The sequence below is a fragment of the Periophthalmus magnuspinnatus genome, chromosome 18 (genome assembly GCF_009829125.3).
Source record: "Periophthalmus magnuspinnatus isolate fPerMag1 chromosome 18, fPerMag1.2.pri, whole genome shotgun sequence".
NCBI classification, from domain to species: domain Eukaryota; kingdom Metazoa; phylum Chordata; class Actinopteri; order Gobiiformes; family Gobiidae; genus Periophthalmus; species Periophthalmus magnuspinnatus.
In genome coordinates this window covers 4,481,330-4,597,702 of record NC_047143.1, presented here as the reverse complement: position 1 = coordinate 4,597,702, position 116,373 = coordinate 4,481,330, and the positions used below count along the sequence as shown (strand labels likewise).

Genomic DNA, 116,373 nt, shown 5'->3' with positions numbered 1-116,373 from the left:
ATGAAATAAAGGTAACTTGAAATCTACCACTTCACACAGCGTTTTCAGCTTTGAAGATGTAGGCAGACTAATAATGCAAGATTACTCAAACATGTGTGAATCAAACAATAGACAACTACTGGTGTGTTTTTGAGGAGGTAACAACATTATAAAATGGTTTAAATCTCACAAGATTCACTTTTGTGTGATGTAGGACCATTAATATATGGAACTTTGAATTGTTTTTCCCTCTTTTTCCATAAGTTTCTTGATTTGTAAATTTGAATCTATTTTAAAGTAATTGTTCCTAATAATAATGCACTTATTTAGACGGATTTTAGCTATCCATTTGTCACTAGTTTCTATCTCTGTATCTCAAATGTAGTTAGAAAAAAAAAAAAAAAAAGAAAGTCTTATTTAGTTTATTTAGTATAAGTTTTGCTCAAATAACTGTCCCTTTAATGGTGGTATTCAGGGAGAATTTACCAAATCATGAAAAACTAACTAACTAACTAACTAAATTTTATTCTTAGACCTAACAAACTGTTTCCATGGAGACCCGGGTGAGATGCCTAGACTTGATGAGATCCTAAACTTTTCAATAGAGTTGGTGAAGTCCACTGTTTTTAGCCTTTTCCGGTTTAGCATTAGCCGCAAAACACGAACTTCACTTATTTACTTCGCTTTTTTCCTCTTTTAACAGTTTTAACTTAACGTATATTCCAATAGTTTGTGCCGAAAAGCTTGAAAAGAATGTAAAATGTTATTATTAGTCAATGTTAAGGCTTTAACTTTGGAATTAAGCAACTTCCGTTTGAAGAATTGAACGTTAGCCGCGCATATCTTTCTTATTTCAACGTTTTTTAAATCCACGACCCAATATTTTGTCCACAAACTACTAAAATGCAGTGCTGAGCCTTACTTTATCCAACTTTTAAGCTTAAATCAAAGCATATGGTCAAGTATTTCTGTATAAATTAAACTAAATTTACCGCAGCAGCCAAACTTTTTCCGGAGTCCCGCCCCTTTTACGAACAGATGTGATTGACAGCTGTGTAATCCAATAGGAGAGAGAGTCTCCACAGCGTTATCCAATGAAAAGTGAGATTTGAAATTTGGATTTGGATTAATTTAACCATTAATTTACTATTTAACTACTATTTTCAGGAAACAAATATTTATTTATGAAAATTGAGAAAAGACTGTGACAGGAATGTTAATAAGCTTCAAACAACGAACAATAAGAATCACAACAATTAAAAGGAGGATACTTTATTGACATCATCTTCAGATAACAACAAGGTTTTCAAACTGTTTTATGAGGATCTGTGTATGTCTAAAACAGCAGTGTGAAAAGAGCAATTTAAATAACAATGTAAACAAAAGCTATTGGTGATTCAATTCCTGCTTCCATTAGTGCATGCTACTGTTGTGTCCTTGAACAATTCATGTTGTCCTTGGGAACTCGGGAAAATGTTGTTTCCGTGATGAAAAATACACAGGAACAATCACATAAGTCAGAAAAACAACGTGGAGCCATCTGCCCGATTTCCACACCTGGCGTCAACTGATGTGATGAAATTCAGCTGATTTTTCAATTTAAACATTTGAGCTCTTTGGCTAAACATGATTATATTTAGGATTTTGCTGCCGTACACTACCGTAACAGTCTCAGATGTAGCATTAACTATTGTTAGCCATAATAAAATAAAAAGTTAACGTTTGGCTTTTGAAATCTTACCACTTAGCTCTGTTAAACGCTGTCAATGAGCAACGTCAGACATTTTATTATTGGTGACATCAAAATCCTGACTTTCTGAGATAAAAGTGCATGATTGCAGACAAATCGGAACCGTGACATCTCATCTCAGAACCCGAGTTCCCGAGGACCACATGAATGTAGAATAAAACCTCTTGCCTGGTTCATTTGAGTAGCCATAAAAGTTACACGGTACCTTTAAATATTCATAATAGTGAAGGTGAATGGACTTTATGGGGTACAGTGAATTCTGTAGTGGAGTTTGCTGTTTAACTGTCAGATTGAAGATGTGTTGACCTGGTTTATAGTGAATATCTCTAATTACTGGGCCTATCCACATGTAACAAAAACTGACGCAAAGTTCAATGTCTTCTCTGTCAGTATAAATAAACAAAAGTGAAATTATTCTTTCACAGTAGCCTGATAAAATGGTGCCATTATTCAACCCCGAAGACGTGATTGTTGTCATTTGAAAGGATTTAGAGCCATAAGATTAATATGACAAGTTTGTGGAGCCAACAAATAAAGATAAGGTTCAACATTTGTGGATCATAAGTTTGGATATTTTTTTCAAAAACAATAAATCTCACATTATATCTGAAATTATTACATCATCAAAGTCTAGAATGTGAATGCAACCTTTCTGCTTTTTTCTCCTTTCTGTCCAAAATAACATTTGAGCCCATAGTTTTTACTGGTCCTCATCCCACTCCTCCCTTTCTGTTTTTCCCGCTGCGCTGTGGCGGCAGATCAACCCTAGAGGGCGCTGTTGGGTGGCGTCTGCGCTCTGATTGGATGAGACCTTCGATGTGCATGTAGTTGTTGTCTCCCACCACGAGTCCTGTTACATTATTGCAATGAATGTTTAGGTAAGGTGGAGGGCGCTGCGGGTGATGGGTGGGCAGGGAGTCCGGGCTCGAGAACTGACGCTGGATAAAAAAAAAAAAACATATTTATTTTTATATCATTTTTTAATAACAATAAATGATCATGCATTAGTCAGCAACACAGAACAGAATCAGTGTGTGTTCTGCTAATGAAACTACTGCACATCGCATCAGGTTTGTGCAGTTGCTGTGCACAGTTTTGAATAATGTTTTTGCATATTTATGGAGAACTGCCGTGCAGGAGCATGGATGAGGTAGGCTTGTGGGTGGAGCCTTGTACAGGCTCGTACTCCTGACCGTAAGGAGGGTTTGAATAGGGCCTGGGAGAGATCACTAAAATCCCTTCTTTAAAAACTATGAAGAAATATTTAATTTATAATGAACAATTAGTCTATTAAGAATGATTCAGGCTTGATTAATACCCTGGCAATAAACACAAGTTACTAAGCCTGAATCATTCTTAATAATTTCTTTATTTGTTTATCTATTTGTTTGCTATTAATGAAGTCTTTGCTCATTTAAGGTGATTAAGTAATTAAGGTAAATAAGTGTAACCGATTAGTCTTATATAATGTTGCTCCAAATGCTTTTGCACACTAATCGTACATTAGCCATTGGACAGTATTCACTCTTCTGTGATAATAAGATATTTCTGTAGCCACAGCTGCCCTGAAGCAGACTGATAAAAATGAGGCTGCTAATCTGCGCCATTAGCCCCTCCAACACACACACACCAAGGTGGTAAAGTGTCTTGATCAGCATGCAGTGATCAGAGCTTTGAAATGACTGAATATTTAAACTTTTTGAAGGACATTAAAGCCACAGTATGTTATGTTAACCTTTTAGCCAAAATATAGACAAAATAAAATGCAAGTAATTTGGTTGTGTTTACTCACTGAAAAACATGTGGTCTTACTGTGAGCGGACTTGCATCTCCTCAAACCTGACTCTTGTTTGGCCTGGAGGAGGGCATTCTGCTGCTTTTTTCCATGGAACTATTGTTACTTTGGCTATAATATTCCACAGTGTGGAATAAAACATATTTATCTTCATGGAGAATGTTACGAAGTATGGTTTACATTTTCTATTTCCATAGAATCATGGAGGTTATGTTCCACCTTCAGAAAGTTACACACTGTGGCTTTAAACATGTTTTTATAAGTACTAAGTCAATACAATCACAATCTTTGCCCATGTATAAATATTCTGGGATGTGAATATGGATGTTGAAGGAAGAATTGTTTTGTCTTAGCGCCCTCTACTGTCAAAATGACAAACTTATTATTTAGAACAATAGACTGACCTTATATTGTGAGGAGCCGTTTGAGAGCAAGTTCATCCGAGGGTGTGTGTGTTTGGGTGAAGAGGAGGATGAGGAGGGAGTAAGAGGAGGAGGCATGCACGCTTTTATCGGTTTCACAGATGAGGATTTTGGGCTCGGAGAACAACTCAGTTTCTCATCACTCACAGGGACAGCGAAAGGCACCGGCTCATCTGAAAAAGTAAAAAAAATCATATCAAAATTCACATCGACATTATAAAAAGACCTATAGTTTAAAGGTCCACTGTGTAACCTTTGTTGTAACGCGTCCATCACTTGCTTGTGTCTATGAAAATGTTATTACATTACCTGGAATGTTCCCTAATATGGCATTAACAGTATCAAACTCCACGGAAGCAAACAAATAACATCACCAGGCCAAGTTACAGGTAAAATCTGTGGAGACGCAATCCCACTCACAGTAAGAATGCCTGTTTTTCAAGGGAATTTTGAGCAATAAACCCCTTGAATAATACAAAATAAATGTGTTTACTGCCATACTGTGGAATATTATAAGCAAAGTCACAACATAGCGCACCTTTAACGCTGAGCTGGGGCACAAGTGAGGGTTTTATGGTGGAGTTTGCTGTTTAACTGTCAGATTACAAATGTGTTGACCTGGTTTATGGTTAATATCTCTTTAATTACTGGGACTATCCACATGAAACAAAAACTGACACAACTTTCAACATCTTTAAAAGGGAAATTGTTAAACACATTACTACACGCCAAAGTCTAATATTGTGAAAAGCACAAGTCATAAGGTTAACAAGTTCAAAAACAGTAAATCTCCTATAGAGTTATACAGGCCCCGCCCTCTGAGGTTATGGCATCAGTTATTTATTTCATTTTTACCTCTTTCTCTGTTCTGCTCTTTGCTCATGTAACCAGCTACTTCCTGCAAAAAACAAAGAATAAATGGTTAGAATTTCTTGTCTGAAAATTTGATTGATGAGGATTTTGCAAATTCTCAAATCATGTCTACCGGTTTGCCTGTTTATAATACACCAAAAGTGGTATAGTAGCTCCGCCTAGTGGGTTATCACAGGCGTACAGCTGAATATAACATTACCATCTTGCTACTACGACTGCTACTGCTACTACTATTACTACTACTACTGCTACTGTTGCTCTATAACAACTATTTGCCTAATTAATACTTTAGCGTTCTACATTTTATGATAAAATGAAACTAAGATATTGTAAAAATCAAAGTGCTTATTTGAAGTGAATTGTGCTAAGTCTGTTCTTTTGTCTTTTTTCCTGTAAATTCCCCTGTAGTTTGCAACCGGAAACACAATACTTCCTCTTTTATCACGTTTCAAAAGCAGCTTAAAAAAAAAAAAAAAAATCACCAAATTAGCCAATAAGATCTGAAGCTACAGGGCTTTATTTAAAAAGCACGTGTGTCAAACTCAAGGCCCGGGGGCCAAATGCGGCCCACCACGTCATTTTATATGGCCCACGGCAAGGTAAATTAAAAGGTCTGACTGTCTTAAAATATCAGTTTCTCAGGAAATACACAGTTACACAGGGTTTTTTTCCATATCTATGCAAATCCATGTACAATATTTGTAACTTGAATAAGTAATAAATATAGAAACGGTTAATTAGCAAGATTAAAAAGTAGTTGCATTTATTTTATATTACATTTAGTTACATTTAGTTACTGTCTTACAGTTACATCTGGCCCTTTTAGAGCAACTATTTTGTTGATGTGGCCCTCGGTGAAAATGAGTTTGACGCCCCTGATTTAAAGTAAAGATGTACCGCGTAACTTTTCAGGTTGATATAATAAATGAAAATAAGTCTGGTCTTTCTCTGCAGGTTAACTTTGAACAGGACATAAATAATGGCTTTGAATATGATTAATTATATTAGTATGTCCCAAATCATTGTGACTATTATGATGAGCAGTCCAAGAGCGGCATTTTCAGAAATAATTTAAGCATTTTAATTCAGTTACATTTTAATAAAAGTAACATTTAAAACAATATTCTAGCATTCTGCAGAAAAGAAGAGCTACTGGAGTCACACCAGAATAAGAGCAAAACAACAGCGGTCTCAACTCACTCGAGCCAGTCTCCAAAACAGACCAGTAACTGACCAATAGAACCTTCACACAGCAACACAGAGTCACATACAAAAGAACTTATATTAACACATAAACAATTACAAGAACAACAAAAGGTGTCAACTCTGAGCTAAACACAAACACAACACATTAGAATATATTATAATAGAAGTCAATATTTTTTTCTCTTACCTGAACTGGGCCATTTCCTGTTCGCACGTTACAGAAATCGTTTACCTCTTTAACTGTAAGAAACCACAAGAAGCAACAATATTCATGTATAATGCATAGTGTTTACCATAGCTCTGATTTACTGCTATTTCAATACAGTATTGGCACTTTGACCATAAATACAAATTAAAATACATGTCATTTTCAATAGTTTTTTGGACATTCAGAATTCTACAGTGCTATTGTAGTCATAGCTGCCCTGGGACAGACACAGGCACACACAAACAGAACAGCCTTTCATGAGTGAAATACAAACTTTATGAACTTCCAACCACAACAGAGACCGAGACTGAACATCAAAATACAGTGAGGGTGGAAAGGTGCAAAAAGTCCATTGGTAAAAACATCCACTGGCAACAAACAATTTACAAAAGTAACCAAAAGACCCACAGAACAGCCTGATAAGCTTCTGGGCCAATTCTGTTAAATATATTCATTGTTCCATAGAGTCAGAATACTTTTGAACGAACCAGGAAGTACTTCACACATGCATCCTGTGCTCAGGTCTCTGCACTGGCTCTTGTGGCTCAAAGAAAAGACTTTACAGCAGCTCTATTTGTGAACAAGTCTCTCCATGGCCCAGCACCAAAGAACATCTCCCACATGTTAGTCCCACATGAACCATCTCACACTCTGAGGACTTCAGGGACCGGCCTCCTGTTGGTGCCCAGAGTCAGGACTAAACATGGAGAATCAGCGTTTCAGTTTTATGCAGCTAAAACCCGGAACCATATATCCTATATCCATGTTGTTTCCAGGTAGTATCGTTGCATCCCTAGAGTCCCATGTCCTGTTTTCCCTCATAACAAAAGCAAAACATACACATTCATAGTACTTGTGATAAAATGTCTGACCTGATTTCTGAGTGATTTGAAGTTTCTGCAGTTGGTCTCTGAGACATTCTGAGGGAGTTTGATCCTGAAAAAGAGGAACAGAAGCCAAATATAACAACACAGGACACTTAAAGCACCATAAGATAAGACAGCAGTGATATAAATATACAAAAGTGCAGAGGTAGGTAGAGTAACCAAAAAGTTTACTCAAGTAAGAGTAACAGGAACTTAAAGAGTAAGTATCGGGGGGTAACATCTGATTTATAATTTGAAGTTAAAGGCCCTATATTAATACCCAAAACTCTTGTAAGATTTAAACCATGTTATAAAGTTGTTACCTCATCCAAAACAAACATTTCCCAAATTCAAAATGCTCTGTTTCACCTTGTGATGTCATGAAGCAGTAATTTTCAAGTTAACAACTACATTTTACTTTTTGTTCTGTAGAGTTTGGCAATTCCGGGGTTGAAATGATCCACACGATTCTAGTGAAGGTGTGTGGAGTTTAAAAACACAGTGGAGCACTTCCTGTATTACCACATAATGACATCACAAGGTGGAACAGAGTGTTTTTAAGTTTGAGAGAAGAACTCAGCTTAAATATGCAGGATTTGTGTGTGAATGAAACAAAAGAGAACAATAAAGAAACAACATTAAAATATAGAACTAAATCATATCTGAAGCAGCAGTGCAAGAAACACAAATGTTCAAATGATTTCATATTATCGACATAAAGCTTTTGTCACTTGTAGATTCAGAGGAACCACAACTTTTACTCAAGTTTTACCCAACCTGTGGGTCACTGGATCTGACCGCTCTACCAATGATATTTACGTCGAGAGTGGGATTGGAAACGGCAACCTTCGTATCGTTCTTGGACGTTACTTCAATAAAAATGTTACTCAAATAAGATTAAAAGCATATGCTAGAAAAGTGCAATTTCTTTAAAAGTACTACCCACCTCTGCAAACCTGTACTGTGCTTTTATGTGCTTATATAGTTTGTAAGTGCTTGGATCTTACCAGTATTTCTAGCACTTTAAGAACAGCACAGTTGACGGCATGTTTGTGCAACTTGAACAGCTCCTCCGTCATCAGGGTACAGCCTGAAAGACACAAACAACAATGTCATTTTTGGAAACTTGAAATATGAACTCACACTGCAATCTCTGTACTGGTAAATTATATGTACTGTATGTAACTTTTCTGATGGGAAGTTCACTACCTGCTTGTTTCCATGGAGATGTTGTTGCTTTAGCTGGAGTGCTCTATAGTGTGGCATTAAATGTATCTATCTTCATCATAGACTAATGGAGTGTGACTCTACCTGTAGCGTCCGGGCCCAGTCAAATGAAGCCCATCGAGGCTAACGGTTAAGGGCCGAATTTGGAGCCGAGTTTCATATTTGGAATTACAATCGCAAGTACCAAAAGAGCTTATCTGGACTGGAGCAAGGCTGTTGTAGATAACGCCTCTTCCCACCAGCAACAAAGGTTTAGCAGGGAGCGGACGCTTGGCAACGCTGTCAATTAAACCTGTTGCTAACGCTAGCGGGAGTGACCTCTGGGAAAGACGGCACCTGATTCATCTGTTATCACTGTTCATATGCAGATTTATGGACACAATAGAGAAATAACAATACCAGGTTCACGTAGAGCGGGTATAGGAATAGGAATATTTTCATCAGTAGTTACAGAGGAAAGGGTGGTTTTCAATAGAAAGTGAATTGGAGCCATAGTTGAAGCTCGTCCATGCTCAATTCCTATTTTTTAAGATTTATGTATACATGCTTTCTGACGGGAAGTCCACTACCTGCTTGTTTCCGTGGAGATGTTATTGCTTTCGCTGGAATTATGAGATCAGAGCATTAAACTCATCTATCTCCATGGAGGCAAGCACGCCAAGGTACAGTTCAGATCTGTGGAAAGGTGAATCCACTCTGTTTTTTTGAGCAATAAAACACTTGTAATTAATTGAATGCAAGTCAGACGAGTTTAATGCCATACTGAAACAACATCTTTATGGAGACACCCCGCAGGAAAGGTTACATAGAGCAGCTTTAAGTAGAAGATACAGCTGTGCTAATAGTTTATTGGTAAAATTTCAATACACTTTTTTTTTTTGTTTCTAATGGAAATAGAATCAAGCTAATGGTCGTTATGTTTTACAATTATATCTATGAAATGTATTTTATTACATTTTTTCGTTAATTTGTCAACTTCAGACTGTGAGCTATGTCATGTTTTAAACCACAAGCAAGACAAATATTGGTGCTGGCTGAAAAAAATCCATATCCGACCTTCTGTAAGTTTAAGAGAAAATGCTTATTGGGGCGACAGAAGCTCAGTTGGTAGAGTGTTTGTCCAGTGATGAAGTTCGTGTCCACCTCTCGACATAAAGCTTTGAGTGGCTCGAAAGTGGAAAAGCACGATATAAAAACATTTGTCTTTCAAACCTACAACAGAAATACTCCCCTATGCTTTATCATAGTTTCATATTTATGTTTAAATTCTTGAACGTGTAAAAGAAACACTTCAAATAATATACTGTATACTTTTGATACTGGATTCAATTTCAAAAACAGTTTCAAAACTACAATAATAATTTACACATATATTTAATGAATGAAATATTACTGTGTGGTCTTGTTCTAGTTCTGATCTAGATGTAAACCATTTAAAACTATATACAAAAGGTCCCATTTTGTCTCGTTTGTTAGGAAGAAATGTCCTGACTGTCCTGCCCATCGATTGGTCCACTAAAAAGGGGGGGTGGCAAAAGATCTCAAAACTATGAATTATCTCTGACCATGTATCTGACAAAACTGGACTTACAAAAGAACTACTACACGAGAGTTCATGCAAAATTAAATATTTATACAGAAAAGTACTGAAACTATATATGACCTCTGAAATCATTCAAAGTCCTCCCATTTGGGACTCTCTGGCTCACCTTGAGAGGAGGGTCTCTCCGAGGGTCTCATGCTCCAGCACTTCTCCATCAGATCGATCAGTCCCGTGAGTCCAGCGATCCCTCCAGCCTGGTCTCTGATCTCCACCAGGGACGGACGATCACCCTGAGGGATCCGGAGCCGCACGAGGGACGGCATGGCATCTGGCGGAAATTAAAAACTTTTAAAACCTGAAAAAAGGACTAGTTCATTTTTAAACAATTTGCTGTTATCTTATCCATTCAGAGCATTGTAATTATTCACCTTGATGAGTTTATAAGTGCTTTTCACAAGCTTTGAATAACAACGACTAGCATACTAACGCACACTTCCTGACTTAAACAAACAAACAGTGAAGTCCTTCATTCACTTTCATTCACATTGTCTAATTAATCGGCATTCCTGTCGTCAAATCAAACTTTATGAATGAGAAAGTCCAGTTAAACACACTATAAAATGCATTTTTGTTAACTTCAAATGTATTTATATCCTTAAAGATTCGGGCTGAGTTTAAGTTCTATAGAATAAACTCTTTTAATAAATACAATGTGCATTATTTTGTCTTACGAGAATAGGGCTGTCTCCCAGTGACAATGGACCAGAGAAGAATCCCATAACTAAAAGCAGAAAATATCATTACATGTAGGTTAGACCAGTGACTTTGCTCCAGGTTTTAAAGGTGAACTGTGTAACTTTTCTGGTGGAGGGTACGCTACCTGCTTGTCACACTAGAGAAGTTATTACTTTGTCCAGAATTTTCCACTGTACGGCATTAAACGTACCGAGCTTACATTTAATTTTAAGTACGGGTGTTTTTAATCGCAGAATAACAAGTCGCCTCTCCACATGTTTAAACTTTCCAAGCAAAGCAATAACATCGCCATGGAGACAAGCAAGTGACAAACTACTACAAAAGTTACATAGTGCTTTTTTTAAAGGAGCAGAACCACAGACTGTATAAAGAAGTGGACAAAGTGAGTGTAACATCACCTATACCCGTACATTCAGCTCTAGTTAAACAAAGCAAGTATCATAGCAACCAAACAGCCAATCAGGAGTGAGGCTGTTGAAGATCTTGACAGTTTCGATGGAGCCAGAAGCACACCCATGCTCACTTCCTATTTGGAACGTGGTGGAGGTTTAGCTATGTCCATTTATATATACAGTCTATGAGCAGAGCAAGCGTCAATGTCATTCACAACCGTATTGAATTAATGTTTTAATATAACGTCATGGAATACATCGGTTTTCATTGCCCCGGCCTGGTTTTGTACCTGTAGATGTCGGAGCTCTTGGTCGGTTGATACGACAGTTCGAAGGCTTCTGGAGGCATGTATCCCAGAGTTCCTTCTTCAGTGGAACTTTCCTTTTTAGAAACACGAGTTGAGTGGTAAACTCTGGCCAGCCCGAAATCTGTGAGCTGCAGACAGAAAGAAAATGTATTTAATATATTTAAGAACCATATAAAGATTGATGTGTCTCCATAGGGTCTTATGTAAAACCTGCTAGCCCTGTAGTTTAGACCTCTACAAACATGTTCTAAAATGGGAGTCTTGGTAAATGGTCATATTTTTATATAGCACTTCAACTTCAAGACACTCAAAGCGCTTTAAATCAACAAACCAGTCCCTTATACACACACACATTCATACACCAGTGTACATAGACACTGGGGCTGAGGTGGGTTAAGTGTCTTGCCCAAGGACACAATGACAGCATTCATCTGTGGAAGCTGGAAATGCACCGCCAACCTGTGAGTCACTGGATCTGACCGCTCTAATAATGTTTACGTCAAGAGTGGGATTTGAACCTGCAACCTTCGGATCGTTCTTGGATTAGTTTAAAATTCAGATTTATTCTCTCAAATATTAAAGTTGCACTATGTAACTTCTCTGGTGCGGTGTTGATTGCTGATTAATTGCTTAAATAAAAGTCAGAACAGTTTAATGTATATACTTGGAATATATAAGCTAACAACATAATTACAAGGAATATTCAAAACATATTCTTATGACTGAATTTTATTATTATCATTTTCACCCATAACCTGAGTAATAATCTCTTTCTGTCACACACATTTTTACCATTATATAAAAAACTAAATAAAATAGCATTGCTGAGTTTCAGATGACATCACAACATTCTATAGGTCAACAATAGTTAATACAGATGGGGGCAGATAAAACGATTATTGTTAAAATGCAGCTTTTTGATGTAATACAAGAAGTTAATCGGTCTAGTTACTCATATAAACCACTGGTATCAGGTTAAACATTTGTGTATTGACCTTTTGGATATTTCATGGCAAAATATAATGTAATGAACTGGGAAATCTGGCTCTTGCCTCCATCTGAGAGTCTGACATCATCACCTTCTAACTACCAACATACAGTAAAAGTACCTTGGCTGCAAGATAGCAGTCGAGCAGCACGTTACTCGGCTTCAGGTCCAGGTGCAGAAGAGGGGGTTGGAGGTTATGGAGGAAGTTCATCCCTAGAGCGACTTGATGAGCCAGTCGGAAGACCAGAGGCCAGGGGGGGGCGCCATCTAAATGGCGCTGGACAAATACAGCACCGTGTCTGTTAGTAGAGTCTATATAATCATAACATCACTGTCTATAGTTACATCAATACAGATTTTTTACTTGTAACATATAAACTTAAAGCTGTTTTACCTGATTTTTGCTATCTTTTTTTAATTCATTCATTGATTTTAAACGGTTTACAGTGGTCCAAAGTTATTCCTCATTTACCTTATGCATTCAGAGCATTTCATTATCTTAGGCTCTGTTAGACTTTAATCTGATCTTTGTTTTAACCTCCTGAGACCTGGCATGTACATATGTGGACAACACATTTTGGGTTGTCTAGGCCACAATACAATTTTTTTTCTGTACAAGGTCCTGGCGTCCACATATGGGGTCATTAAACTGTCACTTAAAGGTGACACACACACACACACACACACCCACACACACACACAAACACATTATAGTTTAGATTCAAGATGGACTTAGTTAAAGACATATGTGATTTTCTTTTGTTCTATCAAAATCATTCAAAAGTAGAATGAATATCCTCATATGTGGACATAACTTTTGTCATAATGTAAAAAGAAAATTATTTATTTTTACACTCATCAGGTCCCAATCAAATAACAGAGAAATAAATAAAAAATAAAAAAAACATTCCATGCAAGAGCTCGGGTCTCAGGAGGTTAACACAATCTGACCAGAAAGATCTGAATTATGTGTAAGTAAAGCAGGTGAGCCCATTTGTGCTGTTGGTATGGTAACTCCTGAACATTCTGCTATTGACATCCATGCAGAGCACCCCCAGTGTGATGCTACTGCAAAGTATCAATAGCTTTGCGTGTCTCTTGTGCTTTGCGTGTCTTTTGTGCTTTGCTTGTTACCTGGAGCGTGGCCAGGCAGCCCCTCTCCATAAACTCCATGACGAGGCCCAGTCGCGGCATTTGACCAGCAGGGGGCACACCTCTGAAGACCCCAAGCACATGGATCACATAGGGACTACTGCTCTGACGCATGAAGTCCAGCTCCCGAAGCAACGCAGAGCCACTTCTGCAAAAACATGTGAGGTTAAATCTACTTTTCAGAGTTTGTAATCATGTTATAATTGTTTCACTTCACATTTATTCAGTCAAAGCTGTATTTAGAGTGACTCGTGCATGTTTGAGTAATCTTTATTCTCCTGTATTCAAGGTGCCATTGCTTCAAAAATCCCAGTTTTCCCCTACCCCCCCCCCCCCCCCCCAAACATGGCCCACTGCTCTCATTAGTTTAGATCATTATTAAAGGGCACCAAATGTTATTCTCGTAAATTAGCAGATTACATTTTTGGAGTATATTGTAAAACCAGGCCATTTAACACACAGAAACAATGGACAGGATGGATAGGAGGGTATCCCACACACACAAGAACGGGAAGACATCTGACACACTCACCCGTCGTCATAGTGCAGCAGTTTGATAGCCACATCGCAGCAGAGTTTCTTGTGTCGGACTTTGTAAATCTGTCCGAATCCTCCTGCGCCGATCCGCATCCAGGATTCGAGACAGGACTCCTCCACCAGGATAGGGGCGGGGCAGTGGATGAGCTCCATTGGTCACTGAAAGAGAAAAGAAGGCAGCAAATATGTCATCTACATTACAACTCAAATGTTAGTCCATTCCGTTCAGGTCAAGGTTTGTTTGTTTTTGTTTACTTGTCAACCCAAAAGATAACATAGGATCGGGGCATAAATGTAACGTTGTGTATGAAATACCCTGCATAAAAAATACATAGAGGAAATAGGGAAGGTTTATAGTACGTGGAAAAAGAAGCATGGGACAGAATGTGAGAAGGAAACAGGAAAACACAAAAGCAGAACAGAATCAAGTCAAATTTCTGACTATTGTAAAAGAGAGAACTACATTATGGACTGGGACGGAACAAACACTGGGACAAAGCAAACATCATGTGGACAGAGGGCAACAAGCATCATCACTGGATTAAGAAGGCAATCGAAATACGAAAACGTGCCCAATGGGGGACTTTTTACTCTCACACACCTGGGATACTGTCCTGAAGGAGTCGGACTGCAGATGGTGGTGTCGTCCCGCCTTCACTGGTTGGAAGAGAGCACCAAAACGTCTTTAAATCAGCTGATCGGACACGTCACAGCAACATCACGTGACCACTCTGAGGAAGAGCACAAGTGAGCCGTCCGAACTGTCAGGTATGAAAACTGAAAAAGATTCAAATAAACTACTAAGATGTTGTTTTTAAAAGTATATTATGTAACTTTTCTGGTGGAGGGCCTGCTTCCTGCTGCCAGCTTGTCTCTATGAAGATTGCTTTGCCTGGAATGTTCCACAGTATGGCATTACACGAGTCTATGTCAAGACAAGCGTGCCCAGCGGCTATGTATAATGCAACAATAACAGCTGTAATTGAATACAAGGGAAGAAAACTAACTTTAAAGCCATTTAGTGAAACTTTCTAAGGCAAAGTAATTACATTGCCATGGAGACGAGCAGGTGACAGAGGTAAAAGATGTATAAAAAAAAACAGATTTGATTAAAAGATATGTTTTTGATGAGGGAACAAACTTATAACTTAAACTTATGAGCATCAGTGTGTCATTTAAGTAAAAGTACAGATACCACAGCAAAATATACTCAAGTAAAAGGCAAAGTAACATGCGAAAATATATACTTAAGTACATGTTTAAAATTAAAGATTTGTGTCGAATTTTGTTCAAGAGAAACAACTGAATCAATGTTTTTATTTGTATATTTTGTTTGCTCAAACTAGGAACGTGTAAAAAATAAACTTATCAGACTTTTCAGCAGGTTTCAGATCATCATCAAAAAATACTATTACTTTTGAGTCCTGTTAATAGATGTAGTGGAGTAGAAAGTAAAAAATATCCACTTTAAAATCTATTGAAGTAAAATACAGACACCTAAAATGTATACTTAAGTACTACTTTTACTTTGTTATACATTCCACTATTGTTGAGCATTGAACATTTTAAGCACTTAGTCTCAAAGGGGAAAAAGACATCTTCACCAATGCAATACTGAGCCTGCTTTAAAGTGAAATTACTGTAGATGTTTACCTGCCGAGGTGTTTTACAGACCACAACGGGGTCAGTGACACAGGAACCGCACTTTTGTTTCTAACACCACCGACCTGCAATTACGTGGAGTGGAGAAAGTGCCAAAAAGTGTGACAAATATGAGTCAAAACCGCTCATGTTTAGTCTAGTTGGAGCGTAACAAGTGTAGAAGTAGCAGAAGTGGTAGAATGTAACAAAGTAAAAGTAGTGAAGTACTGTATTTTTAGGTATCTGTACTTTGCGTAAGTACATTTTAAAGTGGGCACATTTTACTTTTACTTTTACTTCACTACATTTGAGAGCACTATCTGTACTATCTACTCTACTACTTTTTCGAATGAACTGGAAAGTAAAAGCAGTATTTTTAACGCATTCATACTTCGACCAAACAAAAATATACAAATAAAAATATCTTAAAAAAATAATTCAGCACAAATCTTTATCAAAATCACTACATTTGAAGCTTTAGTATCTCAAAATCTGTGTGAAATACTTTTACTTTTTACTCTTTAAGTACATTTTTAAACATTGCTGTAGTTGTGGTTGTGGTAGTAGTAGTAGATATAGTAGTATTAGTAGTAGTAGCTGATAATTAAGTTCTGTTTCTGGTCATTCTGGTTAATCTGGTTAATTGTTCTCACCCTTATCATTGGCAAGAATTGACAACTTGAAGTAACTGTAGTACTTTTTAGCGTAGGAGGAAGCCACAAAAATGACTATTGACTATTAATATGAGCAAATATTTCAATGAAACCAGGAAAATTCAAATAACTCACCGCGTCTCTGAGCTGCCTTCAGTTTTATGATAGTTCCTATAGTTTTTGAGAGAGAAGCAGCAGAAGCAGAAGTGAAACGTGTAAAGTCCATCCCAGAATCTGAAAAGGAAGTCAAAGAAAGCTATGTGAACAACGCTGTAAAATGTGACATCACCTGGTACAACTGTTGCAACACTGGCTGGTGGGGGACTACGCAAGAGCTCAATCTCCCTGGTGGACAAATCGAGATAATTATAATTTATATTTTGTAGCTTTTTATCTCTTTATAAAGGAGCATGAGCATTGTTTTAGTAAGTAATAGCATCTTTTGAATGGTGAATCTGTTAAAGACGAGGTAGAGCTGACTTTTTGGAGCTTTCTTCCATGTTATTTATGTCATCCATTCATGTTTGAGTAATCTAGCGATCTCTATTCGCACCCTCCTTACGGTTAGCAGTACAATCTACCCACAAGACTTTACCACCCACGCTTCCGCACAACATTTTTTCACAAATATACAAAAGCAGGATGCAAAACAATACGCTACGACTTCACAAACCTGGTGCGATGCAGGATGCACGTTGATTGTGTTGTGATAGTGCTCTGAAGGGGGAGTGGCTTAACGCGGAGAGCGAAGGGAGGGGAGACTCAGATGGTCAAAAGCTAAACTGAAAAGTGACGGTAAAGAAAAGTTTGCATTATTTGTGACACTAAATTTAAAGGGAGTGTATGTAACTTTTCTTCTACAGTGTTGCCTATGAGGTTCAACATATGGCATTAAACTTATTTATTTCCATGGAGACAAGCAGGTGACACCACCACGCCAAGTTACAGGTCAGATCAGTGCAGAGATGAGCCCACTCACCGTATGAATACATGTTTTAATACGCTTTATGAATAAAACAGACCAAGATAGATATGTTTAATGCCTTACTGTGAGTTATTTCAGACAAAGAAATAACATCTCCATGGAGACAAGCACCAGAAAAGTTACATAGAGTAAATTTTCAAAGCTGAGAACAATCACAACATAGGTTACATGTGCATAACTTAAATGGGGACTTTAAAAATGTACATATTGTAATTTTGTAGATTTGATCAGGTTAAACATTTGTAGATTTCTGTTTTGAGAATTTCTTATGGAAAATACAATGAAGTTACAGGGGCTACGGGCTTACATCTGAGAGAAGTAGCTGAATCAAAACAAGTGGCCCAGACTTTCCCAACACGAGCCAGTGAGTCATGTCAGTAGCTGTGTTGTACAAACAGAAAAAAAATGAAAAAAACCTAAACCCTACGCTTCTGACATAGCTGGAAATCCCCATAACTTTAAAGAAACTCTACCTCAGCCACGTAGTACGCTTAGAATAATACATTTACAGTATATAGACAGAAAGAGGGAGACTTTTCAATACTTTTCAGCACTTGCAAATTTAAGCTGAGAGAAAAACTGGTTTGCGAGAAGAGAAAAGGAAGCTATTTTTGTGAAGAACGAGAATTCCTCTTTGAACAGAAATAGTGGATTGAGGTTTAAAGGGCCCACATTATTCTATTTTCTGATCTATGTTATAATGTTTCCTCATCACAAACAGACCTGGAGTGGTGTTTTGTTTCATTCACACATGTTTAACACAAAAACCCTGCATATATAGACTGAGTTCTTCTCAAAAAATGAAAACACTCTGTTGCACCTTGTGATGTCATGTGATAATACAGGAAGTGCTCTACTGTGTTTTGAAACTCTACACACCTTCACTAGCATCATTTGGACAATTTCAGCCAAACACTTGCCAATGTCTACAAAACAAAAGCTAAAAGGCAGTGGTTAACTTGAAAATTACCACTGCATGACATCACAAGGTGGAACAGAGCATTTTGAACTTTGGAGATGTAGGCAGACAAATGATAAAGTGCTACTCAAACATGTGTGAATGAAACAAAACACAACTCCAGGTCTGTTTTTGATGAGGTAACAACGTCCATTACACATTAGAGACATAACGACCCATAATGTTGATGATGTAAGGTATTATTAGTTAAGAACTTCTCTTCAATGAACCACTCCTGGAAGAATAAATGATTACACCATCATTACTTTTATTAATCAAATTGTTATAATCATTTGGTCTATCATTATAGTCTTATTATTGTTATAGACTAAACGCTTTGAAATTTTTTGTCACCAGAAGCTCGTCTCCATGGAAATGTTGTTCCTTTGGCTATAATATTCCACAGTATGACATAAAACAAATCTGTCTCCATGAAAAATGTTCCTAACTATGGTTTTAACTTTCTAATTCCAAGAAAATATGTACTGTACCTTTTTAAATATGGTTTTAAAAGTTTATAACTAAAAATACGCCACAGTTCTTAATTTCATGGGTAAAAAAAGGTTTACCTTTGCCTCAATTTTCTATTTAAGCATCACAAAAAGTATAATTTGTAGTAGCCTAAGTAATCTGTAGATGCAATGAAAACAAATGATTGTGGGGTCAACATATCTAGATCAGTGTAAATATATGGATTTTGCAATATTATAATGAGGAAACAAGTGACAACCTACACATCTACACGTGTTTGAGAGGTTTAGCATGTTCTATTCCTTCATTCAATAAGTCAGACTGCATTTGTTTACTTTTAAAAGCTGTGTTATTTCTATTTCTATCCTGTGGAGTCGTGCGTAATCCTTCCCACCTCGCCTGGGCTGTCTCCAAAGCGCACTCAGCTGCTCAAACACTTTCGCTTTAGTTTCGCTTTGGCCTGGGTACATTTTTTTTGCTCTCCTGATTAAACTATTTGTCCATCCTCGGCTTCCTTCTCTCGACTGTGCGCAGAGACACCACGATCGGGCTTTGCGTTGTTTAAAAAGACGCGTTTTTATTTCACATCGCGCGTACTTTGGCCCCTCTCGCGTCGTATTGTTGTTTTGGATTGCGGAAGACGCCCATGGAGGTCTGATCAGCAGCAGCAGACACGACTTGGAACCGAAACTTAACCTAAAAGTAAGTAAACAACGCAATTAAAGCACGTTTGGTTGATTTGGATCGACTTAAAGCTGCGTTTTTCACCTAAATACTTGTAATCGTGTTGTGTTTTGCTCATTTTGCGCAAACAGGAACAGGATAACGCAGCTGCTAAGTGCTGTTGCAAAGGACTTAGCCTCTTCCAAATGTGTTATATTTAACATTTTGGCAAAACATTACAACGCCAAAGCTTTAACTAATCTTGTTCCTGGGTTAAAGTGCATCATCCATATGCGTAAATCTGCCTAAAAGCTCCTTGGTTTACTCATTTGTATAAGTTTTTATGGACAGAATTTGAATGTCTACCTTACTAAAGTAAATCCCATGTCTGTCAGGAGCTAAATACATCTGTGTAAACCTACTAGCACTGTACTTTGCACTGTGCTTATGATAAGTTACGTAAAATAAACACAATATTAACTAACTTTGAACCAACTATAAGAACAGAATGTTTTGCTTGAGAAATGATTATATTTATTTTGGTTCAGACACAACTTCACAATATGAGATAAATGAAGTAAAAGGAGTAAAGCACTGTACTTAATTATATGTTTTAGGTATCTACTGTACTTTACTGTAGATTTTACTGTGTACTTTTTACTTCACTACATTTGAGAGCAGTATCTGTGCTTTCTACTCCACTCTATTTTTGAACAGGACTGAAAAGTTACAGTATTATTATAGTTTGAGACCTGCTGAAAAGGTTGAGGGGTTTATTTTTAACACCTTCATAGTTTGAGCGAACAAAAATACACAAATAAAAACCGCAAAACAACAACAAGTGATTCAGTTGTTTCTATTGAACAAAATTCAGCACAAATCTAAATACTTTTACTTTTTACTCTTTAAGTACTTTTTAAACAGGTGCTTTAATACTTTTACTTAGTAGATTTTTTCATGTGATAGTTTTGTTTTGTTTTTTGCTCTAGTATCTCTACTTTTACTGGTTTATTCGACCATTGCGTTGACTAAACCAACTGAAACAAAGTTAAATTAGGACTTAAAGGTACATTATGTAACATTTCTCATGGGAATTCTCTTACCTGCTTGTCTCCATGGAGATGTTATTGCTGCACCTGCAATGTTACACAGTATGACTTAATATGAATACATGCCAGAACCATACCTTGGTAGACACGCATGCTCTCTCGGTAATCTCTCCACAGATCTGACGTGTAACTAGGCCTGGTTGTGTCACCTGCTTGTTTACATACATGATAGGAGATAAGATTAATGTCATACTGAGAAACATTTCAGGCAAAGCAATAACATCTCCATGGAAAGAAGCAGGTAAGAGAACTCCCATAAGAAATGTTACATAATGCACCTTTTAAGTCCTAATTTAACTTTGTTTCAGTTGGTTTTTAGTCGCAATGATCGACTAAACCAGTAAAAGTAGAGATACTGGAGCAAAAAAACAAAATAAAACTATCACATGAAAAAATCTACTTGGTAAAAGTAATAAAGTATCTGTTTAAAAAGTATTTAAAGAGTAAAAAGTAAAAGTATTTAGATTTGTGCTGAATTTTGCTCAATAGAAACAACTTTTTATTTGTATTTTTTTGTTTACTCTAACAATAAAGGTGCTAAAAATAAACCCCTCAACCTTTTCAGCAGGTCTCAAACTATAATAATACTTTTACTTTTCAGTCCTGTTCCACTTATGTATCAATCAGTGTGTTATTTTTCATTGTAGCAAGGTGAACTTTTTGTTATTTTTCTGCTCTGTGGTAAGATTTGAGCCGTAGAGTGGACGCAGCATTTTCCTTAACAAAACTGAACATATAGGATAGTTTTTTGTATTTGTATTTGTGGTTATCGTGACAGGCCTAACACAAACTTGAACTGTACTCGATTCAGTCCTGTCTATCAGCCACAGCCAATCCTCTATCAGTAAAAGCAGACGGAGGACTTAAATATGATTAAATATGTCGTGTTTATGATCAGAACATGTATTTTGAAAGCTGTTTTGCATTTGTTTTTAATAAGACAAATCTAAATGAAATGAGTACGGTATGTCATGAGTCAATGAGGGAAAAAAAACGCTTGAAATCAGGTTTGACTAATGTGAAAAACAAAAGGGGGAAAGTCATAGCTCCTGTTTATTTCCTCCTACAGATATACGCTGCAGATCGGTGTGTCAGCAGATGTTGTGATGTATGATTTGAAACGGCTTCCTTATATCTTGTTTTCATTACTGTGTTAATTACAGTAGACAGATTCTTTTAGTTCAGTTAGATTTTTTTTAACCACGTTTTTTCTTGTACTCCCTCGAAATTGTATTCAGACTGATTCATGCGTTTGAGTAATCTTTATCTCTGCGCTGAAAACTCCTCGTCTCCCCTACCCCTCAGACACGCCCACTGTTTCTTCATTTTATTTTCTTAAACTAAAATGTGATACATTCAGAAGGTACAAACGATTGATGCCCGCTGTCTGTACGCTTGAGATTCTTGCGTTAGCAGTTCAGATTTCAGTCTTTTCAAATGTCAGTGCTCCTGGAACATGTCACTGTGACCTGAATGTTCATTTTCTTTAAAGGTGCACTGTGTAACTTTTCTGGTGAAGGGTCAGCTATGCACTTGCTCCTCTCCATGTAGATGCTTTTGTTTTACCTGCATTGCTTTAAGTCGTTCATCTTGCTCTTATTAAATTACACATTGTTTTACTGCTAAAACAAACGCGTATTCTAGTCAGTGGGCTCACCTCTCCACAGATCTGAGCTGTTACGTGGCCTGTTAGTGTTTCCTGCTTGTCTCCATGGAGGTAGATATGTTTAATGCCATCTATATTGTAGTCAAAGCAACAAGATGGCAGACTTTCCCCAAAAAACCCCTACAACTATTTGTACAGTTGTTGTTTGAGTTTTTCTTGTACTATGGATTATATCTGGGCAGGTGAGTGATTGTACAGACTTCCCCGATAAAGTTACATTGTGGACCTTTTTAAGTAATAAATGATATATGTATTTTATTTAAAAAGAAAGGAAAAAATGCAATAATAGGAAATATAATCAGTATTAAATCCAGTCTTTCTCATTTAACTTTTAACCCATAACTCATGCTCTGTGTCCTCAGAATGTTCTCGTGGTGACCCTGTGTTCGGAGATGGACAGCATTCGTTCAGAGGAAGAGGAGGAGCGTGTGGTGGAGGATGAGTTCACGTGTCCCGGGATGCTCCGCGGATCCCTGTCCTCTCTCCACTCCTCCGTGCAGCGCATTTTCAGGGTCAGATTCTCCATCGGCACCGACCAGCCGCCCCAAGACGCACACGGACAGATATGGCTCCAACTGCGAGGGCTCGACGGCGACGTGCAGGCGGCTAAGGTGAGACGTTTACTGAATGTTTAGAATGAAGTGTGATTATCGCTCGGTTACAGAAGACGTCACTTTGTTTTAGTTTTAACTGGTTGGACAGTCTGTACCAGGAATGTCATTCGTGTCTCTATAGGACGTAATTGCATTGGAGATCTAATTTTTGTGTGTCTCCAGCATAGACTGTATATATAAATGGACATAGCTAACCTGCTAGCCGCTGCATGGGCACTTCCAGCTCCATCGACTCTGGCTCCAATTCAGTTTACATTGAAAAGCTGTCATCTGTCCCTCTGTAATTGCTGCAGTGAGCTTCCTCATTTTGGCCTTAAAATGCTCCAAATTGTCCCCTTTAACTGTTAGCCTCGATGAGCTTCATTTGACTGGAGCCAAACGCTATCGGTGACGTCACACTCACTTACTCCACTTCCTTATAAAGTCTATGGTCTCCTCTTTTCCGCAGGGACAAACAGACTTATGAAAGTAAAGGTGCAGGTGCAGAAAACGAAACTTCGATGGTAATTAGCCTGATTAATGTGCGCACCGCCGTCCCTCTTGCCAACTTTTGTATAGTTTCAAAAAGTAATTAATCCGATCAACAGTTTATACGTCAGCAGGATAAAACAGTTTGGTGTTTACATGTGAGATTATACAGAGGCTAGTGTGACAGGAGCAGCTCTGATATAAACTGACACTTTAAAATATACACATTCTTCTAGATGTGGTGCTGTTCTGTGTCGCAGCAGCTCTCCATGTAAATCCCGGTTAAATATTGTCGATGAAACTAAACTAAAATGCGATGTTGTGACAAAGCATTGATGTTCAGTTCTTGTTTATATCTGCCCTTTTGTCATACTTGGCCAGCACGAGTAGGCGTCTCCACGTCAGCCCGAAATGGGAACGTGGACTCAAAGTGAAAATGAAAACCTGCTTATTCATCCATACTTACTGCAGTATTACATAAGTCCCAAGATAAGATTGCATACAATGAAAGGAGAAGCATGTTAAAATGTAAAGTGTAAGGTTGAAAGTAAAAATTGAAACTAATGTACCTAAAGATATGTATAAAATCATTGTAAACGTAGTAGTAGACCTGGTTTATGGTTAATATCTCTGTGGCACTTTTAGTTTCATGTAGATAATTCCATTAACAGAAGTTCAACATGTTCTCTATTGGTACAAAAAAACAGAAGTGGTGCCATTGTTCAAACCCAAAGACGTGATTGTTGTCAGTTGAAAGGACTTAAAGCCATAAGATTAATATGACAAGTTTGTGGAGCCAATCCCAAACTAATAATATGGTTCAAGTTTAGATTGTTCTCTCAAAACTGTGACTCTCCCATAGAGTTATATAAGCCCCCACCCTCCAACTAAGATTATGACATTATCAAAACACCATTGTAATTACCGTACGTGTGTGTTTCAGCTGTTTGTGAAAGGCGTAGTGAACCAGGAGGAACAGCAGGAGGTGCCGTACCCGCTGACTCTGCACTGTGTTTTCTGCGGCGCCCGCGGCCTCTTCATGGACTGTCTCATACGGAACACGTCTGCGCTCATCGTGGTGCGTTCCAGTACATGGGGAAAAATGTATATGTTTACTTTAAAGGGAGTTTTCCTGTGGCATTACGGATAACAACAACTAGCATGCTAACACCACACTGTACTAATAATGGGAGAATTGGATGCAGACAGTACACAGTGGAATTATTTTGACTGCAAGAGCTGTTTATACAATATTAGGTACAGCACTGGGGGTAGACACGTTTTGCTCAAATACATGGGGGAAAAAAATCAATACAGCGTGCTAACGTGTGCTTTTTTAAAAACATCATTACAGTCCCACCTGAAGAGGCTGTATTTGTCATATACTGAGGACACATCATATCATACAGAGCAGTTTTGAGTTTTTATAACTTTTTTAGTCACAGGATCTGTCAACCGAAAGTGAGGAGGTCATTCTGCTCTGATTGAATAATCGGCTTGAATGAAAACACACTGAACATTTAATCATGTTAAAAAAATCTCACCTGAAGAGGCTGTATTTGTCGTATACTTTGGACACATCATATCATACAGAGCACTTCTGGGTTTATTATAACTGGTTTTAGTCACAGGATCTGGCAACCGAAAGCGAGGAGGTCATTCTGCTCTCTGATTGGATAATCGACTTGAGAATCAAAACACATTGAGCATTTAAATCAAATAAAAATGCGTAATTAGGATCATTTGAACATATTTATTTCATATGAGACATGTTTGTGTTTTGTTTTTTGGGGGGTTTTTTTGGGTTTTTTTTTTTTTTTTTTTAAGTTCTATGTAACTTTCTGGTGAAGTGTACGTCACCTTCTTGTCTCAATCGGGATGTTATTACAGTATGGGGTTAAATCTATTTATATCCAGGCCAAGTTACACGTCAGACCTCTGGATAGGTGACCCTGCTCATAGATCTTTTTTTATTTATTTTTTTTATCCATATTTAAGCATTGAAAACCAGAATTCGATGAGTGCCAGCTACGTTTAATGCTATACTGTGGAGCATTCCTGGCAAAGCATTAACATCTACACGAGTAGGTAGCATAATGCCAACCAGAAAAGTTACCCACTGCCACAAACAAATGAGGAACTTTGATTCATTCATAAAGTGATATTGTTTCCTTATAAAAGCACGCTATTGGCCAATTTCAACGTCGTTTCATAATTTTTGTTGAGTCAATATGTGAATCAACAGTGTCAACGTCACCGGGCACAATCCCGACGGGAGTGTCTCTTAAAAGTTCATACGAGGACAAAGATATGTAGTTTGATTAAAATAGCTGTGATAATATTTGCTAAATCATTAATGGAATGAAAAAAACAATTCAAGTCTCATAGGTCTTGTAAAATAAACCGCTGTCCTCTATAAGAACTAAACATCCCTGAGTCTCCATGGGGTCTTATTCCGCGTAAAAGCTGCTAACCCTGTAGTTCAGACCAATTTCAATGATTTTTAGACAATACAGTGCCATTAAAACAAAACAAAAAACAACACAAACTTTCTTCTTCATTACCATATGGCTCTCTATATTAGTTCTGATGTAGAATGTGACCGCTGTGTGCTGTCTGCATCCAGTTATAAAGCGTTTTTTTTACTGGCAAATCAGGAAATGACACAGGTACGAGGTTAGCATGCTAGTTCATGTAGGCAAAACTCTGCGTTTGGTCTTTAAAGGTTGATAAAAGTGCTTATAAACTCATCATGGTGAATAATGAAGATGCTCAGAATGCATAAGGTAAGTGGGGAATAACTTTGGACCACTGCAAAGCTTTTAAAACAAACTAGTTCTGTTTTTCACGGTTTTAAGATGAATCCGTTTTATTGTCGAGTAGTAGATACTTATCAGATTTTCAACAGAACAATATAGAATAAGATTTGGTGTTTTGTTTTGATGTAAATTGGATTAGCCCACCTTTTGCTACAAGATTGTAAACTATTCCTTCTAATGCCAGATTGGTTCTCCGGGCCGTCTTCTCATCTCCGGTCTGTTGGAGCCGGTGGTGCGGGCCTACTCCCTAATCACGGACCTGGTGGAGCGCTGCGACTCCACCCAGCCCAAGCGCTTCGAGCCCGGGGAACGCGGCCTAGGCGAGTCCCTGGAGTCAAGACGGGCCTTCAAAAACCTGGTGGAACAATGGGACGACCGACATACGCTGGATCTGTTAGTTTTACCCGGGTCTATTAAGGAAAGTTTGTTAGAATTATTGAAAGAGTCAAAACTTGCCGATAACCCACGACCTCTGGAAATAGATGGAGCAAAGCAAGACATCGCATGGGATAAGTCTGTTGTTTCTTTCGGGGAGAGTAGCGGTAGTAGTAGTTTCGCCAAGGACACCTCTGCAAATTTCCTCGATAGCTTTGGAGAACCAGAAAGACTCCGAGGAAGCCCGGAAGGTACAGAAGGTAATTCGAAATCTCCGCAAGAAGTTGGCGACGAAGAGATACACGCGAACAATGATGAAGGTGAAAAGCAGTGGGCGCAGTTATCGGGAAGCAAAGAATTCTGGCTTTTGCTGAAGTTTTTCACCGCTATGGGTTATACGGAAGATGTAGTGCAGCGTGTGCTAGCTAAAACGGGACTGCAGGAAGCTTCGCAGATATTAGACTTGGTTCAGCAGGAGCAAGATCGAACTGACAGAGCGGTGAGAGGCAGCGAGGCGCAAGGTGTGGATCTCACACAAGGTGGCGCTACAGCGAGGGAGTTGCGGAATAGGCCTTGTGAGACAGAACATAGAGAGGATGGAGCGAAAACAGAAAAAGTTTTTAGTAAGAAAAAAGGCGATGTTAGTGATGGCGAATTAAACGGCGCGAATGGTGGAACTGGAGAGTTGCGAGACGATGATTTTGTGCTAGGTGTCCTAAAGAAAGCGGCGGCTAGCTGCGGCTACAACGAAAAGCAAGTTACCGAAGTTTATAGTAAGCTGCCCGACCAGTCTATGCATCAGTTATTTTTAGAGCTGCAACGGAACGATTCAAAACAAAATGGATATTTGAAGGAAGGTCCAAGAGAGATGGACGATGTTGTACTTGACGCTCCAAAAGGCGCCAAAGAAAAAAATTACAAGCAAAATGTTGGTGCGGAAAATAGGGACGAGAAAAGTGGGGCGTTGCCAAAACAAAACAACAGTGAAGAGGATGTAATTTGGGGTGATCACACGCAACAGGCACAACAACACAAGCAACCGAAACAGCAAAACAGTTTCAGCGATAATATCCGTGGGCCACCTTTGTCAAGTTATAGCTCAAATAACAGCCATCATTTTGCAAACCACCAAGCTTCGAATCAAGCGAATTACAGTACAACAAGATCGCAAAATCCTCACGCTAATGGGAACGACTGGAGCAGAGACAGAAGAGGACAGCAGGGGGCAGTAGTGGTGACCGGAGAGCAGAGGTTTCTAGAAGGACTTAACTCACATTTTGAGCTGAGGTTGACGGACAGTCCGGGGAAAGAGGGACTGCGGAACATTATCATCGACGGGAGCAACGTGGCCATGAGGTGAGAGCTGAAAAAGTTTGTCAGATTCATTACAAGTGAATAAAAAAAATGATTATCCCACTAGGCAAAGGCTGAAATTCTGTAGGTAATCATGTCCTCCTTGAGAACTAAGCCTCCCTGTGTGTCAGATGCCCTCCCTGTGTCTCCTTTAGGTGTTATTCTGTGTAAAAGCTGCTAAACCTGTAGATTATACCTCTACAAACATGTCCTGAAATGCGTGGGATTCTTTTAACAGTTTAGCAGTTCAGATTTCAACCTTCTTCCGGATTAAGTTTAAAAATGAGGACTCGTTTTAAAATGTAAATCACAAATCTAATCATAACGCTCGTCAGAAAAGGCATAATTTTTCTTCCCAAAATTCTTCATCCCCGGTATTCGACTCCCTAAACCCCCATATACTAGGCCTGTCACGATAACACATTTTGAAGCGTGATATATTGCTGAAGAAAGTATAGACTATAAATGATAATATTGAAACACTGACACAATAATCCTAAAGCAGATTATCTCCAAAAAAACAATTCTAAATGTACAATATGCTTAAAAAACAAAAAGCTGCAGTAAATAAATAACAGAATTAAACAATATGAGTTATAGAAGTTATTTATTCAACCCCCTACGGCTCAAATCGAACCATAAAACCCCCAAATGATTGTTCCATTTAACATATATTGAACTATGAGTCGATATAGTAATTATTGTGAGGTGTGTCCTGGGTTAAAGCACTGGCAGGTTCAGTTGAGGGTGTAGTACCTTCGTTTCACCACAGTAACAGCACAGGCGACATACAGTTCCTTTAACAGTTTCTTTGTGTTGAACCTCCACAGTCACGGTCTGGGTCACTTCTTCTCGTGTCGGGGCATTGCTTTGGCTGTGCAGCACTTTTGGGACAGAGGACACAGACAGATCAGCGTGTTACTGCCCCAGTGGAGAACCAAGAACGACTACAGGATCAAAGGTACCGCAGATCTTTACTGTGACTATTAATTTTACTTTCATTTATGTATTTATTTTGAGCAGATTAATGAACACATGTGTCCAGTACGCTTAATGCACATTTCACATTTTTTTTTTCTTATTTAAGCTCAAAAAGGAGTGGGACGAAGAAAACTAGAAAACCATAACATTATAATTTAAAGGCGGACTCTACCTGATTCTTACCGTCTTAAAAATGTGCAAAACAGAACTAGTTGATTTTAAACAGTTTGCAGTGGTCCAAAGCTATTCCTCACTTTATTCCTCACCTTAAGTATTCAGAGCATCCTAATTATTCACTGTGATGAGTTTATAAGCACTTTTCACAATTTTCAGATGCCAGAGCAGAGTTGGCTAACAGTAACTAGCATGCTATGTGCACTTCCAGATTATCATTATTTGTAAACTTTTTTTTACATGCAGAAATAAGTATTAATAAACCATAAAATAAAAAACAAAACTATTGTTTCGTCCACAGAGCAGCACTATCTGACACAGCTGAAGGAGTTGGGCATCGTCTCTCTAACTCCGTCGAGAGAAGTTCAAGGCAAAAGAATCAGTTCCTATGACGACAGGTTAGTGGAGTTTTAACAAGTTAAACAAGTATCGCCGTTTTGTTTGAGATGTGCACATTTATAATCGTGCATTTAATTCATTAACCATTGGATATCCTGAAAGCCCTTTACAATGTATTATTCATTCAGTCTTCTGTGGTGATAACCTTCTATTGTAGCCACTGCTGCCTTGGGGCAGACTCACAACCACCAACCACCACCTCACCCACCACTTTCATACTGGGCAATGTGGGTGAAGTGTCTTGCCTAAGGACACAATGACAGTCACTGCCTTACCACTGGCGCCTCACTGTGGCACCAGGTTTTCCCAGTGGTCTCCCATCCAAGTACTGACCAGGCCCGGCTTTGCTTATCTGCTGAGATCTGAAGAAAGCTTTGACAAGCCGCCCTGTCCGTATTTAACATCTGAATATGTTTTAAAACGTGAACAGCCTGTATTTGAGTCTCTACTGGGTCAAGACCTAGGCCAGACATGAAAGAAGTTTAAAAATCACCTCTTTTATGACGTGAAAGTGCCGCAAAAGGAACAAGTACAAAAAAAAAACACAACCTCTGACTTTCAAAATTTGGGCTTATTTTTTGAAAGTTATTTGCAAAGTCGCTATAAAGAAGTGGACTTGGCAACCAAGATTGATTCTACACATTTATCAGTTTTGGACTGAACTTACTAAACGTGATCGGGAAAATCCAAAGCGTGATGACAAATATTTGAATCTGACTGGTCAAAGCATGACAACGGCAGAACAAGCCAAAAAAATCGAACCTTTGTCAAGTTCAGAGAAAAGCACAGATATCTTTCCTGTTTTTAGTAGTAAAAGTATTGTGTTTGACAGATTCATGCTACAGCTGGCTCAGAAAACAGAAGGAGTGATTGTGACAAACGACAATCTGAGAGACCTGTCTGATGAGTCTGCAGTGTGGAGGGACATCATCAAGAAAAGGTGCACCGAATGTGTTCCCAAATTGATGTATTTGATGAAAAGAGACGCTCTTTAAAGTCTGGGTTCTGTCTCCTCAGGCTGCTGCAGTACACGTTTGTGGGGGACCTCTTCATGGTTCCTGATGATCCACTGGGACGAGGAGGACCACACCTGGATGAGTTCTTATCCACAGCCATCAGGTACCACAAACAGTCTGCATGTTGACATTATTACGGTTTATCATGAGTTATCAGCTTTTGCCAGACTTTAAGAGAGCAACATCCATCTTTAAAGAGGGAGCATTTTACTTCTATGGGGTATTATATAACATGTTTGGATTGCCATGTTACCTTTCATTGTTTTGAAAATGCTATATTTACCAAAACGCTCTTTGACTTGGGTCTGATTTCAACATAATCGCTGAAATTACCCTAAACTAGACTTTTATATTAGAGCTCTGATGATACATAAATAATGGTAAACAGAATACATGTCATTTCTTTTGTAGATTTTTAGATTTTAAGTACACCAGCGCCGTTTAGTGGTGAAATTAAGTGAACTATACTTGTAATATCAAGCGTTACAACATGATTCTTCGTGTCCTCAGATCTCTAGACCTGAGCAGTCACACATACAACACCTTCTCCAAAGCCCCTCACCCCAACAACGAACCCATGCACTACCACGACCGCTCACCAGGGGACGTGTGGGAGCCTCAGAGGGGACGGGGACGAGGACAAGATGGACTGAGACAGACCTGGACCAGACCAGAAACAGAACCAGGACTCAGACCAGGACCCAGAGCCGAGCGGAGCCCACATGAGACCACTCTTTTGAGGCAGCAGCTGTGCCAGGTGTTCCCCGGGCAGGACAGTATGGTCACCCTGGTCCTCCAAAGCCACCCCAAAGAAACGGATATTAACGCGCTGTCTGCTTTGCTTTTAGAGGAAAATTAAAGATTGTTTTAATGTAATTTTAACCAGAAAAAATACATAGTGCATCTTTATTTAGTCATCAAATTAAGACTATTTTACCAGTTTGTTTTAAAATGCCTTCCTTTTGTTTGCTCATGTTCACCACCAAACGCACTGATAACATAACAGCTTTTTCTATTTATTTATTTTAAAGTTTTTATTTTAAGCTTGTGTATCTTAGTATAGACTATAGTTCAATTAATTTTCAGAATCTTAATTCATACAATTCAGATTTTTACTTTTTTATAATGAATTATCCTTAAAACTATAGCTCCTACTTTCACCTTAATGTGCTGCCTTTACTTTTTTGAATGTATTTTGTCCCTATACATTTTACATTGTTGGTAAAATCTCCTGAATCATGACCAAATTTTTAAATATTTTTGTAAACAAATTTTGCTTAAATTTTCTTTGCATTTTTGAGTTTGTTTGAATCATTGTTGGATATTTTCTTTGCATTTTTATAATTGGTGTTATTTGACAGCACAGTTAAGTCTTAATCATCATTTGTCTTAAGTTGAATTTATGTTTTAAAATCTTAAATTTCTCTTTTTCTCTTTATTCACCTCTGGAAGTTGCCGTGGGCGCCGCCATCGTCATTGTGGTTGTATTATTTTGCACGGGGCTGTTGATCTTGATGACAGACACGTTCTTTAGGGGCTACTGTTTTCAAGCTTCCCAGAGAGTCGGGATTTAAAATTTCCATTGAAATGAATGTGATTCCCACCTACTGGAAATGCCACCACAAGGTCAAGAATAATAATAATAATAATAATTGTCATGCTGCAGTTGTGTTCACCCTAAATATTTTGTATAGAAATGACTCCTTATTGATTTTTCAATAGTTATTATAAAACCTAAATGAGTTGTCTCCATGCAGAAGTTGTTTTTTTTTGCTTAGAATGCTCCACAGTATAGCATTAAAACGTATCCATCTTACATTTATACAGGTGTTTTTTTGATTGAAAATACCAGCAGCCTGACCAGAAAAGTTACATAATGAGCCTTTAATTGTATTTTTTTGTTGTGAATCCAAGCAAAAATGTGCTTAAACTGACGTATTGTTCTCGATCTTTATAATGGCATAATGTTTTTAATGACAGTTTACTTGTGAAGAAATGCTTTTTCACTGTATAACTCTTTGTAAATAAGAGTTTTCAGTGGTCATATCAATGTCGCCATCCTTTGGTGGCCTCTTTTAGCTTAAATGGTTAAATTATTTCTTATATTTTTGGATATATGTTCTGTTTCTATGCAAATACAATTTTTTGTAAAATTGAAATGACTTGGCTGCTTTTTGCAACTTAAAAATCAAACTCTAATAAGAACCGAGATCTCTTAATGTCGTCCTGCAGTCAGGAATCTTGGGCTGATTGTGGATTTTTATGTTCAGTCTGGACAAGCACATTAGCTCTGTCATAAAAGTCCTGTTTCTTTCAGTTGAGGCTTCTTGCTAAAGTAAAGCCCAACCTTCCACAGACAGATTATGGGTTTTCCACAGGTGGAGAAATTCAAGCATTTGTAACGTTGCTTCTGGATTATTGTAATTGTTTGTCTTTGGGGCTGGACCAGGGCTTCGTGCAAAACTTACAGAATGTCCAGAATGATGCAGCTTGTGTGAAACAAAAACTAAGAGATGAGACACATCAGGCTTGTGCTGTGCATCACCAGTTTCTGTTTCATATCAGGTGCAATTCAAAATGTTACTGATGTGTTCAATTTGAGGGAGTTACTGCAGCTCTATACTCCACCCAGAGCCCTGAGATCAGCTGACCAGCCCCTGCTGCTGTGCCCAGAGCCAGACTCAAGACCTTTGAGGTGACAGAGCTTTTTTTGTGGCAGTGCCCAGACTATGGAACAACCTCCCTTTGCCTCTTAGTCTTAAGACTGAAAACCAACCTCTTCTCAGCGGCACTAGTTAGACTTAGTGCTTTATTGTACCTTTTCTATGCATTGTGTTATCTGTGTATTTTTTTTTTTACTTTTATGTTAAGCACTTTGGTCAACTGAAGCAGTTTTAAATGTGCGATTATAAATAAACAAATTGAATTTTCCGGCTGTAGTACCAGGTAATGTCCACCAGATGGCACCATAGATTGTATATGTCGGCGTGCCCAAACTTTTGTCACCGAGGGCCATATCTTAAAAAGTATTCACCATGGAGGGCCATAGTGGTCAATACAGTGGATGATTCAGATGGGTGCATTTAACATAGTTTTGACTTCATACTTTAAATAAGCCTTGAAATATGAACATTTGGTCTGTATGGCAGTGCAATGTGATGGTATTTAGGTTATACTGGTAGGATTACTCAAATTTGCCATAAAAAGTACTGATTATGATCAACTGGGCCAGTTCACCTGAAGGTTTGAGAGCCAATAAAAATTGGTCTGAGGGCCGCATTTGACCCCGGGCCATAGTTTGGACACCCCTGGTATATGTGGATAGCGTCACTTAAGCAACTTGTTACAACATTTGATTAGTTAAGAACATCTTAACCAACAATATCTTAGTCTGAGTTGATAAAAACTGTTGTTAATATGTCAAAAATTCTGCAATGGATTAAGATGGTTTTCCTTGACTTTTTTTAATTTAAAGATTCACTTTGTATGTTTTCTGGAAGAGGGTTTGTCACCTGCTTGTCTCCATGGAGATGTTGGTGCTTTGCCTGGAATATTCCATAATGAAAGTATGGCATTAAAGTTATCCATCTAGCATGCGCCTCTCCATAGATCCGACTGCTAACTTGGCCTGATGGTGTCAACTGCTTATCTATATCCACGGAGATGGATATGTTTGATGGTTGACAACAAACAATGTAAACAAAACAATAACATCTCCATGGAGACGAACAACTTCCAAAAGAAACGTTGCATAATACACCTTTAAATTATTATAGTTTAACTGGCACAATTAAACTATAATAATTTAAGTTAAAGCTAATCAATCCAAGGTAACATTTTTTATTAGTAATTTTCCCCTCACCACAGTGACAAGCAGCAGGTAGCGCAGGCCGAGTTACAGGTCAGATCTGTGACACGGTGTCTCCGTCACAGTAAGGATGCAGGTTTTTCAATCTGCAATAAAACGCCTGTAATGAAATCAATGCAAGATATGTAATTTTTAATGCCATACTTTGGAACATGCACACACCGCAATCGCATCTCCATGGAGACAAGCAGTTAGCAGACCCCTAACCAGAGATGTTACTCAGTGCACCTTTAAACGCTTGTGAAATACACATTTGGAGTTTATATTCTTACGTTGCTGTTGTCATATGTACAAATATTTCTATATTTTAAAAGAAAAGTAAAGTTAGAAGTAGATGAAGAATTATTCAGGTCTAATCTACGACTAAACCAAAACTAAACCAGGTCAAAACCAGGACTAACCCAGGACTAAACTTGGCCTAAACCGGGACAAAAGTAGGTTTAGGTCTTGACGATAGTGTTTTTAATGAGCGGATGTTCTTAAAATAGCTCCAAACTTATCAAACCCGTTTTTTTTTTTTTTTCTATTCTGAGAAACAAGAGAAAAGAATCCGGTCCAGTGAGTACATGGGGTTTCCAGTGATGAAACAGAATATCAGTGTGAATAACCCAGTCCAATCCAGAGCACAGGACAGAGGAGTGTGCAGTGTTTTTAAAGCAGTGCTGTGTAAATACTGCGTCAAATATACAAGTGTAAATACGACAGGACTGATTCTAAAGGCCGTGGGTGTTTGTGTTGTACAAATAACATTAACGTTAAAGGTGTACTGTGTAACTTTTCTGGTGGAGGCTCCGCTAGCTGCTTGTCTTTCATTAAACATATCTATTTGCCAAGTGTCACAGGTCAGATCTATGGAGAGGCGACCCCACACTGTCACACACAATAATGCATTTTTTTGTAATAAAAACTCCTATAATTGAAAATACAGATTAGACAAAGTTTGACATCTTGAATATTCCAGGCAAAACATCTTCATGGAGACCAGCAGGTTACATAGTGCATCTTTAAAAGTATCTATGTAAGATTTTTGGCACATGTCTTCAGATTTGTTGAAATTTGATGTACTTGGAGAGAATTCTGTCGATCGATCAGCACAGTTTACATGTGCTGATATTTTAAACATGATTTCAACAAAATAAAGGTCTTCTTACCTTTTCATTTGTCAAATAATAATGTCTATGTACATTCGTGGAGTCATTCAACATTATTGCTATGGAGTCAACATCATTGCTAGGAGGTAACAGTTATGGAATTCCCAAGTGTGACGTGATAATTTCCAATCAGGAAGTCAAATTTCGAACAAAAAAAACGGGAAAGAAATTGAAAAATATTTTAGCGAAATCTCAAAATGGTCTTGAGTGTGTTTTAGTCAAATAGACCTGTCATATGCACTTAGATTTTTCCAATAATGAGCGTTATTATAATTAGCTGTAGTGTTATTTGTGTTAATGTTCCAAAATGGGTGGAGATTCTGCTCGGTAATTAAACCAAAACGTCACAATGAGCCTGTGTTTGTTATGTCATTGTCGTTTCTGCGGCTTTGTCAAACATTCAGTTACTCCCCATTAACTTTTCACTAAATAATTATCTCTTGTGTAAATCTGTGTCACAATCAGGTTAATAAAAACGGCGTCAAAGGAGCGGCAGGGTGGCAGAGTGGTTAGCATTCCTGTCTGCTGTCCCGTCTCGCAGATCTGACCTGTAATTTGGCCCGGGTTGTGATTCGTTTCACTCGCACAAATCCTGCATTGTTAGTTTTTCTCTCAAACAGAAAACACTTTGTGCCACCTTGTGATGTCATCATGTGGAGATACAGGAAGTGCTCTACTGTGTTTTTAAACCCTATACATCTTCACCACTGTCACTTTGATTATTTCAGTCCTGGTATGGCCCACTTCTACTGAAAAAAATGTAAAAGGCAGGTGTTAACTTGAAAACTACCACTTTATGACATCACAAGGTGGAACAGAGCGTTTTGAGCTTTGGAGATGTAACAGACTAATAATAAAGGGTTACTTAAACATGTGTGAATGAAACAAAACACAACTCCAGGTGTGTTTTTGATGAGGAAACAACATTATAGCATGACTGAAAGCCCACATGAGTTAATTTAGCATAATATAGAACCTTTAATCTTAACTATCTCCATGGAGACAAGCACGTGGCACACTGTCTACCAGAAAAGTTCCATAGTGCACCTTTGGTTTGGTTATGCCATCGGTCTCATTTAAGTGAGTGGACCTTCGTGAGCTGGGTCCTGGATACTGGAGCCGTGTGAAATGTGAGTCTGATTTCCTGTCGTGGTTTACAGTCGTGTTTCCTGTAACATATCCACAGGTCACAGTGTGTTTACAGTTTGTGTCAGGCCCAAACCTCGAGAAACACAGAGGGGAGGGGTCAGTCCGGAGATTGTGTTTGATGTACTTTCAAATAAAAAGAAAGAAAAGTAAAGTTATGTTAAAAGTAGATGAAGAATTGTCTAGGTACAAACCAGGACTAAACCAGAACTAAATTGGGTCTAAACTAAGACTAAACCATGACTAAAACAGGACTAAACAAGGACTAAACCGGGACTAAGTCAGGCCTAAACCAGGACTAAACCAGGACTAAACCAGGACTAAACCAGGACTAAACCAGGACTAAGTCAGGCCTAAACCAGGACTAAACCAGAACTAAATTGTGTCTAAACTAAGACTAAACCATAAGTAAAACAGGACTAAACCAGGACTAAACCAGGACTAAACCAGGACTAAACAAGGACTAAAACAGGACTAAACCAGGACTAAACCAGGACTAAACCAGGACTAAGTCAGGCCTAAACCAGGACTAAGTCAGGCCTAAACCAGGACTAAGTCAGGCCTAAACCAGGACTAAGTCAGGCCTAAACCAGGACTAAACCAAGACTAAACCATAATTAAACCAGGACTAACGCAGGGCTAAACTAGGTCTAAACCAGGGCTAAACCAGATCTGAACCAGGTCTTAACCAGGTCTAAACTTGGACTAAAACAGGACTAAACCAGGACTAAACCATAACTTAACCAAGTACAAACTGAACCAGGACTATGCTATAACTAAACCAGTGGTAAACCCGGTGTAAATCAGGTCTAAACCAAGTCTAAACCAGAACAAAACTAGGTTTAAACCAGGACTACGCCATAATTAAACCAGGACTAAATTAGATCTAAACCAGGGCTACACCTCCGGGTCTACATGTTTGATTAATTCTTTATTATTAGTCTGTAACACCTCCAAAGCTCAAAATACCCTGCTCCTTCTTATCATTTCATCTTTTGTTCAGTAGAGATGAATTCCAGGGGTATTTTCTGTTTGAGAGAAGAACTTAGAACCCAAAACATGCAGGAATTGTGTGTTGAACATATGTGAATGAAATAAAACACAACTCCAGGTCTGTTTTTGATGACGAAACAACAGTATAATATAGAATAGCATAGCATAATTACATTTACATTTCTAAATTAGTACAAATTTCTGTAACTTCAATTTTGTTTCCCCATTAGCTGTCCCTGCTGTACATCTGAGTCTATTTCTGTTCCAGTTTACGAGCCATATCCGGACTGAGGCAAGAACACAGGACAATATTTGCTGTGTCTATGTGCTTTAATGAGAGCGTTATATCCGGTCAGTCTGTGTGTAGCAACAGTGTGGAAAAAGTACTATTGTTTAAGTAAAAGTAAAAAATACTGCAAATTTAAAGGGAGTAATGTGTAATAGTACAAGTATTTCTAACAGGTTTTGACTTAAGGTTTAAACGACGACTGATGCAAGACTAAACCAAGACTTACGGCAGCCTATGTCCACATATATGTTCAGTGTTTGCTTTATGTTTCCCTGGGTTTATGATGAGGACAGAGCCGGTCACATCAGTTAATTGGTGGAAAAAGTACACACAGGGGCCAAAACCTGTCGTAAAAATCTGCACCCAGTTTGAACGTATGTAACGTGGTAATGCTAACGTGCACTTCCTGATTGTCTGACAAATAAATGCTTTCTAATCAGAGAGTCTAGTCTGGACTTTTCTATGACTTTTCTTTCTATGAGAAACTAGGTCTAAGACAGGACTAAACCATCGCAAAACCAGGGCTAAACCAGGACTAAACCAGGGCTAAACCAGGACTAAACCAGGGCTAAAGCAGGTCTAAACCAGGACTAAACCAGGGCTAAACCAGGGCTAAACTAGGTCTAAACCAGGACTAAACCAGAGCTAAACAAGGACTAAACCAGGGCTAAACTAGGTCTAAACCAGGACTAAACCAGGGCTAAACTGAGTGTAAAACAGAACTAAACCATTGTGAAACCAGGGTTAAAGCAGGTCTAAACCAGGTCTGAACTATAATTAAACGAGGGCTAAACTAGGTCTAAACCAGGGCTAAACCAGGGCTAAACCAGAATTAGCCCAGGACTAAACCCGGTCTAAATCATAATTAAACCAGGTCTAAACCAGAACTAAATCAGGGTTAAACCAGGTCAAAACCAGGTCTAAATCAGAACTAAACCAGGGTTAAACCAGGTCAAAACAGGTCAAAACCCAGGACTGAACCATTTTTAAACCAGGACTAAACCATGACTGAACCAGGTCTAAACTATATCTAAACTAGGTCTAAATCAGGGCTAAAACAGGACTGAACCAGGTCTAAACAAGGACAAAACTAGGTCAAAACCAGGATTAAATTAGAACTAAATCTGCGACAGGACACAGCAGATATATTTTGACCTCAACAGGCTCTTTAACCATAAACCAGGTCAACACATCTGCAATCTGACAGTTAAACAGCACATTCCACCATAGAATCCTGCCCTGTCTCCAGCTCAGGTTAAACTATGGAACAGTTATAATGTGGTGAGGTCATGTGATCTCAGACTATTAGTTTTCACATGAAAGTTTAAGTTTGTGCTGGAAAACTCTGAAATGGAGCCCTCAGGTTCAAGTAACAGGTCAGTCATGAGGTCTAAACCTGGACTGAAGCAGGTCTAACCAACACAAAACTAAAACTAGGCCTAGCCAGGATTAAACTGGACTAAACTGACTAAATCAGGACTAAACCAGGTCTAAATAACCTAGGACTAAACCAGGACTAAACAAGGTCTAAACCATGTCTAAACCAGGACTAAACCAGGACTAAACAAGGTCTAAACCAGGACTGAACCAGGGACTAAACCAGGACTAAACCAGGACTAAACCAGGACTAAACCAGGACTAAACCAGGACTGAACCAGGGACTAAACCAGGACTAAACCAGGACTGAACCAGGACTGAACAAGGGACTAAACCAGGACTGAACCAGGGACTAAACCAGGACTGAACCAGGGACTAAACCAGGTCTAAACCAGGACTAAACCAGGACTAAACCAGGTCTAAACCAGGACTAAACCAGGACTAAACCAGGTCTAAACCAGGACTAAACCAGGACTAAACCAGGTCTAAACCAGGACTAAACCAGGACTAAACCAGGACTGAACCAGGGACTAAACCAGGACTAAACCAGGACTAAACCAGGACTAAACCAGGACTAAACCAGGTCTAAACCAGGTCTAAACCAGGACTAAACCAGGACTGAACCAGGGACTAAACCAGGACTAAACCAGGACTAAACCAGGACTAAACCAGGACTAAACCAGGACTAAACCAGGACTAAACTAGGTCTAAAGCTGGACTGAACCAGGGACTAACAATATCTAACCCAGAACTAAATTAGGTCAAACCAGTCTAAACCAGGATTTAACTAGGTCTAAACCAGCGCTAAATTAAGTCTAAACCAGGACTGAACCAGGACTAAACCAGAACTAACCCAAGACTAAACCTGCTATAAGACAGTACTTACTCTGCACTCGTTGGCAAAACCAGGCCTAAGCAACACAGAACTAAAACAGGACTAAATCAGGTCTAGCCAGGATTAAACCGGGACTAAACTGAGACTAAATCAAGACTAAACAAGGTCTAAAAAACGTAGGACTAAACCAGTACTAAACAAGGTCTAAACCAAGTCTAAACCAAGACTAAAGCAAGTCTAAACCAGATCTAACCCAAGACTAAACCAGGACATAACCAGGATTAAACCAGGACTGAACCAGATCTAATCCAGGACTAAGCCAAGTCTAAACCACCATGGACCCTCAGCCTCAGGTACAGGTCAGTCATGAGGTTTGTTTATTTATTAACCTCAAGGTCGTTGACAGGTTTAAACACACGTGTACGTAGAGTATGTTTATGTGCAAATCTAACGAGGTCTAGAACTGACTGAGCTGCGGCGCCATGAGAAACGACCAAACTCATTTATTTTCACAGCATCTGGAGCTGGTGTTTTTCCTGGAATGTAGAGCTGCGAGATGAATCGCTACAGAAACCAAAATCACAATTTGAATATGTTATGAAATGTGAGGAAGGAGAGGAGGAAAACAGGTGCAGAAGGGAAGAAGATGGAGAGATGGAGGAGAGAAAGAGAGGAGGGACGGAGATAGGAGCTGAGAGAAGGGGAAAGAGAGAAACGGGGGGCAGAAAGGGAGAAGAAGAGAGGGGAGAGACAGATCATGTTCTGAAATGTGATTCTTGTATTAGTTTGCCAGTTCATATTTCAGTCTTTTTGGTCATTTATTTCTCCCGGACATGCTTAAAATGCGAACTTTATAAATCGCAAATCTAATCATAATGTTTCTCAGAAAATATCCCACAGCATGGCATTAAATGTATCTCCATGGAGACAAGCAGGCGACGTGATGGACCCTCTGCACAAAAAGTTACATGGTGAATCTTTACCTGCTTCACTCTTAGGTCAAGACCCCTCCCCCAGGGCTGTGTATGCAGAAATACGTTCATTTGTTTTGCGTAAATATTTAACAACCTTTGCCCCTCTCCAGGTTCCTGCTCCCTCCCATCCTCACATCCCTCTTTCTCGTCTTCTCTCTCTTTCCTTGCTCCCACTTTTCTTTCTCTCTACCTCTTTCTTTCCCATCTCTCTTCCTCTCTCTCCTTTGTTCTCCCTACCATTCCCCCTTCTTTATCTCAATCTATTTTTCCATACCCCCCTCTCTCTCTCCCTCTTTTACTCATTCCGTCTCTCCCTCACTGCTCTCTTCTTTACCTCTTCCTCCCCTTTTGTCTACCTTTGCCTCTTAACTCTCTGTCCCTTTATTCCTCTCTCTCTCCTTCTCTTTTTTGTTTCTTCCCCCCTTTCTCTCTCTTTCCCCCCACTCTCACTGAACTCCTCCCTTTCATGCCCATCTCATCCACCCTTCTCTCTCTACCCCCTTCTTCCCTCTCCCTCCCTCTACCTCTCTATCCATCTATCCCTTTCTCCCTCACTCTTTCTCCACTCCTTCTCTCTCCTTTCCTCCCCCCATTCCTCCCTCCCTCCTCTACTCTCCTCTTCTTCCCTCCCTCCCTCTCTCTCTTTGTGCGTAAACCTTACCTGACCGTCTGAGCGCGCGCGTGTTCACGTACCTCCTCGCGCACTCACGACACACCTCCGCGCGCACCTGACGCTCCTCTGTGCTTCTGCTCTGCCCGAACTCACGTCTCTTTCTCTCTCACGCCAAAAACGTACACTTTCCCACAATAAACGCAGCATTTTAAGGATTTTTAAGGATTTTGGATTTCTTTTTTTTTACAGTTTTCAGGGTCTACTTTACGTCGGCGGAGGGATTTGGCTCTAAACTGAGCTGCGGATAATTTTGAAAAGAGCGGAACAAAATGTGGTACGTGCGTCTTTCTATATTCTTTACGTAAACATTCATGCAGTTATCAGAAAATTGACAAACTTTTTTTTAATAATTCATTTATAACAACGTCTCGGTGGTCAGAGTAGATACTGGAGTTAAAATTTGATATTTTAATCACGAAATGTAAAAATAGTATGTTAAGCAAAACAAATGACAAAATCAACATGGCGCTATGCAGCAGTGAAAGCATTTGAAATACTTAAATAACACACTTTCTTTAAACTTTCTTTGTTTTCTTTCTTTCTCGCATTTTTACCATTTTTTAACCAAAGTTAGATAAACCAATATTTGTTTTCAAAATTAATTAGTAAGTTTATGACTACAATTGCCAATCAGTGGTGGTAAAAGTAGGGAAAAGTACCGTGTTACTTTACTTGTTAAATAAGTTTGAAATTATGATATGTTTTCGTTTTGCCTGCAGTGTTCCACAGTCTGGCATTAAATTTACCTATTCTACATTCATCTTATTAAATGTGTTGCTATTGTTAATGGGGTCACCTCTTCACAGATCTGACATGTAACTTGGCCTGGGTGCATCACTAGCTTGTCTCCAGCTTGTTTAATGCCTGTGGGACATTTAATTCAAAGCGATAACATCTCCATGGAGATGCTGGCAGAGCCTCTGGAAAAGTTGCTTAGTGCACCTTTAATTTGTGTATGAACAGCAGGAAAATATTCTGCCAAACTGGACCAAATGTTTCCTCGAATTTCATGCAATATCTTTATTAACAGCTTGAGATTGTGACATTGCGTATCATAGACATTTCAGTTAGCCTAAAGTTAAACCAATGGGGATTTTAAGATGCTAAATAAATACTAAAGTTAGCATTCATTCAATACTCCCAAAAAATGTCATGGCAGATTTCCATGGTAACAGTGTTTTTTGATGTTCCTTCCTGAGCTCTATATGCGATTTTATTGATACTTTGCAATGACATCATCCTGATCTGTATCATATTGATCATATTGATGCGTTCCAGGCAACTGGTAACTGGGGTCTTTCCCTCCTCTGACTTGATAATCACAGGACTCCCACTTCACATCCAAGTTAGTGCGACATATTACAACAATGATAATCACAACAAAAACTGGATTAGAGGTTAACCGTCACATAAACATGAACACATTTTGTACAGGTTCAATCTGACAGTATTCTGGTATGTAACATGTTAGAGGCAGTTATGTAAAGTTTACATTTATTTAGCCTTTAGTTTAGCTTCAACCATATTGTTTACATAAAAGTATGTGTGTACATACAGACAAGTTCATTCAGCTGAACCGCTCTGCGGTCGGAACTTGCAACATTCAAGTGGGAAAAATCCCAGCCTGGAGCGCAGCATAACTCTATGTCGGAACATCCAGCAGTTACCATGGTGACACAATGAACACATTATCAAGCACAGCCTGATAAGTTTTTAGGTTGCCTGAAAACTCACTGAAAACGTACTAAATGGATTTTCAGGAGTCTGTGATCAATACAAGCATTCATGGTCCCATTTAGAATTAGAATTTGATTGACTGAAAAACTGTTGTTTTAAACTGTAAAATTCACCAAGGTAGGGTTGAAATATCACTTTATTTTTGGAAAATTACACTGCACACTTGCAGTGTTAAGTTTTCTATAGCTCCTTTATTGTTCCATTTGTAAAGGGAACCAGCTGATCCGATGTGAATACACTGTGTGGGTGGAGTGTTGGTACGGACGAGTTTTGGAAATGAAATAATTGAGCCACAAAACAAAACTAGACAAACAAGTTTTAATATGAGGAAGAAATTACTCAAATGTTTAGTCACTTCAATGGAATCATGAACATGCACCTAAGCAGCAGCCAGACAGGAACAATATGGCCAACTTTTACAAACTACTACAGGGAACAAGTAAGCACATATTGAACCATCATATTTAAAGGTGAACTGTGGAACTTTTCTGGTGAAGGATCCACCATCTGCTGGTCTGTTACCACCATTCACCATCATAGACTCAGGAGTTGGCATTTCTGACCTCTAACTTTGTTCTGATGTCAGTTACTTGCCCCCAAGGTGATAGATGAGTTAAATGGCACCAGCTTCCTGTTAAAGCAATAAGGTCTCCATGGAAACAAGTTTAAAAAAAAATGACATAGTGAATCTTTAAAATAAAACCCTGCTCACATTGCTCTTGGGCAAGGCACTCCACCCACCTTTTACATACTATTAGTACTATAGGGAAAAAGGTAAGAATTCAATCAGTATATTTAAAGTGCACTGTGTAACTTTTCTATGTAACCTGCTGGTCTCCATGGGGATGTTATTGCTTTGTCTAGAATGTCGCAGTATGGCATTAAACTTTTCTATTTTGTATTCATTCATTTACTTTTTGGTGCTAAAAAATATCATGAAAAAACATTCATTCTTACTGTGAGTGGGCTCGCCTCTCCACAGATCTGACCTGTAACTTGGCCTTGTGGCATCACCTGCTTGTCTCTTTGGAGATAGATAAGTTTAATGCCATACTGTGGAACATACCAGGCAAAGTAATGAAATCTCCATGGAGACAATCAGGTGGCAGACCCTCCACCAGAAAAGTAACATAGCGCATCTTTATTTGAAAGTTAAAACTAATCCCTTATGGTTGTGCTTGTTTTGTTTTTCTCTCATCATTGAAGTTTAAGATTTAAATATCTTAAATCTAGAGGGTTTCTGGTTTTAATCTAGTTCAGATCCTTTGACAAGACACTTCACTTACACCATATTCATTCTCATAGTATGAATATGGTGTGTGGTGCAGATTGGCAGCCACACTTCCATGAGTCTGTCCCAGGACAGCTGTGGCTTGATGAATGAATGAGTGAACTGCATGAAAGAACCTTGAGTACAAAAAGTAGGAAAACGAGTTTGTAATTTATACCAAGTAATAATAATAATCTACCATGAAATGAATATAAATTAATAGAAGTTCATTTTTTTCAGTGGTCCAAATCTATTCCTCACTTACCTTATGCATTCAGACTATCCTAATTATTCACCAAGATGAGTTTACAAGCGCTTTCATAACTATTATTATTATTTAGGTAATCATATTTTAATTTAATTTAATTTAATATTTCTTTACAGAAAAGCTCTCTGATCTACAATGAAGAGTCCGATTAAAGACATCATAATAGCAGCGTTTCTGTGGAACTGTGACTATTTTAATCAACCCTGAATTTGATATTTTTTAAATTATTTATTTATTTTCAAAGATGAGCCGGACTCACTATTAAATAATTCATTGTTTTATTTATTTTTATGTTTGGTCATTTTCACAATGCTGGAAGACTCGTCAAATTCTGAAGGAGCGAACCACACATCGCAGATGTCTTTTACGCCAAATGATTTATTAAATCAAGAACATTTTGAACTGCAAAATTTGAGCAAAACTGACGGAGAAATAAATGGAAACTTGGACGAATCTCAGGTTTTGGTCGAGATGGGCGTTGCCAAGGCCAGCAAAGCAATCAGACCATTTTTGGCCAAGGCTGTCGATAATAATTTGGAGAAAAATGTCCCAACGAATGTAAACAATTTGTCAAATTATTTCAGTTCAAAATCCAGTCTGGAAAGCAGTGAAACAGACTATGGAAATGACTTTGAGCACAGTGAATCACAAGAGAGAAGTGGGAAGAATTCTACCTCGGTACATTTTGGCGAAGTGATGATGAGCGATGAAAGGGAACGGTTTGGGCCGGTCCGGACGAGCATTGACAGCTCCGCCGTGAGGTGGTCGGAGGACGAAGACGAGGACGGACGGAGCATTCTGTCCAGGAGGAGCGTGGCTGAGTCAGTCTGCTGCTGCTTCCAGGTAAAGATCATGCCACCTGTTTGTGTCCATAGAAATGTTATTGCTGTGCCTGTAGTGTTTCACAGTATGGCTTTAAACTTATCTACCATCATGGAGATGATAACAAATAACTCAAATTGAATAAATAGAAAAGAAATAAGTTTAATGCCATACAGAGGAACATCCCCTCAGTCATCAAGGCAGGGTGCATAGCAAAACAAGTTTGAATTCTTTTGACTGCACAAAATGAATGCATTTCACCATTCATGCGTGTCGTTGTTTCAGCCCTGGCTTAAATATCAGTTATTTAAAGAACACCTATTGTGCTTGTGTCTGCTTTATTGTTACAATCTATGACATCTATGGATCATTATGTTATAATTTGTAGATTTTAAATCACAATATTCATTTAAAATAACTTAATAAAAGAAACAAATCTGCTGTCTTTAGCGTTAGAAAACTATGGTGCCCAATGGGAGCTGACGTCACCGTAAACATCATCACAACAAAGAGTTGGCACCTCCAATGGATAGCTGCAGATCACACTAGTGAGTGGTGGATTAAAAAAAAAGTTGTTTCACCAATTGAGAAAGTAAAATTGGAGAATGAAATATGTACAGAGCAGTGGGCGTGCACTGGAGGCGGTGAAAACAGGGTTGATCTGCAATATGGCGTCTTAAATCTTAAATAAATGATTACTCAAACATCCACAAATCACTCCAAATACAACTTTGACTGGGTAAATGTGAAGCAAAACAAATATAACATGATTAAAAGTTCTGAATAGTCGATTACAGAATAGATCCGTTTTAAGGCGAGCTGCATTAGGATTGAAAAAGCTGAAAAAGCTGAAAATTTGAATGAATGGTGAAAATATTTTTACTCTTGATGAACCCTCCAGCAGAAGAATGATTTAGTCCACCTTTAACTCTTGTCCTTGTTTATGAAACTGACCTTTGACCCCATGCAGGCGGTGCACAGAGGATGCCTGCGCTGTGTGGAGGAGACGCCCGCCATGTTGTCCGGTTTGGTTCTGTCTCTGTGCCTCTGTATCGCCCTCATCATCCTCCTCTCCACCACCGGACGGGTAAGCGGCATCTGCCATTTCACTGCATTTGTCTATTCTATGGGTTTACGTGCAGTGTTTTGAAGACTTCTTCATGCTCAAAAGACATAATTTTTATTTTTAAATTGCTACTTGCTACACTATTTTCTGTAATTCATAATTCTGAAACCCATGCAAAATGTCTTAAGATTAGAAACAGGTTCATGGCCAGTATAATTTGTGGTGTATAAATGACAGTTGTTGTTATATTTAGTCTTAAAACAGCCCCGTTTGCCCAGTATAGTTACTTTAAATATTTGTTATAATATAATTGCTAACAAACTGTGATTTTGCAATGCCAGGTTCTTTTTAGACTATGGAGAGGGGGACTTTTAGACTATGCACGGACCACCACAGTCTCCTCTATCAATGGGAAACGCTGCATTAAATCCAAAACTGTAACAAGCAACAGTTTGGGATTTTTATGTATGTGTTTTTATTATTTCTGTTATTCCTGTACTATTATTTGAGAAGAAATGGTACAGGACTGTGGGTGGAGATATGGGGTAGTGGAAAACAGAAACTTTTTGAGCACTCATCCTTCAGATACAGGACAATACAGGCACAAATTAAAAGTATGATTAAGATGTGGAAAACCCATTATAAAGCTTTACAGTGTGTCCCTTTTAACCTGAGTCATGTGACCTTTAGTCTGGCATAGTTGCTATTTAATTGAATGAGTCAAGTTACACACACTTGACCATCCCAGTCGTGACCATGAAGAATTCATATGAAACAAATATTGGTAACTATGGCCCTGAAAAAGGATTAGGATTATTCAGATTCATTATATTTATCTAGCATTTATTATAGTGGGCACATGGTCTTGAATGTGTTTGCTCACACTGTTGTATAAATGTGAAAAAAATGCTAAAACTATCATACCATTTAAAGGGGCTGTGCTTGATTTTTTTGTTATAATAATTGTTAAATAATTGTTTTTGCCCTAGTACATATACAATGTAAAACCAGCTCTTAAGGTCAAAATTAGATTGTTGTGTGCTGTCTAATTATAAATCATTTTTGTCCTCCACGAACCAGGAAGTTAGTTGTTGTTAGCTGTAGCGTGATGACAAAACTCCACTCTGCTCTCTGAAAGTTGTGAAAATCACTTATAAACTCATTGTGGTGAATAATTAGAAAGGAAACTGCAAACTGTTTAAAATGAACTGGTTTTGTTGTTCACGTTTTAAGACAGTGAAAATCAGGTACAGCGCCTTTAGAATACACACTCTTTTGTTTACTTGTATCGTACAGAAAGTCGTGGTGCATGTGGGGGCCTTGTCCGTGGTCTCTATAGTGCTGTGTCTGAGCACGCTGCTGCTGGTGTGCTTGCCCTGGCTGGCCACGGTGAGGCGATGTGGAGGAGCCCTGGCCCTGTTCGTTTGGGGGACCCTCGTCACCATCGCCGTGGTCTTCATCTTCACCGGAGGACCAGTGAGGGCATGGGATCAGGTCAGACAGTTCATATGTGCACTTTACTGACCCGCTAGCATTCAAACAGCTAATTAATTATTAGCAAGAATAAAATAGTAATCACAACCATTTCAGCAAAAAATAAGGCCAATAGGCAAACAAAATGTAAAATGCGTTTTTATCTAACTATTTATGTCACATTAAAGGTGGATTAGGCTACTTTTCTGGTGGAGAGCACTTGCTTGTCACCATATAGATGTTATTGCTTTGCCTTGAATGTTCCACAATATGTTATTCAACCATGGAACCAAAATGAAGGTGTTGTTGTTTATTAGTCCAGTCGTAACTATTGTGTAATTTATACGAGCTTAGAGTGTTTGGGCCCTTGTTTACATTATGGTTGCTATGTAATTAGCAACGTAAATCATGATCTTGGCTTGTTTAAAATTGTCTCTCTGTTTTCCCAGGTTGCGTTCTTCATGTTCCTGTCGTTCAGTGTGTATTCAGTGCTGCCTCTGTCTCTGGCCTGGGCTCTGATGGTCGGAATTTTCACCAGTGTCGTCCACATCATCGTCATCAGTGTGTATGTCCCAGTGACCAGCCCACACCTGCCAGACCTCGCTGTGCAGGTGAGTCTAAACCAGGACTAAACCAGGGCCGAACCAGGGCTGAACCAGGACTGAACCAGGGCTAAACCAGGGCTAAACCATGACTGAACCAGGACTGAACCAGGACTAAACCAGGGCTAAACCAGGACTGAACCAGGGCTAAACCAGGGCTAAACCAGGACTGAACCATGACTGAACCAGGACTGAACCAGGGCTAAACCAGGGCTAAACCAGGACTGAACCATGACTGAACCATGACTGAACCAGGGCTAAACCAGGGCTAAACCATGACTGAACCAGGACTGAACCAGGGCTAAACCAGGGCTAAACCAGGACTGAACCATGACTGAACCAGGACTGAACCAGGGCTAAACCAGGGCTAAACCATGACTGAACCAGGACTGAACCAGGGCTAAACCAGGGCTAAACCAGGACTGAACCATGACTGAACCAGGACTGAACCAGGACTAAACCAGGACTGAACCATGACTGAACCAGGACTGAACCAGGACTGAACCAGGGCTAAACCAGGACTGAACCATGACTGAACCAGGACTGAACCAGGACTAAACTAGGGCTAAACCAGGACTGAACCTGGACTAAATCAGGGCTAAACCAGGACTGAACCAGGGTTAACCAGCTAAACCATGACTCAACCAAGTCTGAACCAGGTCTGAACCAGGACTGAACCAGGACTAAACCAGGACTAAACCAAAATAATTTTCCTACAGGCTTGTGGTGCAGACTGGAGCTGTCTGTTATTTGCATCCAAAAGGACAGTGTTCTGAGTTTGCATATGAGCCGTGTGAGGCTATAGGGATTTGCAAACTAAAAAAACACACTTAAATATTACCTGATGTTTATGGAAAAATCTGTTTTGTGACTCCTCCTACTTAAAGTGCATCAGACATCCATCCAATTATTATGTAAGTTCATATATCTGTATTTTTTACACATCAGTCTGGTCCCCATGCCCTCCATCGCACCTCGAACCAGAACCAAACATGATCGTCCAATCAGATTTGTTTATTTCAGTGACGCATGTGAAAGGAAGGAGCTCATTGGTGATCTTTTTATAATTTACAACAAAAAGCTTTTTAACTCATAAGCCTCCATGTTTGTTTTGACACTTACATACAAGACGTTTCTCTGGTTGTTCCACACCTACCTGAAGGATCTTTTTCCACATGAATACATATTGTAAAAGTATGTAGTCTTGGCTTGTCAGGCAAAAAAAAACAAACAACAAAAATCATTATTCTCCTTTCTTCCACACTGTCTCTCAGCTGGTGTCCAATGCCTTGCTCTTCTTGTGCATAAACTGCGTTGGAAGTTTCCACTTGTGGGCGACGGAGCACGACCTCCGAAAGTCCAACCAGAAACGAGAAGAGTTCAGCACCATTCGCTCCCAGAAGGAAGTGCAGAAATACCAACAGGTAAAACACCAGTCCTGACGGTCGAGTACACAAACTGACAAGGAAAGACTCATTTAAACTTATGCATTATCCATTTTCCTCATGCAGTGGTGTTAAGTTTTTGTCCATAGACTGTATAAAGAAGTGGACTAAGTGCGGTGAGGTACTTGGCAATACCATCCATAATCAAAAAGTTGGGAGTCTTGCTTAATGACACAAGGAGAGTAGTGTTCTGACATGGGACCTGAACTGATACTGTGGTTTCTTTGCTTTTTGTGATTAATACTGTCACATTTTTATACAGTATTTAAAAGGTTATAACAAAAATATTAACCATAAACAGGACTGAACTAGGACAGAAAAAGGACTAAACCAGGACTAAACTAGGATTAAACCAGGACTAAACTAGGATTAAACCAGGACTAAACTAGGATTAAACCAAGACTAAACCAGGACTAAACCAGGACTAAACCAGGACTAAACTAGGACTAAACCAGGACTAAACTAGGATTAAACCAAGACTAAACCAGGACTAAACCAGGACTAAAGTACATGTTACCAGTCCCAGACTTTGCTGTACAAGTGAGACTAAACCAAGACTAAACCAGACTAAACCAGGTCTGAACCAGGTCTGAACCAGGTCTGAACCAGGTCTGAACCAGGACGAAACCAGGACTAAATCAGGACTAAAGTACATGTTACCAGTCCCAGACCTTGCTGTACAGGTGAGACTAAACCAGGACCAGAGTAAACCAGGTCTGAACCAGGGCTAAACCAGGACTAAACCAGGATTAAACCAAGACAGTACCAGGACTAAACAAGGACTAAACCAGGACTGAACCAGGACTAAACCAGGACTAAACCAGGACTAAACCAGGACTGAACCAGGACTGAACCAGGACTAAACCAGGATTAAACAAGGAGTAAACCAGGACTAAAGAAATACTAAACCAGGACTAAACTAGGACTAAACCAGGACTAAAGTACATGTTACCAGTCCTCACATTCCAGACTTCGCTGTACAGGTGAGACTAAACCAGGACTAAACCAGGGTAAAAACTAGCAAATTCTACACACCATCTCAACAATTAATTGAATCTTTTTAACTTTCCTGCCATTTGAAGCTAATCTACAACATATGAATGCATGTGCTCTATATGATAAACATATTAAAAGTGATTTGTGTGTTGTTTCCTTCTCACACTACTCCTCCCTCTCTGATCTGTGTCTGAAGCTTTACATATATTAAATATCATTGTGGTTAATTGTTCAGATCCCAGTCTCTGAAGGGATATTGCCTGGTTACTGTATGCGCTCAGCCAGAGGAGAGACAGAGGATTAATCATTGACTTGAAGCAAAGCAGAGACAAACACCACACGCAAGCTACAAATGAAACGCAAATAAGACAGAACTATATCTATTTTGCATATAGGATAGTTAAAGAGGATGTAGTTATATTGTAAAAACAGCCCTTCTATGTTACACAAAAATTGGCTGTATTATGTTGTTACCTCTTCAATATATCGATGTTTGGAGAGACTAACAGAATTCTAGATATGCTACTTTTTGTTTTTGAAATGTTTTGACCTTAGGGTGAATCATTACAGCCAAAATTATCAAAGGATCATGGTCCGTGCAGTTCCCTCTGTTTTAGCTGTTGCTGCAATAAAATAATTTAAGCAAAGGAGCTTTAATCCCTTTTATTGTGACAGCCTCCAGTAAATTTGACAAGACGATATCACAATATTTCTGTTATTGTAACATCTCTAGTAACAAACAGACAAGTGAGGAGGGACAGGTTTACATTTTGTCCCTGTAAAATTTAGCACAGAAAGTTTCAACATTATTTTTTTGAGAACCATCAAGTCATCGTACTTCAAGTCCAAGTCGATTCCCGAGTCATTGGCGTCATGTCCTGAGTCATTGGCCTCAAGTCTAAATCAAGTCCCGAGTCATTGGCCTCAAATCTAAGTCAAGTCTCGAGTCATTTGCCTCAAATCTAAGTCAAGTCTCGAGTCATTTGCCTCAAGTCTAAGTCAAGTCTTGAGTCATTGGTGAGGCAAGTCCTGAGTCAAGTCCTGAGTCATTGGCATCAAGTTTAAGTCAAGTCCTAAGTCACTGGCCTCAAATCTAAATCAAGTCCCAAGTCTGAGTCCATTTTATCAAGTCAAGTCTCAAGTCCTCAAAATAGTAACTCAAGTCTGACTCAAGTCATGACTTACAACTCCCCACCTCTCTTAATAGTACATTCAAAATAAGCAGCACAAATAACAAGAGACTGGTGTCAAATAAAACAGAAGTAAAAATACAGTAAATACTAAACATGTCAAAGCTGAATACAGGAGGTGGGGTGTGGAGAAACAGTACAAATATAATGAAAGTTTAAATGAGTATTAGATTTGAACATGTTTTTTTCATATCTGAGGACACTGACTGAAATGAAACCCTGCATATACTACATTGAAACATATTTGTTCACAGGTAAAACTGGTCCATTAAAAAGAATAATATTTTGTGTATATGTGACAGGTTAGAGTACTTTTCCACTAAAACATAGTAAACATAATTATATTTAAAATATTTCTAAAAAATCTTGCCTAGTTTCGTCTATTTTTTTGTATTGATTCTTGTGAAGTTTATAATTTTAGCTCCTGGTTGGACACAAACAACAGATGTGATTTACGTAGAGGTACTTCCATAGCCGTTACCTAGCAACCGTAATTTTAACAAAAGCCAAAATGTGCCTAAAATACACAATAGTTATGATTATGATTAAATGAAGGTTTAAACTGTCAGAAAAATGTCTGGTAGAGGGATTCTGTTGTAGAACTCTTCACTACTTCCTGTATTTATTTATTTATTTTTTTTGCAACTTTTCACACCACTTAACTGATGTAAAACGATGACAAATACTGACCGCAGGTACTATCCCACCAAAACAAGTCATAATTACAAAAACGGCGAAAACTGGTTGTATTTACTTTAATGATTAACTCTACATTTGTTCTTCAGGAGCAGCTTCTTCTGTCTGTGTTGCCTCGGTACTTGGCCAAAGAGCTGAAGGCCGAGGTGATCGGTCGTTTGACCAAACCCGGGTCCAGAGCTCAGCCAGTAGCGGAGGACAAGAACAACTCACGCTTCCACAGCCTCTACATCAGACAGCACAAGGACGTCAGGTGTGTAGAGGTTAGCACTCGCCTCACAACAAGAAGGTGTCTGGTTTCACTCCCAGGCTGCAGTTTTCTTTTATACAATTTGTGAAGTACCAATGTGACTTGTCATCCATATTTCATATCTAAAAATGTGTGATATTTTTGAGCTTTTTCCATGCTATAACATTGTCCCATCAAAAACATGCCTGAAGAGTTTTTAAATGTCATCCATGCATGTTTGAGTATTTTTCCTGCATCCTATTCATTCATTATACTCTTTATGGTTAGCTGTAAGATTCTGTGCAACGCTCTGCCCACAAGCCTACGTCACCCATGCTCCTACACGGCAAGTCTCCATAAATATACTAAAACACGATACAAAACTGTAGCAACTTGACAAACCTGATGTGAGCAAAGGGAGAGGACATCCAGAGCATCAAAAATGAAAGTGAAACTCATAATATGTTGTTTTTGGCAAGTATAGTTTTTTCAACAAACAGTAACAGTAACAACAAAAGGTAACATACTGAGCTAAAAGTAAAATAACGCCTCTTTATGTTGCCTGCTTTTGAACAATGTAGATACTTTTGCATGTTTATGACAAGACAGTGAGCAACAAAGAGTGATTCCGATTTATCTATGAAGTGTGATATTATTAAGCTAAATTCTATGTTTTATATCACGTTTTTGAGGTTATAGGGGAGAACTCTAGACTATGGTTGAGTCTGCATGTTCTCCCTATGTCTGGGAGGGCTTCAGTTTCCTTCATTAACCCAAAACAGGCAGGTCAAATCTTCCAGATAACGAAGTCCTGCCCAGAACTCGCTCAAGTTCTGGATCTGGGTCCCACTGCTCCTGACAGGGTGCTCCAGTGACTCTAGAAGACAAATTTCCCCACTGGGACAATGAAGGCTAACCTTAACCTAACCTACCTTAACTTTAACATGCATTTGGAAAAAAAAAAAAATACTTGTGTGTTTTCTGACAAGCATTGCAATTTATGTTTGCCATTTTAAACACAACCAGAAGAATAGACAAAAAGACTAAAAATATTTGTACAAATCAAAACGTTAGTGTTTTCTATGCAAAATGAAATGGGAGATTTTGTTGTTTGTGGAGGAAATATGGTACTTCAAAAATACATTCAACCTTTATGATTTGCTAATTGCATTCATTCAAATTGAGATTTTGATTTGATCACGATTAATGTTGCAGCTCTTCTCTGGATTTTAGATCATCCTTGTGTGTTGCAGTTTTCATTTTGTCTTGATAAAACATACGGACTATCTCTTCCCAGTATCCTGTACGCTGACATCGTGGGCTTCACCAAACTGGCCAGTACCTGCACCCCGGAGGAGCTGGTGGCTGTGCTCAACAAACTGTTTGGACGATTTGACGACATCGCAAAGGTGACAGTTTGATTTTTGTATTTGGTTGTTGGTTGGATATGAAAAATGTCTCTAAATTTATGCAGAATTTAGTTTTAGAATAGGTCACTGCAGTTTTGATTGTGAAGGATCATTTTGAGACACTAAGTCACTCTATTTTTTCTTTAAAAGAAAATAACTACATAGTTTTATATAAGGATTTTAAAGCAGACCTATTCTGCAAAATTGACTTTTCAGAGCTTTTAACCATGGTATAGTTATTTTTCCATCTCATTTGGAGTTGTATTTGTAGCGGTCTTTAATCCAAACGCCATATATCTCATCAACCCCTGTTTTCACCGCCACCAGCATGCACCCATTGCGCTATACTTACTTCGTTCTTCAGTTTTATTTTCTTAATCAGTGATACACGTAGGTTCGGCAGCGTTGCATAGTCATTTTTATACAAGTGAAAAAAAATCCTCTACTCGCCAGTGTAACTATCCATCAGAGGTGCCGACTCTTTGTTGTGACATTTACGCCGATGTCAGCTGCCATTGGGCACCTAAGTTTTCTAACATGGAAGTCAGCGGACCTGTTTCTTTTATTAAGTTGTTGAATCTTGCTATTTTAAAACATGTAAATTATAACAAAATGATGCTCATGTGTCATAGATCAAAACTTATTTCAGAGTCATTTTAATTCAGGTGTAGACGCTGCCTTGGCAGAGGTCAACACTTTTGATGTACCTCAGTTTAAAGACGCTGTATGTAACTTTTCTGGTAGAGGGTGCCACCTCCTTATTTCCATGGAGATGTTATTGTGTTGAAATGTTTCACAGTATGACATTACATTTATCTATCCTGCATTTATTCAATTACATGTGTTCTTATTGCTAAGAAAACTCAAAAACATCATCATCAGTGTCATTTGCTTGTCTCTATGGAGACAGGGAAGTTTAAATGCCATGCTATGGAACATTCCAGTTATTAAAGCAATAGTATCTCCTCGAGGACAAGCAGGTAGTGGACACTCCACCAGAAAAGTTACATACAGCACCTTAAATATTTTTCCTTAGTATAGTATATATTATGTTTGTTCACCTGTCCATGTTCATTGTTAATAATTTGTTTGTTTTTTTTATTTGCAGAAAAATGGCTGCCTGCGCATTAAAATCCTGGGTGACTGTTACTACTGTGTCTCTGGTCTACCTGATCCTATCCCAACCCACGCTAAGAACTGTGTTCAGATGGGACTGGATATGTGCACCGCTATCGGGTCAGTTCAACTCAAGTTTTATATTTCTCAGTGACTGAACACTGTTACTGTAAACCTGGAAACCTGTTTCCACACTACTTCCTCATTTGACTTACTGGATTAAGGATGCATTATGCAACTTTATACAACCACAGAGGGTGTTAATCCTTATCACTATGGAAACAGGCAGCTGGTGTACGGGGAAAAAATATCTAATTGCTATTTTTCAGACAAACAAGCAAGGTTTATCTTTTAATAATATGATTCTGTTCAGAGTTCACATTCTAAACACATCCAGGAGAATTGACAAAAAGACATATGAAGTGACAAACTAAAATAAAAATCACATTTCAGAACATGTTTGTTGCAGTTTTTAGTCAGAGATTCTGTAGCTTGTGAACAAATTGTCGTTCCAGCCTTTGCGATTTGCTTAATGTGTCCATTCAAATTGCGATTTCGATTGTGATTAATCTTGCCGCCGTACCGTACCAACCATCAGAAATCCTTTTGTTGCAGTAAATTGCGCGAGGCGACGGGCGTGGACATAAACATGCGTGTGGGCGTGCACACGGGAAATGTTCTGTCTGGAGTCATTGGTTTACAGAAGTGGCAGTACGACGTCTGGTCACATGACGTCACTCTGGCCAATCACATGGAGTCGGGCGGCCTTCCCGGGTGAGATATATTATAATTCATAAGTGGATGTTTTCAGATTCTTGAAGGTGATTATTTTACTATTGACCACATTGTACTTGATCATCAAATATTCAAAAGATAAATCCACAATCCTATAACCCCGTAACTCACCATAATAATAAAAAAAAAGATTTTCTCACAATACCATAATGGCTCCTGCCCCTATATTAGAGAGTAACATAGGGACATAATCATAGCTATGTATTAATTCTTGTGTCTGAGCTGCTCGTTGTGGGATATTGATCGTTGCAGTAGATTCTGACCCTTCCCTCTCTTGTCCATAGCCGCGTGCACATCACACAGGAGACGCTGATGCATCTGGACGGGGCGTTCCTGGTGGAGCCCACTGACGGCGCGAGCAGAGACAACCTCCTCCAGGGCAGAAACACCTACCTCGTCATCGACCCCGAGAAACCACAGAGCGCCGCACGCAGGAACAGACTGGTAACTACAAATGTACATTTCACATTATTGTGTACAGTCTGAGCTTTGGCTTATGAAGATGTTATTCTGGACATATAAATCTTAAGGACAATCAGGAGCACTTGTACACAAATTCAGCTGTTTTAGAATAGGCCGACATGTTTGGGTGATATTTGGACTTTTTAACATATCAGCTATTAGCCTTAAATTTCCAGTACAGACCGATATTTTGTTTTGGTCAATCTTTTGCCTTAAAATACACACAAAGCTTTATATTAACACTTTAATACAAAGATATAAATGCACAAAAACTGCTCTCTTAAAGGTTTCTGGTAAAACAGGGCTGTGGGTGAGTTTGTAGTAAATTTAAATCCCAGAATATGAGGAAAGTAATCAAGAACTGCCCTTAGGCCTGTCACGATAAATACTATATTGACTTATTGCTTAATATTTTGTAGTGTTCTGGTGTAAGGAAACACACCGAATTTCTTTTGGTTGTTTATTTTCTGAACACAAGGGCTACTGTAGGCCGTGATCCGTGGCAAAACAAGAGTGAAACCACAGCAGTCTCAACTCACTTGAGCCATTCTCCAAAACAGACTAGTAACTGACCAATAGAACCTTCATATCAACTTGTCGGCGCACAAAACTTTTCACATACAAAAGCAGTTTGATTAACAACAATACATGAGCAGTTACAAGAACAACAAAAGGTGTCAACTCTGAACTAAACACAAAATATCATCATAACAATGCAGCAATATATCATACTTCAAAATTAGTTTATGTGCTCGACATATCACCCCCAAAAATATCAGCAGAGCTCATCGACTATCAGTTGCTCTGGACCTCTCTCTGGACCTCTCACCAGTAATGACATGTAACTGGCAAGGGCCAAAAATACAGCTACAAATACAGTCGGGTATTGTTCTTTTGTTCTTCATTTTGTGATTTCTTCTTTTTTTTTCTATGGAAGCTACGTAGACAACAGAGATTACGCAGATATAAGGCCACATGGCAATATAAAAGAAAGTGCTATTATTTAATGTTGAAAATCACATTCTAAGTCTAAATTAAGAGTGCTTTTTATTATCATTGTACTATCGGAATTGGTATCAGGTCTATTCCTTAGTATCGAAATCGAGTGGGAAAATTTCGTATTGTGACAACACTAGTTCATATATATTTCGGTTGTTTTGTTTCAGGGAGCACACCTGACCGCGGAGGGCCAGCGTCAGAGAGCCTCCGTGCGCATGTCTCAGTACCTCCAGTCCTGGCAAACCATCCACCCATTCGCAGACCTCAGCAACCCCAACGCCAAGCCCTCCAAGAGGCACCTGCTCCGGAGGTACATGGGGCTTAACCACTCCCACCATCTACAGGTAAAACTAACCCACACATACAGGTTTCCTTACTTTGACTCTTACTTGAGTAATATATTCTACAGTGTAACAGTATTCTTACTTAAGTAAAACTTTTGGTTACTCATCCCACTGTGAGTAAAAAAGGAAATGATTTGTACATTTGCACCGCTCCTTCAGATATACTTTTGTTAGTCTCATTTGAGTGTCTGTCCTTTGGGAATACCACATTTTGTGCATTATTTCATGTTTTGCCCCACCTGGACAGTTACACTTGACTAGTACTTTCCCCAAATACTTTTTAACTCTTGAGTAATTTCTTGGAATGGAATTTTAGGTTTAAAGTTTTACTTCCTGGCTTGAAAACAAAACATCACTCTAGGGAATTCCACGAATTTTACCTTGCAACCACGTAGTACACTGGACCAAAACTCCTGTAATGTACACAGAAATTATTATGTGATAAATAAAAATATAAAAAACACATTTATTTTCTGTAAATAATTTGGGAAAAATGTGTGATGTCATTAATGTAGAATTCTATCAAATAAAACATTCCACTTCTTGTAATTTTCAACATATTTCTTTCACAAATTACTTCTTGATTGATGTAAAACTGTAACTTATATTTCACCCACTAAATGAAGTAAAAATTAGCGAATCATAAAAACCTGTCAGAGGTGGCATGTCATCTGCGTGATTCTATGGAAATACAAAGTTAAAACCACACTTCAGACATTGTCCATGGATATACATAACTTTTAAGCCATACTCTGGAATATTATAGCCAAAAGAACAGTATTTCCATGGAAACAAGCAGGAAGAGGTCCTCCTCCAGGGCAAATAAGAGTCACTTTTGGATACATTTTAGTCTGTTTAAAAAGTTAGATATTGTGGCTTTAAATAATAATAATTTTGAAGTACAGATAATCTTACTTAAGTACAATTCTGGCTGCTCTACCCACCATCAAATATTGAAGTATTGATAATATAACAAACCTCTTTTGCCTTCATCTGTTTTTTTTTTTTACTTCTTTGCACTGTTCTTTTTGTCTTATTATTATGTCTTGTATAAATGGAGAAATTTAAACGCATATATTAAAGGTGCAGGTGTGTCTTGTTGCTTTTATGGCTCAGAGATATTGGTTTTAATTAAATCTATGTTTGCTTCAGGAAAGAGGCTACTATCAGAACGACTCCTCAGGATGGTGAGTGTACAATGTGACTGCAAATAGGTTTGTGATATGTCAGTGGGTTCAGAGAGACGAACAAGTAGGAAAATTGCTATTGGAATAACAATTCACATCAAGATATTCTATCCTAATCATGTTGTGTATTATAGTGTCATTTGCCTTATGGAGTTGGTAATTGTTCCATCATCCAATTGTATTTTGTTCCAATAATGAATTTGATGTTAAATAAATGTGAAACAGAACAACTACAAAAAATAGGTAAAATTCACAAAGTATCAGCTTTATTTTTTACAATTATTCTATGTGTTTTGCAGCTGTAAAACCCCTCACCACACACTTTATACACTTTTCTCAGACAGGCATGAACATATTCTCACATTTCTTTTTTTTTTGAACAGTCTCAAAGTTCAAACTTTCATAGATTTAAAAAAAGTAAGTACAGTATTATAGAATGAAACTGAAGATCAAAACTTGTTTTCATGCCCAAACATTTGTTTGAGAAATAAACATATTAAAGTTTTCCCATACTGTAAATAAAAATGATAGCTTTTAGAAATACTGTAACAAATTTAATTGTAATGATCAACCTACGAGAGTATTTAAGTATTTTAGGAATTTAAATACATCTGCATTATATATTTTCTGTGCATTTTCTTCTTCAGGCTGGCAGTCGATGTAGTTCGAAGTTCACTGGATCCAATCGATACTGCGAGGTAAATGCATTAAATATACTTGAAACAGTGAGATTAAAACGATTAATTTAAATATTGTACGAAAGTAGGCCTAAACCCAGTCTGAACCAGGGATAAACCAGGTTTTTATATATTTGCATTTTAGGTGGAGAAAGAAAAAGTTGAACTGTTTAACTCTGCTGTTTAACGACTTGGCTCTAGAAAGAAAGGTCTGTATCTAATCTATTCATTTTTGTATAAAAGTCATGTATTATTATAATTATTATTGTTGTTGTTGTTATTATTTTATATCTTATATTTTTGTGTTTAGTTCCGGTTGTCGGAGGTTCGGGGTTTGCACAGATCCATGACGGTTTTGGTTCTGATCTTTGTCATTATGTTTGCCGTCCAGATGCTCGTGTCTGAAATGTGAGTCATTTCAGTTGGGAGTTGGGACTGGGACAAACAAAATTATTCACAATTAGTTTCCTCTTATTGATCAATCACTATTTTCTATTTTCTAAAATGTGAATGTTTAACTCAACAAATAGGCAAATTTCTTCTTGCGACTGCTTTAAAAAGACCAAAGCTGAATCTTTCATGTTGAAATTTGAGTAATTACACAGCTCTATTTTCAGTTCATTTTAGGATTTAATAGGGATGTAAAATATCCAAACTTCAATGTATGTTGCCCAAGGACACACGGATACTGCCGTTGTGTCCTTGGGCGAAACACTTCCCTGTAAACCACAAAACCTCTTGTCTTTTTGTTGAAATAAAAGCTGCTAACCCTGCAGTTCAGACCTCTACAAATATATTATAAAATGCATGGGATTTTTTAAGTAGTTTTGTATTAGTTTTATCTCCAAAATTATTTTTAATGGCTAATCTAATCGAGTAACCATTACCGTTAATATTAACACTCTGAATGTCATTTTAGATATATATTTTTACATTGTGCATTGTTGTTTTTTGCAGAAACTTCCAGATGGCTATTTCCTATGGAGTCACTTTCCCTGTTTTGGTTTTACTTCTGTCCATCACCTTCATAGGATATTTAAAGGTAAACAATGCCCACATAGTCAGAGTACTGATAATAGACACAGTCATAGGAAACATGCAAATGAACTACTGAGAACTAATGCAAATACTTCTTTTGTTTGGCAGCCATAATGTTGACCAGGGCTAAAATTGCACAATAGTTATGATTAGACTGATAAAAAATAAACAGCAGTAACTTTATTGTGTTAAATGAGAAAAATGCCTTCCTTGTGTGTAAATTATGTCTGCATTTTTGACAGAATTTGATGACATAGGTAGAGAGATTCTGTTTTAGAACTCAGCCTATTCCCATACTTTTTCTTCTTGTATTTTTGCACTTCCTCTCAACTTTTTTCAAACTGCCACTGATGTGATACTGATGTAAAACTGTGGTAAATATTTACCCCAGATCCTATCCCGTCAAACTCTCTTTTATCTTTCATTTATCATATTTATAGTTTGTATTTTTATGTCCTTTTTGTTCTTGTGTTTGAGCAGAAATGGCGTTCAAAGTTGCCGCCAAGTCTTCACTGGGTTTATGGGTTTCCACGTGGAGTTTCGTTTCAAGCAGTTCTTCGTCTGTTTGTGATCATTCTGTGTGTCCTCATCACTCTCACTATGGCCATCCTCAACTACGTAAGTCCTAAAACAGGTCTAAACCAGGTCTGGTCTGAACCAGAACTGAACCAGGACTAAACCAGGTCTGAACTAGAACTGAACCAGGTCTGAACCAGCTCTAAACTAGGTCTGAACCAGGGCTAAAATAGTTCTAAAGCAGGTCTAAACCAGCTCTGAACCAGGTCTGAATCAGGTCTGTACCAGGATTAAACCAGGACTAAACCAGGTTTAAACCAGGTCATAACCACATCTGAACAAGATCTGAACCAGATCTAAACGAGGACTAAATCAGGGCTAAAGCAGGTCTGAACTAGGATTGACAGACGCAGAGTAAACCAACCTGTTAAACAACAGAAATACCCCAAACAGACACAGGTAAACAGAGAATAGAATGAATAAATAATGAATCGTCTCCGGAATGTACAGAACATCCAGAGAGATAGACTGAATGAGCCAGGCTGCTATACCAGGTCTAAACCAGGTCAGAACCAGGATTGAACTAGAACTGAACCAGGAATAAACCAGGTCTGAACCAGGACTGGACCAGGACTGAACCAGGTTTAAACCAAGTCAGAACCAGGTCTGAAGCAGGTCTGAATCAGGACTAAATCAGGACTAAAGCAGTTTTGAACCAGGCCTAAACCAGGTCTGTACTAGATCCAAATTACTCTTTCATAAAACACTTTTACTCCATAAGATGATAAGGTTTTTTTTCTTTCAGTTTTTCCAACCAGGAGACAACTGCAGCTCCATCACCGACATCAACGAGCTGCAGGGACTCCGGCTGTACACTGGACCGGTAAAATTATATTCTGTCCCCTACTCCTGCAGTTTTACTAGATTTATTGCAATATTTGTTATAGGAAGGGGGTATTTGGAGTAATAGGTGGCTAGAATTTGCTGATGTCATAATTTCAGATGGAGGGCGGGGCCTATATAACTCTATGAGAGATTTCTGTTTTTGAAAGAAATATCCAAACCTATGATCCACAAATGTCATTATTGGTTTGGGATTGGCTTCACAAACTTGTTATATTAATCTTAGGGTTGAAAGCAGGCCTATTCTGCAAAATTTACTTTTTTAACCATGTTTTACTCATGTCATATTATATCATGGTTGTCAGTCACCTCCCATGTTCAGCACCACTGGTACACACCCACTGCTGTGCACTTATTCCATTCTCCAGTTTTATTTTCTTAATCGGTGATACACACAGAATTTGGCAGTATTGCAGTTTTTTGTTTTCTTTTTTGTTTCGTGTGGATAGGCCCAGTAATTAACCATAAACCAGGTCCACAAATCTTCAATCTGACAGTTAAACAGCAAACTCCACTATAGAATTCTGACTTGTCTCCAGCTACGTTTAATCTACAATATTGTGAGGTCGCAATCTATTCACTTTAATATATGTAACATGCATTTTTCCCTTGTACTCTTTCAGTATTATCTGTACTGCTGCCTGCTGGCCATGCTGGGAGTGGTGGTTTTCGTGAAGACCTGTATGTCGGTGAAGGTGCTATTACTAACGTTAGCAGTGGTCGTTTATTTGGCGCTCTTTCTTCACGTTTATGCCCCGAGATCCTTCTGCTACGTCGACCTGATCTACAACGGCACGCACAAGTGGGTCCCACACATCTAATACTGAAGCACTTGTAGTTTTATGTTGTACTGCTCTAGGTCTAGTACAATGTGAGTTAAACTTATAACTAGTACAGATGAGCAAAAAGACAAGGCTCTGGTGCAGGTCGATGTTTTTTTCTGTGTCACATTCAAGTGCATGATAATAACTGCTGTTTATAAGAACACACCACACCTCTCTTTGCGGAGAAGTTATTACATCTTGACCCAGTTATTTAAACACGAGTGCACCATTTAATAGCATGTTCTCAAAACACACGAGGTGCATTTCAAATAACCTTGTACCGTAGATTGAAATTTTCCAAGACATTACTGCAATATTATTCAGTAAAGGAATTCGAAATAGTAAACATTGAAGACATTTCCTGAAACATGTCGAAATGAACAGTTTCACACTTGCACATTCAAAACAGGGACTAAACCCAGACATTAAATCCTCTTAAGGCAAGATAACACATTTCTCATGGTTCTAGCCTCCTCAAAGCTAAGGCTGGGTAATATAATGGCAAACAGAAACAAAACATCTTCATATTGATCATGCACAATTTACAATCGGCATTATTTTTTTCCAAATTTTAATTTCTGCCCCCAAACCACATACTTTTCCTGACAGTGGACTGGCTGTGAACGTCTCTATTAAAAGAAGATCACTGACCATTTGTTTACAGACTCCTTACTCAAATCTTTGTCTCCATCAATAACTTAAACTTAAACTTATTAACAAGAGCATAGTTAACATCATTATATTTAAGATTTTACTACAAACTTTGCCTACTTTTGTCTAGTTTTTAAATTTTGGTGAAGTTTTTTTTCACCTGATTGGACACAGGCAGCACATATGACGTACACAGAAGTAATTCCATAACTGGTACTGTTAACCATAATGTTATCAAAGGCCAAGACTTGTCTAAATTGCACAATAGCTGTGATTGCGCAAATAAAAATGAACCACAACACCTTATTTTGTTAAATCAGTGTTTAATCTATCAGAAAAATGCAATTTCTCTCTGCATTGTGGATGGAGTTTTCCGTGTTGACAACATAGGTAGATGGATTCTGTTTTAAAACTCAATGCTACTTCTTGTATTTTTGTACTTTTCTACTCAACTTATTTTTTTCCACACAAACTGCCACTTAGATGATGTAAAACTATTGTAAGTACTTACCACAGGTACTATCCCACCAAACCAAGTCAACATGAAAACCTGTCATATGCACTTAGTCGCCCAGTCCAGTGCATGTGTCCTATTTTCATATATTCATTGTTGTCTGGCTCTTCTCACTTAAGGTCTTGTTTTTCGCAGCCTCTCCACTTAAGTACAGAATGTAGGTTTGGATCTCAGTTTACCATTATTACTTCATGAGTGACATAGTGTAAGTAGGGCCCACACCACTTAAAAGGTGAAGGAAGTGAAACAAGAGACAGCAAACAAACTGTTACATGATTACACTGAAGTAGGATGCACTGTAAATTTGAACCTAGAGATTCACTGTTTTTGATTGGTTCAACAAACTTTAAAGTAACAACAATCACGTTTTTGGAGTCGAATAGTGGCACCACAGAAAAATTACACTTTTGTTTATTTATACGGGCAGAGAAGACTTTGAACTTTGTGCCAGTTTTTGTTTCCTGTGGATAGGAAAACTAATTACAGAGGTATTAACTATAAACCAGGTTAACAAATCTGCAAAGAGTTACACAACAAGTTCCAGCATAGAATTTTGACTTGTTTCCAGCTCAGTTTAAAAACGGTATATTGTGCAAAATTGACTTTTTTGAGCTTTCTACAATGTTATAAGGTTGTTCAAAAACATGCCTGAAGAGGTTTTATATGTCATCCATGCACGTTTGTGTAATTTAGTGATCTCTCCCGGGCTCTATTCAAACTCTCCTTACAATTGGCAGTAAGATTCTGTGCAATGCTCCGCCCACAAGCCTACATCATCCACGCTTGCACGACAATTCTCCATAAATACAGAAAAATATGATACAAAACTGTACACAACAACTTCACAAACCTGGTGCGATGTGATCATACCGCAAATGGCAAATAAGCTAAACTGAACTGATGTGCAGTAGTTTCATTAGCGGGATTGTGATTATGTTGTGATAGCGCTCTAAAGGAGGAGTGACTTAACACGTAGAGAGTAGAGAATCAAAAATGAAACTTATGAAACATGTTAATATATTGTTTTCGGAAAATACAGCATTTTTAAAACAATAAACGGCAACAGGGTGATCGAAATACTGCATGTTATGTGTTAGCAGTTATTACTTTAGGGGCTCTACAGTGTTGTGATGTCACGTGGACACACCCTATAACTATATTCATTCAGTTTAATATGGCAAGTTTGTGGAGCCAATCCCAAGCAAATAATGGGTCATAGGTTCGAATATTTTTTTTCAAAAACAGTGAATCTCACATAGAGTTTGAGGCCCCTCCCTCCATCTGAAATTATGGTATTGTCAAATTCTACATCACTTTATTTATGTGTGATGTGATGATACCATACTCCCAGATGCAGAGATCGGGGGCATTCCTACTGATAACATTGTACATTGTTGATCGCTATGGCAACTGTCCTAATTTTTCATCATTCTGAAACCCAGGGGTGCCAATGCTAGAAAAGGGTTGTTTTGTGTTTTCACTATAATTTGTATGGACACAGTACTGTTTAATAATGTTATGTTTGTACATGTGTTAATAAAGTGTTAATAATGTGTTAATAATGTTTTAATAATGTTTTAATAACGTAATAACTGATGATGTCTGATGCTTCCTTAGACCCGGAGTCCTCAAAGACCCTCAGATCATGTCCGGAGTTTGGCTCGTCATCTTCTACGTGGTTGGGCTCATTTTGGCTAGACAGGTGGGTCAGCGCTTTCAAAAAGGGATTACCAAATGTTCCACAGTAATGCATTTGTCATTTCCAGGTAGGGTCGTCGCGTTCTGAAATTTTTGAGTTATGATTATTGTGAGGTATAAATAGTGTGATTTTATGATTATTCATGTTTATTGACACACAAAAAATCACACACGCAGTTTGTGAGAAGCGTAGCACTTCAAATTGTATGTTTATGCAGTGTACTGTAAATTCTAAAACTTCAGCGATTAATGTACTGTGGCCAAAAATATTTGCAGTAACTGAAAAACATTTCCATATTTTAACTACTTTACTTTTTGGATTTGTATAGAAACTTGTTCCTCTATTTACTATCTGCATTAGAGTTTTACAACACACTATTAAAGCTGCTGTTTTGTTAAATTAATAAGGAACTTTGCTTAAAATGTATTGGAAATATTAAAATTCTGTTTGTGGGCCGTAAATTAAAGTTCATTAAAGTTATTCATATATTTTTAGATTTAGAAGTTGATGTTTACTGAATAAATTGCAGAAAAAAACAATCAAAACACATGAAGATCTAAAATAAATGAACAAACTGTATCTGTGTTTTGATTTTTTTTTTTTATATGTGTATCTTGTCCCAGTACAGCTATATGGTGTAAGCAGCTCTTGAGATCAAAATAAGTCCACTTGTCTGCTTCTAATTCTCAATCGTTTTATTGTCAGAATCAGGAAGTGCGTGTTATTATGCTAATTGTTGCTAAGAGTTGCCATGACGATAAACTTTGCTCTGGTCTCTGGAAGTAGTGAAACGTGCGGTTCTATATTACACAAAATGTATTCTTTTGAACTTTAGGCCATATTATAATGTTGTTCCCTCCTCAAACCACGAGTTGTGTTTAGTGTCATTCATGTTTGAGTAACACTTTATTATTAGTCTGTTACATTTCCTAAGCTCAAAATACTCTGTTCCACCTTGTGATGTCATGCTGTGGTAGTTTTCAAGTTAACAGCTACATTTTACCTTTAGTTCAGTAGAGATCGGCAATTCCAGGGCTGAAATTATCAAAATTAAAACTCAATACGAGTTTACAAACACAGTGGAGCACTTCCTGTATTACCACATGACATCACAAGGTGGAACAGAGGGTTTTCTGTTTGAGAAAGGACCTCAGCCTAAATATGCAGGATTTGTTTCATTCACACATGTTTAACACAAAACACAACTCCAGGTATATTTTTGACGAGGAAACATTGTAACATAGATTTGAGAATAGCGTTATATGGGCCCTTTAAAATGAACTAGCTTTTAAAACGTGAATAGAAAAATCTATTACAGCACCTTTAATAGCCTGACTATTTAGTAATAACACTTTATTCTGGGCTTGTGATCTGCTAACTGCTCATTCTGCTCCTTTTCAGGATGAGCTAAACTGCCGTGTGGACTTCCTGTTGGAGCACTGCTTTCGTTTGGAGCGAGAGGAGATGGAGACGATGGAGAACGTAAACAAACTTCTGCTCCAAAATGTCCTCCCGCTGCACGTGGCCTCCGTCTTCATGGGCAAAAACATCCGAAACCAGGTCAGAGCAGAGTCTAAAACATACAACGTAAGCTCTGAAATGAAGAAACAATGCATATGAAAGGATCTTAAAGGACCCATATTACACTGTCTTCTGATCTATGTTATAACAACTTCCCTAGTATCAGTTGGATAATTGTGTGAATGAAACAAAACACAACTCCATCTATGTTTTTGATCAGATAACAACATTCAAGATCAGTATCAAGATCATGAACAAAAAAATGCTGACATAGGTAGAGCAATTCTGATTTAGAAACTACTCCACCAAACCGAGTAATAATTAGAAAAACATAAAAACCTGCCATATGCACCTTGAGTATTTGTAATTATTCACTTTTTACCCATGTTTTTTATGATTTTCTTGCAGGACCTGTACAGCCAATCGTACGACTTTGTGTGTGTGATGTTCGCCTCCGTTCCGCAGTTTAAAGAGTTTTACAACGAAGACAGCTTCAGTAAAGAGGGTCTCGAGTGTCTGCGCTTCCTCAACGAAATCATCTCCGACTTCGACGAGGTACCAGCGGAATGTTGTTGTGTCCTTGGGCAAGACACCAACCATGACTATGTATCAATGTGGTGTGTGAGTGAGCGGGAGTCAGAGGGGCCAGGGGTGAAGATCGACTTACCCTAGTTTGCCCTAAATGCATAAAACTATCATTTACTTCCAAATAAATACAAAATGTAATTGTTTTTTATGACGAGGGAAAGTTAAATTATGAACATTCCTATAACTTAAAAATCCAGTATGTAACTTTATTTATGGATCACGTTGTCTGCATGATTGTTAAAACAATACTTTGGAACATTCTCCATGGAGATAAATACGTTTTATGCCATACTGTGGAATGTTATAGCCAGTGGAACAAGATTTCCATGGCAACGAGCAGGAGTCAGGTTTGTGGAGATGCAAACCCACTCACAGTTAGACAGACACATGTTTTTTTGTTTTTTTTTTTAACAATTTCTTTTGATAAAATGTTACATATTGTGGCTTTAACTTAAATTTGTGAGTCTTGCTATAAACTTTTGATACTGATATAGGCTCCAACAGCAGGACATATAAACATAGTGGAGCATCTTTAGCTACAAAGCGACTTTGAGTATCTGGAAAAGAGCAATTTAAGACCAATACATGAAGCCATAATTTATATATTTTTATTCATTTATTGAAAATGTTTCCATCTTGTCCTTCACAGCTGTTGTCCAAACCAAAGTTCAGTTCAGTGGAAAAGATTAAAACCATCGGCAGCACTTATATGGCAGCAGCCGGCCTCACTCCACCAGGAGAGGAGAGAAAGGTTTGTCCATTTCTATATCAGATTCTGTGTTATGAACTATTTCAAATTTGTACCCCACCTACTTTTTTAATAGCTTTTTGTGTTTTTTTTACATATCAGGATCTCTGCTATGGAAAAAACAACCGAAAGTGATACAGAAAAATACCAATCTGCACAAAAGCTTAAAAAGTGAAATTGTAATTGTACCTGATGCTCAAAATTGCTTAAACATAGACTGTAGATATAAATGGACAGAGCTAATCTGCTACCCACTGCATTTCAAATAGGAAGTGAGCAGGAGCACACCTCCACCTGATATGGTATTTTTGGAATTTTTATTTCCCTGTCATGCCTGTAAATCAAGATATGGATATGAATTTAAAAAATTCCCTGAGGTTCCTCCCGGTTTGACAGGTTTGATCATTTTAATTTAGTTTTAGTCACATTTTTTTAACCTTTTTTAGTTTAATCATTATTTATCATTTTAGTCTATTCAATATATTATTATTATTATTATTATTATTATTATTATTATTATTATTATTATTATTATTATTATTATTAATAATAATAATAATAATAATAATAATAATAATAATAATAATAATAATAATAATAATAATAATAATGAATACTATGACAAAATATTTGAGTTGATGAACTGAACATTGATTATTTATTTATTTATTTATCTTTATTTATACAGGGGAACCCAATGAGAGCGCTTGGTCTCTCTTTTTCTTGGCCACCCTGTTTAAAATACAATACAAGCAGAAAAAACAAACAAAACAAATAAGTATACAAGTCCATATAAAATATTAAAAACAGGTGCAGGTGTGTGTATAAAAGTTTGTTACCAGATTACAAAATTGCGCCTGTGTCACCAATGTAGCCAGTTTTGCCTTTCCTTAGAGTGTATTCCACTTTTGTGATAATCTCTTAATGTGCTCTATATTGAACTTATTTTAGCCATTTTTCTATCACTTTTCTATTTCCTCTTTTCCATGTGTTTTTATTGCACCTTTAAACGCATCATTGACCTTTGTGAGTCTAAAAGCTGATGTGTGGCGCCCTCTGCAGGAAAATTGTGAGCTATCGTACAGCCACGTGAGGGCCATGGTGGAGTTTGCATTCGCTTTAATGGGGAAACTGGAGGCCATCAACACTCACTCTTTCCAAAGCTTCAAACTCAGAATAGGTACGTTTAAACTATTTCAACTATGTACACATTAATCCTGTGTTCAATTTAAAGGAGACAAAATTGTGCCAAATGTACTTTTCAGACTTTTAACCATGTTACAATTGTTTCCCTCCTCAGTTACACAGTGATGTTGCATTAGCGTGATTCATGCATGTTTGAATAAGCTTCATTCTCGTGGATTAAGTCATTGCTCTAGGCTTTGCTTTCCAGTTTTATTTTTCTAATCTGTTACACGTAGGATTTGTTAGAGTAGCATAGTCATTTTGGCACATGAAAAAAAAAATCTGCTACACGTGATATGCAGCAATCCATAGCAGGGACCAACAGCATGTGCCGCTTTGTTGTGATGGTGTACCACAACGTCAGTTCCCAATTTGCACTTCAACTTTCTAATGCAGAAGCCACATTTCACTATGAAAATAGATTATAACTATAGCAGACACAAGTACAGTAGGTCCAATGTCCTTTGTGACGTGAGACTTGTTCTGTTTTTCCCTTAGTTTATATCTACATTAAGTCCTTGTAGTAACATTTGTTAAAGGTAGTGTACCTGTTGGGTTCATCACATTTCTTGTCTCCATGGAGATATTATTGCATTGCCTGGAATGTTTCACAGTATGGCATTAGGTTAGGTTAAGTTAGTTTATTTGCCATTTGTTGAACACATTGGATGAACATGTTTAAGTAGAAATACATACATACATAAAGAAAACATGTATATTTCCATGGAGACAAGCAGGTGGTGCCTTCAGCCCAGGTTACAGCTCGCATCTGTGGAGAGGCCAGCCCGCTCACAGTAAGAATGGATGTTCTCAAGGTATTTTTGAGCACTAATAACACTTACTGTTATACTGCGGAGCAAATAACATCTTCTAGGAGACACATCTGAAACGTTCCACATTAATTTAGTAGTATGTATTCGTCTCTTTACTTCTTTCAGGTATAAACCATGGTCCGGTGATAGCAGGGGTCATAGGAGCTCACAAACCGCAGTACGACATTTGGGGAAACACTGTGAATGTGGCCAGTCGAATGGACAGCACCGGAGTTCTGGACAAAATACAGGTCAGCAGCGAAATCCCTAACTGTTGCATACATTTTTTTTGTTTTGTACATGACATTAATGGGCCTAGACACTGATAAAAATCACCAGGTCAAACATTTGCACATTTTTCTTTTGGATATTCTATGACAAAAGAAAAATGTGCAAATGTAATCAATAGGAAAATTTGGCTCTTGTCCCCATTTGGGAGTATGACATCATCACATTGTAAAAAAAACACCTGTTCACCTTCATTCACATTGTCAAATTAATACTTTGCAGCTGATGTCATCAACATTCCCTGGGGATGTGATGCTAACTAAAGGCACTACTCTGTCAGAAGCTCTGTTAGACTTTAATTTGAGCTTTATTTTAACACAATCTGACCATAAAGAAATGATTTAGTTGGAACTACAACAGGTGAGCTGTTTTGTGCTGGTAAACAAGTCTCACACAAATAAAATTATCATCAACTCTGACATCTAAACAGGACCATAGATGCTTGTTTCCATCACAAACTCCTAAAATTTTTTATTTTTCTTAAGTTTTCAGACAGTCGTAAAACTTTTTGGCAGTGTTTGCTAATGTGTGCATTGCGTTACTGTGGTAGCTGAACATTCCACCATACACATTGGCCTACGCATAGAACACCCCCAGCGTAATGTCTCTGCAAAGTATCAATAGATCACATTCATGTTATACAATTTCATTATGTTACAATTTCAGATGGAGGGCACTATATAAGTCTATGGGGGAGTCACTGTTTTTGAAATATCCAAACTTATGATCCACAAATGTTGACCCTCATCATTATTTGCTAGGGATTGAATCAACAAAGTTATCATATTATTCTTATGTCAATTTGAGTTATTCATACTGACGGGGAAGACGTTGAACTTTGTGTCAGTTTTTGTTTCATGTGGATAGGCCCAGTAATTATAGAGATATTAACCAAATTCCACCATAGAATTCTGACCTGTCCTCGCACTTAATGTTAAACTACAGGGAGGACAATTAACTGAATCAGCTTGACATCCTCATCTGCAAAATTTGTCTTTTTCTTGTGTAAAACCTTCTACAAACATGTTCTGAAATGTCCCTGTGTGTCAGATGATCTTATCCTGTGTAAAAACTCATAATCCTGTAGTTTAGACATCTGCAAACATGTTCTGAATTCATGGGATTCTTGTGTTAGTTTAAGAGTTCAGATTTCAGTCTCCTACCAGATGTTAATGCCATTGCTCCAAAATTGCTTTTTTTTCTGTTTTAGGTGACGGAAGAGACAAAGCAGATGGTGGAGAGTGTCGGATACAGCTGCACTTTACGAGGAGTCGTGAATGTGAAGGGAAAAGGAGAACTGACAACGTACTTTATCAATTCTGACCACTACTGATCAATATGAAGCCTGTACCCTACTGCCACTACAACTGTGTGGAGTACTATTAGCTTTAAAGGAACTGCATGTAACCTGCTTTACAAGTTTTGAGTTTTCACATGAGTCATTTTAGGTTTAGACAACTGGATTTCAGCGTTAAAAGTGGCAACCCAATAAGACACTCGTGAGGCACTTTCTGCTTTCTGATTGGATAATCGTCTTGAGAAACAAAACACTAAATTGTAACGTAAATAAATGCGCCATCATGTCCAGTGTTTTTGTAATTAAGAATAAATTAGGACTATAATTGTTATCAGTAAAAGCTATATTTGATTTAAACATGTTTACCTCATATCAGGAAACACAGATAGGTCATGTTCATAGAATTTAAAATAGAAGTATCACATACAGTTCCTTTAACCCGGGATTTATGAAGAAGACTTTATGAAGAAGTCAAACAATGCAACACTACAACTACTACTGTGACCAGCTCTTAATGTGAAGTAAATGTCACCCAATGCACTGCTACAACTACAACTAGAGGAACTAGCACTAGAATAACCAGTACAGGCTGAAGTTATTTTTACGACTTCCATAACTACTACTGACAACTGTATGTTCAGTTTCCACTTTCATGCACTTTTCATTCACTGACAGCAGAGTTACTCAAAACAATCACTCACACATCACATGTGTGTCTTGCCCAAAGACACAAAGGCAACATGCAGAAAACAAGCATACTATTACGGTCCATGACAGTTTTTTTTTTTTTTTTAATAGAACTTTTGCACTCTTAAGTCACACAATATTTCAGAATGTTTGAAAAATCTCAGTGTACAAAACTTGAAAGATGTGACACTTTATGATACCGTAAGGTGTATATAAATAATGAAGTTTATACTGTTGTATTTTATGTACTAATTTATTGTGATTTTAAATGGTTCAAAAGATTGTACATATTTATTTTAAAATGTGTGTTTGCACTTTTTGTAAATACTGATATAGTAAATAAATATTGTTTTTAAAATCATTTATTCAATCATTCATTTTAATATATATTTTTTTTTTTTCAGGAAAACACTCAGTTTCAGAAATTAAATATTTAGTTTTTATTTATTGCATACTTGGACGACTGGAAACTGTCATTAAACAAACATATATTTTTAATGTAAATCACTAAATACTGAAATAACATAAATATTTATTACATAGTTTTGAAACAGTAATACAAAATGTAACTGGCTATGATTTCACCCGAACTTGAATTAGCAATCCCTCCCTTTTTTTTCTTCTACTTGAGTAATAATAATAAGCCTCTGTCATGTTGAAGTAATGTATTCTTACGCAACTTGAGCACAATTTTAACTACCCTTCCCCACCTCCAAATTAAATAGTGAATCACTTTTTAATTGTGGAGAGTAGATTATTGTGAAAGTAAATGTTCAATACTAATTATAAACCTGTTCTTCATTATTTTCCCATTAACAAGCCTAATTGTCATACCGTGTTTATAACGCGGACCTATGGAATTTCCTCTTTACTTTTGGTCCCGCCTTTATCCATTTTGATTGGCTTTAACGAACTTTTCTCACTTTTCATTGGTTGTTACTGCTGTCCGTCAAACTACTTCCTGGTTCTGTCCGGTTTGGTTTGTTTTGGAAGCGAAGTGCGTTCAAAAGTAAAGTTTTCAAAGTTGGTAAGCCTAAATTTGCAGTATTTCTTATGTTAACTTATGAAAAATGCATGTTTTTAAAGCTTTAAAGTTGTTGTAAACTAAATCTGTGCTTCCGTAACACTTTTAATTCAATGATAAACCGTTGAACTTACCTGTACACTCTTAAAGGTGCCTGGCGATACTCAGAGGTATCATATCTTTTACGTGGCTTTTGTTGCAGTGAAATGGGAAGTTACGTTCGCTGTGATTATTGCAAACACTGAAGAATTAAATAAAATTATAAAAAATGTCTGGGGAAGTGAGGAGACGCCGACTTCCGAAGTATTATTTGGTGACTATCGATATGAAGGTGCGAGATGGTAACACGGACGGCTCTGTTTGGGTGCGGAAAGGATCCATTTGCGTGGAGCAGGACAATGGCCCGAACCAGGGGGAATACCAGTGGGTTAAGGTAAATATCATGTTTCCTTTTTAAGTGCAAAGTGTCTTGCAAACTTATTATTCCAAACTAATTCATTGTGGGACTGTCCTACATACACAGACTCAATGTATCAGTTAATCATAAGACAATGAGGTCAGCCCACTGCCTCACACAGTCTTTAGTGATTCATACATTATTTTGGCTAGCTCAAAACAACTTTCTTGATAAATAAAGAGCAAATACAGTAGTAATTAAAACTTACATATTAGATGGATATGTGTAATGCCATACTGTGGAACATTAGAGGCATAACAACAACATTTTCATGGAGACAAGCAGGTGCAGGACCCCACCAGCCAAAAAGTGACCCAGTGCATCTTAAGACGTTTCTATTTTTAGTATTAAAATATGAACAAAGCAGGTTTTTATAATGGTAATATAAAGCCAAAACATATTGTATAATGTAAAAATCTTAAAGTGAGGTTCTCTTTAAATTTCTAAAACCTTTTGTTTGTCTGCTCTTTTGGGATCTGTCTCTTGTGCAGGTGCTGGACCTCAGAGCAACGTTAAAACTAGATAGGAAGTTTCTGCTGGAAGTGACACCAGACCTGGGCGGTTTGTTGGAGCCAGTGGATATAGAGCAGCGCCTCAGACTCCTCGGTAAAACACTGATCTGAATGAACCAGGAATAAATTAATGAAAGCTTTTACACAAGAGCACATCAAATCAAACATTATTTATAACTTTATGACTTTTCATACAAAAATATAATACAAAGTGCTTTACAGTCATTAAGCCCTTAGGTCATAATAATATACTCCTCAACCTGTTTTGTCTCAAGTACCCAGCTTTACTTGGCAAATCCAGAATGATACCTCTCTGTATTTTTATACATATTGATATCAGTCTTATCCCCATGTCCTCCACATCTCAAGCCCGGTCAAATGTGATCATCCAGTCAGATTTGTTTTTTTCAGTGACGCATGTGAAATGAAGGAGCTCATTGGTCACTTATCATATAGAAATAAATTCAAAACCGCAATGTTTTTCAGTCTTCTGTGATATTTTTTCCCTTTACTTTCTCTAATACAGACAGACCATGCGTGTCCATGACTGGCTAATACATCTGTCAATCACGCCCATCTGAAAATGGGAAGATTCACCGATGATCTTTGTAAAGTGTTGAAGAAGTATTCTTGATCCCAGACAACCTTAACTTTGCCTCACATTCCAAGTTTAAGGCAAACAATTCTGCTTACTTCAGTAGTATATTTTCTTGTTTTAATGATATGGCAAAAAATATACTAAAAAGAAAATTTTTCTTTCAAATACTTTAAAAATCTAAATCCATTAAAGGTACCCCCTGGGTGTGAAGTCCTGCTCTAGATCACTGAACATCTACATCATTTCTTTAGAATCAGTGCTAGCCTGTTGTTTGTTCTGGTTGTGTTGCAGATAACCCAGGGACGCTGACCCAGTTGGCCACCCTGCCTGAGGGCACTCCTCTGTGGGTCACCATGGGATCGGACGATCTGGTCGAGGCTGTGCTCAAATACGTCGGACCTGTGTCTTCTGGGAGCACTGCTGTCTACTTTGGAGTCCAACTCAGGGTAAAACTGGAAAACTGATTTGAGCACAGTTCTAGTCCTGGCTTAGTCCTGGTCTTGAACAAAACCACATCAAAAATGGGATTAAACCCAGAACTAAACCTGTACAAGTGTGAACACACACCTAAAAAGTCAAGCTCAAATTTTTTTGTACAACATATTTATAGCCACTAGCACTCCCCAGAGTGCTTCAGTGACATAGAAAACTATTAAATAGGCTATAGAGTTGAACCTCCAGAATTCACTGCAAAGGCTGCACTAGCACTGCTGATGATTGGCTGCAGGTGCTAGGGATTAGATAGTAATGATTCAGAGCATTTTTTTAGGTTCAAACCAACTGGACAAGACAAATGTAAGACTCATATGAGAGTCATGCAGCTTTCTGAAAATATAAAATGATAACATAACCAACTTGTCCAATGTCCAATGTCCAATGTTTTTGAACATGAAGAATATATCCACATTACAGTCATTATCTGTAAAAGCTATATTTAATTTGAACATGTCTATTCTAAATCTAGGGATGCAGATAGATCACGGAATTTATGGAAAATAAATATTCTAAATACCATACCTAATTAATTACATAATCTCGTTGCCTCGTCCTCAGGGCTCTGCTAAAGGCCGTGGTCTGAGTAACGGCTCTTATAACGGGCAGCAGCTGTTCCAGTGCCCTGAAAACTGTGCCCTCTTCGTCCCAGTGAGTCACATTAAGCAGAGACAATGGTCCAGATCACCTCGGCACAGCCCCGAAGACCAGCACGACCGTGCCAGGGTCAAAAGTCACGCCAACCGCCGCAGCAATGGGACTAGCAACCACCCCAGCAACGGGACCAGCAATCACAGGTGGGTAAAAATAATCGGTGAAGCAAATTGTTGTTGAACTCATATAATATTAGTGGTAGATTTATATTTAATATTACGTTGCCATGGCACAGAGTAGAACCACACTTCTGTCATTCAGCCACATGGCAGCTGTGGCTACAGTGGTAGTGTGACTGAATAATGCAATATAAAGTGTCTTTAGGTGTCAAGTGCCTTATAAAGCAAATACGTTATTATCATTATCATCATTACTATTATTATTATTATTGTTATCATTTATTATTATCATTAGGGCGGTAGGCCTTTAGTCCATTAAGTCGTCGATGAATTCTTAAGTGACCAATGTGATTGTGTATTCGTCGACTAACCATTTGATTTAGATTATAAGGATTTATATGGGAACAGATAGTTAGTCATGGAGTGAGTGAGCTGAAGATCTGGTATTGTTTGGCATTTATATGTAAAAAGGTAGATTAAACTACTCATGATTCACAAGTTTAATCCGTCTTTTTATAAATACATTGTTTCCTAGTAGTTTTTTCTGCATAAATAGTTGTTTTTGCATTAATTCACGTGCAGGTGAGTGCAGTTTGGGTCAGAATCACAGATGTACATAATATTTTTGAGAGCTTTTGGCATGCCCCCTTTTTCGTCGACTGTTCGATTGTCTTTAGTCGACCCAGATTTTTTTTGTCAGCTGCAGCCCTAATTATTTTTGCCCGTCTCCTTCAGTAATCACCATAGTAACGGTAACCAAGACAAACTCTCCAGACGTATTACCCTGCACCAATCCCAGCACACGGCTCCCAAACCCAGCTCTCCTTTGGGCATGGCTCCCAAACCCAGCTCTCCTTTGGGCAACCTCTCCCGGACCACAGACCCTGCTCCCTTTTCCAGAGGATCCACGCCTCCCGGGTCTCTCCAGGCAGGGCAGAGAGTCCACGTGTCCATCGACGACACAGTTCGAGCGGGCGAGGTGCGTTGGTGCGGCCTCCTGCCTGGACGGTCCTCTGAAGGGCTCCATGTTGCAGTACAGCTGGTTAGTGCTCATACTAGTCTTCAATTGCTGGGTTTCAGATGACATCACAACATTCCAATAATATTTAATACAGGTGATAAAATGTGTAATTGCTGATTTTTGTTGTAATACGGTGAGTTCTTGGGTCTAGACAAAAATAGAATTGAACTGGTTCAACATTTGTAAATTTACCTTTTGGATATGTAATCTATAGGGAAATTTGGTTCTGGTCCCTCTTCTGGGATTATGACATCATGATATTGTAGAATCCAGTTGATACTTTGCAGCTGATGTCATCAACAATCCTTGTGAGTGTGATGCTAACTACAGGTACTGCTCTGTCTGAAGCTCTGTTACTCAAGTTAGACTTGAATCTGAGCTTTGTTTTAACACAATCTGACGATAAAGAACTGATTTAGTTGAACAGATGACTACAACAGATTTGTGCTGTTAAACAAGGCCTTCTCAAATAACATTACGGTCACAAGCTATTTAGCATTAGCCAGCAGATTTTCAGTTTGTTACTCTCACCTAAACCAGTCCATGAATGCTCGTATTGATCCCAGGCTCCTGAACATTTGTTGTTTAAACCCATTTTGTATTTTTTCTTCTTCTTCAAACTTTTTTGGCAGTGTTTGCTAATGTGTGCATTGTGTCTCCATGTAACTGGTGAACATTCTGCCATACACATACATGTAGAACACCCCCAACGGAACAGAACAGATGACATGACAACATTCTATCGGCCAATAATATTTAATACAGATGGGGGCAAATAATATTAATATTGATAAAATGTAGATGTATTAGTGAGTGGTCACATTATGAGTGTCAATAGTGAGTAAGGACATTTTTTTCTGTAAAGCCCAAAACATATCTAAAACATGTTTTTGTGATCAAGATGTTTCTGCTCCCATCCAGAAGCCATTTTCAATTGATAGAACTGGTCTGGGACAAGTCTAGCCCATTAGAACACTACAACACAGAGCACGAGAGATGTCTATGAGCTCAGAGGGAAAGAAGATGGAAGATAGAGCGTGTCCATAATGCACTCTCAGCTTGTGACTATCCCACATGGGCTTTCAACAGAGTGAGAAGAACAAAAGGGAATCAAAACCCAGGAAGAATGGGGTGTCTATCCCATATGTGTCAGGTCTATAAAGCTTCTATAAAAAAAACTATAAAGCATCTTCTGACAAAACAACATTCCCCTGTATTTTATATCAGAAACTGGTTCATCCCAAGGACAAGACACCAACACAAAGAGTGATGTAGTGTATTCAGTTCACTGTGGTACAAAAGGCTACAAAGAACAGTACATTGGGGGAACTAAGCAACCACTATACAAGAGACTATATCATCACAGAAGAAATAACTCAGGTGTGCAATCGGCTGTTCAGCTTCGTCTTAAAACTACACATTACTCATCTGAAGATGGTGAGGTGCAGATTTTAAGCAGAAAGAAAAATGTATTGTGAGGGGAGTGGAGGAAGTTATTTTTGTGAAGAAAGAGGATCCCTCTCTGAAGAGGAATTTTAGACTCTGATATAATCTGCTGTCTGTTTACTGAAGCATTCTCAGTCTGAAAGTGAGACAGCCAACACACAATAGGCATAACAACCTATGATGATAGGAAGTAAACAAAGGCAGGGCAGTTTCATTCTAAAACTCTTCCCTTTGAGGTGGGACTCAGACTCAGATAAAGTGTCAGTGTCTCAGAGCAGTTCAGTCATTGAAAATGGCTTCTGGATGGGAGCAGAAACATCTTGATCACAAAAAAGTGTCCAAATAACCACAGAATATGTCTATGCATTTAAGCCATATTAATCTTAATCTCTTAAATTTGTGGAGCTAAATCCGTTCAGTTCAGTATTTGTGGATTTTAGTTGGAATCTTTGGATATATTTCCTATAGAGTTATATCCATCTGAAATTATAATTTTTTCATAACAAAATGACAAGATTTCCTCTCAAATAGAAATCGCAAAGGCTGTAATTTTTATTTTGGTAGTATAATTTTTGCAAACTACCCATAAGGCCTTATTCTGTCTAAAAAAAGCTGCTAACCATGTAGTTTAGCATACATGCGTTCTAAAATGTGTTTTGTGTCATTCAGGACGATCCAGTTGGACAGTGGAATGGATATATTGGCAATCAGAAACTTTGCACTTTTACATCTCCTGAATATGGAGTTCTACGGCCAATCAAACAAGTGTCTGTTGGTAAGAAAACTACCTCCTCTGCCTCTTCCTTCCTGACCTTCTTCTCTGCATTTTCTGCTCCATCTAACGCTCGCCTCTGCTTCTCTGACCCTCTCCTCTGCTCCTCTGACCCTCCCCATTGCTCCATCTGACCCTCTACTCTGCATCCTCTGCACCATCTGACGCTTTCCTCTTCTCCCCCTGACACTCTTTCTGCTTCTCTGATCCTCTCCTCTGCTCCTCTGACCCTCCCCTTTGCATCCTCTGCTCCTTCTGACCCTCTCCTCCATTCAGCATTTTCAATTTTGCACCGCTATTTAGATGCTGACACATCCGCTTGTCTCAATGAAGATGTTATTGCTTTGCTGTTTTAATGCCATACTTTGAAATATTCCAGTCATAGCAATAACATCATGGGGACAAGCAGATGGCAGACCCTTTGTCAGAAATGTTACATGATACACCTTTCACTCTTTGTTTTTTCTTTCAAGTTTCGGAGCCAAAACAGAACCTTCTCATCACGTCCACCCAAGCCATCAAGTCCATGTTTAAGAATGCGCTGCCCCCAGGTGTCCACAAACTATCAACGAGTCCGACCTCACTATCTCCATCTGGTCTGCCCACAACTCCTACCACAAGAACTGCCTTAATATCCTCAAAGTTCAAACTGCCCCCCTTACCACCTTCAAAACCTGGTCATAAACCACCTCCGCCCCCTCTCAAAATAAACAACCCTGGAAATCCCATAGAAACAGACCAAATATCAGTGAATAACAGGACCCACAGTCCATTAATGCCTCAGGGAGCCCAGGAGGATCTAGAGGATGTAGGGGACAATGTGGAGGACCATACTCAGGAAAAGGTGCAGCGGAGCAAGGTGGAACTCGGTTTGGGGTCAATGGTGGAGGTGAACGACCCTGCTCAATACGGAGTGATCAGGTGGATCGGACGCATTCGTGGAACACGTGAGACTGTGGCTGGAATAGAGTTGGTACGTGCATTTTAATATTAATTGAAATGTACAGAATATAACTTTTATTGAAGTGGCACATCACCTGCATGATTCCAGGTAAATAGAATGTTAAAACCACACATCGGAACATTCTCCATGGAAATCAATCTGTATTCACCACCCAAATCTAAACTTTAGTTTTTTATTATTATTGTATTTATAAGTTGTTATAGAAGGTACTGTGTTAACTGATTCATTAAATGTAAAATGTTTCTGTGTGTGATTTCAGGAGCAGGAGCTGTCTGCGGGCACAGATGGCAGTTACCTTGGAGAGAGATACTTTCACTGTGCTCCAAACAAAGCTCTGTTTGTGAAGCTGAGGAAATGCAGACGAGACTCGCGCTTTCCTGAGCCTGAGACGCCTGTCAATCAAGTGGAGCGCTGCAATTCCATAGGTACTTAATACGGACTTACTGACACATATAACAAGCACATGAGATGGTGCCACATATGGATGCCCTTGCATTTTTTTGCTCTTTGTTTTGTCTGTTTTTGTGTGTAAATCATGTGTGAGAGTGCTCTTACACCATACAGACATTTTAGTGCCTGCAGCAGAATTAGTGCACTTTTTAGCCAAAAGAGTGAGATGCTGCTGATGAGGAAAACCAGCCGGTGTGCCTTCAGAGCTGGGGCACACATGCCCTTACCTAGAATTTCCCTGTCCAATATTCCCACACTCTGCAACAAGATGGACGAACTGGCCCTGATGATAATAAGAAAAGGGGACTTCTCCTGGAGGCACGGCTCCCCCCCCCCCTCACAATTATTTTTAAATAATTACATAATCTATTTTTTAAATGTTATCCTTATTTGAACTATACATATTTTTGGAACAACTGATTTAACCATTTGATACTAAAAAAATAAAATATCATGAAATTTAATTAAATATCAAACAAATTTTAAAAAAAATGTAAAAAAAATTTAATAAACATCAAATGAATAACTTTAAATTAAAAATAAATATCAAATTAATACATTAAAATTAAATAAATATCCAATTAAAACAAGCAATTTAGCAATTTGGTACGCCACCTTATATGATGCTTGGTGCTTGCTGGTTTAAGTGACATTCACAAAGTGGGATGATTGTTGTTAATATTTGACACGTTTACGCTGAAAAACTCCAGCGTCTTATCAGCGTGACTGAGGTGTAATGAGGTGGTGTCTTAACTTATTTGGCTTCATACTGTCCGCTGCCGCAGCAGACACCGGTCTGTCCTCTTGTCCCACCGGAGTCACAGTGAAGCCAAGTGCTAAATACGCTTCATCAGAATTCCTCGTCTTACTTTTCGGGTGACTTTCGTGCGTCTCATTATCTCCGTCTATCCCTGCCTTTCTTTTCATCCCTGTTAAAATGTTTTCCATAGTGACTCTAGTAAAAGTGTCTCTTGTTCACTGCCCTGTGTCACGATCTGTTCAATCTCTCTCCTGTTCTTTGCTGCGTACGCGCTGTCTACAGTATCTACAGTGTCATACACGGGGTCATACGCGCCCCCTCTGGCATCTCACCATGCCCCCCTGAGGGGGCGCGCCCCACTATTTGAGAACCACTGACCTAGAGGGATTCCAACTCCTCTGCATGGACAACTGGAGCTCTCCAGAGGGAAAACAAAAGGAGGGGAACACGTTGGATCACTGTTACCCAACAGTGAGTGGAGCCTACTGTACAGTGTCCTGCTCAGCTGACAGACTTTCAGATCACGTCTTGGTCCCCCTTATCCCCAAATACAGACAGAGGCTGTAGGAGTTACACATGTGGTTGGATACTACAGATTGGGATGTGCTCAGGGCTGCTGCAGATAGTTTGGATGAGTACATGGACACTGTGACGTAGTATCAGGATAGCAGCATCATGTCACGCACCAGGGTCAGTTATAACAACGACAAGCCCTGGTACACACCCAAACTCAGGCAGCAGAAGGATACAGCAATCAGAGATGGGGACAGAGACAGCTACAAAGTGTGGACTTAGCAAAGAGGTATCAAGGGCTTGATCCCAATACAGCGGGCGACTGGAGCAGCATCTCTTTGCTAATAGCTCTGCCACTGTCTGGAGCTGAGGCAACCAACAAATTATTCCATTTAATGAAATGAAATAAATATTATTAGTGATGCCCTGGGACAGACTACCATTTTGCACCTATGTTCCAGCCAACAACAACCACACAGATGATGATACCTAGGCATAGCCCATGGACACAACTACACCTGATACATAGTTTGTCTCTTTAGCGTTTGCAGAGTGGGGCAGTGAGCGCGTTGAAGACCTCACTCCTCCAGTAGAGGGCAACGAGGCGCGGGACCTGTATCAGGGCTGGAAGCGAGGCATCCAAGGTCACCTGAACTCCTGTTACCTGGATGCTACGCTCTTCAGGTGAACTCTCACAATATGCAAACATGAGAGGCTTTTTATATTTTAAAAAAGCCAAATTACGCTTTTTCTAGTATTTAGTATCAAACTTTACATAGACTATTATTCCACATGTAGTTTATCAAACAGGTCCACTGAATCCCACCTACTCACAGTGGCATTTCTCCGCAACAACCAGGAGAGTTTCATTCATGTGTTTTTATTGCTGAAAAATGGCTTATTAACAACACTACATGTATGACCCAGAGTCAGATTAACAACAAATTTACATTAAACAATAAGTGTGGCTACAGTGCAAGTATTAGTACAATTCATGAAGTGCAAATAGTCTTAATGAGTACTCTATCCTCTGAGCACTCTAGTCTCAAATGTCAACAATACAGAAATACTCAAACATGCATGAATCAATCAAAATACAACTCTGAGTAAGATAATGATGAAGGAAAATTATTATTAAATTCATAAAATTGATTTTGCAGAATACCTTTCATTTAACTCATATTTCCTGTCTGTGTCCAGTCTGTTCTCTTGCTACAGTTCGGCCGATTGGGTTTTGTTTTGGCCGATAGACGCTGAAAAAGACCCGAGCTCCAGTCAAGCTCAAGATCTGCTTCGCTGCGAAATCGTCAACCCACTGAGAAAGTTTGTAGTCCTCTGTTAAAATGTCTTATATCATTAAAGCTGCACTATGTAACTTTCCATTTGCTTTTCTCCATTAGTGTTGTCACGATACAAAAATTTCAAACTCAATATCGATTGCAATACCACACAATGATAATAAAAAACAATAGACAATAGAATGATTTTCAGCATTAAATAGCAGTACTTTCTCCTGTGTTATATCTGTGTAATCTCTCAGTGGTCAAGGTAGGTTCCATAGTGGTCCAGTTAAATCTAAAGCTATTCAGGAACAATCCATTTCTGTCCTGTGAATGTGACTTTTTTAGTATCGACACCTGCTCAAATGAGTATTTAGTCTAGATACGAGTTTTAGTACTGATTTGTATCTGATTTGCAATACGTTTGAAAACCCTAGTCACTATGGAGAAGTTATTGGATTGCGGGGAATATTCTGCAGTGAGCCATTAAAAGTATCTATCATTTATGTAATTTTGGTGCTTTTATTACTTGGAAGGACCTTGAAAAAAGCATGTATTATTTCTGTGAACAGGGCGTCTCCATCTGTAACAAGGCCTGGTTGTGCCACCCAATTGTTTCTAGACAAAATAGACAAGTTTTTTTTTCTATACTTCCACTTCCAAATTCCAGACCAACCAATAACATCTTAATGGAGACAAGCTCTTATAGACCCGCAATCTGAAAAAGTTACATATTGCTTCTTTTTTCTCTTTGATGTGATTAATATAAAAAAAATAAATGATTGTTTTGTTTTCCAGATTTGGTTATGTTTGTGCCAGTAAGACCATGGCCTTGCGGCGACTCTTGGAAGCAGCCAATAGTGACACAGGATTCACAAATGAGGAAAAAGGTGCAGTGCAATGTTAACCTGTACAACAGACTTTTTTCATGTTTTATTTTTATGTTTTTAACCACGCTGTATCTGATTTCAGAACTAGTTCATTTTAAACAGTTTGCAGTGGTCCTAACTTATTCCTTACTTTCCTAGCACATTCCTCCCACCCTAATTATTCACTGCGCTGAGTGTATAAGCATTTTGTTGTTCTGCATTATAACACACTGCAAAAATACGAACTCTTCATTAGGTTAAGTTCACAGTTCTGTCATTTGGAATGACTCGGAATGTTGTTCTTCTGCTCTTTCAGATCCAGAGGAATTTCTCAACAAGCTTTTCCAGCTCCTCACAGTCGAGCCACTCCTAAAGATCAGGTAATTGTGTCTAAAGGAGTCTATCAGCCCCCGCACGCCGCCTATTTTAAGTGGAATGCATGAATTATAAATTGTAAATCTTTTAATCAATGTCCTAGATTTTAGGTTTTTAACGTATCATATCCATAAGAGCAAAGTCACACCAATGGTGAAAATATCACACCAAATGGCCCACTTCCCATAGAACATTTTTGGATAGAACTGCAGTAGATTAACAGATTTAAGCAAAAAAACAAAAAAGTTAGAAAAATTTAAATTACCTACTATATTTTTACAGCCATCCAAAAGAGTGGAGTCAAAGGACACCAGCATTACATATTATCAGCACATTTGTAAATCCTGTAATAATGGCCTGTATATTTTTTATATTGATTTATAACTAAAATCTATCAAACTATCAAATATTTTTCTTTACTATGGATCAGACCTGGATGACTGGGGGATTATACAGATATCCAACCATCTCTAATAGAGTAGGACTGGGGGTAATTTAAACATGAAAAATGACAAAACGTGGTGTAAAACCTTGTCTCCTCTTAGGTCCATGTCCCAGCAGCCTCAGGAGTGTCACCTGTACCAGTTGTTCCCTCCATCCCTGCCCCCCTCTCCTTCCTCTCTACCCCAGGATGATGCTCCTCACTCCCCCATCGCTCTGCTGTCTCCCGCCTCTGGACGCATGAGGGTTTCCAGTGTCCAGGCTCTGCTCGAGTCCTCCTTCTACAACTCACGCCTAAAGTTTGTTGAGGTCAGTCCAATTTAAAGTAGAACTAAACACTAAATCAACCTTTTTGTGGCTAAACTGTGTGTATGGAGTTTTAATAGCTCTGTCAATTGTTCCAAGTCATTCCTAGTACATTTGCTTGCCTGGCAAATCCAGAATGATCGCTCTGTAATGTTCATACAGATTGATATCAGTCCTCTATTGGCTCCAGCCCAGCCTAACGTGATTGTGCAGTCAGATTTATTTATTTATTTCAGTGACACATGTGAACTCACTAAGGAGCTCATTGGTCACCTATCATTTACAAATAAAACCTAATTTATCCAACCTCTGATTAACAGAGTTTAGTGCTTCACTCATTCATTCTCCAGAAATCTGCAAAGTTTGTCAGTCTCCTGTAGTCTCCTATCAGTCCAGAGCTGTTGACAAAGCAAAGGGTGGTTACTTAGGTGGTTACAAAGGATCTGAATATAAAAACCCACATTGAATTTGAAGTATGTTTTTTTTTTTCAAATTTCTAGTGAAATTTTGGTTAGATTTTTATAAACCTTCTGGGATTTGTTCTTTTCCCCAGGCTCCCTCCTGTCTCCTGCTGCTGATGCCCAGGTTTGGGAAAGACTTCAAAATGTACGACGCCATTTTGCCTTCACTCACCATCGACATCACAGACCTCCTTGATGATAGTACGGCCAATTCACTAAATATGTTCTTAAAGTGCAGGTTTTCATGTTTTTCTAATTATGACTTGGTTTGGTGAGATAGTACCTGTGGTAAATATTTATAATACTATTACATCAGTAAATTGGCAGTTTGTGAAGCAATATTAAAAATAACAGGACGTAGCCATCAATGTCATCAATGTACAAACTTTTATTCTAAATGCAGGGACAATTTGCACACAAGAAACACATTTTTGTGCCAGTTTAAACATTCATTTAACAAAACAAAGGTGTTGTTGTATATTTTTATTTGTCTAATGATAACTATTATGTTTACATTGTGGTTGCTAGGTAACAGTTATGGAATTACCTCTACGTATGTCGTATCTGCTGCTCGTGTTCAACTAAAAAGTGAACTTATAAATTTCACCAAAATTATCACACTTGGGAAAACTGAGCAAAATTTTAGCAACGTCTTAAATGTAATAAATTATGTTATTCATGTTTTAGTGAAATGAGTAGTCATATGCACTTTCGTTAAATACAATAAATGAGTATTTCTTTTAATAGATTATTTTCTCAGACCAAGGTTTAGTTTGTTTTCATACCTAAAAAATTCAACTTCTCTCCAGCGGTCTTCTTTAAAGTGGTCACGCGCTGTTGCTGTGATGTGTCCGTTGGGCTGACTTAAACAGGTTTGGGCGCTGTTTTCTACTGGTGGAGACAACAACTGTAAGACAACAGTGCCATCTGCAGTCTGACTTCTTCATGACTGTATCCTAGGTGTGTGAGACTAAAAAGCCCTCCTCGTCCCCACATTATGAGAATCACATTATGGACTGGGACGGTGCAGACATCATGTGGACAGAAGACAAAAAACATCATTGTTGGATTAAGAAGGCAGTAAAAATACAGAAACATGTCCACTGGACTTAAAAATCAGGACGAGGGTGTCTTTTTACTCTCACACACCTGTTCTGAAGAAGTTTGACTGCAGATGGCAATGTTGTCCTGCCTCCACCAGTAATAAGACAGCGCCAAAAACCTGTTTAAATCCTCTGACCGGACACGTCACAGCAACTTCACGTGACTACTCTGAGGAAGAGCGCTAGTGAGCAGTCCAAACTGTCTGATATGAAAACAAACTAAGCCTTGGTCGGAAAAAGAATCTATTAAAAATAAATATAAATAAACAGCAGACCAGATAAACCTCATTGACCTTGTGTCTGCAGCTCTGAGGCAGTGCAGCATCTGTGAGTCTGTGGCTGCGTGGGAGTGTCCTCAGTGCTACGATGACCCCGATATAACGCCCGGGCATCTCAAACAGTACTGCTCCACCTGCAACACTCAGGTAATACACTCCGAGCATTTCAAACAGTACTGCTCCACCTGCAACACTCAGGTAATACACTCCGAGCATTTCAAACAGTACTGCTCCACCTGCAACACTCAGGTAATACACTCCGAGCATTTCAAACAGTACTGCTCCACCTGCAACACTCGGGTAATACACTCCGAGCATTTCAAACAGTACTGCTCCACCTGCAACACTCAGATAATACACTCCGAGCATCTCAAACTGTTATGATTATTATGGCCAAATAATTACAGTAATATCACAATAAATATTCAAATTGCTATGTCAACTTACAATAATTGACAAAAGCTGTGACATGGAGTAAAACTGTAGAAATATAAATGTATTTAATTTAATCTTTTTGAACGTGGTGAGCTAAGGAATTGTTTGTTTATTGATGAAATCCCCATTAACACCGACAAGCTGTTGCTATTTTTCCTGGGGTCCAATTAGGATAAACTATATACAAAAATATTTACATTTCAGCCATTTAAAGTTAATTTATACACAGTGCATAGATACACTGGCCAAAAAAAAGTCACTACTTGGATTTAACTAAGCAAATAGGTTGGAGTTGCTGCAGTTGGTCAGGTCTAGGTTCTGTGCTCAAAGAATGAGGTCAGCTGACACCTGAATATACTGAATGACCAGGTTATTCCATCAATTAATTTTTCTTTCCTGATGGGAAGATGACAATGCTAGGATTCATCGGGCTCAAATTGTGACAGAGTGGTTCAGGAGCACGAGAAATCATTTTCACACATGGATTGTGGAACAACCAAATATTAGAGCGTGTGACCTTTTTTTTTTTTTTTGGTGGAGATTTTTTTTTGGGCCAGGCAGTGTATATAAACCTGAATCTGTTTTTAGCAGTGAGTTCTCATTCTGATTTCTCTGTATCTCTGTGCTTGGTTGAAAGGGCCCGTATTGATGATCTGTGTTATAATGTTGTTTCATATCAAAAACGTGCCTGGAGTTGTGTTTTGTTTCATTCACACATATTTAACACACAAACCCTGCATATTTAGGCTGAGTTCTTCTCTCAAACAAAAAACACTCTTTCCATTTACAGGAACTGCTCCACTGTGTTTTTAAGATTCATACACCTTTACTAAACTCATGTGGATAATTACAGCCTTGGAATTGACAATCTCCGCTGAACTAAAGGTAAAAGGAGCTGTTAACTTGGAAACTACCACTACAAGGTAGAACAGAGCATTTGAGCTTTGGAGATGTAGACAGACTAATAATACAGTGTTACTTAAACATGTGTGAATGAAACAAAACACAACTCCAGGATGTTTTTGATGAGGTAACAGCATTATAACATTACTAAAAGCTCAAGAGTCAGTTTTGTTTAATATAGCACCTTTAAGCCGTGAGTTCTTATCTTGATTTCTCTGTCTCTCTGTACTTGCAGGTGCACAGTCATAAGAAGCGCTCGGCCCACAGCCCTCTGAGTATCACTGTGCCACAGGAGCTCAACAGCGCCCCCCTCCGCTGCACCAGGCAGCGCATGTCTCTGTTCGCCGTCACCTGCATTGAAACCAGTCACTATGTGAGCTTTGTGCGCCACGGCACTGCCCCTCAGGACTGGCTGTTCTTCGATAGTATGGCAGACCGCGAGGGTGAGAGGCCTGGACTCATTATTCTGAACACAGGTTAAGAGAAGGCACTGTCCTCCAGCAGACACAGCCTGGGAGACTTGGGTAGGACACATGGTGACCAAATCAGTGATGATGTGGTCACCATGTGTCCTACCATCCACCACTTTAATATCAGTAAACACCTGTTTGTACTATTTTTATGACCGATTTGAGAAACTGTTATGATGGAACCTTACATTTACATTTATTTCACTGATATGTAAAGTTTAAATATTTGACTTCTGGTCATATGGTTGGTCATGTGACCACTTGATCTGTATAAAAGAATCACTGGAGACCAGAGAGTAGAATCACACGAGGTTTATTCCCTATACATCCAATCTAATACAAGCCAGGCACCATGCTGTCCCTAGTACGTGCACGGAGATCTCAGGGGCGCTCCCGTGTTGATCTGAGTGCCTTACCCTGTGCGCCACATTTAAACATAAATCATGAATATTCAGTAGCTGGGTGTGGACATCTTCTTCTTCCTCCCGGCCTCGCTGGTGTGACCAAATTTGGAGTTGTTGCTCATCACTCATCCTTTTGATTCACCTCAGCGTTATCTGTAACAGCTTAATCTGAGAGACCATGCTACACAATCTATTTTCATAGTACATTCTTTGCTATGCGATTGGGCAAGAATGGAGTGTGTTTGTGCAGCGTTGCGTGCAAGTCCTAAACCTCCTTTAATCTAATCTCTAATATTATGAGCAATGATGTTTACATCCTTCACCTTAAACGTGTTGGTGTAAATGAAAAAAAATTTGACCTCCAAAAAGAACTGCTGTGTGGATCTACTGTTTCTACACATGGTAACAGCTCATGAAGTGCAACACTTTGCTTTTCCAGTCATTTGGAGCAGATTGAATTGAATCACCTATGTCATCTTCAGAATGTCTGTTATTTACATGTTTTCTGTTCCAGGCGGACAGAACGGCTTTAACGTGCCTCGGGTGAGGCCGTGTCCGGAGGTTGGTCGGTACCTCAGCCTGTCAGAGGAGGAGCTGGGGAGAGTCGACCCCACCTCCTTAAAAGAATCTGTGAGGAGACTTCTATGTGACGCTCACATGTGTTTGTACCACAGTCCCGAGCTCACCCTATACAAGTGATACAAAAAAAAAAAAGTTTATAATGAGAACATTATTGTTTTTGTTGATGAGTTTCAGAATGATGAAACTCATCATCAACATTTTAAAAGGCTTCTACCTGATTTCAAACCATAAGTCACCACTTGTAATATTAATATGTAATATTGTACAATATTGCGTGATGTAAAGAGCATTTGGCTTGAGTGGAATAAATTAAAATCAGTTACAGGCTCTTAATATCTAAATATCATCATATCTTTTAAATGGGTAAAAAATTCTCAAAATGCTGCATATAACAGGAAGCTGAAACATATAAACAGTCACTCTTGCTTAAAGGTGGGCAGTTTGAAAGTGAGTGACAGGCAGATTTAACCAATCACAGTGAAGTGTGAACTCTCAAAAGAAGAAGAGGGTTTTAGTTACCTCTTAAAGTCAATATAAAGTTGTTAACTGTGCAAACAAATAATTTACATTGTTTGTTTTACATGAAGGAAATGGTGATTTGGTTTTCATTTTATTTTCACCAAAAGCTGCCTTGTTCAAAGTTGCACTAACAACAGCTAGAATCACATTTTTCTATGCATAAAACACATGTGCCATTGTAAAAGCTGCTCTTATTTTCTAGTGCCTTGGTTTGCAAATAAAAGTGTGCAATTTCACATAATGTAAATACACTTGCAAACACTGACATTGACAAACTGTTTAAGCAAATGGTGCTCAGCTTTGGATGGACTGTTCTGGCTTTGAAGCCAAATTCCATTTATTCCATCCCATTTATTTTCCCCATAATCCGTTCCAAAACAGTTTAAAGGTGCAGTGCGGACCTTTTCTGATTCTATTCTCCATGGAGACGTTACTGTTTTTTTGCCTGTAATTTTGCACAGTTTGGCAGTGAAACCTATCTATCTCCATGGAGACAAGCCAAGCAATAAAAAACACTACAATTGAATAAATGCATTTTAGATATAGTATAAAACCACCGATTACATCTCCAGAGACAATCAGATGTTCACACCAGAAAAGTTACTTAGTCTAAACCTAGTTTTGACCATTACAAACATGTTTTGAAATGTCTCTGTGTGCCAGATGCCCTCCCTGTGTCTCCATGGGGTTTTATTCTGTGTTAAAGCTGCTAACCCTGTAGTTTAGACCTCTACAAAACATGTTCTGAAATGCATGGGATTCTTGGATTTACTTTTAGACCCAGAAGATTCCACCCACTGCTGAACTCTATTGCAGCAGTACTATTTTGTGTTTACTGTTTTCACCTCTACTCCTACTCTGTCCACAAACTGTTGTGAATGTGATGGATGCCTGACAGATTTGCACTGCTTTTACATGTTATTTGTTTGTAAAAGAGAAATGAAGAAACACAATGTGAATTCTGCACAGGGTTTATAAACTGTTTAAATATTACAGCCATATGAACTAAACTGAGCTATTAAAGGCTCTTAATACTTTCTAAAACATCTGTGTTGTTTTTGTTAAAGTTGCACTGTGTAACTTTTCCAGTTGAGGGTCAGCCAATTGCTTGTCTCCATGAAGCTGTGGCTTTGCTTTGTCTGGAGTGTTCCACAGTATGGCATTAAACCTATCTACGACCATGGAAACAAGCAGGTGGAAGCAGGTGGCCAAGTTAAAGGTCAGATCTTTAGAGGGGTGAACCTACTGTCAATTAAAATGTTTTCCAAGGTGAATTGTACTTTCAGCAATAAAAACACCTGAATAAATGCAAGGTTTTAAATTCCAGGCAAAACAATAACATAAAGGCAGGTTGCAGATTCTTTAAATTAGCTTGGTAGGTATAATGCATCATATTTCAATTTTTAATACAAACCTTCATTCATGTGTATTGCCCAACCAATAAATAAATGCATAGTTTACGAGTTTATTGACCCAATTACTAGAAAATTACACGGTGCACGGTTAAGTAGAAGAATTAATTTAAAACCTAGTACCCTCATTACTGTAAAAAATATCAAAATGTTGGATAAATCTATTCTTGAATTTATTTTAGTTTTAATTTTGTTTTGTTTATTTTGGTTTTATTTCATCATCATGACATAAGATTATACAATTATAAGATTATGAGCTACTGCTATTTAGGCTTATTTATTCATTCAGATGTTGATTAAATACGTTTAGGGCTGCGAGATTAATCTTAACAGAATTGAAACTGCAATTAGCAAATCTCAAAGAATGTAAATTTAGAAGTAGCCTATTATAATTTCCTCCACAAATCACAAAAAAATCACAAAATATCCTGTTTTATTACTGTATTAGTTTTGTCTTTTTTTCTTTTTTTTCTTTTTTTTTTTGTCAATTCTTCTAGACGTGTTTAAAATGTAAACTTCGAACAGAATCCTTTTGTTAAAACATAAACATAAATCTAATCGCATGTTTTCCCATCTTCGGCCGTTAGAGGGCGCGCGGTGCTCGTTTCCGCAGGTTCTACGTCATCAGTACGAGCCCCGAGCTAGCGGCGCCGTGGTGTGGACTTTTCTGCGATTTTCCTCCTTTTTCTGCAATTTTGCCCTTTAATCTTCACTTCAACGACAAACCATTCAAATAGTTTCAGTTTTATGTTTAAATAAGGTAAGATTGTTGGGTGAGAGGTGTTTTTTGTCGTTATAACAGCGGTGTTTAGTGTTAACTTAGCAACATTACCAAGCTCCGTGTTTGCTGCACAACATTATACCGTTATTTTACATTAGTCTTCAAACGTTTGGCCTAATTTTTTACACTCTTTCTATGTTGATTTAAATTGTATTTGATTTGAGTTGTATGACTAGGGGCAAACAAAAGAAATACAAGCTATTTTATATCGGCATATTTAATGACAAGTGTTAATCAACTACAATCCTGTTTTACCTCATTCAAGTTTAATAATAAGTTTAATTTGGCGTTCTCCTTTCTAATGCTATTTATTTTTACTGTCAAAAATGAGCATGTACCTAATGTATAAGCCAGAAACGTCTTTAAGTAAACTATAGATGTTTTTTCAAGTTGTTATGATAGTTTTAACACATTAATTCAATAATATTAAGCAGCCATTGCTTTCTTCTATGTCAGATAATATTGTGTGTAATTTTTTTGTTGCAGCTGTGTCCCTGGGGTGAAACTTCGCATCACGTTGCCATGGCATCTCCGGGGGGACAAGGCGGAGCTCTGTCCACGCGAGAGAGAGGAGCTGGGGCGGCCAGGAGGATGAAGTGGACTTTGGAGCTCAGCATGGGCAACACCAGGTACTGGGACTATGGCCTGGGACTATGGCCTGGGACTATGGCCTGGGACTATGGCCTGGGACTATGGCCGGGGACTATGGCCGGGGACTATGGCCGGGGACTATGGCCGGGGACTATGGCCGGGGACTATGGCCGGGGACTATGGCCGGGGACTATGGCCGGGGACTATGGCCGGGGACTATGGCCGGGGTTTAGGGCCGGGGAAATAAAGGTACTGAAAGTCTGCACTCACACTTGTATAAAAAATAGAACAAAATATGGACTAAACTGACACTAGAACTAGGGGTTAGGGTTTATATGACATGTGGAGGTAAGTCCATCACTGTTAAACATAAATGTTAAAGGATGAAGGATGAAAATGTATCTATATTAGTTATACTGCTTATTAGTGTTAGTGTACTTTAATAATGAGTTTGTTGCAGGAGCCGTTCGGATCGTCAGGGTGGGCAGGGTGATGTGGTTTACCCCATCGGTTACTCTGAGAAGCCTGTACCAGACACCAGCATCCAGGAGACTGACAAGAACCTGGTGGAAAAGGTAAGAATATATATACTAGGGTTGTTAAAATTATAAAAAATCAACTAGATACTCATTTGAGCCAGCATCAATACTAAAAAAGTCACATTCCCGGGACAGAAATTAACCTTTCCTGAACAGCTTTAGAATGATCTTGAGCTGTATCAGAATGTATACAGAAAGTATAAGACCACATAGATGGTAGGTAGGTCCCATAGTGGCCCCATGGACCACTATGGGACCTACCTGGATGACTGAGGGATTACACCGGGCTATCGAAACTATTTTCATATGTAAAGTGGAAAGAAAACGAATCAGTGGCCAGTACTGTGAATAAGATCACAGTAAATTTTATTGTCCCCTTTAGGGCAATTTGGGAGATGGGACAGATGGAGGTATTTAACAAAGCTTTGACAGAGCCACTGTGCCTTTAATCAGATAAATAAACTAATCTTAAACTGCATCACAATGCAATGTAGTGTTGTTGATGTTAAAATTGTGTAATGACTTAATTTGCAGTAAAAAGTACTGCTGTTTTTTTGGGCTAATTCCGCAGGAGGCCTAAAGGCCAACAAAAATTGTGTAATCCAGGAGTGTCCAAACTGGCCCTCAGAGCAGATATAAGACCGTATGATAATTTAATGTTGAAAATCACATTCTACTGTCTAAATAAAGAGTTCTTATTATCATTGTAGTATCAGAATCAGTATTGAGTCTATAACTTAGTATTGAAATCCAGTTTGAAATTTTAGTATCGTAACAACACTAGTACCAACATTCACACTATACAGATGCTAATAGGTTTAATAAAGCTCCACCTAACGCAAAATCTTGGTTATAACAATGAGGTTTAGGCTATGATGATTGAAAAATAAATATTTATAAATGTTTTTTGAAAAAAGAAATGTAAAAACATAACCAAATAAGTTTAATGTCTCCTCTGTCCGTATAAATAAACAAAATTGAAATAGTTTTTTTCACAATAGCTTCAGAAAGTGGTGCCATTATTGAACCCCAAAGATGTGACTGTTGTCAGTTGAAAGAACTTAAAATCATGAAAGTAATATAGCCAATCCAAAACAATACATGTGTGGATTTCTATTCTGAATGTATTTCAAAAACAGTGAATCTCCCATAGAGTTACATAGGCCCTTGACCTCCATCTGAAATTATGACATCATCAAATTGTAAAACGTGAGCTGAACCTGTTGCTCTTGTGCTGTTGTAGCGCTGCTGGGATGTGGCTCTGGGTCCTCTGAAGCAGATCCCCATGAATCTGTTCATCATGTACATGTCGGGGAACACCATCTCCATCTTCCCCATCATGATGGTCTGTATGATGGCCTGGAGACCCATCCAAGCCCTGATGTCCATGTCAGCAAGTGAGTACTGCCCTCTACAGCCCAACCAGAATAGGACCATAAAATATATCCCTATCGACTCTTAATAATAAATATTTAAAGGTCAGTCAATGAACAGGGAGTTGAGGGTAGATGTCACTGACAAGTTAAAGACTAAACAAATGAGGTGAACACTTCTGTGTTTAGAAAGGAAGATGTTTGTGTCTCAGTGCTAATTGCTAATTTTTAGGCAACATCACAAACTGAAGTAATGTGAACAATTAAAATTTTTATGGTTAATTATAGTAGAAATAGAAATATTAGACATGTGTTTTGACGTTTACTCATTTTAGCAACTCGGCAGGGATGACAAAACATGGCCTCTTCACTGAGCATTTTGCTTTGTTTTGGTCCATCAAAGTATATGTTTGTGCTGTGGAGAACAAAAAACTTGTTAGTAATGCTGTTAAAAGTCTGAAAATGAAATGCTCAACGTAAATGAGATGTTGCTTAACTATTTCTGCCAAAACTGTGGTTATCTGTATGAAATTTGTTTCATTAGAAATTATAGCTGAAAAATGTTTGTGCTAAATATTGCTAACTTACTACAAGCACCTGAACATCTCGTAGCCGCCGTTTGCCCTTATTTTGTTCGTTGTTTAGCGCATTTTGGTTTTCCTGTGCATGTAATCGTAGTGACTGACATTAAATGTGTTGTTTTGTGTGTCAGCATTTAAACTGCTAGAGAGCTCGAGTCAGCAGTGGCTGCAGGGCCTGGTGTTCCTGGTGGGGAACCTTCTGGCATCAGCTTTGGCCATTTACAAATGTCAGTCTATGGGCCTGCTGCCCACGCACTCGTCCGACTGGCTCGCCTTCATTGAGCCGCCACAGGTACGAACACAATACACATTTAAACCCTGTTTTCAGCCTTCACTATGTAACTTTTTCATTTAGGTTGTTTTTATCACACTACAAAAGTAAAACACGCATGTATCTTTACTGTGAGTGGGCTTGCATCTCCATAAACCTCACTCTTACTTGGCCTGGAGGAGGGGCTTCTTCCTGCTTGTTTCCATGGCTGTAATATTCCACAGTATGACATAAAACTTGTCTATCTCCATGGAGAATGTTCCAAAGTGTGGTTTTAACTTCCCTTTTCCATGGAATCATGCAGGTGACATGCCACCTCCAAAAAGTTACATACCTGTAGCTTCTACAGAAGACACAAGCTTTGTTTTGGTCTTTATCCATGGGTTTCAGAATGATGAAAAATAGATCCATTGCTATAGCCTTTGACAAATAAAAAGAAAATATGATCTTTTGAATGACAAGTCCTCAAAAGGTTGCATATAACAGGAAGATGAAACCCATGAATAGATCCTCCCAGTGTTTATAAACGAAACACCTCCACTAAGTCGTTTTCACACACTGTCAGTAGTTAGGTTGATATAAAAGCATTTGCTCCGATAGCGGTTCGCTCTCAACAGTCGCATTCTGCCACTCTGAGCGCGCTTGAAACAGGTGAATCTCAGAGCGGCTCCTGGATCGGGGTGAGTGGTGTGAACGTGGCTGGCCTCAGGCCAATCTACACTGTAGCGGTAAAAGTGGAACTGGATTTTTTTTTTAAAAACCCTCTTTGATCATGTTTATTTGTATGAATGTGTGTTGCAGAGCTGCAGTTTGACACGTTTGGATCAATTTAATATCAGTGACACTCCTGTCTCTGTCAGGAGAGCTTCGGTCTGTCTGCATATTGTTCACAAAGCTTTTTCTTCACCGCCACCAGTGCACATAGTCCTCACTGTATATTTAGCCACAGGTCAAAGAAAAGACCATGGCGTGTAGTGCCAGGAAAGCGAGTGCGCGTATACATGGGCCGCTGTCCACTTGAAGCTGATGGACTCTTGCGTAGCTCATGGTGTTTGGGGTGAATGATACGCTGTGTCTGTGAACAAGACCGACTCAAGAGGAAAGTGAACTAAATCTAGTGTGCACTGGGGTCGGTCCACAGAGCCACTGACATGTGTGAAAACCACCTTAAAAGACTCCTCACAGTTCCATTTGGCTTTAATCATTTAAAAAAACATGCATTCTTACGTGTTCTTTTTCCTTTTGTCCCACAGCGGTTGGAGATCATGGGAGGAGGGATGGTGTTGTGAAGAAATCCTGTTCATAATTACAGAGTTTAAAGCTGTACATATTGTTGGTTGTTTTCATATTCTATCAGATTAATTCTAAAAATGGGTTGCATTTATGTAGAATTTGTTTGGGATTGACTTCACAAAATGGCTATAGTAAACTTACACTTTAAAGTTCTTTCAACTCACAACACTCACATATTTGTTGTTGAATAGTGGCGCCACTTTCTAAAGCTATTGTAAAAAAAGAAAGATTTAACATATGTTTATTTATGGTGACAGAGAAGATGTTAAACTTTGTTCCAGTTTTTGTGGATAGGTCCAGTAATTACAGAGATATTAACCATGAACCAGGACTAAACCTCTTATTTTGTGGCCTATAAATGATATGACACATTCTGTTTAGCCACTTTCAGATTTCTTCAGACTGTTTCATTTTAACTGTGCCCATAAATGAAATAAAAATTTGGACTTGTTGACCACTAAAAATGTTGTTAGTCTTATTTTTCTTGTATTGACATTTCTTAATATACTGAAATACTAAGTGAAAATATGATTAAAGAGGAGTTAACAGGGTTTCTGTTTTAAAATTCCACTAAACGCCAAGATTAACACCTCCCTAGGGAGGCATCCAGGATGCACCCGGAACAGATGCCCACGCCACCTCAACTGGCTCTGAGGAGGAGCAGTGGCTCTAGTCCGAGCTTCTCCCGTGTGACTGAGGTCCTCTCTCCAGCTCTAAGGGAGCACCTAGCCACCCTGCCAAGGAAACTCATTTTATTTATTTATTTAAAGGACAATGTGCATTTACATTAAAAAGATGGCTGCACCAGATTTAGCATAATGCTACTTTTCATCTGTAGTCCTAAAACAACAATTAATACAACAATTAAACAGCAATTAAAACGATTAACACGTACAATGTAAAAACAATACAATACAAATTGGTGCAAGAATTCAAAAGTACAGATTATTCAGTGTTCAACAGACTAATAAAACAAGTAATATAGCAACAATAAAATAGTAAAATAGAAGTAAAATTGCAGCAGTTACTTAAAGTGCAAGGGGTCAGTATTGTTTAGAGTGCAAGAGGTAAGTAAAGTGCCTCAGGATGTTTACAGTGCATCAGAAAAACAATGCAATAGCTACTGGATGTACCCACGAGGAAAGCACCCGGTAGCTATATATCCAACTGGTGTGGATACGGCAGTGTAATAACAGTCATAATCTGATAGTCTGGATACCCGTCTGGTATTGTTAGTGAGCACAAGACTGGTGCTCTAAGAGCCAATCTTTGACGGCCCGTGAGAAGCTGTGAAAATCTGCCATGTTCTTTAAGTTGTCTGGAAGCCCATTCCATTCTTTAATGGCTTTGTAGGAAAAGGCTGATTGGGAAAAAGCAGACTTTCTTTTGGGAACATTGCAGTCACCCCTTGAGACAGACCTTCGTGCTCTGTTAAGAAGTTGAGCACGTGGCTGTACAAAAGTTTTCAGGGGGGGTGGGGCAACATCATGAAGGATTTTATGCACCAGGCGGATATCAGAGTATCTGATCAAATTGTCAAAGCTTAAAACTTTGTATTTGTCTAATATATTGCTGTGGTGGTATCGCCGGGACTTTTTATCAAGAATTTTAAGTGCCTGATTGTGCAAAGATCTTATTTAAATATAGGTCGCTTTGGCTTGAGACCAGGACGACATGCAGTACAGGATGTGAGAGATTATCACTGCATTGAAGTAAGATTTTGCAGCTTCCAATGACAATGAGTTCGTGACATTATATTTCATAACCTTTCAGACCTTCTTAACATGCTTCTTAAAGGTTAGTCTGGAGTCCAAGATGACGCCCAAATACTTGACTTCCTCTACGTTTTTAAGCATGTAACCGTCCACATAAATATTTGTAAGAACACTGTGATTTTGTTTGTTGGAGAAGTACATTGTGACCGTTTTTTCTGTATTCAATGAAAGGTTCATGCTGTGAAACCACTCCATTGCCTTTGATCGCTTGTATCTGTGATCTTGCCCTTTCTGGCATTACCCAAAGCTCATGACCAAAGGTGAGGGTAGGAATGTAGATTGACTGGTAAATCGAGCCCTAACCTGTCACATGCAAAGCAATTATTATTTTATATAATGTATCTTATTTTATAAACTGGTGTGACAAGAAAAACAGTTCATGAAGGTGTGACCTGGTCTTTGTTCAGGATCACCTTTTCTCTCTTCAGGCCAGAGCTGGGACACTGTTAAACAAGTTGGGTCTTTGAAATAAAAATCTATTTTCAGATTACCTGGAAACTCTTGGATTAAGTCAACTACATTAGACATTAGACAAGTAGCTGACAAAATTGTGACTAAAGATGATTTCTATGGAGATGGATATGTTTAATGTTATAGAAACACTTTTTGAGGTATATTGTTGATTGAAAAACGTATTTTTTTCTTCTAAACTCTTACGATTATCAGAGATTTTTAGTTCTTACAATTATATTATTAATTAATCTTGACACCTCACCTCCCTCATTGTCCCACATTCAGACTCGTGCCATTGTGTCAAAGCGAAAGGACCGGGTGGAGGCAGGTTCTTAATGAGGCGGATACAATTCTCAGGAAAAAGTTTGTTTCAGCTGCGATACAACAATGAGCGGTAAGGATAATATTTAGATTTAATAGATTTTTTGCTATTTAAAGATGCAACGTGTATCTTTTCTGGTTGGGGTTCATGTCAACCGCTTGTCACCTTGGAGATGTTATTTCTTCGTCAGTCATGTTCCACAGTATGGCATTCATTACATTTACTCAATCACAGCTGTTTTTATTGTTCAACATATCACTCCAGTAACTTGGCTTGATGGTTACATGCATGTCATGGATGCATTTAATGCCCTACTGTGGAGCATTCAGGGTAAACAATAATATCTCTGGGATGTAAAAGTAAAAAACAAGAAGTATTAATTTATAGTTTTATTAAGGTTGCTAGGTAACAGTTGAGCAATTATCTCTACATAAGTCACACATGCAAAAGAACAGTTTTTGGGTTTTTTTTTCGACAGAGACCCGCATCGTGGTCCTGGGGAAAACTGGAGTGGGGAAGAGCAGCTTGGCCAACACTATCTTTGGGGAGAAAGTGTTTGAGGCGCGCTCCTCTGCCAACTCTGTCTCCGCCTGCTGCGAGTCCATCACTAAAGAGGTGAACACAGGGAGGTCGGAATTGTATAATAAAAGTAATAATCCTGACAGTTTTAGAAGCTAACACTCCAAAAAAGTAAACATTCATGTAAAGGGCTTTCTGGTGGAAGGTCAGCTACCTGCCTGTCTCCATGGAGATGCTATTGCTTTGTCTGGAATATTTCACGGTATGATATCTTCTCTATCTTGCATTTTTCTATTTAGAGTTGTTTTTGTTGCTAAAAAGAAAATGCCTTACAAAACACATGCATTGGTTTTGTTAGTGAGATCACCGCTCCACAGATCTGATGACGGCACAGTGGTTAATACTCACACTTCACAGCAAGAAGGTTCCAGGTTCGACTCCTTCTGTGGAGTTTGCGTGTTCTCTTTGTGTCTGGGTGTGTTTCCTCCGACACTCTGGTTTCTCCCATCAATCAGAAACATGCACCGTGGGTTAAATCCTCCAGCTAAGGCAGACCTGATCAAGACTAGCTCAAGATCTGGACATGGGTCCCCCGGCGTTGGCAGGTTTAACCCAGACACAGAAGAATGGGTCAAATGCAGAGGACACTTCCCTACAGTGACAATATGGGCTACCTTAACTTAACTAAAACCTGATCTGTAGTTTGGCCTGGTGGCGTTCTCTGCTTGTTCAATTCAGTTCTATTTATTTTTGTAAAGCCCAAAATCACAACAGTAGCTGCCTCTTCTCTTAGGGCTGAACATGAGCATTGATTTAAACAACAGAAAGTTAGAAAATCAACAATGAAACAGAAACAGACAAGTAAATTAATCAACAGAAAACAAGCAAATGGAGAACTGTCCCAGAACATCCCCTGTTTTTAGATCCTCCTTCTCGGCAAGGAAAAACTAAAAAAAAACAGTAGATAAAAGAGAAACCTCGAGGAGAACCACTTGAAGGAGAGATCCACTCCCACGGACGGGCAGCTGCAGATGTGTCCAGGGCTAATGTGCATCCATTTACAGATAGAGTTCAAGTCTGTAGGACCAGAGCCACTCAACTAAGGGACAGAAGGAGGTTTATAGGGACAGAAAGAGGCTCTGTTTCCATGATGGATACGTTTAAGGGCATACTGTGGAACATTCCAGGCAAAGCAATGACATCTCCATGGAGACAAGCAGAAACATGACATGGTGCAGCTTTGAACTTTTCCTTCAGAAGGTTTGATTTCATGAAGCTGGTCTCTGTTGTTAGGTCACGTCAATAACAGTGAATAATTGTAACCTCCTGAAGTGGATCGACACGCCCGGACTGTTCGACACGGGGCGCGAGAAGGAGATGAAGTCCGAGATCTTAAAGTGCCTCACTGAGTGCCACCCGGGACCCCACGTGTTCCTCATTGTGCTCAAGGTCGACCGACACACGTCCCAAGAGCAGGCCGTTATAAACAAACTCCAGGAATACTTCTCCAAGGGCGCGCTGGAGTACGCCATTTTGCTGTTCACCGGCGGAGACCAACTGGACGAGGGAACGACCATCCAGGAATTTGTGTATGAGAATGAGGGTTTGAGGCAGCTTCTGGAGAAATGTGGCAACCGTGTCCATGTGGTAGACAACAAATACTGGGGAGAGAACAAGGACGTGTACAGGAGCAACCGGTACCAAGTGTCTGAGCTGTTCCGAACCATAGAGCAAATGAAGATCGCCAATGGTGGACGGTTCTACACCAACAGCTTCCTGCAGCTCAGCATGGAGGAGATTATGCTGAAGACTTACAGCTGCACAGCGGGAGCACTGCTGTTGGCTTTTCTTGGCAAAGCAGTCCTGGATTCAGCCACTTAGCGTAGTTTTAGCTGAGCAATCACACCTATACCAATCTTATCTTTCTCTGGTTATTGCGGCGTTTCAGATGGCATCGCAACATTCTATAGCAGTTCAAATTAAAGCTGCAAGCAGCGATAACGACACGCACAGCCCTCTATCCTCCTGCAACCGCCATATCCACTCCACAACTCCAGTACTTTTTTCTTCCCGTTGTAAATTCTGTGTACTTTCTAGTGGGGCCTTCCCTGTTATTACCAATGTATCTGCCAAATTTAATGCATATCAGTAAAAGTAATAATAATATTCCATGTCAATAAAAGTAATATGTAAGGTATAGGTAGATGGAGGTGTAGAAATGACTACTTGAAAATGTTGTCTCAGGTTTAGGCTTTTGTTTGAGTTCGGTCACTCAGTATTCATTTTACCTGTCTTTATCTGCATTAAATAACACTGGTCTATAGAATGTTGTGATGTCGTCTAAAACTCAGCAATAATGATATAATATAGCTTGGTAGTTTGTCCTGGTTGAGGTTCCTATTTAATTCTAAGGCTATTTGCACTTTACCCGTTTAAACCAAACCTTTACAAGAGCATCGCACCAGCATTTGGGTCAATTATGTGTCGTTTGTTTTGGGTTTGGGTGTTTTTACTGTTCTATATATTTTTGTCTGGATTTGTGTTTTGTCTGATTGTGTGGCGGGTGTATTGAATTTAAAGTAAATAAAGGTACTTCTTGTCTTTTTATTTGCTAATAGGATATACATATGGTGAAACTCAATAGCCTGCTGAACTTTTCTTTTGGTACGGAGCGTCTGGCCCCCTTAGTTTGTGGAAAATCAAAAAATACAGGAAGCAGTGCTGAGTTCTAAAGTAGAATACATGTACAGAAAATTACATCCAAAATGCACAGACAAGGAAGACATTTTTCAAACAGTTTAAACCCTCATTTAATAAAAGAAAAGTTATACTTATTTTTGTCTAATTGTAACTATTGTGCAGTTCATACATGTTTTGCTCCTTGTTTACATTATGGTTGCTATAGGTAACAGTTATGAAATCACCTCTATGTACGTCACATCTGCTGCTCTGTCCAAACAAGAAGTAAAGTAATAAACTTGACCAGAATTCAAAACGACCAAACTAGGGAAGATTTTTAATCAAACTTAAATATAGGCTTAAATAATGTCACATTAATTATGTTTTAGTGAAATGAGTAGGCTAACCTGCCTATTTTTATTATTCTGAAACTGGTGTGACGGGAAAAGCAGTTAATGAAGGTGTGGTATGATGGTTCATAAGCCTGTGTTACTAAACCTTCACTAAAGTAAAAGTTTAGGACTGTACTTAAGTACACATTTTAGGTATCTGTACTTTAAATAAGTACATTTTAAAGTGGATACTGTTTACTTTTGCTCGACTACATTTGAGAGCAGTATCTGTACTTTCTACTCCACTACATTCTTGAACTGGACTGAAAAGCAAAAGTATTTTTTATTACTGTTAGAAACCTGAAAAGTCTAAGGGGTTTATTTTGAACACATTCAGATAAAAACAGCTAGGATCAATTTCATTGTTTCTGTTGAACAAATCTTTATCCAAATCACTATGCCTGAAGTCCCAGGGCCTTGTGCTTGTGCATTGGTGACTCCGCCTGCTTCACAAATGAAAGTACAGTGACAGTCCAGTGCAGCTGGAGACAGCAGAGCCGAGTCCAGACAAACCAAACCATGCAAGGTAGGCCTTCTCCACTCTGCTTTTAAAGGAAAAGACTTAGAATTGAACACTTTTACAGTTGTTATCCCAAGAGAGGAGATGCATGTTGTTCAAACTCATTTTTCTCATCTATTCATTTCTGTGCCAATGTGAGCGCCCCCTGGTGTTCACACAGGCCATTCACCACAACAGAGGTGGAAAGTAACGAAGTACAAGTAGTAAAAAAAATTCTACTTAAGTTTTTATCTAAGTAGAATCTGTATTTTACTTAAGTACATTTTTACAGTGGATACTTTTTACTGTTACTTCACTACATTTGAGAGCAGTATCTGTACTTTCTACTCCACTATATTTTTTAACAGGACTGAAGTAAAAAGTACTTTTCATATGATTTGAGGGTTTATTTCTTCCATGTTTGTGGTGACATCTTCATTATAGTTTTTGAGTTCAAACTTCGACTTTGAGCAAACAAAAATAAACACACAAAATTCATAAGAAAAATTAAGATATTAATTTGTATTGATACTGTTGACCAAAATATGTATCATTTTTATCTATATCAGTACATTTACACAACACTTGTGTGAAATACTTTAACTTTTTACTCTTAACGTAACTTTTTTAAATGGGTACTTTAATACTTTTGCTTACATGGATTTTTCCATGTGATACTTTTACTTAAGTAACTTTTTACCTCTATATTTGTACTTTTACTTAAGTAACAAACTTGAGTACTTCATCCACCACTGGACTACAATTAATAAAGTGTAAACTACAGAATATAAGTATTTGCTACAGAAATGGCCTGGAAACCACAGGCCACAGACCTTTAGATAAATGATGAGTGATTGTTTGTGATTTGTTGTTCGTGTGTTTGTTTGTGAGTGTGTTATTAATGTGATGTAACCCGGGGGAAGTTAAGGTCCCTTAACATAAATAACAGACAAGTGAGTAAAGCAAAGGACAAAGCAGCGTATAGTGGTAACAGACAAAGTTTATTCAGACAGTCATGATAAAAGGCTTTTCTTGTGTTTATATTAGGTTATTAGCTTCAAAACACAACAAATCTGTACTGAAATACAGAATTTAACTGAACCTTATTAAAGTAAATCACAACAGAACCAAAATTAATGTGACCAAGTAATTACTTAAATATTTCAAATAGGAGCTTATGTTTAAACAATTCAGTTGTATTTGTAATAATAATAATAATAATAATAATAATAATAATAATAATAATAATAATAATAATAATAATAATAATAATGTATTATTATTATTATTATTATTATTATTATTATTATTATTATTATTATTATTATTATTATTATTATTATTATTTATTTCCAAAAGATATCTTAAAATGGCTGACCTTTAAATTATAATAGTTTCTGGACTATATTAAAATATGCTGTGTGTTAGAGTTGAGCAAATAGGCAAAGTCCACAGCAAACAAAAAATAAAGAGATGAAAACCAAAGCAAACTCTATATAGGCCCAAATAATCATTAAATAAAACTAAGGGGAAAACAGTGACTGGCTCCTGAGAAAAATGAAGTTTGTGCAGTAGAAAACAAAGACATTATCAGTACATGTCAAACAAGGCCCAGCTTACAGTTAATTATCACATAATTGAAAAACCGTAAAATAAACACAAAGCAGCAACAAATTATCCAGACTGGAGGCCCGAGGGCGACTGGACTGGAGGCCCGAGGGCGACTGGACTGGAGGCCCGAGGGCGACTGGACTGGAGGCCCGAGGGCGACTGGACTGGAGGCCCGAGGGCGACTGGACTGGAGGCCCGAGGGCGACTGGACTGGAGGCCCGAGGGCGACTGATACCTAGTGAATATGTGGAAGTTATAAACGACATGCTTAAGTTACAGTGTTGTCTATTTTGTTCATCTGTTAGTCAGAGCAGCCTTTATGCAAAGGTCCCTCCCAGAGCTGAAGACGGGACTGTGGTTTATATAAATATCAATACATTATTGTTTGTCTTTTAACTTCAGTTGTAATTGCTTGGATTATTTTTACATTGTCTTTTAGTTCAATCTGAAGACTTCAAACTCTCCATCTTGACTGCACTCTGCTCACAGCAATAAGGAGGAATGAAAGGATTGGATTTCCTTCACTGTCGTTTAAAACCTTTGCCAGTCCCACAACTTCCTGAAAAGCTCAGATTAAAGTCTAACTTGAGTTAATTGAGCTTCAGACAGAGCAGTGCCTCTCGTTAGCATCATCACAACCCCAGGGAACTAGGGAATGTTGACAACATCAGCTGCAAAGTATCAATTCATGGGTTTCAATCAAAAAAATGTAGTTTCCTGATTTGAAGAAGGACCTTTTCTCATTCATAGGATATAATACTTTGATTTGAATTGTGTTATTGCTATAGCGACAGAGGGATGCTGTCATGCCAGACCCTTCGAATCAGGAAGGAATCTTTATGCCTGAAACCCATGAAGATAAGAATACTTATTGGAATTATGAATCATTAAATATAGATTAATTATGATGAACCCTGGAGATTTTTTTCTTTTTTATTTATTTATTTATTTATTTATTTTACAGTTGAATCTTTCTCAGTGGTTCTGTATCATGGCCACTAGATGCCGCCATTTCACTTCTTCTTGGGGGAATTTGAGCCACTATAGTAAGACTCAATCACTGACATATTTTCTGTTTTATTCAGAGCCAAACTCGCTGAGAATCGTCCTGCTGGGGAAACACGGCAGCGGGAAAAGCAGCCTGGCAAACAACATTCTGGGAGAAAAGATTTTCAGAGTGAGCTACAGGAGCGACTCAAAGGTCCGAAGCGTTCAGACTCACTCCAGGACCTTGAAAGAGCGCAAAGTGACGGTGATCGACACTCCAGGGGTCGTGGGAACCCAGGGCGTGGGGTGGCAGCGCGCGGAGCTGGAGGGACACTGTGAATGGCTGAGCTGCCTGGTCCAGTGCGCTCCGGGGCCTCACGCGCTGCTGCTGGTGATGCCCGTGCAGAGGTACACGAGACAGGAGCAGGCTGTGGTGGAGCACATCAAGACACAGTTTGGGGAAGAGGTGCGTCCTGGGAAATAATTTAAAATGTCTATGTTCTATATTTATTATCTATCCTATAGCACAGCCAGTATATTGTAAGTTCTAGCTACTTTAAAGCTGCGGTATCTGTGTAATCCCAGGTCTAATCCATAGTAAAAGCCATGGATCAATCACACCTGGACTTTAAAGCTGAATTACTTGATTTTCACACTACCAGGGCCGGCCCAACCTATAAGCAGAATAAGCAGCTGCTTAGGGCCCCGAGGCCACCAGAGGGCCCCCAAGAGCCCAAACATTTAGATTGAAAATAATATATCACGTCTATTGGACACAGGGCTTGTGTGTTTACAGCAGCCTAAATATCCCTCTCAAACGATTACATTTGTTTTATATCTGTAGTAGCAAAATATCTGTCCATTTGTTTTTGAGTCGGGCAGAGGTGAGGGCAGCTCTGTGTTTACACTGGTACAAGGACCCGACATAATGTAAATTTAAGCCCACTGTCGCCAACTGGAACACAATAAAATCCACCAGAAATGAAGAAAAAATGTCTAGAATTTTTTACATGTTAACGCCCCTTATATGTTTGTGTTCTGTTCTTGTGACTGTGGTAGTTGTGACATTCTGGATATTTTCAGTCTGATGTTGGTCACATAAACACAAATACAACTGGTCAAGGTGATGAGAGCAGAATTATAATGTTGTCAAATGTGAATCACCAACAGTTGAGCCAGGGGCCCCACAGGCAAATTCAGCTTAGGGCCCCCTGAAAGCTAGGGCCAGCCCTGCCTAGCCCTCACAAACCTTTTGGTAAATAGTTAATATCCACATGCATAAATCTGTGCATAGTTTTAAAACATCTTTTTTCAGATGGTAAAGTGAAACTGTGGTGGACCGCCCAAGCTCAGCCAATCAGAACGCTGCTCTCTGTGCTTACTTCCAGGTTCTAAGTGGCGAAGCCTCTACCACAAAAGTAAAAAAAAAACAGAACTAGTTCTTTTTGTCAGTCTGCAGTGGTCCACAGTTTTTCCTATTCAGTTATTCAGAGCATCATAATTATTCACGGCGATGAGTTTAGAAGTGCTTTTCACAACTAGCATGCACTACCTGGACAATAAACAAATTTTGAAGTACGGTACATTGGTGAAGTAAATATAGATGATCAATGATAATATTGAAAACAAACCATGAAACAGAATTATCCCAAAAAAACTATTCTAAATGTACAAAATAGTTTTTAGAAAATGAATTGCGATACAGTAAATACATAACAAAATGCAACACTTAAGTAGTTAGTGTGCGTCTATAATGAGGTATAGAAGTTCATAATTCAACCTTCTACAGCTCTGATCTAACTATGGTACAAAAAATTAAGCAAATATTTCCCACTAGTGCAAAGAAAAAGTCTCCACCGTAAATATTGACCCCCAAAAATGATTGTTCCATCTGTCATGTATTGAGCGATAAGTTGATATAGCATTTATCATGACAGGCGTAGGTACAGGAGTGTTAACTGTTGACCAAATGGGCCACTTTTACTTCACACTAAACAATATTTTGTCCGCTCAGTGTGACACCACCTCCTCATCCTAATCAATGCTTTTCTCATAACAGATGTTCCGATTCACCATTGTAGTTTTCACTCATGGAGACCAGCTCCCGGAGAACACAGACATCTTGGAGTTTGTGGAGGAGAACACTGAGCTGGCCAAGCTGGTGCAGGCCTGCGGGGGGCGCTGTCACGTGGTCGACAACAAGTACTGGACCAAAGATCAGCAAAAGGAAGACCCACAGCGGAGCAATGAGTTTCAGGTAAGATTTAGGGCTTAATGATTATGACTTTTGTCTGTTCTGTGCAGTGGTGGGTAGTTCTCAATTACATTTACTCAGTTGCATTTAATTGAGTAACTTTTGTAATTGTACTTTTCAGAGTACTTTCACTGCTACTTAAGTAATAATTTTGTTGAAGTAACAGTACTCTTACTTGAGTAAAGATGTTGGTTCCTCTTCCGACTGTAAGTGAATCTACAAGTGACAAAAGCTTTATCTTGACAATATTAAATTATTTGAACAGCGCTCCTTCAGATGATTTATTTTTTCACATTTTTGTGTCTGTCCTTTGAAAATAACAGATTTTGTGCATTGTTTAGTTATTTTTTTAGTTTTCCTTCAAATAAGTTTAACTCCAAATGATATAATTATAATTATATCAGATGTTATGTTCGACAGTTCCTCTTTTAAGTCACTCTTAATTGAGTAGTACTTTTACTTTTTTTCAAATACTTACTTGAGTAATTTATTGGACCACTACTTTGTACTTTCTACTTGAGAAATAATATTTTGAAGTAACATCACAGGTTTCTGCAGAATCAATGAGTGAAGCACTAAACCCTGTTAATCTGAGATGAGATAAATTTGATTTCATTTGTAAATAATAGATGACCAATGAGTTCCTTTCATTTCACATGTATCACTGAAAATAACAGATCTGATTGGACGACCGGGCTTGAGACGCAACGGAGGACGAGGGGATCAGACTGATATCAATCTGTAGAAAAAATACAGAGAGATATTATTCTGGATTTGCCAGGCACATTAATGATACTTTTTTGAAGTTTAAATTAAATGGAAATTACTTCCATCTTATTTTGTTTCTGAATTTTGTTTTTATGATTGTATTGTGACCTGAATAATCATGACTACTAATTAACGTAATCATCTTGACACCCCTAGGTGGAAGCGATCCTGAATACTGTGGAGAAAATGGTTGATGAAAACCAGAAGTATTTAAGCAATGATGCTTTGGAACAAGTAGAGCATGATATTCAGACAGAGCAGAGCCGCATTCACACTGACAGCGGCTTGAGCCTGGAGGAGAGCAGAGAGCAGGCCAAAAACTCTCTCCTCGATAGATACATAGACCAAGCAACAAGATGCCCGCCTTATGCCAAATATGCTGCAGTTATGACTGGAGTAGCAGGTGTGGCACTGGTAGCTATATTGGTGCTACCAAAAGTGATGAAGTTTTTTGCAGAGAAGCCCCCACTGCCCCTTCCCCTCCCCCTCCCCGTGGTGCCCATAGAGCCCCCTGCTCTGCCAGATCTCCCCCCTGCACCTGAAGTGATCCAAGAGGTTGTCCAAGAGGTTGTCCAAGAGGTTGTCCAAGAGGTTGTCCCACCCGTGATATCCGAGTTTCTGAAGTCCATTCTGACACCACCAGAGGACTACGATCCATTTGATCAATTCAACTAGTCTTAAAGGAACTGTGTAAGATTTTGATTTTAGATTGTCACAAGATAAAAGGTAAACATGTTCAAATCAAATATAGTGACTGATAACAATTATAATGCTAATGTCTTAATTACAAAAATACTACACATGATGGCTAAGTTCTTTATGCTATAATTTGGTGTTTTGGTTCAAGACAATTATAAAATCAGAAAGTAGAATGAGCCTGACTTGAGGTGCTTCAGTCCAGTTGGTTTAAACCTGAAAAAAACTGTCTCTGATCTGAATGGTCACAACCTAAACCCCAGCACCTGCAGCCAGACTCTACAGTTCTTTAATGTAGAGTCTGGCTGCAGGTGCTCTACAGTTCCTAATACCTAAATTAAAACTTACACCAATACAGCAGGTCACTGCTTTTTCATGCAACTTAATGAAAAAGCATATTATGATTTTAAATTCTATAAACATGACAAAACTGTGCACCCAGATGAGTTTCAAATCAAATATAGCTTTTACTGATAACAATTCTAATGTAGAGTTATTCTTAAATAGAAAACAAGTGGACATGGTAGTCTATTTACCTGTTATAATTTGGTGTTTTGGTTCTCAAGAAGATTATCCACTCAGAAATCTGAATGAGTCTCACAAGAGTTTCAGGGCAGCTGTAGAATAGTAGCTTATCACCACAGAGTATGGAGTGAATGAAAACTGCACTGTATAGCATCTTTGAGTGTTCAAAAAAGCACTACATAAACTGAATACATCAGTACATATCATTTTAATACTGCTATAACTAATTAGAATTTGAGTGCATGTGTAACAGTAACAGCCAGTTACTTCAAATGCCCACTAGAGATTATATATATATATATATATATATATATATATATATATATATATATATATATATATATATATATATATATATATATATATATATATATATATATATATATATATATATATAAGGAAGACCAAAATCGGTCACTGTTCAAATGCACAACAAACAGATGGTATTTCAGCAAACTCAGATTTATTAGAAAAACTGAAGTAAAACATGGACAAATGACTAAAAGGGTTTTAAGAGTGAGTATTACACTTCTATGAGGTATTAACTGCTAAAACATAACATTTAGATCACTGTGTTACATTTTATTGTTTTGAAAATGCTGTATTCCCGGAAAACAATGTATTAACACATTTACTAAGTTTCACTTTCATTTTTTGAGGCTGAGTCTCCTCTCCCTTTGCCACTCCCCATTCAGAACGCTATCACAACACAATCAGCGTGCATCCCGCTAATGCAACTACTGCACATCATGACGGGTTTGTCGCGTAGTGTATTGTATCATGCTTCTGTATATTTATGGAGAATTGTCGTGGGAGCATGGATGACGTAGGCTTATGGGCTGAGCATTGGAGAGAATCTGGTTAAACCAGAATCTTACAATTAACCACATGATTTTAATGAGAAAACATATAACATGGCAGCAATAAAAATAATTTGCATAATACTCCCTCTTTAAAATGAAATAAATCCTCATTTCATTTTGACAGCTCCTTGCCAACTCCTGATATGGTCATTTTCAAGAGTCACAGTAAATTGATGTTCCAGTCTTTTTTCTCCCATCTCCATATCTTCTCCATCTCACTTCCATTCTTCCTCTACTTTTCCTCTCACAGAGCAGGTTTGGGTTGCTGAGTAAGGAGAAGTCCAAATCTTTTCTTTAGCGTGACCCTGTGTCTGGAAAACTTGTCATCTGGAGAAAATCTAGCTGGATGCACCGAACTGGTGGGTTGACCGTCTGGAGCCACTTTCTATAAAACAAACATGGACATGAATAAGACCCAGTGGAGACACAGGGAGGGCATCTGAAACACAGGAACATTTCAGAACATGTTTGTAGAGGTCTGGACTACAGGGTTAGCTACTTTTACATAGAATAAGACCCCATAGAGACGGTTTTATTCAGGTTTTTAAAACCAAACTAATAGCATGTAGATTGAAATTTCGATTTAATAACAGCCCATTTGAACATATGTTTTTATTTTTATCATAACACACCACTAACGATCAGAACAAATTATTTTTGCAGTATATGGCTATATTTGTTTAACTTTTTGGTTTCAATTCATCATAATATGAATAATTTTGGTACATATGTAATTAAAACGATCCTCAATACTTGTTTTAAAATGCAAGTAAATTACAAGACTGGCAACATCGCAAAATAAATGAAAGTGTATTTATTTCACAACATGAGGTTTGAAATAAATATACACTTTAGCAATCACAACAACAACACGATGCTATCAGTTAACTACCTTTAGCGTGTAGACTGTGTGTACAGGCCACAGAGGCTGGTAGTGCTCAGTATTCAAATACAGAAGATCATAATACTGTATTTACTTGAGTAATTATTTATTTAATTATGCATTTTTACAACAGCTTGAGTAATTTAGTTTTAATGTAAAATAAGTTGAATTCATTTTTGGGCTAATGCATTCTCAGTGCAGCAGCTGTAATGCACAGCACAGTGGCTTCTATACATATACTGTTACCATGGCTACATATACTGTTAGCTCTCAGCGGATGAACGCACGTGGCTCACTTTGGGAAAGGACCGTGACCCATGAGTCACAGCACTAATCCTCTGATCCACTCACTCTATGGTACTATTAGTCCTGATTTATGTTTATTTATTATCCTGATCATATTTATTCCATTCTGGGGCATGTATCTGCGCCACTGTCACCCAGGCCTAAAGAGCAGTAGTGTGGATGAAAGTGGTCAGACAGGCTAGCAGCAATTAGCAGCGACAGTAACCCTACGATATTTAAAGGTAATCTTAGTTTAATAAAAAAAAAAAAAAAAAAAAAAAAAGCTGCTAAATCGCTATAGATCATATTTTACAGGCTGGTATAGAAGACGCAAAGATGCGCGCGTACTGACGTCAGCGCGTACGTGCGCGCTGTTGTCGTTGCCAAGCACGTGTTTCAAACATTCTCGTATCTATGCAAACTTTGCAAACCTCGGCTGCGCCAAAAATCTGCATTTGAGAAATTTATTCGACGATTTCTTCAGACAAGACATAACTTTGGGACCCAGACTTCACCCAGACTTCTACGGACCGCCTCCTGACTCCGACTAAGAGACTTCTGTGAGAAAAAACACGTGAGGTTTGTGACTTTACAGGTTCACGTTAGTCCTTATGGGGTATTACACAGAATACAACAGATCATGTTTACAGTGAGTTTATTCAAAGAAATGTGCGTCCTTGTGCGTTTATGATTTCCTTTTCATACAAAATGCATACTGTATTCACTTACAGTACTACACTATTTGAATATTTGTGCTATAGCGTCGGATCCTATCGTCGCAGATAGAGCGGGTTGCGGACTTTCCAGCAGCGTAACTCCGCCCAGTCGAGCTCTCGTGTAAATTCAAACGGCGTCTCAAAGCGGAGACACGGGGCTATCTAAATATTTGACCGTCATTACTGTAATCTGCCTCTGTTGTCCTGAAGGTGACGAATGAGAGCGCGGGGGCTGCGGGTCATTTATTCGATGCGTAAAAGAAAAAAATACGGATGGATGTGTAAAATAGAAGTAGTTGCGTGGGAAAAATGCAGTAAATTCTGATACTTCGTTTAACATGATTTTTATGGCTATAAAAAAAGACAAAACCGTAATCAACATGATTAGCTCTGCTATCGCTTTCAAACGAAAAATGCAGTCTTTCTCCTGGCTGTCAGAAGCTTCTGCCCGAACTGTGCATCCCTCACTGATCCCATTCAATGCAAGTCAGAGCAGTAATTATGAACATGTAAGAAGTTCAATTGTGTTGTGCAGTATTATCTCATGACGTTGTGCAGGTACATCAAAATGCACTGTACATGTAAGAATTCATAAAACATTTACAAATAAATATATGTTTAACATTTTTGTATTAGGTGGTAGATCTTTCAGACACGATCATTTTAAAAGTAGCTCACATACTGAAAAAGTCTGAGCACCCCTGTCCTAGGCCTACACCCATATGAACTAACTACACCCATATGAACTAACTACACCCATATGAACTAACTACACCCATATGAACTAACTACACCCATATGAACTAACTACACCCATATGAACTAACTACACCCATATGAACTAGCACCACTGTTGGAGCACCACATTCTGTAAAGGTTTCTTGCTCTTAGCTTGAAAATGATTTGTTTTGTCTCTTGCATAACTTTAAATCAGATGTTGCCTCCACACAGTTCATTTAGTAGCCTAGTATTTCTGCCAATTACTTTTTACTCTTTCTTTCTACAACTACTAGAGTAATTTAGTTTTAATGTAAAAGTACTTGGTCTACTCATAAGCTGAATTCATTTGTTGGACTAATTCATTCTCTTCAGTTTAGCAAATATAACCTACCCCAGAATGGCTGCACACAAACCTTCTGCATCCTGATCATATTTATTCCATTTTGGGACACACATGGACAAAACTGTTGGTCCCTTCGGTTAATGAAAGAAAAACTCATAATCGCCACAAAAATAACTTGAATCTGACAAAAGTAATAATAAATAAACCAACCATGGTTCAAGAGAATTGTTTTAAAAAATAAACTTATATAACAAGCCTGGACAACCTTCCTATGATGCCATGTAATAGGAGCTATAGATCATATTTAACAGGCTGTGGGTTATATGC

General features: G+C 38.4%; 7 protein-coding genes across 8 annotated transcripts; 6 read left to right on the top strand and 1 right to left on the bottom strand.

Moving 5' to 3' along the window:
* Nucleotides 1–1,237: 1,237 nt before the first annotated feature.
* Nucleotides 1,238–16,532, bottom strand: ripk3 (receptor-interacting serine-threonine kinase 3). 2 transcript variants are annotated; one of them, XM_033984133.2, is made up of 14 exons: nt 16,432–16,532; nt 14,604–14,733; nt 13,998–14,161; nt 13,448–13,613; nt 12,435–12,590; nt 11,308–11,453; nt 10,601–10,650; nt 10,036–10,197; nt 8,107–8,189; nt 7,106–7,169; nt 6,213–6,265; nt 4,802–4,844; nt 3,929–4,119; nt 1,238–2,667 (listed from the first exon to the last, which is right to left on the bottom strand). In XM_033984133.2, exons 3-14 carry the CDS (start codon nt 14,153–14,155, stop codon nt 2,440–2,442), a joined length of 1,500 nt encoding a protein of 499 aa, XP_033840024.1. In that variant the 5' UTR covers nt 14,156–14,161; nt 14,604–14,733; nt 16,432–16,532; the 3' UTR covers nt 1,238–2,439. The 2 variants fall into 2 exon arrangements, with proteins under 2 accessions (XP_033840024.1, XP_055084815.1); XM_055228840.1 differs by having other exon boundaries at nt 1,239–2,667; nt 14,604–14,779.
* Nucleotides 16,533–19,131: 2,599 nt separating this feature from the next.
* Nucleotides 19,132–33,278, top strand: khnyn (KH and NYN domain containing). The gene is made up of 9 exons (XM_033983966.2): nt 19,132–19,412; nt 22,511–22,759; nt 24,174–24,308; nt 26,234–27,780; nt 28,608–28,738; nt 29,234–29,330; nt 30,164–30,271; nt 30,349–30,450; nt 30,858–33,278. Exons 2-9 carry the CDS (start codon nt 22,541–22,543, stop codon nt 31,204–31,206), a joined length of 2,688 nt encoding a protein of 895 aa, XP_033839857.1. The 5' UTR covers nt 19,132–19,412; nt 22,511–22,540; the 3' UTR covers nt 31,207–33,278.
* An 8,449-nt stretch (nt 33,279–41,727) lies between these two features.
* LOC117386687 (adenylate cyclase type 4-like) lies at nt 41,728–73,217 on the top strand. The gene is made up of 27 exons (XM_033984096.2): nt 41,728–41,927; nt 45,045–45,771; nt 46,721–46,837; nt 48,113–48,310; nt 48,739–48,900; nt 50,166–50,315; nt 53,308–53,471; nt 54,745–54,856; nt 55,965–56,092; nt 56,588–56,746; nt 57,052–57,211; nt 58,396–58,572; nt 59,725–59,759; nt 60,407–60,457; nt 60,582–60,645; nt 60,747–60,844; nt 61,394–61,478; nt 61,955–62,092; nt 62,796–62,873; nt 63,517–63,695; nt 66,500–66,584; nt 67,983–68,141; nt 68,511–68,657; nt 69,340–69,441; nt 70,501–70,618; nt 71,562–71,686; nt 72,934–73,217. Exons 2-27 carry the CDS (start codon nt 45,238–45,240, stop codon nt 73,054–73,056), a joined length of 3,648 nt encoding a protein of 1,215 aa, XP_033839987.2. The 5' UTR covers nt 41,728–41,927; nt 45,045–45,237; the 3' UTR covers nt 73,057–73,217.
* Nucleotides 73,218–74,653: 1,436 nt separating this feature from the next.
* Nucleotides 74,654–92,959, top strand: si:cabz01101003.1 (ubiquitin carboxyl-terminal hydrolase CYLD). Its single transcript, XM_055228837.1, has 18 exons — nt 74,654–74,734; nt 74,934–75,164; nt 75,680–75,794; nt 76,590–76,744; nt 77,352–77,587; nt 78,299–78,605; nt 80,700–80,805; nt 81,276–81,775; nt 82,026–82,191; nt 84,032–84,173; nt 84,690–84,812; nt 85,568–85,659; nt 85,955–86,018; nt 86,559–86,763; nt 87,314–87,422; nt 88,631–88,749; nt 90,176–90,383; nt 91,329–92,959. The coding sequence occupies exons 2-18, from the start codon at nt 75,000–75,002 to the stop codon at nt 91,511–91,513; spliced, it is 2,997 nt and encodes a 998-aa protein (XP_055084812.1). The 5' UTR covers nt 74,654–74,734; nt 74,934–74,999; the 3' UTR covers nt 91,514–92,959.
* Nucleotides 92,960–93,915: 956 nt separating this feature from the next.
* Nucleotides 93,916–99,214, top strand: emc4 (ER membrane protein complex subunit 4). Its single transcript, XM_033983558.2, has 6 exons — nt 93,916–94,087; nt 94,595–94,737; nt 95,160–95,274; nt 96,482–96,635; nt 97,324–97,484; nt 98,717–99,214. The coding sequence occupies exons 2-6, from the start codon at nt 94,631–94,633 to the stop codon at nt 98,750–98,752; spliced, it is 573 nt and encodes a 190-aa protein (XP_033839449.1). The 5' UTR covers nt 93,916–94,087; nt 94,595–94,630; the 3' UTR covers nt 98,753–99,214.
* Nucleotides 99,215–101,299: 2,085 nt separating this feature from the next.
* On the top strand, nt 101,300–103,723 carry LOC129457140 (GTPase IMAP family member 7-like). Its single transcript, XM_055229239.1, has 3 exons — nt 101,300–101,378; nt 101,785–101,921; nt 103,119–103,723. Exons 1-3 carry the CDS (start codon nt 101,372–101,374, stop codon nt 103,704–103,706), a joined length of 732 nt encoding a protein of 243 aa, XP_055085214.1. The 5' UTR covers nt 101,300–101,371; the 3' UTR covers nt 103,707–103,723.
* A 4,592-nt stretch (nt 103,724–108,315) lies between these two features.
* On the top strand, nt 108,316–111,690 carry LOC129457139 (uncharacterized). The gene is made up of 3 exons (XM_055229238.1): nt 108,316–108,459; nt 110,053–110,250; nt 111,172–111,690. The coding sequence occupies exons 1-3, from the start codon at nt 108,388–108,390 to the stop codon at nt 111,688–111,690; spliced, it is 789 nt and encodes a 262-aa protein (XP_055085213.1). The 5' UTR covers nt 108,316–108,387.
* The last annotated feature ends 4,683 nt before the right edge of the window (nt 111,691–116,373 follow it).

Bases quoted from the DNA above. Each gene is read 5' to 3' on its own strand.
- LOC129457139 (XM_055229238.1), top strand. From the start codon at position 108,388: ATGCCCGTGCAGAGGTACACGAGACAGGAGCAGGCTGTGGTGGAGCAC. The intron at 108,460-110,052 runs GTGCGTCCTGGG...TTCTCATAACAG, and splicing joins AGACACAGTTTGGGGAAGAG to ATGTTCCGATTCACCATTGT. The intron at 110,251-111,171 runs GTAAGATTTAGG...TGACACCCCTAG, and splicing joins AGCGGAGCAATGAGTTTCAG to GTGGAAGCGATCCTGAATAC.
- emc4 (XM_033983558.2), top strand. From the start codon at position 94,631: ATGGCATCTCCGGGGGGACAAGGCGGAGCTCTGTCCACGCGAGAGAGA. The intron at 94,738-95,159 runs GTACTGGGACTA...AGTTTGTTGCAG, and splicing joins CTCAGCATGGGCAACACCAG to GAGCCGTTCGGATCGTCAGG. The intron at 97,485-98,716 runs GTACGAACACAA...TTTGTCCCACAG, and splicing joins CCTTCATTGAGCCGCCACAG to CGGTTGGAGATCATGGGAGG.
- ripk3 (XM_033984133.2), bottom strand. From the start codon at position 14,155: ATGGAGCTCATCCACTGCCCCGCCCCTATCCTGGTGGAGGAGTCCTGT. The intron at 10,651-11,307 runs GTACAAAACCAG...TTCTGCTTTTAG, and splicing joins AAGAGCTCCGACATCTACAG to TTATGGGATTCTTCTCTGGT. The intron at 2,668-3,928 runs GTCAGTCTATTG...TTTTTTATCCAG, and splicing joins ACGGCTCCTCACAATATAAG to CGTCAGTTCTCGAGCCCGGA.
- LOC117386687 (XM_033984096.2), top strand. From the start codon at position 45,238: ATGCTGGAAGACTCGTCAAATTCTGAAGGAGCGAACCACACATCGCAG. The intron at 48,901-50,165 runs GTGAGTCTAAAC...ACTGTCTCTCAG, and splicing joins TGCCAGACCTCGCTGTGCAG to CTGGTGTCCAATGCCTTGCT. The intron at 62,093-62,795 runs GTAAGTCCTAAA...TTTTTCTTTCAG, and splicing joins CTATGGCCATCCTCAACTAC to TTTTTCCAACCAGGAGACAA.
- LOC129457140 (XM_055229239.1), top strand. The intron at 101,922-103,118 runs GTGAACACAGGG...CTCTGTTGTTAG, and splicing joins GCGAGTCCATCACTAAAGAG to GTCACGTCAATAACAGTGAA.
- si:cabz01101003.1 (XM_055228837.1), top strand. From the start codon at position 75,000: ATGTCTGGGGAAGTGAGGAGACGCCGACTTCCGAAGTATTATTTGGTG. The intron at 81,776-82,025 runs GTACGTGCATTT...GTGTGATTTCAG, and splicing joins CTGTGGCTGGAATAGAGTTG to GAGCAGGAGCTGTCTGCGGG. The intron at 85,660-85,954 runs GTGCAGTGCAAT...CTGCTCTTTCAG, and splicing joins ATTCACAAATGAGGAAAAAG to ATCCAGAGGAATTTCTCAAC.
- khnyn (XM_033983966.2), top strand. From the start codon at position 22,541: ATGGACAGCATTCGTTCAGAGGAAGAGGAGGAGCGTGTGGTGGAGGAT. The intron at 29,331-30,163 runs GTTAGTGGAGTT...TGTGTTTGACAG, and splicing joins ATCAGTTCCTATGACGACAG to ATTCATGCTACAGCTGGCTC. The intron at 30,272-30,348 runs GTGCACCGAATG...CTGTCTCCTCAG, and splicing joins AGGGACATCATCAAGAAAAG to GCTGCTGCAGTACACGTTTG.